Source organism: Danio aesculapii, chromosome 22 (genome assembly GCF_903798145.1).
Source record: "Danio aesculapii chromosome 22, fDanAes4.1, whole genome shotgun sequence".
Taxonomy (NCBI): Eukaryota; Metazoa; Chordata; class Actinopteri; order Cypriniformes; family Danionidae; genus Danio; species Danio aesculapii.
The window spans coordinates 24,723,747-24,849,754 of record NC_079456.1 but is presented as its reverse complement, the minus strand read 5'-3'; the positions used below and the strand labels follow the sequence as shown (position 1 = coordinate 24,849,754).

General features: G+C 34.6%; 7 protein-coding genes across 9 annotated transcripts in view; 2 read left to right on the top strand and 5 right to left on the bottom strand.

The window, feature by feature from the left end:
* Nucleotides 1-6,366, top strand: part of uchl5 (ubiquitin carboxyl-terminal hydrolase L5) — a 15,112-nt gene extending 8,746 nt beyond the window's left edge. Inside the window, exons 5-11 of the mRNA XM_056448367.1 lie at nucleotides 1,562-1,623; nucleotides 1,714-1,844; nucleotides 1,966-2,029; nucleotides 2,112-2,214; nucleotides 2,289-2,402; nucleotides 5,753-5,851; nucleotides 6,143-6,366. Coding sequence (XP_056304342.1) covers nucleotides 1,562-1,623; nucleotides 1,714-1,844; nucleotides 1,966-2,029; nucleotides 2,112-2,214; nucleotides 2,289-2,402; nucleotides 5,753-5,851; nucleotides 6,143-6,187 — 618 coding nt within the window. The 3' untranslated portion in view covers nucleotides 6,188-6,366. The remainder of the gene's footprint in view (nucleotides 1-1,561; nucleotides 1,624-1,713; nucleotides 1,845-1,965; nucleotides 2,030-2,111; nucleotides 2,215-2,288; nucleotides 2,403-5,752; nucleotides 5,852-6,142) is intronic.
* An 11,404-nt stretch (nucleotides 6,367-17,770) lies between these two features.
* On the bottom strand, nucleotides 17,771-19,906 carry rgs2 (regulator of G protein signaling 2). Its single transcript, XM_056447939.1, has 5 exons — nucleotides 19,792-19,906; nucleotides 19,617-19,703; nucleotides 19,262-19,323; nucleotides 18,588-18,754; nucleotides 17,771-18,391 (listed from the first exon to the last, which is right to left on the bottom strand). The coding sequence occupies exons 1-5, from the start codon at nucleotides 19,890-19,892 to the stop codon at nucleotides 18,212-18,214; spliced, it is 597 nt and encodes a 198-aa protein (XP_056303914.1). The 5' UTR covers nucleotides 19,893-19,906; the 3' UTR covers nucleotides 17,771-18,211.
* A 15,039-nt stretch (nucleotides 19,907-34,945) lies between these two features.
* Nucleotides 34,946-44,071, bottom strand: si:ch211-117l17.5 (regulator of G-protein signaling 21). 2 transcript variants are annotated; one of them, XM_056448228.1, is made up of 5 exons: nucleotides 43,866-44,071; nucleotides 43,706-43,765; nucleotides 41,286-41,350; nucleotides 41,037-41,203; nucleotides 34,946-38,302 (listed from the first exon to the last, which is right to left on the bottom strand). In XM_056448228.1, the coding sequence occupies exons 1-5, from the start codon at nucleotides 43,937-43,939 to the stop codon at nucleotides 38,114-38,116; spliced, it is 555 nt and encodes a 184-aa protein (XP_056304203.1). In that variant the 5' UTR covers nucleotides 43,940-44,071; the 3' UTR covers nucleotides 34,946-38,113. The 2 variants fall into 2 exon arrangements, with proteins under 2 accessions (XP_056304203.1, XP_056304204.1); XM_056448229.1 differs by having other exon boundaries at nucleotides 41,286-41,347.
* Nucleotides 44,072-51,897: 7,826 nt separating this feature from the next.
* si:ch211-117l17.6 (regulator of G-protein signaling 4) lies at nucleotides 51,898-62,434 on the bottom strand. The gene is made up of 5 exons (XM_056447869.1): nucleotides 62,236-62,434; nucleotides 62,076-62,162; nucleotides 61,575-61,621; nucleotides 56,712-56,878; nucleotides 51,898-52,377 (listed from the first exon to the last, which is right to left on the bottom strand). The coding sequence occupies exons 1-5, from the start codon at nucleotides 62,334-62,336 to the stop codon at nucleotides 52,198-52,200; spliced, it is 582 nt and encodes a 193-aa protein (XP_056303844.1). The 5' UTR covers nucleotides 62,337-62,434; the 3' UTR covers nucleotides 51,898-52,197.
* Nucleotides 62,435-69,687: 7,253 nt separating this feature from the next.
* LOC130216340 (platelet glycoprotein V) lies at nucleotides 69,688-72,189 on the bottom strand. The gene has a single exon (XM_056448227.1). The coding sequence runs from the start codon at nucleotides 72,187-72,189 to the stop codon at nucleotides 70,288-70,290; it is 1,902 nt and encodes a 633-aa protein (XP_056304202.1). The 3' UTR covers nucleotides 69,688-70,287.
* A 3,180-nt stretch (nucleotides 72,190-75,369) lies between these two features.
* Nucleotides 75,370-78,112, bottom strand: uts2d (urotensin 2 domain containing). The gene is made up of 5 exons (XM_056448549.1): nucleotides 77,988-78,112; nucleotides 76,768-76,872; nucleotides 75,915-75,952; nucleotides 75,647-75,731; nucleotides 75,370-75,571 (listed from the first exon to the last, which is right to left on the bottom strand). Exons 1-5 carry the CDS (start codon nucleotides 78,079-78,081, stop codon nucleotides 75,546-75,548), a joined length of 348 nt encoding a protein of 115 aa, XP_056304524.1. The 5' UTR covers nucleotides 78,082-78,112; the 3' UTR covers nucleotides 75,370-75,545.
* Nucleotides 78,113-81,016: 2,904 nt separating this feature from the next.
* ccdc50a (coiled-coil domain containing 50a) lies at nucleotides 81,017-125,718 on the top strand. Of its 2 annotated transcripts, XM_056447764.1 has the most exons (12): nucleotides 81,017-81,304; nucleotides 92,717-92,779; nucleotides 99,027-99,156; nucleotides 107,224-107,314; nucleotides 111,541-111,640; nucleotides 114,780-115,595; nucleotides 116,957-117,081; nucleotides 117,158-117,202; nucleotides 117,286-117,390; nucleotides 117,780-117,874; nucleotides 120,078-120,184; nucleotides 120,264-125,718. In XM_056447764.1, exons 1-12 carry the CDS (start codon nucleotides 81,256-81,258, stop codon nucleotides 120,281-120,283), a joined length of 1,746 nt encoding a protein of 581 aa, XP_056303739.1. In that variant the 5' UTR covers nucleotides 81,017-81,255; the 3' UTR covers nucleotides 120,284-125,718. The 2 variants fall into 2 exon arrangements, with proteins under 2 accessions (XP_056303739.1, XP_056303740.1); XM_056447765.1 differs by lacking the exon at nucleotides 114,780-115,595.
* Nucleotides 125,719-126,008: the final 290 nt, after the last annotated feature.

Below are 126,008 nucleotides of genomic sequence, written 5' to 3'. Positions count from 1 at the left end.
CTCCAACAAAAAGTACTGTTAATCTGAGATCAACATCCCATTTTGAAAGTCAAGTTAATTTAATTTAGATTTAATCTCAGATTTAAATTTAATGTTTAATTTAAATTTAATGTCAGTATTAATATGTATTATGCCAGTGCGTAAACTATTAATTTAAAGTAATTTCGCCTAAAAGTGACAGTTTCAAGAAAACAAGTATGGTTATTATATTAAACATCAAGTCTGTAAAATAATCTATTATAAATGCTGATGATCACCATACTATGATTTTAAGTCTTGTATCATCATTTTTTAGGTTGTATTTCAGCTTTGATGCGCTTTCTAAATGAATAAATAAAAAACAAAGCAGCTGCTTGCCATCACGACAACAATAAGATCCGATGGACGGCCGATCGCTTTCAGCCCAGAATGTCGGAATGGCTGGGCGCTGCTGTTGCAATGGAACATTCTATTGAGTGTCGCCTCTTGGTGATTCTAAGCTCTTTGATAGGATCCAATGGTGTGTATATATAACAGTCGAAGATTTAAAAGTCCACGTTCAGGATGATGTATTTCCAACTGAAATGGAATATTGGGTAGGGGGCGGTGTTTTATTTTTGTGCTCCGCCTCTCATCTTTAACTCGCAGCAAACTAATGGTTGTAGGGGCGTGGCTAAACATATTAAGTTCAACTCACATCTACAAAGGATGGGTATTTTAGTCACGAAGCAGAAGATGGTTCGATTTTTGATTTAAAGGTTTTCTGTGGATTGACTTGCACAGATTTATTGGTCACCTTAAGATAGACAGTGTGCACAGTCAAAATAAACACATTTTGATTTCATGCGGCCTTTAAGTCAAAACTTATCCTAGATCAGTGTTTCGTAACCACGTTCCTGGAGGACCACCAACACTTCGTTTTGGTTGTTTTCTTTGTCTGTTACACCCATAACAGGTCTCTCAGTCTCTGCTAATGAGCTGATAATCTGAATCAGGTGTGTTTGGAGACATGTAAAATGTGCAAAGCTGGTGGGCTGCCATGAACACTGTTATATTTTCTGATCTTCCAGTAAATTGAGTTCAACAATGCTGGTATCAAATTATTAAAGTATTAATATTTCCAACTGAATGATGCAAAAATAGATCTTAAGCTGCATTTCTGCAATGCTTTTGCAAAGCAGCGAGGGAGAAAGGGAAGTTTGTTGTAATTTTATTTGGGTTCTTTATTTTAGCCGGAAAGTTAGCATTATTTCCCTATAAGTTAGTTGTCTTTTTGTTTATTATTTTGGCCTGAATTACCTTCTAAAGAAATGCTTCCAACTAAAGTTTTGAAAATAAACATTGTTATTCCTTGCTAAATACCTGTTGTGGTTATTGTGAGCTGGCACAGGAGAAGGGGAAAACCCTAAATTTATTATTTTAAAATTGAATTTATACTTTTGGTATTGTTCCCGCCAACCCTAGACTGGTCGACACATAACACTGACAATCTTACATTTATTAGTGAGCAACGCCAACTATTGGTCAACAGTATAGCAATTTCATAGCATGGTTCTAAAGTTGTCTAACTTTTTATTCCTAGATGAAGGGTCTTGCTCTCAGTAACTCTGAAGTGATTCGACAAGTTCACAATGGCTTCGCCAGGTAGTTTTTATTCACTTTAATTAAATCTTTTTTTTTAAACCAAATGTTTGATACCATTTATAATGCTTTTACTTTTTTTTCAATCTGAAGACAACAGATGTTCGAGTTTGATGCAAAATCAACGGCTAAAGAAGAGGACGCTTTTCATTTTGTAAGCTACGTACCTGTTAATGGACGACTGTATGAGTTGGACGGACTTCGTGAAGGACCAATAGATTTGGGTAGATTTTAATCAAGATTGAATAATTTATATTTTGTAGTTTGTCTTTATTATTATTATTGTTATTATTATATATTTTTTTATTATTATTGTTATTAAAAAAACGCTGGTCACATTTTCAGGTGTGTGTAACCAGGATGACTGGATCAGTGCTGTACGGCCTGTCATTGAGAAAAGAATACAGAAGTAAGGATGATTTATTTTGAGTTGATCTTTGAAAGAACAGTTTATTTTTAATTAATACTCATTCTAACTATATTACTATCAGATACAGTGAGGGAGAGATTCGATTCAACTTGATGGCCATCGTTTCTGACCGTAAGATGATTTATGAAAAGAAGATTGTTGAACTGCAGGCTCAGCTCACAGAAGTAAGACCTTCTGGACGTGTCCGATATATTGTGTGTGACAGAAGGATGCTTAAAGACATTTCTGGTGTTTACAGGAAGAGCCGATGGACACAGACCAGAGTGGAAATCATCTGAGCTCCATCCAGTCTGAGATCGCCAAGTATCAGCTCCTTATTGAAGAGGAGAACCAAAAACTTAAAAGATACAAGGTATGAGCATGTTCTTTGCTCTCTGAAGTCACGTACACAATAGGAATGCACCGATCCCAATACTTGGATTGGATATCGGTTCGATACTGCATATATTTGCTGGATTTAGTATTGGCCAGCTGGTACCGATCCAAATATGATCTTGCATGTGCAATTTATAAGTCAACAAAAGCCATGAAGGTAGCCTATTATAAGGCAATAGAAAGTTGTCATGTAGGCCTACTATATCCCAAATGTTCTGAAGCCATTCTATAGTTTAATGTAGCTTCCCTCCGCTGCGCCTGTCAATCATTCTCCATTCATTCACAATTCAAGCTGTGTGTCGCATTCATGAGAACACCAAAAACTTTCTCCAAGACGTTTTGTTCCTGTTCGTTTAAATAATCAGTGGAGAAATGCATTTAGTTTAGCATTAAATGGGTTCATTTTTACCTGCAACAAGGAGTTAATTTCCAAATCATGTTGCTCTGTCTGTTAGATCAGCAGATCGCATTCACAATGTCCAGCAGGGTTATTATATGCTCTTTACACACAAAGTAGGCCTACCTGAAATTTAGAGTTAGAAAAGGCACAATAATACATTGGACAGATCCTCAACGCACCGATTTCTTCCCTTTTGTGCTGCTAATTTTTGGAAGTGTCTCAGTCATGCATCAAGCGCTTCAGACGCACTGGCTGGGCAGACCTATAGGTAGCCTATTAAACATCTCCAAGAAAAATCTTATCATTAAAAAGGAAACATAAGCTGGACCATGTCATAACGAAATAATGTAGCCTATTTACTGCAAGCATCATGTTTTTAGTTCAATTGTGCCGTCTGTCTTATACAGTGGGCCTATAGGTTTGTTATTTTTACTAAAGAAGATATATTATTTGAGTTTAGCACCAGAGCTGTAGAAACTGTTATGAAAAAAAAGGCACAGTAGCTGGATCGGATCTGTATCGGTCGATACTCAAAGTTTTGTTATCAGGATCGGATCGAAAAAAGGTATTGGTGCATCCCTAGTACACAAACCTTGCACACGGAGTTCAATGCTTCTTAATTAATCCATTCCGAAACAGCGCAAACATTTTGAGTCAATTCAAGGAGTAATACTTGGTTCTCTCTCTTCTCAAAGGTGAAAAAAGGCTAACATAGTACATAGAGGAAGGAGAGTTCTGCTCATTATCAAAGAGCTGCGCTTGATTATGCTTAAATGCAAAGGCTATTTCAGGAAATCAACTCTCTGCCACATTCTGTCTTATATTATGCACTGTGTTTGTCATAAACTTATCTGTGGCTCAAGTGACGCCATTTTTCACTTCAGCTTGTACGGTGGCTCTGAACTGTCAAAACACCTCTCAAAGCACTTTTTCGGATGCAAAAAATGGAAAAAATCAAACCCGGTTCCGGTTTTTAAATGAATGACGAAAGTTTCAAAGACAGTGCGTCAATACGATTCGCGCAACTTGAGTTTCTGATTTCTGATTCAGTGTAAACCTCTAGCCTTTATGAGGAGCTAATAACTTTTGAAGATTTATTTTAATATACGCAACCACATTTGTATTATTATATATATATATATATATATATATATATATATATATATATATATATATATATATATATATATATATATATATATATATATATATATATATATATATATAATTATTATTATTATTAGTAGTAGTAGTAGTAGTAGTAGTAGTGGTGGCAGCGTCGTCGTAGTCATCAGTAGTAGTAGCAGCAGCATGTTGACATTATTTTCCTCTTCTAATTTAAGTATATTTAACTACATTGTTGTTATTATTTGTTGTTATTAGTATTATGGCTTATTACTATTATTGTGATTGCTCTTAAGATCTATTTTAATTTCTGAAATCAGTTGTAGTATCAATATAAAAATACAAAAATTAATAAAAACGTTTGCCGTTATTGTAACTTAATTAGTTATGTTTTTGTGTGCTTTTGTTGTATTTGTTTATTTTTTTGTTTGATTTATTGTTTTTCAGCTTATTTAAGTATTTATTAAAATGATATTTCTCATTTTTATTTAACAATTACTAATAAATTGTTTATTGGTTTATAATTATTTTACTTGAAAAGCAAATCAAGTAATATGTGAAATAGTAAATTATATAAAATTCAAAATATTATTTATTTGCTTAATGAAATATATGATATATAAAATATCCATTATTATTATTAGTAGTAATAGTAGTTGTAGTAGTAAATTAGTTATTATGAGTACTAAGAAATTTTAGATATGCAATAAATTATATTAATATGCTTCAAACAGTTCATTTATATTAATATTTATTTTTTTTAAATCAATATTAAATCAATCAATAGTTTATAATAACAATAACAACAATACCTTTTACTAATTTGAAAAGTTACAACTTAAACAGTGTCATAAAATATTTGATATTATATAGTAATCATATAAGTTGTCCAATATTAAGTATTTACTTTTATTAATAGTATTAGTAGTTGTCTAAGTATATTTATTTATTTTCCTTTACCTTAAGGTTGATTTATACTTCTGCATCAAGCGCACGTGTATGCTCTGATGAAGCATTCGCACAGTCACATAGCCCTTGCCATGGCTGACGCCGACGCTGATGCGGATCTCTCAGAAAAATTAACTACATGTACTGTGTAATTGGTCTGCTTGGTAGCTGTGCGAGTGTGGGCGGGGCCTTGTGCCGTGTGAACCCGTTGGAGTGATTGTCTTAAGTGTCGAGGCCCATGAAGTAGCTCTAGATAGAAACTGTTGTTTTGAGTTTACCTTATGATTAATGTTGCACGTCTGCCTCTGAATGAGCGGCATTTATCTACTTGTACAATAAGGTAGCATTAAGAAAAAACAAAACACCAGTGAAGAAACTCGACACAGAGGAATATAAAAACCACACTGCCAGCTAGAGTTCTGCAAGTGTTATTGCAGAGCAACACAAACAGCGTGCAGAAGTATAAATGCACAAGGCAGCCGCTGTGGCTCACGCCAATCACTGGACGCAGAAGTATTCAGCATTAAGTACCTTTATTCATCAGGGGTCACCTCAGCGGAATGAACCGCCAACTTATCCAGCATATGTTTTACCCAGCATATGCACTTCCAATTTAGTTTATTGAATTCACCTATAGCACATATCTTTGGACTGTGGGGGAAACCGGAGGAAACAACACGGGGACAAAATGCAAACTCCACAAAGAAATGTCAACTCACACAGCTGGGACTCGAACCAGCGATCTTCTCACCGACAGTTCCAACTACTGAGCCTCCATGTCACCTGTCATAAAACAATGCTGCCTTAAAAAAGAAGAATAAATAAAATAGTTATGTTTTTTTTTTTTTTTTAAGGTTGAGAACATTAGAAGGAAGCACAACTACCTGCCCTTTATTATGGAGCTCCTGAAGACTTTGGCTGAATATCAGCAGTTGATCCCACTGGTGGAAAAGGTAAACAATCCGAACTGTGTGCAGGATCTCCTCACACCACTAGAGGGCGGTGCTGTTGCTTTTTTTTAGCTTTCCAGCCTTTCAGCTTGCTGTGTTTTCTCATTTGGTTATTCAATTGCATCGAAAGCTTATGTAACCTTAAAATATAACAGCACGTTTGCATCCATTCACACAGCGCAACGCCTGTTTCATGACAATGTAGTATTCAAATTCCCAATTCTAGGAATTTTATATTTAGTCTAGAAAGATGAATATAAAATGTCTTTGTCCTTTTATTCAATTTTTTTCTAGGCAAAGGAAAAACAAAGTGCCAAAAAGATACAGGAAGCAAAGTAAAGCCACATCGATAGAGCCGGTTTAATTTTATGCCACGGATTCGCTTGATGTTTTGCATCCCATAAAAGGAGCAGCAGGAAGTGAAGCTGAGCCTTGTCATTTCCTTCATGTCTGTGTATGCATGCGAAGAGATGTTAAAATAATGTCTTATTTTCATATAAACCTCATTTGTTCAGTAATAGTGTTGTTTCATGTTTTCTTTAATTTTCATACATGAGTCTTACTGTAAAATACTGTACATTTAAAGCACTGATCTATTATTATTGTTTAACAATGAGCATAATTAGAATGGTTATAATTAAATGATATACCTGTGAAAAGCCTTTTGGATTATATGATGTGTCTTTAAGCAGCTTTAATAACATGTGGGAAACGTCTTTGTGTCTGTTAAGCTGTTTTTAGGGAACTGAGTTGCTTTAAATGGCAGTTTCGGGTTTGTCTTGTTTGTAAATAGAGCTGTTTTTTCGTCTTGGTGTTTCTGGAATGTTTAATTCAGGAGTGACGGAGACTTGAATGGGCAGACAGGCTGCGGTCAAGCCTGACACAAACCTAGTAATCATGAAACTGCTTTTATTTGCATATGCAGTACTGTTCCTCAAATATTTCACTGCCTAAACATTGTTTTCCCACAGAATTGTCTATTTGATGCAAAACCTTGTTTTTGAGGTGTAAATATTTGGACATTTAAAGATAGAAATATATACATGCTTTTTTTCTATTGACAGTAATGGATGCAAATGTCCAAGTTGACTGATAAAAATGTTTGTACAAAAACAAAAAATTAATAATATTAAAAAATAAAAGTAATACAAAAAAATTATATTAATAAAAAAATTAATATAAATAAATATAAGTTTCTACAAAAAAGTTGACACGTCACAGTGAGGGGACAAAATTGACATTAATCACAAACAATTTGGAGCTTCTTACTCAGACACTGTAGCGCCACCTACTGGCCAAAATTGTACATTTGTGCTAATGGTGCGTGCCGAAAATTATGTGTGGCACATAGACCCTATATTCCCCCATTATCCTTTGCGCAGGAAAGTTGTTTAGAGTTTCATGCACGGCATTCTGTTTGGAAGGACTCCTCCCTATGCCCTAATCCTTTCAAAGCTGACACTCCTAGAGGAAATTAGGGCATTGGGATGAGCCATTAAGAAGGGAATGCAGTGTCTTTAGTATAAAATCATCTACTCTTTGTGGCAGTGCCACTGTGTAGTCAAACATTATATAGGATATTCAGCAAAATGCTAATCGCTTTAGCATTTGCTATAATTTTTTTTAATAATTCTAATTATGACATAACCAGACAAACACACTGTTCATCATTTGGATTTTGTTTAATAACCCGCTTTAACAACATAGATCTAATTCAGGCCAAGACAGCAAGAAAAAAAAAAACTATTCAAGTTATGTAAAATGGTTATAATTTTGATGTCATCTGCAGTTTTGCATCTGAGCCGTGGTGTAAAGTACTGTAATTGAGTATTTCAAAAATTTGTACTTTTACTTTCTCTTGAGTTAATATTTAGTTTAGTTTAATATTTACTATTTTTCTTCAACCTGCACTCACTACTTTATTTTTTCATGTTAATGGGGATTAGAAAACGTCCAACCTAAAATCAACCAAATATCAACGTCTAATGATGTTACAGAATGACGTTGTGTGGACGTCACCACTATGACGTCTATCAGATGTTGGATTTTGGCTGCCATACCTGATGAATAATTGTCAGTATTTGACATCAATATGACGCTGGTTTAAGTTGGCTCGACGTTGGATTTTGGTCACTTTTCGACACAACCTAAAATCAACCAAATATCGAAGTCATTTGATGTCATTATTGGACATCAAAATAATGTCCTTAGACGCTGGCTTGACATTAAATTTTGGTCACCTGATGTCAAAACCTAAATCTAACCAAATATTAACGTCTTATGATGTTGTGTATCTACTGGGCAATAACTAGATGCACTACAGAATGTTACGTTTACACACATGCACCGATTACATGTAAATGCATTAGCTTTTAACAGCGTAATACTCACTACTCTTGAGTACTTTTGAAAGGTCTACTTTTTACTCATACTTTGAGTAATGTTTACAACAGATACTTGTACTCTACTTGTACTACATTTTTAGGCAAGTAATGGTAGTTTTACTAGATTTTCATTACTCTTTCCACCATTGCAAATGACTAAAATGTAAATGCAAATTTACTGTCCCGCCCATAGACGCTGAATTAGAAACACCTAGCTTTAAGTGGTATTATTATATTATTTATTTATTTTTGTAATTTAATGGAAATGTACACCACAAAGTATAGCTTTACGTTTTTTAAATACTAAAAACTTTAAAGGATTTAAGGTGCTGATGACCGTTAAACGCACCATCTTGTTAAAAACTCCATTAGCATTTTAAAATACAGCACGCTTTACCTCACAACAAATGAGGGTCAAAGTTGAAGCTCAAATAGGCTATGGGGTATTGTAAGTTGAAACTTCACAGACACATTTTGGGGACACCAGACGTTTATTTTACATCAAATATAAAGGGGCATAACACGTCCCCTTTAAATGAAATGTCAACTTTCTCAGCCTTGGATTTTTGCCTGTCCCGTGCAAGCTGTTCTAAAGATGAAGTGATGGAAACTCAAGTAAGGGTTGTTCAAATGAACTGAATGTAGTTTCAACAGTTTTAGTGTTAAAGCAGACGCTTAAATCATGGTCTTTGGCAGTGGCTTTGTGTTTTTCATCAGTTGTTTACACAGCGGTACGTTTCTATTTTAGCCGAACTGTTTATTTACATTCTTTCAAACTCTCCAGGCCTGAAGTGACCTTAAAAGAGGGCCTGTAGTACATGATAACCGTGTCACGGCGCAGTTTATAGTTTATCCTTTTCAGGAAAAGAACATACTATCATCGTGTTGTTACCGTCACACTATTGCTATAATGTAAAATATGCAGAGTTGCATTAGCTTTGTGACGCACGCATGCTTATAAAAGTGTACAGCGCGATCCGGTTAGTCTCGATCATGTGAAATATGTAACTTGCCAAAAACTGTGTTAATGTCTGCAGTTTGCCTACAATGTGTGTACATTTTCAGTTGCTTCAGTTCATGAACTATTTCAGCTATTTGTTACTGTTACATAAGATGAGGGACTGCAAACCACAATCTAGGAAGAGTCAAGGAAAACGAATGCTTTGAATTTGTTTTTGGATTATGTCACTTTGAAAAAAAATATGTATTTACATAAAGTTCAATGAAGTGTAGTATTTAGTCCAGGGATGTCCAAACTCGGTCCTGCATAGTTTAGCTCCAACTTGCTTCAACACACCTGCCTGGAAGTTTCTAGTATACCTAGAAAGAGCTTGATTGGCTGGTTCAGGTGTGTTTAATTGAGGTTGGAACTAAAATATGTAGGACACCAGCCCTCCAGGACCGAGTTTGGACCGTTTGAACACCCCTGATTAGGCAGTTAACACTAACAGTACATTTTCAGTCTTGTTTGTTTAATACACAATGCACTTATTCGTATATTATTATTAATAATCACCAAAAGGTATTTTTCAAAAAATGTTTGACGAAAGTCTTAATAAAAAAGTTATTTATTTGTTTTTTTGTATTTTTAACCTTTAAATACACTCAGCAGCCACTTTATTAGGTACACCTTACTAGTACCTGGTTGGACCCCCTTCTGCCTTCAGATTCACCAAGGTACTGGAAATATTTCTCAGAAAGTTTGGTCCATATTGGCATGATAGCATCACGCAGTTGCTGCAGATTTGTTGGCTGCACATCCATGATGCGAATCTCCCGTTCCACCACATCCCAAAGGTGCTCAATTGGATTGAGATCTGGTGATTGTGGAGGCCATTTGAGTACAGTTTACTACGTTTCATGGACATCAGTAATCGAATTATTTTCCTTAATCTAACTGAGACAATAAGTTGCTTTTTGAATGTTCCTTTCATGATCCCGTTTTACATGTTAAAGCGCATAATTCAATTAACTTCATTGCGTCACCATGCTATCTGCATTTCCTCTGGAGTTTCATGTAATTTTGGGTGTTTTATTTGTAATTTGTAGACTTTAACTGGGAACATTCTGCATACTCCCCCTGTGACAAATGAGATATTGGGTGTAACTATGAACTGCTGGAAGAGTGTTGTTTTAATAGAAGTTTATACTGCATGCAGAATGGAAGAAAAAAATCTGCATTTCACAATGAAGGTGTCTGTGGTCTGCACTGACTCAGCAGGTGCAAAGGGTGTCAAACAGCCGTGTGTGTATAAACTATCCTGTCGCAAAACACGGCGAAAATTCCTACATGACGGTAATAGTTTGGTTAAGGTGTTTACATGTCTGTACTGCACTTCAATAATGCGACTAAAATCACATACTCCACATGTCTTAATTCGATTTTTCTTTAGTTCGATTATGACCTTAAGCTGATTAATCAAAAATTGCTGTTTACATGGTAGACTCTTAATCAGAGTGTTGTCTTAATCGCATTAAAATCGAAGTATTGGTGTCCATGTAAACATAGTCAATGTCATGTTCAAGAAACCAGTCTGAGATGATTCGTGCTTTATGACATGGCGCGTTATCCTGCTGGAAATAGCCATCAGGTGATAAACATGGTCAGCAACAATACTCAGGTAGATTGTAGTGTTGTCACAATGATCAATTGGTACTAATGGGCCCAAAGTGTGCCAAGAAAATATCCCCCACACCATTACACCACCACCACCAGCCTGAAGCGTTGATACAAGTCCGGATGGATACATGCTTTCATGTTGTTGATGCTGAATTCTGACCCTACCATCCAAATGCTGCAGCAGAAATCGAGACTCATCAGACCAGGCAACGTATTTCAATCTTCTATTGTCCTATTTTGGTGACCCCCTGTGAATTCAGTTTCCTGTTCTTAGCTGACAGGAGTGGCACCCCGTGTGGTCTTCAGCTGCTGTAGCCCATCTGCCTCAAGGTGTTATGCATTCAGAGATGCTCTTCTGCAAACCTCAGCTGTAACAAGTGCTTATTTGAGTTACTGTTGGCTTTCTATCAGCTGGAACCAGTCTGGCCATTCTCCTCTGACCTTTTGCATCAACAAGGCATTTGTGCCCACAGAACTGCCGCTCACTGGATATTTTCTCTTTTTCGGACCATTCTCTGTAAACCCAAAATATGGTTGTGCGTGAAAATCCCAATAGATCAGCAGTTTCTGAAATACTCAGACCAGCCCATCTGGCTCCAACACCCATGTCACGTTCAAAGTCACTTAAATCACCTTTCTTCCCCATTCTGATGATCATCTTGACCATGTCTACATACCTGCATTGAGTTGCTGCCATTTGATTGGCTGATTAGAAATTTGCATTATTGAGCAGTTGGACAGGTGTACTTAATTATGTGGCCGGTGAGTGTATATCCTTATGCTTTCATGCTTAATTTGTATATAGAAGTAAATGTTTAATGACATTAAAAATTATATATATATATTATATATTTGCTAACTAAATATCAAACCAATGGTCAAACCACTCTGCAAGCAATTGTGATCAAAAATAAAAAGATCTCAAGACATTTTTTTTCTGTGATCCATCAGTTTTCTTTTATCTTTCCATTTCTCATTTGTTCCCAGTATGATTTTAATCAGTTTTGTGAAGTCACCACAGATAAAGTTCATTCATCATCGTTTTACTTTTAAGAAAAACACGCTGCTCTAAAATAAGTGCCACGTGCTCTTCCATCCATACAGTTCCAAGTGTGCCATAAGTATCCCATACGTCTTGTGTGTCTGCAGCCGAAATGAAGATGAGTAAAGCCAGCAGTGTCTGGTTCACAGCAGACGTGTGTTTGCGTCTGTTCAGTGTCGAAACGCTGTGAGATCATCATCATCTACAGGAATAAATGAAGGTAAATCCATCGCCATGTCCACAAAAACAGCTGCAGCAAAACAAACAGGCTCAGCGCAGAACGTCCTGATCGCCATATTTGCTTTAAATGTTTGTCTTTAAGGCAAGACACTGCTGGCTAAACTAATAGTTACCTTCTCAGTTGATTAATAATAATAATACATTTTATTTATAATGCACTTTTCTGCTACAAGTATACAAAATAAAATAAGGATACAAGCCAAAACAGAATAACAAACTTGCATAATAAAAATCACAGTAGTCAGACGCAGTAATCAGTAAAACCTTTAAATAATGCAAAATCGCAGATTGGTTACTTGTAGAATAGCAAACATTTTCAAAGTTTTCTCAAGTGTTCGTTTAAATATGCAAAAGATGCTTTATTTTTTTAGATATCCACTAATTTTTTACCACAAAAAGATCGTTGAAGCATATCAGGTTAAAAAAAATTCTAATTTCTTTTTCGTCAAAGGTTTTTACAGCGAGGATTTTATTTTATTTTCGGCTTAGTCCCTTTATTAATCTAGGGTTGCCACAGCGGAATGAACTGCCAGCTTATCCAGCATATGTTATACGCAGCGGATGCCTTTCCAGCTGCAACCCATCACTGGGAAACACCCATACACTCTCATTCACACACATACACTACGGACAATCTAGCTCACCTAATTCACCTATAGTACATGTATTTGGACTGTGGTGGAAACTGGAGCACCCGGAGGAAACCCACGCGAACATGGGGAGAACATGCAAACTCCACACAGAAATGCCATCTGACCCAGCCGAGGCTCGAACCAGCGAACTTCTTGCTGTGAGGCGACATCGCTACCCACCGCGCCACACTTTTAAAAAATTTTGTCGAATACATTGTTGTATATAATCAGCAGTATCATACATTTCCTCATTAAAAAAAAATATTGGGTCAAATGTGGACAAACCCAATGTTGGGTTAATTTATTAACATTTTATTTTCATTCATTCATTTTTTTTTTTTTTGCTTTAGTCCCTTATTAATCTAGTAGGGTCGCCACAGCGGAATGAACCGGCAACTTATACAGCATGTTTTACGCAGCGGATGCACTTCCAGCTGCAGCCCATCACTGGGAAACACCCATACACTCTCATTCACACTCATACACTACGGACAATTTAGCTTACCCAATTCACTTATAGCGCATGTCATTGGACAGTGGGGGAAACCAGAGCACCTGGAGGAAACACACGCAAACATGGGGAGAACATGCAAACTACACAGTAATGCCAACTGACCCAGCCGAGGCTCGAACCAGTGACCTTTTTGCTGTGACAGCGCTACCCACTGCGCCACCACACTGCCCTTTTTAAAAAAAAAATTAAAATAAGTTGTTGCATATAATCAGCAATATCATAAATATCCTCACTCAAAAAAAACTATTGGGTCACATGTGGTCAACCCAATGTTGGGTTAATTTATTTACATTTTATTTTAATACATTTTTTAAGTTTATAAATAAATGTCAATTATTTTTAACCCAACTGTTGCGTTATATTTGTCCCAGTGTTGGGTTAAAACAACCCAGCTTTTTTATTTGTGTGTGTCTGTGTTGGTGAAAAAACTTTCAGAGTACATCTTAGTTCATTAAATGTGCATTACTTTGCATTTCTGGCACAAAAAAAATAAATCATTGAATGTAATCAGGCGTCACAGTGGCTCAGGGGTTAGCATGATTGCCTCACAGCAAGAAGGTCGCTAGTTCAAGCCCCGGCTGGATCAGTTGGCATTTCTGTGTGGAGTTTGCATGTTCTCCCCGTGTTCACGTGGCTTTCCTCCGGGTGCTCCGGTTTCCCCCACAGTCCAAAGACATCCGCTATAGGTGAATTGGGTAAGCTAGATTGTCTGTAGTGTATGAGTGTGAATGAGTGTGTGTGGTGTGTCCCAAGGGTTGGGGTCCTTCCTGGAAGGACATCCAATGCGTAAAACATATGCTAGATAAGTTGGCGGTTCATTCCGCCGTGTCGACTTCTGATAAATAAAGGGACTAAAGCAAAGAAAAGAAATGAGCGTCTGGATTTTTAAAAACATTTTTCAAAAAGTAAATAAAATATTAAAAAATATTTCATAAAGTTTGAAAAGAAAAAAATTACTACTTGTTATATGTAATCAGGCAAAATCCAGCGGTAAAAAACTTGAATATGAATCTTGAATATGAGTAAAACTACCATTAGGTGTGTGTGATGCTAAAGGGGACGTTTATGACATTTTGTCATTTTAAAAATAATATACTGTAATTAAGTGAAGTTTCATAAACTAATTTCGAGAGGAGCATGTGATATGATTGAGCAAGTCTGGCCACTCATCTGGTATCAGTAATAATCCAATCAGAGTGATCCTAGTTTACTATAAATGGATCATTTTCTCCCTAATGTTTTATCTTCGTTTGGAAGAATCCCCCCTTCCACCCCTTCTCCTCCTTTTCCTCCCTTTTCTAAAAGGGGGAGCTCTCGAGACCTACCTGATCTCGGATCTTCTGATATGCTTATCGACCGGGCGGGAGCCCTGGGCTCAAATATCTCCGAGCTCAGGGTTCTCTCCCGGGACAGCATGCCAAACCTGCTTTATACGCCAAGCATATCTAAGTGGGAACTCTTGAAAATCTACAATCACAAAGTGTGACTAAATTAAGCTCTTAAAACTATATTTTGCATGTTTTCTTTACATTCGACTCAAAAAACAAACTGGAAATAAAAACAAATAGGCCAAAATCTTAAAATGGACTATGGAGGCTTGTATAATGCATAGCTCAGATTTTTCAGGAAAATGACATTATTGTCATTGATATGATAATGAAATGACGTCAAGGCATGAATGTTTCCGAGGGTTGAGTAATGTGCCATAATTGATGACAGAGTGAAAAATGTAGCCGTTTTGTTCCAGTTTGTGAGACTGAACTGGTAAAACTGGTCATGAGACACTGATCAGATCAGATCATTCACATAAAAGACATTTAAATCTTATCTTGTGACTGTTAAAAGTGACTCAGCAATTCATTTTGGATGTTCAGGTCAAACAAAAGCTAATTTACGGTTACAGAAATTACATTTTAATTTTAAAGAAATGGTTCACCCAAAAATAAAACTTCTGTCATCATTTACTCATCCTCCACTGGTTTCAAACCTGTTTGAGTTTCTTTCTACTGTTGAACACAGAGGAAGACTGTTGCAAAAAAACCATTGACTTCCGCAGTATATTTAGTTCCAGGTCAATGGCTGCTTTATCCAACATTCTTCAGAATATCTTGTTTTGTGTTTTTCATAAATGTTTGAAACCACTTGATTGTGGACAGGAGGTTTTCATTTTTAGGTGAACGATCCCATTAATATGCTTTTGTTTGAAGTACACCGGGGGTGTCCAAAATCGGTCCTGGAGGGCCGGTGTCCTGCATAGTTTATCTCCAAATTGCTTCAGGAAGCCAGTATATCTAGTAAGAACTTAATTAGCTGGTTCAGATGTGTTTGATTAGGGTTGTCTAAACGTGCAGACAATTCCGGGCTGAGAACAATTTGTAATCGTGCCGCACCATTCCAGGCTCAGTGGAGAAACAACCGTAACCGTAAAGAAGTGTTCTTAGAACGGTTTGGCATGATAGTGGAAAAGCAGCTAAAAAATCCGTTTTAGTTTTAGTCTTATTTTAGGCCCCTGAGTCATTTTAGTTTTAGTCTAGTTTTAGTCAACTAAATTTCATAAGATTTTAATCGACTAAATCTACTTAAGATTTAGTTGACTAAAATATCATTCATTCATTTTCTTTTCGGCTTAGTCCCTTTATTAATCTAGGGTCGCCACAGCGGAATGAACCGCAAACTTATCCAGCATATGTTTTACGCAGCGGATTCCCTTCCAGCTGCAAACATTCAAACCTAAAATTAAATAAAACAGTCTAATTAAAATATGTTTTTTTCCATTGAGGAATAAAAATTAGATGCATTGTTTATTTATATCATAAGTATATGTGTGTGTGTGCTTCATGCATCACACACCAAGATTAATTCTGATTGGATATTTTCCAAAAAAACGTCCCTCAATCACGTTCTCGTTTCGTTTTTATTAGTCAACAAAAATGTCAGGATATTTCGATTATAGTTTTCGGCATCATCGCTTAATTTTTATTTATTTTTCATCTAGTTTTCGTCGGTAGAAACGGTAGAAACAAAAATTATGATGAAAAACTCTCGGCAACAAAATCATCACTGGTTGGATCTAAACTCTCCAGGACACCGGCCCTCCAGGACTGAGTTTGGACACCCCTGAAGTACACTAAAATGCAGGGTTCTACACAATATCCTCAGGTTGTCCCAACACAAATCAATTAAGTTAAATAAATAGAACATGAAATAATTAAGCTGTCCTCAAAAAATCTCAAGAATTGTGTTTTTTTCAATTATTCTTCTTTTTTGTTGACCATTTTAGATTTTGAACAAAGCCCGAGATCCACCTAACAAAAAAGCAAAATAAACTAAAAACAGATATACTGTAAAACCAAGTCAACTTTATCAAATGAAATGAGTGTAGTTAACTCAAAATTGACTGAAAGTTAATTCTACTCATTTGAAAAGAGTTTTGAACTCAGTGTTGAAGGTAATGGGTTAATTAAATACCTCATTACTTCAACTTAAATGAAACAAGTTCACAGTACTCATATAGATTAGATTTTTACCTCAAATGGTTTGTAGCAATCGGTTTCCTCAAACGGTTTGAGTTGCTTTAACTTATGAAGTTTTACAGTACTTTTGCTTCATTTACTCAAATAGATAAAGTTCAAATTAGGATTAGTTTTGAACTTAAATGGTTTGTTGCAATCAGTTTCCTCAAACGGTTTGAGCTACCTTAACTTTTTGGGTTTTACAATGTAACACTGCAATAATAGGTACAAAATCAGGTTTGAAACATATCTGATACAGTCTCTCTTATACTTAACCACAATTGTACAGTTTTCTTATTGGCGCCATTTATTTATTTTGGTTGTGGTGTATTCTAAACTAATAATGTCCAGTAGATAGAGCGTGCAGCAAAGATCAGCCTTGCAGATGGATCCAGGCATATTTTCAGGATTGTTGTTTTTTTTTGCAGCAGCAGTCAGAACAACTGGCAGAATTCTTCTTTGGTTGATGGATAAGGAGAGTGATGAATCACCCAGCTGGAGTAAAAGCAATGGGTCGCATTGGATCTGAGATTCCATTAGACCTGATAGTAGGTCTCGTTAGAATTGTGTTCAGCTAATTTTAGTCGTTTTTAAAAAGTAGTTTGAACAAGCAGCAAAATATTATTTTTTTGTGTGTGTGCAAAGATGGCCGCATAAAACATTCTGAACAGTTTAAGACAACAACTTATGTTTGGTACAAAATGATTTAAGTAAAATAACAGCGTTAAAGTAGGATTACGTTGTGATTTGAATTAGTAAGTATTGCACTTTATTTAATCAATAAAATCCAAATTATCATGTTGTTGAACTAAAAATAATAGAAACAAATGACGAAAATAGGGAGAGGGGGATGGGAAGTGTTATCTCTTTCATTTTTACTGTTTTATTTTTTCCCCATATAATCCATCTTGATTTCATTTTTATCATCATTACAACCAAAGAAATCCAAAAAGGTTTGAAAAATAAGAGAAATGAAACTTCTTTTAATACAAATTTATTATCTTCATATTTAGTGTTTTGTGACAAAATGTAAACGACATGATACAATATAAACATAAATGACATTTCAAATATAAATACACACACACACATTTATTTTAAATAATATATACATGTGACTTAAGTGTTCAAAAAGCCGCCCACCTCATGAAATCCAGAAAAATGTAGTAGAAAAAGGACATAAGATTAATTTCATACAAAAAAGTACTCTAAAAAGCTAAGTTGTAGAAAAAAAAAAAGATATTCCAAAATAGTTACAGCTTAATCATGTGACCGCTCAATAAAAATACCTGATGTTCATCTCGACGGTGTCACTATTTACAAATCTGTGCAAATAAATATGCAATACTTAAATACAATCATGAAGTAGACAGTAGATGTTCTGAAACGGACCAGCCATTCAATCAAACACAACGAGCGTTATTGTTTTCCTTCTGCGAAACTGCACAGCTGCTGGTAAAGCTCCGACTCCAGGAAGCGGAGGTAGGAGTTGTGCTCCATCAGGTATAATACTCGGTGTTGTGCTGCTTTGAAAGTACACTGTGTTGGGATGTGTATGCTCTGCTGCAGCAACTCTTTCATGTTGAAGTCCAGGTTGATCTTAAAGAAACAAATGTTCGATGAAGACCAAAGAATTTGCCTTAATTTGCATATTAGTGTTGAATTTTTGTACTGTATGTAATCTATTTCTGTGAATACTTAAATTCATGTTTAGTGTAATCTCTGCATTAGACTAACATTAACATTAATAATAATACTAATATTAATTTGATTTCAGCTGGACTTCAAATCTCACCTCTTTTGGAGAGTCTGGTGTGATGAATTCATTGAATATTGATTTTGCCTTGGATTTGAGTTTTGATCTTGAGCGGATCTTTCTGAACTCCTCACAGGCCAACCAGAAGTCAAGGTTCTCCTCGCAGTGCTCAGACTTCATGAAGAGACGGAAAAAGTACAATCCACCTGAAATAAGAATCAAATAGTGAGTTAATTGCTGCTGTAATAATAATAATAATATATTAATTTATTTATTATTATTATTATTATTATTATTATGTATTTGTTTGTATTAATTATAATTATTTAGTACAAGTTAGTCTAACTGCTTAAAAATAATAATCAGTTTGCATTCAATATAGAGTTAATACAATAATACTGAAAGATTTGATTAGATCAGGTTGTATCAAATAAAAAAGGATGAATTATGTATAGAAAATATTAATTAACTAGATTAGCAATCTAAGTCCAGACCAAAGTATTTAAATTTATGAATTTTAATATTTAACTTTGATAGATAGATAAGCTATATATATATATATATATATATATATATATATATATATATATATATATATATATATATATATATATATATATATATATATATATATATATATATATATATATATATATATATATATTATATATATATATATATATATATATATATATATAAATAAAAAAAATTACATTTGCTGCTCAGCAGATTGTCCAGAGACTGTGCCCACTGACTTAATTCTTCAGTAGTTGGCCTGTGGGAACAAACACAGAAATTACAATCAACATAAAATGATATACATACATACACACACACACACAAACACACACACTTATTTTGACATTTTTTCTGCTAATTATTTTACCCTTATTACATTCTTCATTTAATAAATCCATGATCCTGCTTCATTACACGCCATCTGTTTATACATTTCACATCTTTTCTGATGTAAAGTCAAACAGATTGCCTTGAAATTTGCTTCAGAGAAAAGCATCTGCTAAATTATGAAATATAAATACAAAAATATGAAGGAATCCATCAACTCACACGTATGATTTTCCCTGTGGCGTGGTGTGCTGTGATTCCCTTATAGGTAAAGTGTTGAAGAATATTCTGGGCCACCAGATTTTCTTTCTATTAAAAGCAATCAACAAACATCAGCAACCACAGGCATATCACTCCAAATCACACCAAATACAGCACAACAAACAGCACATCTCACTTTATCTGGCTCTGTTCCGTCTCCTCAGAGTTCCTTAAGTTGATCAAACGCTCCATGCTTGAATCTGGACTGGCTGTTCTCATTTTGGTCAGTCTGTCCATTGCTATCAATCAAATTGAACTGAAATGTCTTCTGTCTTCTGTGAGCTTCTTTTATACTCAAGGGCTCTGTGTGTGGGTGGAGCCTAGTCAGCAGGAGGAGCGTTTGATTGGTCGCCTTGCATCACTGTCTGACTTGGCAGAAGCACTGCAGGGTTTTTTTTTTTTCCTCAAGTAATCTTCCATGAAGGACAGAAACTAAAGGCAAAACACTTTCTTTTTCATGCATCTGCAAGTTTTGAGATATTTTTGTTTTGTTTTTTCAGTCTAATGTAATGATTTATCACATTTTATCATTTTATGTGTGTAGATTTCAATTGCAAAACATATTTAAAGGCTATTTTTTTCTTATGTACTAGCCATAAATCTCACCTTCAGCATCACTTATACACAATAAACTACACCGTTTGAATCATACACTGTAAAAGCCAAAAAGTTAAGGTAACTCAAACTATTTGATGAAACTAATTGCAACAAACCATTTAAGTATGAGTAACTAATGAGTACTGTGAACTTAATCCATTTGAGTAAAAAAAGCAATTTGAGCACAGTAAAACCCAATAAATGAAGAGAACTCAAACCAACTGAGTACTGTAAAACCCAATAAGTTAGGGCAACTCAAACCGTTTGAGGAAACTGATTGCTACAAACCATTTGAGTTAAAAAATAATCTATATGAGTACTGTGAACTTACTCCATTTAAGTTGAAGTAATGAGGTGTTTAATTAACTTATTACCTTCAACACTGAGTTCAGAACTCTTTTCAAATGAGTAGAATTAAATTTCAGTCAATTTTGAGTTAACTACACTCATTTCATTTGATACAGTTGACTTGGTTTTACAGTATATCTGTGTTTTTTTTAACTGAGGGGTTTGTTCATTCAGTTTGCCTGGTTTTATTTTAACCTATACAAAAATGTACGTTGTGTTTGTTGTGACAAAATGAGACTCTCAAAAACATTTGCCTTTAATATGTCAAAAGCATACTAATTTAAATCAAGTTATACTGTTAAAAAATCCTGTAAACAAAAAAAGTAACATATTGACATAACAACAGGCACATTAAATTATAGAAAATCTCAAAGAAAATTTTAACTTTTAATGATGTTCAGTAAGGAACTTTACGTACAATGTTAAAAATGTTGGGTTATATCAGATGAGTCATGGGAAGATTATCTGTCCAAAATCCATGTTTGTTCTATTAACACAGGACACACACTGATTCAATCCAAAGTGATTCACAGACTTCATTATTAAAAAGTAAAATTACATAAGATTTTGCCAAATGTATCCTTTATGTCCAATAAATGTAAAAACTCTGAAAGTACATTGACTCACTCATTCTGGTCATTTTTAAATTTATATCTGAAGTATATGAGATTGAATATCTGAGCCAATAGGCATCTGTGGAGACTCCTCGGAAACAGGAGACAAATATATATCACAGGCAGTATCTTTGTGTATGATATTAGCAAAGAAATAAATTTTACAAAATAGGAGGTCAGATTACGCGCCTGTTTTTGAAACCTGGATTAAGAGTTTAATTTATGTATTGCCCATGGAAGAACTGAGATATGGCTTGGCAAACAAACAAAACATATATTTTTTAAAATCTGGAATCCAATTAGGCTTTATATTTGTGATGCTGGCTTGTAACTCTTTATAGACTGATTTGGCATAAGTCAAGTTGTGGAACCTACACACTTCTCTGTAAATTATTTATTTATTGTATTTTTTATTTTTTATTTCTCATGCTTTCTTGATAATATTGTATTATGTTGTGTCTGACATTCTGTGTATTATTATGAAATGGCCTTTGTACTCTTTTTTTCTGTTCTAGATAAGGTTGTTGTTTATTTTCTTACGCTGCTAAAATCAACAAAAAAATTATATATATATATATATATATATATATATATATATATATATATATATATATATATATATATATATATATATATATATATATATATATATATATATATATATATATATATATATATATATATATATATTATTGGGTTTCATGCAATTAAATTTATACCAACACAAGTCAATTAAGTTAACTTAATAGTTTTTTTTACAAATTTAAGTGGATTAAGCATAAAACAATTCACTTGTCCTTTAGGAATTTACTTTAAAATTGTGTCGTTTCAACTCATTTTAAATAAGTAGTTTGAACAAGCAGCAAAAGTAATTTTTTGAGTGTAAATATTGTGGAAAGTAATGTAAAATCTATAAAAAGATCAGTTTTGAACATAGTTTTAATTCAAATAATTCCAAATCAATGTTTAATAATTAATATATCACAAAAAAGGATCATATTTCCAACAATACTCAAATAGAAAAAATTGTCCAAATGTTAATATTAGATCACAACTGTAATAACACACCATTTCAGTTTGTTTTGAGCTGTAATCAAAATGTTTTCCATGTGATTTTTTACTGGATATGTAAATATACAGTATTTTATTCTTATTTTACCATTTTCAACTGTATTTCAGAACGACGTGAAAAACCTGTAAAATAAAAACGTAAAGTTCCATAAAACAAGATTTTATAGTGCATATTTGATGATATAATGCCTTAATTGCATACGCAAGCATATTTAGAAAACTTTAAAAAATCAAGTCTCAATGTAATCAACCAGCCTTTTATTGTATGTATGGTGAGAAAGTCATTAGTAGTTATAGATTAACCTATATATTTGACTCTATATAGATGCTAAAACACTTGATAAATATAAGGAAAGCACAAGGAAACTACGTGTTGCTCTTTTTCGATAATCCAGATGAGGATTTATTATCAAAGAAGCAATAAAAGAAGGAGCATAAGTGTAAATTCAGTCACTTCTGTCTCTTGAGGACATTAGCACAACATCCGTCTTAAAGAAAAAGCACTAAACAAACCGGTATGTTCTCCGCCAGCATTCCTCACGCTGCTATTTGTGGAAGGCAAGGAAGGAGTGTTTTATTTATAGAAGCCTTTTCTAAAAAAAGCTTACTCGGTCTTAATTACTTTGGATGAGATTCAAGCCACAGAAAATGCTTGTAGTGCTTGACATGTTCACTGTTTGAGTGTGTGGAAGTTTTTTTTTGTTAGATTTCCTGGATGGTACTTATGAAATTGTTTTAAAGTGAAGGGAAAAGAGCAGCAGGTCAACATTAAGTTGAGGCTCTTCAGAGGGATAGTTCACCCAAAAATGAAGATGCACTCGCTATTTATTCATCCTCAAGTGGTTCCAAACATTTGTGGGTTTCTTGTTTTCTGTTAAACACAAAAGAAGATATTTTGTAGTATGTTGAAAACTGGTATAACATTGACTTTTATAGAAGGGAAAACAAATACTGTGGAAGTCAATGGGTACTGGCTTCCAACTTTCTTTAGATCACGTGCTTATGATTGAACGCGGCTGGTCCCGCACTAGCTATCATATGATTTACCAATCAGACGAATCCAAACGCACATAAAAAACAAGATTTCCATACCTTAGTCATCTTCGCCTTAAAGAATCCCCCAATCCTCCCCTACTCCTCCTCCTCCTTTTTTTTTAAACCGATTATTGTATATGAGTTTTTTAGTACTGGGCGTTCACTGAAAAACCATATGCTGGTATAGTTAGTGGTTCATTCTGCCGTGGTAACCCTTAACAATCAAGGAATAGGCTGAGCAAATGAATATGAGAGAGCTCTCGAGACCTACCTGAGCTCAGACTTCCCTCTTTTCCAATGAAACAGGAGGGAACCCCGGCTTCAAGGATCTTCTGAGCTCAGGACTCTCTCCCGACACAGCATGCCAAACAAGCTTCATTATAAACCATCAGCTAAGTGTGAACTCTTGAATGCTGTTTTAAGAAGCATATATAATATGGTGTTAAAACCTTGACTTGAAAGAGTTAATTTACTGTAGATCAACATGTTGTTGTTTTTTTATAGTTGTCTTTGAGCAGTGTTTGTTTCTGTTGACAGCACAGCTTCATGCATTAAGAAAGATGCACAGGAACTAAATTGCTTGACAAAATGGCATGTTTGACTAATTTGTGACGCAACTCAAATGTCATGTTATAAAAAGCGCAGCCAATGTCCAAGATTTCTCGGTTTAGATTTAGATTGATCAGAACTGTGTACAGATCAAGTTTCCTTGCTTCCAAGTATCTGAGAACCCTTCAGAAAACTCACTTGGCTGCTTGATCATCAGGTTTTACTCAAGCTCTTCTTCTGATAATATCTGTCAATTCACTCGTAAGAAATTGGGAGATAAAATAACAGAAAGTGAAGAAGTCTATATGTAAAACATTATACATATGCCTAATTTTAGTATGGAGAAATTAAAATGTATATCTTCTAGACGTTTTATAAGATATTATTTTTTAAATATACATGTTATCAGCATTAAAACATTCTGGATCATAATATTATATAAACACAATAATTGTACAATAACATATTTAAATATTCATTATTATAAGAGTTACATTTTAAATGTTTTTTTCAAATAAGTAAAATTCGTTTCAAATAACTTTTGAGAATAGAAAAACTCCAAAATATGTGTGAAATAATGTTCCATCATCATTTAGCATCACACACACACACACACACACATATAAATATAATATAGTGTGTGTGTATATATACACTGTAAAACCCAAAACGTTAAGGTAACTCAAACCATTTGCAACAAACCATTTAAGTTCAAAAACTAATCCTAATGAGTACTGTGAACGTAATCCATTTGAGTAAAATAAACAATTTGAGCACAGTAAAACCCAATAAATGAAAAGAACTCAAACCAACTGAGTACTGTAGAACCCAATAAGTTAGGGCAACTCAAACTGATTAAGGAAACCGATTGCTGCAAACCATTTGAGTTAAACTAATCTATATGAGGATTGTGAATTTACTCCATTTAAGTTGAAGTAATGAGGTATTTAATTAACTCGTTACCTTCAACACTGAGTTCAAAACTTTTTTCAAATGAGTAGAATTAACTTTCAGTCAATTTTGAGTTAACTACACTCATTTCATTTGATAAATTTGACTGCGGCAAACCATTTAATTTTTGAAACGAAATGGTTTGAGTACTGTGAACTTATATATTTTGTCACATACACACATATAATTTGGGTTGATATCATCAAACATTTAGAGTATTAGTAACTTAAACATTTTAAGTTCACTTATCAAATCACTTTTTGTTCAATTAACTTAAGCAAATTAAGTCCAAACACCTATATAGCTAATTAAAAATTTTTGGTATTCCTTCTAGAATTAGAGTTAAGTTAATACTAAAAATATAATGAATTCATTCATAACTCATTCGAATAGAGTTCTGCTTAAAATAATCAGTTTATGAGTTACCATAACTCTTTTTCATTAAGTCAAAGTAACTTTTTAAAAAATTGAAAGTTAAACTTAGTTCATTTAGTGTTCGAAAGACCCACCCTTCAATTACAAAGGTCAAGAATTTGTCCCATACGTAAGCTCATTTGTCCTATTTTTAACTGCTGCATCATCATAAATTATGAAAATGACTCATTGAAAAAGTATTTATGACTAAGCAGAATCCTTTGCTGGTAATTCCTTTGGTGGGACTTTAGCTAATCAGTTTTGGCCAATGCGAACAATTATTATTTTTTTATGAGTTCAACATCCAGCTGTACAAGAAAACATACAATCGGATGAAAGAGAAGTCATCTTTCGCTACTGTATTGTTTTTAAATAGAGAAAATATTTAACAAGTAACTTTTATTCTTGTTCTTGAAAGAAAGAAATGACCAATAAAAAGGTGTGAAGCACTAAAAACGGCCCGTATTCAAATAATTTGAAAACTAATTCGGCTATTGTTGTTATTCAGGAATTTTCAATCAAATTTTTTTTTGTTTTTTTTTTTTACAAGAGAGGCAAGGAAATTCATGAAGCTCTTTTATTATTATTATTATTATTATTATTATTATTATTATTATTATTATTATTATTATGTTTTAATTTTTTTATTATTCAAATATCCAAATTCTGACTGAGAAAAGTTGAATGTTGTGGCTAGTTTGTTATTTGCCTAATAACCGACAATAGACTACAGTTTTTTCATTTAAAACTTTAGCAGACTCCTTTTTTTAGGAATGTCCTGATCAGGTTTTTTCGTGATTGGGTCCGATTTCCGATCACGTGATCGGATCTGGACATCCCTAGTTTTTTCTAATGATATATGATGCAGGGGCGCTGCTAGGGGGGAAAAGTTAGAATAATTCTTAGGGCCCACGCAGTTTTGAGCCCCCCAGAGATATTACTAGGGGACCTAACGACCCTCCACCACCCTCACGCCCCGCTCTTCACTCTCATCTGCGACAACCCCACACCACCATTCTTCGTCCGCGCAAGGTTGTCAGAGGGCCGTGGCAGACAGCGGCACCCCAGATATGATGCAATAAATTTTATATAAAAAAAAATAAGTATTTATTCATATTTCTTTAATCTTAATCTTTAGGAAATATTTTGGTACATTAAAAAGTGTGGTTATGATGACCATCCGACAAGCTAATTCAGCTAAAAATAGTGCTTAAAATGTCACTAAAATGCAGTATTTAAATCTCATAATTACATAGAAAATGAGGCAAATAACCGCAAAAAGGTCCACATTTTGAGAAAAAAGAACCACCCCCTACACCAGGCTGGCTACAGGCCTGATATACAGTTTTTTTTACCCAATGTCAGTTTAACGGAGATTATTTTTTTCAACACATTGCTAAATATAATGGTTTTAATAACTCATTTCTAATAACTGATTTATTTTATCTTTGCCATGATGACAGTAAATAATATGTGACTAGATATTTTTCAAGACACTTTTAAACAGCTTAAAGTGACATTTAAATGCTTAACTAGGTTAATTAGGTTAACTAGGCAGGTTAGGGTAATTAGGCAAGTTATTATATAACAATGGTTTGTTCAGTAGACTATCGAAAAAAAATTTGCTTAAAGGGGCTAAAAATTTTAACCTTAAAATGGTTTAAAAAAATTTAAAACTGCTTTTATTCTAGCTGAAATAAAACAAATAAGAATTTCTCCAGAAGAAAAAATATTATCAGACATACTGTGAAAATTTCCTTGCTCTGTTAAACATCATTTAGGAAAAATTAAAAAAAGAAAATATATATATATAATAATAATAATAATAATAATAATAATTATTATTATTATTATTATTATTATTAATTATTGAATTATTAATTAATTCAACAATATAATTAAATATTCATTATTATAAGAAATACATCTAAATAAGTTTTCAAATAAATTTAAAAAGTTTCAAATAACTTTTGAGAATATAAAAACTCCTAAATATGGGTAAAATAATGATTCAATGATCATGATTCAGCGTCATATATGTACAAAACATATCAATATACAAATATAACACTTGATTATATTACAATGAAAATGTACTGATATCATTTGAAATAAGTGAAATATAAAATAAGTGTAATCTAATATGTAGATTTTTTTTGTACTTTACATACTGGGAATAAGTAGTTAGTAGTTAGTAATAATTAATACACACACGTGCGGTGAGTGGGTGGGTATGTGTACATGTGTGCATATTGGTGGGTGGGTTTGGGAGTGTATACTGTTCTCGATACATGATGTATTATGCATCTGTCGTAATGACGCTGAGGTGTGATAATTCACCTGATCGTTGACTTTGAACATGAAATACAGGTTTTGAGCTACTGCTGCTGGAAAGCGAACGCATCCCTGAACAGCGCAAACAGAACGCTTTGTCCTGTCACCCGTGTGGCATCGCAACTATGCATGTTTCCATTCAATTAGGCAATGAGATGCAAATATAGATTTGTTTACATGATTAGCGTCAAGGCCTTATTTGAAGAGGATATGAAAAACAGCTCGATTTGCATAGGCATCGGAGCATTAACAATTGACATGAAGTCGAAGTTTTCATGCACTTGCTGGAACACCAAGACTAAGGGGATAAACTGGTCATTTTTAAAAGATCCCTCATTTATTCAGATTTTGATTATCCACATGAAATGTTCTCTCATGAATTGTCTTTTGCAACACAAAGAGCGTTTTTTTTACCACTTCCTATTTGTCATCTTGTCATTGTAATGATGATTATCTGCTTATCAGGCAGTTTCGTTTTAGTGGAGTTCATCTGATCAGAAGACGAGGGTTTTTGGAGAAAATCCAAATGATCTTTCTGTGCAGCTCTGCTCCATATAAAGACACTGAGTGAAGGGTAAAAAAAACAGTGTTAAGTAAAGTTACTTTTAAAAGTTATATATTACAATCTTGAGTCACTTTAATTTTTTAAAAGCTACTAAAAATGGTATTTATTAAGCACTTTTAAATCACTTGCTGTAAAACCAAGACTAAGGTGAAGTGATAAACTGGTCTAGCTCATTTTAAAAGATCCCTCATTTAATTAGATTTGAATATTTCCACATAAAACAATCTTGAGTCACTTTAATTTTAAAAAAGTTATTAAATGTGTTAGTTACTTTTTAAGGAAAGCAATGTTAAAGTATGCATTATGTTATTTTAAAGAGTAGAACTTAATATAGTCTTAAGATTATAATGTTACTTCTAAAAGTAGCTGTACACAACACTAAAATAACTAAAAGTTCTCACTAGTTTTCTCCAGTTTATTGATTATGTTAAAAATTGTAAATGTTTTTTTATTATTAAAGGATTGTTAACACATGTACAAATACTATTTACTGTCATAATGGCAAAGATAAAAGAAATCAGTTACTATGTTCAGAAATGTGTTGAAAAAATCTCTCGGTTAAACAGGGGGCCTAATAATTCTGACTTAAATGATATATACTGATATATACTATATACAAAAAAAAAAAAAAAAAAACTAGCAATAACACATCATACAAAAATAAGACTACACTCGTACATTCGTACTCATACTACAGGAAGATGAATGACTAAACTTTGTACAGGAATAACAGCACAATCTGTGCATTAGAATAATCCTTTTATTTACTTTCCTTGGCGATGATGTAATAATGACATATTTATTTTTAGCTGCGTAAGTTAATCCTTCGTGGCATAGATTCAACACGATACTGGAAATATTCCACATCGACTTTAGTTCATATTGACATGATAGCATCACGTCGTTGCTGCAGATTTGTTGCCTACACATACATAATGCAAATCTGCCATTCCACCATATCCCAAAGGTGCTCTATTGGATTGAGATCTGGTGACTGTGGAGGCTGAGAAAATATTCCCCAAAACATTACACCACCACCATCAGCCTGAACCATTGATACAAGGCAGGATGGATACAAGCTTTTATGTTGTTGATGCCAAATTCTGACTGCATCATCCGAATGTTGCAGCAGAAATCGAGACTCATCAGACCAGGCAACGTTTTTACAAACTTCTATTGTTCAATTGTGTTGAGCCTGTAGAATTGTAGGCTCAGTTTCCTGTTCTTAGCTGTGTGGTCTACGGCTGCTGTAGGCCATCTGCCTCAAGGTTCATTCAGAGATGCTCTCCTGCAATCCTCAGTTGTAAGGAGTGTTTATTTGAGTTACTGTTTCATTTCTATCAGCTGGAACCAGTCTGACCATTCTCCTCAGACCTCTGGCATCAACAAGGTATTTGCGCCCACAGAACTGCCGCTCACTAGATATTTTCTTTTTTTCAGACCATTCTCTGTAAACCCTGAAGATAGTTGTGCGTGAAAATCCCAGTAGATCAGCAGTTTCTGAAATACTCAGACCAGCCCGTCATTCACCAACAACCATGCACGTTCAAAGTCACTTAAATCAGCTTTCTTCCCCATTCTGATGGTCAGTTTGAACTGCAGCAGATCTTCTTGACCATGTCTACATGCCTAAATGAATTGAGTTGCTGCCATGTGATTGGCTGATTAGAAATTTGCAATAACAAGCAGCTGGACAGGTGTACCTAATAAAGTGGCCGGTGAGTGTATGTGTGTGTGTGTGTGTATATATACATATATATTACAAGAACTGAAAGGCTACAGTGCTTTACGTTTTCTTCATGAATTTCCGACTAAAAACTGGACAAAAGGTAGATTGACAACTTGTTGACAAAAACTGATTGCACTGTATTAATATGTCGTGTGGCGGGGAGTGGTCATCCACACAATGCCCGTACTGCTGAAAATATTATCACTGTCAAAGACGGTGTCAAATGGTACTGAGCCAAGAAGATGCACCCATCGCACTGTCTGACAGATTGCACTTAATAATGTCTTACAATTAATGATTCAGATATGTAAACGTTGCTTTATTTCTTTGTCTGCTAATTTAGTTTGCAAGTAATAAAATTGAAGCATTCTGTCAATATTTGGGTTGTCATTGTTTAAGGCAATTCAGTTATATAAACCAGGTAAGGTGGAAAACTTATACATATAATATAATTTCATCTATTTGCCATTTAATTACAAAATATAATTAAAGTTGGAGGTATTTTGATGAAATTCTGACAGATATAAATTTGTGCTTGGATTTTTTTGAGACACCGTGTATATATTTTCGATTTTCATCATCCCATGTTACAGAAAATGCCGTGAACAGTTTGAGAAATATAAAGGTTCATACTATAAAAGATTGAATAAAATGATCTGGCGAAATATGTATGAGCAAATCCTCAAATAAAACACGTCAGAATATGAATATTATTAAAACTATGTAGTCTGTGCATGCAAAGATGCTGAAATAGAGAAGGTCTTTTTTGAGAAATCAACCTTTAAAAATGTGTCGAAATTAAAATCTACAGACACAAAATGATAAAGTGCGACAATAGAAAAAAATGTATGAGTTCATTTTAGATGTTTTCTTCACAGTCGACTGAAATAAAAAACACTTATTTTCAATACAAAAAGCCCAAAATGGACAGGTGCATTGAACAGTCTTTCTGCTAGCAGCGTCTCGCCCCAAAGTCCATTTTTATGAGCCCATCCATATCGTCCAGCTCTGCAGATGTCAGACCCAGTGTTGTTAAAAGACTTATCGTCTGTTATGGTGTTCGGACTGTAAATATCAGTGAGCTCCGTAAGTGCTGTGCAGAGAGATCATTGCCAAGTTTCCATTCTAATAGACGATAGTCCACAAGCTTTACGCACGAGGTATTTCCCAGCAGTGACACATGTGCTGTACTCATAGGGGACTCCAAAAGTACCTTAACATGAAAACAAGAACAATGTTTTTAATGTGAAATAGGCAGCTTGTTTGGTGAACTTCAAATAACCTTCATACATGGTGGATTTGTGTGTGGGCACTGAGGGCGCAAACAGTTAAAGATTATAGGAGTAACCATACAGAAGTACAGCTGTACAGTTTGTCCTTAACCAGAATTGTGATTAGCTTTATTTGAACAAACTTTCACTTTATGTTCTCCAGCATCAATTAGTCACGAAAGCAATGTGTGCTTTGTAAACACAAGATGCTAACAGGCTAACGTGTAACCGTTCACTTATTGTGAAAGCAGTTCATTAACTTTACAGCTGAAAAGCTAATCTCTGAAAGTCTTCTGGCAAAGTTTCAACTAGTTTTCACCTCCACACTGCACTGTCCTGTCATCTTTGAGCAGCGTTTTTTTTACTATTGTATATCTATTGCAAATCCTAAGAAAGAACAAAAGTTTAGCTGTCCAGTTTGTCCTTATACAATTGAGCATTTTAGTTGTTTCTGTGATTAGCATTACTTAAGCAGACTTAAGCCCTCAAGGTTCTTGCTGGTCATGTTCTGGTCAGCACCGGATCATCACATGACCAGCAAAGAACTAGAAAGAACCAGCAGTCATGGTTCAAAACCTACCAAACCAGTAAGTACTGTTTTTTGCTTCAAGGCTACAACATAAATAAGACACAAAACCACTAATGCTAGCAGACTTGCAACCTACTATTCTAATTTGAAAACAATAAATAAACTACATTCTAACTGGCTACCTGTACAGTTAATCTTATAAAGCCCTCATTTGTAGTGGTTTATTTAACCCCTCGTAGTGCTATTTTGATCTAACTTTTGCTCTGATCAGGTTTTATGTTAGCTATTAGCTCTGTTCCAATATCTAGCATGGTACAGCCATCCAGTTTGTCCTGAAACAGAATCAGTAGGTATTTAGGCATGTCTGTGATTTAGCCTTTCTTAAAAAGTCTGTCATCCGCTGCGTATAACATATGCTAGAATAGTTGGCGGTTCATTCTGCTGTGCCGACCTCTGATAAATAAGGAACTAAGCTGAAGGAAAATGAATGAGCAGTCTGTCATGTTATATTTGATAAAATCAGTCATATAAACCACCATGTCCCTTGTAAACATAAGATGCTAACATGCTAACAGTCTGTCATGTTATATTTGATAAAATAAGTCACATAAACCACCATGTCCCTTGTAAACATAAGATGCTAACATGCTACTATAAGCTAACAGAAATCAATCATCTAGTCAAGTTCTAAGAGGTCCAGCTAGCTAAAATGTTAATCTCTTAAAGCCTTTGATAGCCAAGTTTCTACTAGTTTTCAACATAGTTTTGGCCATCTTCACAGTTTTATGCTAGCTCTACATAGATAAACACACAAAGCACTCAACAAACATTTGACATTAGCAGAGTTTTATGTTGCCGAAGGCAGTTTTTGATGAGATTGGCTTCTTAGAGATGGCGAATTAGCATTTCAGATTGGCTAGAAATTGACGTCATGACTGACCAGCTCTATATTTAAAGCTCATGAAATCCATTACATACATGCTAAATTTGGCATTAGCGTTCTGCATGAGAAACCTCAACACAAATGGCTTCAATCCCTAAAAAGGAGTCTGGTCATAGTTCTGCTTTGTTACCAATATGCCCTTGGTCAAGTTTCTCCAGCGGGACCGTCCCTTCAGTTAGTGTGAAATCTCCACCAAATGGCAAGTCTCACAGGAAGGCTTGCGGCATGAACTAGCTTAGCGACATTAGACATGCAACAGCAGAAATGTGCGAGTTGCAAGATCCCATGACTTTTCGGCAGCCGCTGCAATGCACACTTCTCTGGAGGTTATGAAGTCTTTCTTTCTTAATTCCCCGTCCTGTGGGAACTGAAACTCGTCTGTTCCTGTTTCAGAGGTAATTGTTTCACTGAATAGTCATGGGACTTGTCGGCTAAAGCGTTAAGAAATGAATAATTTCTGTGATATTTTAAACAAATGACTTGACGGTGGCTGTGAAGATCATATTTACTGGTGTTTTTAATAATATCAGCAATGGCTGTACTGTCTTTGAGGACAATGAGGACATCCTTCAAACAAGATAGAGTCACTTGACAGGCTACAAAATAAGATAATAATAGATTTAAATATATGAACATCTTATTGCTTATTTTTAGTGTTGGTATTGGACAACAACATGTGTAATAGTTAGTTTACATAAAGTTTCTGATTTAAATAATATTTATTTAAGATTTAGAACATTGATATCATGATTAATTAATACTTAAGAGAGTCTTACTACATAAGGCATTTTAGTATGGGATACATATAGTTTAAGACTTAAATATTGTTTTAGGAGTTAGGGGAAGTTTATGGTAAATATTTAGCCTCTTTATGTCTTAAAAAATTTTAAACCTTAATTTAAAACATCAGTAATTTGTTGGTTAATAAATATTTATACAATTTCTAGATTATTGTGTAAGCTTCAAGTTTTTTTAGAACGTCGAAATTGTGTAAGATCAGACATTTCAGTATGGATACACAATATTTTGACACCATAATAGTTATTTTGTAGTTATTGCAATTGGATGATATTGGATATTACCTTTTTTGTTTAATGATTTAGACAATATTTTAAGTTAAGTCATGTCACACTGCACTTTTTGCTCCATAGACTTCATTTATACGCATGTGACTGCGGCAGACTGTAAACGCAAGCTCGTGTGACAAGTTTCGCATTTCGATGCATTTGAATGTTCTAACTTGGTGAACTCTGACCTGTGAAATTGCATCACGTGATTGCGTGAGACCAATCGAAGATCAAAACATGACTTCTCTGTACAGAAAATGTAGTTATGGAGCAATCACTTTTATTAACGTCTAATCATATTGTTTTTTTCCGCCCCTTTTTGCAGCGCCGTATGACAGAATTTCGCAAGCAATAATAGTTAATAGTTCTTGACTATTTGACTAATATTTATGATTAGTAAATATTGAACAATTTAGTGTAATTTTCTTTGAGGAAAATATTGATTAATGACATTAAAATATGATATTTTTTTACAAATATTCCAAGCAAGTAATAAACCCTTTAATGTGCTGTAATTTCTTTGAAGAAAATATTGATTCATAACATCAACCATTTATTCGTTATCGGCTAAAATATCAACATCAATAAAAGTAATTTTCAGCTTCTAATGTCCTCTTAAATACGTCCGACATGTAAAACTGCATTAAATAAGTAAAGATTCAGCAATATTTTGGGTAACACTTTATTTTGATGGTCCTTTTGAGTATTAGTATATTGTCTGCTTAATTTCTGTTGATACTGCTCCTTCAACCAACATTTAACTCACCATTAGAAACTTTGCAAGTACTTGTCAACTTACAGTAACCCTAACCCCAATCAGTCTACCTAAAATCTAATGAGAATTAGTTTGCATGTAGATAAAATTAGACTTATGTAGGCCTAAATTCAACAAACGGGCCATCAAAATAAAGTGTGACCAAATTGTGACACCATATTGGTTATTGTGTCACCATCACTAACAGATAACATTGGATATATAACTATTTTTATGATTATATCAAGATGTAGATAACCATAACTTAAGAGACAGTAGAAGTTTATGGCAAGTGTTTTAATATGTTTAAAATAGATTATAATATTGTTCGTTTATTGTCTATAAAGTCATTATTAACTTATATTATGCTCCATATAAATATTTTATATGGATTAAATGCTCCATATAGATTACCTCTGAGGTATAGACAGTGTAAATGACACATATCTAATTATTAAAACGTTCTTTTTGGTCAGTAATTTTTTAAGACATTATGACGCAACCCAAACACAACAAAAATGAGTCAAAAGTGCCTAATCTTTATTTTTTTGTCCTCAAAAACTGACAGTGGACAGCAAAATGTCAACATCCAACCAGTGGCTGTGGCTAATAAATAGTACAAATTTAAATTAAATGTAATAACATTCAAAGTAATGCCTACAGTTTTTTGTGTGTGGGACACATGCTACAGCTGTACAATCCAAAACAAATGCTTGTTTTTGTTTTTTTTTTTACACAAATTTAGTAAAATATGGACAGATTTAACAATTGGGTTCTATATTTTTTCACAACACTTGACTTTGACCATGTTTTTCCAAATTTGGTAGCCAGCATGATTTACAGTGTACTTCTTTATTTGTCTTTTCAACTTGACCTTCTAGCGGGTCATTACGTCACACTTTCTTTATACATCTGTGTGGCAATAAGTGTTGAAATAGGATATGCCAACTTCCTTTCTCAAAGTGTCCAAACCACCTCAACCAACAAGCTGGAGTAGCTTTTTTGTAACTTGTAGTACATGGCTTTTATGCATTTGGCTGGTGTCTTTTTCTCCAAAGTGACTTATATTTAGTTGTTATAGACAAATATAGACAAACCCAGTTATTGAGCTGAAATTGAATCCAGCATTTGGATGTGTCCATATATGTCCAAAGATGTGCTGCATCCCAATTTGCATATATTCATCCTAAACTGTATTCAAAAATGTCCCAAATCATAGTATGTTGAAATAAGCATGCCATTGTTATTCTATGTCCTGTATAAATTCGAAGTGGAGATCAGAGACTTTCTTACAATGGGTGAGATGAAAATAAAAAAAAAACAAAAAACATCTGTATTACCAGCCTGATCTCACGAGAAAATGTAAGTATTTTACGTTTTGTCAGTTTAGTGGCTAATTCGTATGAATTCGTTTTAATTCAATCTCACGAAAATGTAACATTTTTTTAGGAGGCGCAGCACCCAAACTCACCCCTAAACCCAACCGTCATTGGGGGATAAGCAAATGGTACTAAATTGTATAAATGAGACTGTACGAATTCATACGAATTAGCCACTAAATCAAAAAGTTACGAGTTGCCATGAGATAGCATTGGTATTACCTACCATTGGTATATGTGTATTGCTAACTTCGTCACCTAAATCACATCTTAGCCAATCACATTATGGCTTTTAGGGGCCGATAACACAGAACGTGCTTTTATGTTCCAAAAACGCAAGGCGCAGCTCACTGCCTTTTTTGTTGACAAGAAAAACGCTAGCCAACGACTGAATCAGGTGGGTATTGTGCAAGAGTGTTACTGTTGATATCGGTATAATTTTAATAGTTAATAATATTGTAAAATTCAAGATTTATGAGTCATACAGCTCTGGATAACTCAAAACAGCGACCGCTAGTCTCTCCTCCATCTTCAAAAGTCTCCGTAGTCATCTTGACAACACAAACACTGCAGGCACCTCAACGGAAACCCCGCCTTTACTCATACTGCCAGAGAGGCCACTTTAGCATAAGCCATTATGCATTTGAGGCTAATCATTTCAGGCTTGCCTTCAATTGGCTTTGCTCTAACCGCTAATATTACCAACAATACATTGAGAGATAGATGTTAACTCGATTAAAACTACAACCGCGGGTAAAAAGTGTTAACAAACTACAATACAATTTGATAAATATGTTTAAATGACTGTTCATTAGTATATAATCCTCTGGAAAATATTCATTTCACGTTTTCCGCATTATGCTTCATCTGCAACCACAATGTGAACACTTATAAAGACAGGTTTGGTCATTGGTTTCTAAATGAATAATTGACAGGGTATGTACTGTTAAAGTCAGAATTATTAGCCCCCCTGTTAATTTTTTTTTCTTTTTTAATTATTTCCCAAAGATGTTTAACAGAGCAAGGAAATTTTCACAGTATGTCTGATAATATTTTTTCTTCTGGAGAAAGTCCTGTTTGTTTTATTTCGGCTAGAATAAAAGCAGTTTTACATTTTTTTAAAACCATTTTAAGGTCAAAATTATTAGCCCCTTTAAGCTATATTCTCTTCGATAGTCTACAAAACAAACCACTGTTATACAATAACTTGCCTAATTACCCTAACCTGCCTAGTTAACCTAATTAACCTAGTTAAGCATTTAAATGTCACTTTAAGCTGTATAGAAGTGTCTTGAAAAATATCTAGTCAAATATTATTTACTGTCATCATGACAAAGATAAAATAAATCAGTTATTAGAAATGAGTTATTAAAACTATCATGTTTAGAAATGTGTTGAGAAAATCTTCTCTCCGTTAAACAGAAATTGGGAAAATAAAATAAACAGGGGACTAATAATTCTGACTTCAACTGTAACTACACTCATAAAATATGTTTGGTGCTTCTTCAGTCTACTAAGAGCTGAAAACGAAAGTAAAAAAGGTCAAGTTCAAAATAAAATGATCTGAAACAACACAATTCTTGAGGTTTTTGTTGGGGACGGCTTAATTGCTTTATGTTCACTCAACTTAAAACTGTAAAATCATTAATTGATTTGCGACGTGAAGGAGTTACGTGGAACCCTACATTTTTTAGAATGTAAGCAACATAACGGTCCATTTATGAGAATGTAGTTTGTCCCAAATCTTGCATACTCTCCTGTTACACACACTTAAAAGTATATATTTTTCATCACAAAAAATTCTACAGTACATACTTTACGAACACAGTATAAGTATGCAAATTAGGATGCAGCATTGGATTGAAAAACTCAGCATTTTTTAAAGTAAAGGTATAAAATTGATCACTCCCTGCTTTCCCTGGGAATCCATCCCACAACTTTTGCCATAATAAATGCCATGCTCTACTATGTGAGCTACAAAAACAGCCACACGGCAAAGCAGATCTTGAAGAACTTCTGGAAGTGCCAGGAAAAGACAATAGTGTTTTGCCCAAATATGTAGCTTTAGAAACCACCGGAAGAGCTGACTTTTATCTACACAGGAAGCACCTTCATTTGAGGAACTGGTCAGACTTCTCATTTTCCTTTGATATCAATGGCATGTTTCCAACCATTGCTCCATACTGTCTCCTTATTGGTTGTATTAGGGTCTCAAGGGGCTCAAGTTTTGGTGGTTCTGGTCCCGTCCACGAGACCGAAGACCAGACCGTTCCAGTTTTTGTACAGTATTTTTGATACATCCACACAGTCATCCCGCTTCATCGTCTGCAGCAATCGACTCCAGGAGGCTTTTGTACATTTCAGATCGTAGAAATCTGGGGTAAGAGTCCCGCTCCATCAGTCCGTAGACGATCTTTTGAGCCTCGTCGAAACACTCCGCAGTCGGACTCTTCATTTTCCTCTTGATTTCCTCGCGGGTCTGATAATCGATGTTTATCTGCCATGCAAATAAGAGACATTTACACTGAGTCTGTGTGTTGTGAAAAACAAAAGTCTGCTTGAACTTTTAAAAAAGTTGAATCAAATTAAACTCAGTAGTTATTCCAACTTAAATTACATTAAATTGACTCTTAATACTTAATACAAACACCACGATGAATCTTAATACTGTGATTTGAAAAGTTGGTAGGTTAAATGAACATAAAAACATTAAATGAACATATTATAACTCAGTGATCATACAGTTGTTTTTTTTTTACAGTGACACTGGAATATATACCGAGCAAATATTAAGACATTTAGTCAAAAATACACAAAAATAATTGCACAAAAATGAAATGTGCAATATAGAAGCCATAGTTTTTTACAAATGGACCACAATCTGGTACTGTGATGTCAAAACGACATCAAATTGACATAAAAAGATTGATCAAAACCTTGACGTCTATTTGACATCTACACATTGATTTCCTTTTGACCACCAAAGTATTGATAAAAAGTATTATAAGAAAAGTTTCAGTTCTAAATTCCAATTATACAATTTTGTATCCCTACAATGCATTTCAAATGCCAGGATGTTAAAATGACATCAAATTGATTAGCACTTTTGACTGTTTTTATTTTGTATTTGATTTTATCATTGTGATGTCAAGTTGCCCACTGGGTAATTTTGGTAAATGTTATTTCTTCCTTAAGTTTGGTTTTGGTCCTATAGGGCAATGGGTTTTTTGGTCTTGTTTGTAATCTGAACTATTGCGAAATTTATCTGAAAACAAATATAAATACAGGGCTGGAAATGAACCTTTTTCCTTGGTAGCACCGGTGCTCCTAACTTCGAAAATTTAGGCGAACCAGCCAAAATTTAGTCACACCCACCAGTTATGTGCACCGTTACTACAAGTTTTATATTAACAGATTTACTGCATTTGAAATCAACACTAATCAAAAGTAACAAACAAAAAAAAAATCTGCATGCGCTCACCAGCCCGCTCGAATAAGATGAACGATACTGAGTTAACGATAATATCTGTGCTGTTCTCATGGGTGCTGTTTGATACTGCACAGATGATATTGACATACAACTTATTATTTGTATACGTCATCTTTACTATCAACCAATCACTGGTAAACTCTCCAGCAGGCACACAACATCATTAGATGTTAATAATAGGTTAGATTTAGGTCATGACGTCAGGTGACTGAAATTCAATGTCTAGTCAGCGTCTAAGGACAGAGCTATTTTGACATCCAATAACGGTGTCAATGGATGGTTGATTTTAGGTTGTGTTGGAAAGTGACCAAAATCCAACATCTGATAAATGTCATAGTGGTAACGTCCACACAACGTCAAGGTTTAACATGATAAGATGTTGATTTTTGGCTGATTTTAGGTTAATTTTAGGTTGGACGTTGGGTTCTACCGTCAACCCGATTTTCATTTCCAAACAAAATCCAACGTCCCCACGACATTGGGGTTCGTTGGGTAACAACGGCAATATGACACCATGTTGACGTTCTGTGCCTGCAGGATCAGTTTTTGAATAATATAAAATAAATAAATAATAAAATAAATTAATTAACTCCGTATACAGTTTCATTTCAATAAAAATCTAGTACTAATTAACTTATTATAACACCACTTTTTTATTTATCATTTAAAATTATTCATTCAAATTTAATTATATAAATATTTATTATATATTAATTACTGTTTTGCTGTTTTATAGATATCAATACAGTTTACAAATGTACTTATTATTTTTTTATAATACTTATAAAATGTATTATTATTATTACTGTGGCAAAACAAATGTGTAAATATTTTAATTATGGATTTTTTTAGCATATTGCTACTGAATATACAGTTAAAGTCAGAATTATTAGCCCCTTGTTTATTTTTTCCCCAATTTCTGTTTAACATAGAGAAGATTTTTTCAACACATTTCTAAACATGATAGTTTTAATAACTAATTTCTAATAACTGATTTATTTTCTCTTTGTCATGATGACAGTAAATAATATTTGACTAGATATTTTTCAAGACACTTCTATACAGCTTAAAGTAACATTTAAAGGCTTAACTAGGTTAATTAGGTTAACTAGGCAGGTTAGGGTAATTAGGCAAGTTATTGTATAACGATGGTTTGTTTTGTAGACTATCTAAAAAGTAAATAGCTTAAAGGGTTTAATAATTTTGACCTTAAAATGGTTTTAAAAAATTTAAAAACTGCTTTTATTCTAGCCAAAATAAAACTTTCTCCAGAAGAAAAAATATTATCAGACATACTGTGAAAATTTCCTTGCTCTGTTAAACATCATTTGGGAAATATTTAAAAAGGAAAAAAAAATTCAAAGGGGGGCTAATAATTCTGACCTCAACTGTAAACATTTTTATTATACTGTTATATTGTAACAGTACATTTTGACATTATATTAATGCATAGTTAAGTTATTTAAATATGGAACAAAATTCTCTGCTTCACGTCAATATCAATTTAATTGAAAGCACATTTTGACTCAATAAACATTTCTAGTGTAAACAGTCATTGATTATGCACTCTCAGCAATTATAAAAACTGGTACCCATTCAATAGGTACTAATATGTACTTTTAAGGTACCAATATGGACCTTTTGGTACTGATATGTATACCTTTAGGTACTAAGTGAAAGCATTTCTAGCATTATAAATGACAGTCTGCAGTGTAACAATGTTGTCTGCTGCGTCTTTTACCTCTTTCGGAGACTCTGCTTCAACAAACTGCTCAAAGATCTTCCTGGCCTTTGAGCTCATCTTATGGGACGACGTGATCGTCTTATAATCCTCGCAGGTCAACCAGAATTCGATATTTTCATCGCTAAACTCTGATTTCAGAAAGGTGCGGAAAGTTGCCAGGCCATCTGGAGGAGGCAAACAGCACCTCTTTAATTTATGTTCCAGTTTACCAGTGCCAAAAATAGACTTACAAAAAAAAAGCCTTACATTTGGACCCGAGGAGTCGCTCCAGAGACTGCGACCATTGTTGGGTGTCTTCTAAACTTAGCCTGCTGGGATCAGACGGGTTTGATTAGTTGACCGGATTACAAGCAATATCTCTCGTCTCAAACTATTTTTGACCTCACACAGGGTTTCCACAGGGTCTTAACATGCCTCAAATCAATGTCAGAATTAAAATGTTAGGGCTTAAAAAGTCTTCAATGGCACTTTATTGTTGTGCTCCAGCTCGTAAATGTCTTAAATGTTAATAAAAATTTGGTGCCGTCTTAAATTTTTGAGTTGAATCAAATGAAATTTGAACTAATTTCAACTTACACCGTTATAATTTGTATAACTTAAAAATATACCTGATTAACTCACTAAAAATAAGTTAAGGTAACTTTTTAATAAAGTAACTTATCTTTATACAGTAAAAATGATTAAAAAGTATTTTTAATGTGTTTTCGTATTGTATTTGTGGTTTTGAAGTTCTTTTTGTTGCATGTTCAAATATAATTGGACTATATATTATTTACGGCTGGGCAATTAATCGAAAAGTAATGGAAATCGACATTCAGAACCTATAATCGATCTAATTTTTCCAGGACGATTTTTTCAATAACTTTCCCTTTGTGTCACGTGCCCCGCTCTGTTAACTTTGCAGCCACATCTGATCTCTGATGGACTCATTCTTGAGCCTTACATTGCACTACATTGGCACCAGAGATGCCATTAGACGACATTTAAAACTTGTCAGTGAACTATGAGGGCAAAAATAAATAAATAAATAAATAAATAAATAAATAAATAAATAAATCGTTCAATAATCGTAATTGACTTAAAATGTTCAAGTTTTAGATTTTAGGCCAAATTACCCAGTCCTAATGTTATTGGTAAAAATGATTATGATATAGGTCTTAAATTTTGTATATACGGGTCTTAAAAAGTTCTTTAAAAGTCTTACATTTGAAATTTGGATATAATATTGGGTGTGTGTGTGTGTATATATATATATATATATATATATATATATATATATATATATATATATATATATATATATATATATATATATATATATATACAGTTGAAGTCAGAATTATTAGCCCCCCTGTATTATCAGCCCCCTGTTTATTTTTTTCCCCAGTTTCTGTTTGAAGGTGAGATAATTTTTTTCAACACATTTCTAAACATAATAGCTTTAATAACTTATTTCTAATAACTGATTTATTTTATCTTTACCATGATGACAGTAAATAATATTTGACTAGATATTTTTCAAGACACTTCTATACAGCTTAAAGTGACGTTTAAAGGCTTAACTAGGCTAATTAGGTTGACTAGGAGGGTTAAGCAAGTTATTGTATAACAGTGGTTTGTTCAGTACACTATCGAAAAAAAAAAATTAGCTTAAAGGGGCTAATAATTTTGACCTTATTATGGATTTAAAAAAAATGTAAAACTGCTTTTATTCTAGCCGAAATAAAACAAATAAGACTTTCTCCAGAAGAAAAAAATATTATCAGACATACTGTGAAAATTTCCTTGCTCTGTTAAACATTATTTTGGAAATATTTTAAAAAAAGGAAAAAAAAATATATATATATATATATATATATTATTATTATTTTTTTTTTTTTTACATTTTTAAATGTTTTTGTTTAAAAACTGTAGGTTTATTTTTTTTAAATACAATTTTAGCCATTTGTATATATTTTTTTACAATTTAAAAAGTGTCAATTGATTTCCGAAAAAAAAAAATACATTAACCACATTAGTAAAAATATATTTCTGCTAAAAAAAATCAATCCATTGAGTCTTACTGTTACATAGTAAATTTACCATATATCTATAGACATTTGATCAATTTGTTATTTAACCATGTAGGGCTGAAACCTGTTTTCGTATTGATTTTGTGGTTTTGAAGTTCTTTTTGTTGCATGCTTAACTATAATTGTAATAATATTATAATAATATATAATAATAGATATTATAGGTATAGAATGATCATGATATAGGTCTTGAATTTTGTATATACGGGTCTTAAAAAGTTCTTACATTTGACATTTAGATATATTATTGGGTGTGTGTTTAAATAATTATTCTTAGTTTTTTAAATACAATTTAGTTGTTTAATTACATTTGTTTATATACTATAGGCTTCTTTTTTTACAAATACAGTTTTAGCCATTTGAATTTTTTTACCATTTAAAAAGTGTCAATTGATTTTTGAAAAAAAAATACATTAACCACGCTAGTCAAAATATATTTCCAATAAAAAAATCAATCCATTGAGTCTTACTGTTACATAGTACATTTTCCATATATTTATAGACATTTTATATATATTTTTTTAACCATGTAGGGCTGAAACCTGCAGAAACCCTTTCACACATCCACTATATCACTTTTTATCATCCCCTCACCTCTCCGGAGTGGACGAACCGGCGAACATTGACTTTAATCGGCACATGAGGTTCTTTCCTCTATGGAGAGAAAGTCAGCGTTGTTGTCGGCATTTCACACATGCAAAGCTACCCTAAAACCCCTTACAATACACTCCCTTGTGAAGAAGACGACACTTACAAGGTCTTGTTTCTCCTGCAATCGTCTCTGTCCATGCTGAAATGCGCTGGGAAAGCTTGAATTAGGCCAGACATGGTAGATCCAGAGCTTTATTGGCCAGAAATCCTCATGCTGGTGCTCTTCAGGTTTGCCTTCTGCGTATCCGGCTCTGCTTTTTTATGCTTTTCTTTTTTTTTTATGTGTCACCAAAGAGGAAGCCCCGTCGATTCCTCCTCCTCCACAGCTGCTCATGTGCAAAAAGCTTCTTCATATTTTTAGATTTGTACCTGCTAACATGCAAATGACAGCTTTGCATGCTTTGGGTTTTTCAGTAATCTGTGGACGTAGACGCTATGGGGACACATCGTAAAGGCGCGCAGATGGAAATGAGAGTCAAATGAGATGGTCAGGGCGCTTTGGTGCTGTTTTCCTTTTGTTTTTGTTTTTTCGTGGCGGTGTTAAGTAACTATTCTCCAAACATGGAGGAAAATGAGGACTATTTGTTCATCTGGGTGGAATGGAAGTTCTGGCAGATCTGGTTTTTGTGCTTCATTCAGAAAAAAAAGTATTATTTTCACATTTAGATTTTTGGGGGGGCAAAAGTTTGAGTAAAACCGTATCAGGAATGAGAGTTCAGATGGAAAAGCGTCCAGGTGCATCTTCTAAATTGAGCTCTTTTTATAAATGGGTTATTTTTGTTGTGTTTAAGTTGCAAAATGAAATAAATATGAACATAGGAGGCTCAGAAAAATGCTAAACTTTTTTGCATCTGAACGCTTGACTGCATTTACACATTTTTTAATAATTAAAGATAGAGAAAGTCTTTGAAATTTCGAATTGCAAATGAACCAGCACAAAGGAAAATACAATACAATTGCATTTATTTAACATTTAATCTGAATTATCATTATTAAACCCATTGGAAGCCATAATAGTCATTCCAAAATGTATAAAATCTACACATTATTTTCAGCAAAACAGCCCTCAGAAAGGTTTTAAAAACCAAATCAGTCATTTACTTGCATAAAACATTCACTTTTACATGACAAAAATAAGGAAATGTTTTTTTAGCAAGACTGCTTGTAATTTCTCAAATCAAGAACATGTGGTGTAACAGCATAGATGAGTTAAGCACAGACTCTTGTGACTGCATGTAAAGGTCAGTTCATCTTTGAAATATATCAGGTAATTTAATATTTTTATAAAGAGACAATATTACACCAGACTGTGCTATGACGTGTGTGTGGCCAGACAGAATCTGTGGCCATTTTTTGCTGTTTCTGCACAGAAATTTATATTTTAAAAAAAATTAAATGATTTTGGGAGTATCGTAGCTAAAATCTTAATATATGAAATGAAAGTAATACTGTTTTAATGTTTGTTTAATGTTTACAATGAAAATTCATTTAGATCCACTTATTTAGTAAACAAAGCAAGTCTCTCTAATAATATCTCCACTAAAAGACAGAAAATAATACTTCACAAACTGTATTGTAAATATATCAAAGAAAAACTTTCATATTAGTCAATAATATTACTGAAATTAATTTAAGTGAAGTTTCATAAACTAATTTCGAGAGGAGCACGTGATATGATTGAGCACGTCTGGCCACTCATCTGTAATCAGTAATAATCCAATCAGAGTGATCCTAGTTTACTATAAATGGATCATTTTCTCCCTAATGTTTTATCTTCGTTTGGAAGAATCCCCCCTTCCACCCCATATCCTCCTTTTCCTCCCTTTTCTAAAGGGGGAGCTCTCGAGACCTACCTGATCTCGGATCTCCTGATATGCTTATCGACCGGGCGGGAGCCCTGGGCTCAAATATCTCCGAGCTCAGGGTTTTCTCCCGGGACAGCATGCCACACCTGCTTTATGCGCCAAGCATATCTAAGTGGGAACTCTTGAAAAACTGAATAAATAAAATGTACACACATTTATATAAATAGACTGCAAAAATCTGCAGAAATTTCTGCACGCACAGATTCCGTATGGCCATAGTCATGTGGTGCAACTACAAATACATGTTCCTTCATAATAATTTATTATATTAAAAATAATTCTGTTGTTTCAGTCTAACGTAAAGAAATCATTCGAAATACACTTTTAAGTGTTCTTTTATTGCACATTTTTATTTTGTGTTTGTAGATTAAAATTTCAGTATGTATTTTTAAAGGTTGTTTTCTCCAAATGAGTTGTTTTTTTATCCCGCATGAGTCATAAATGTACACTTTACCCAGCAGGCACACAACATCATAAGACGTTAATATTAGTTTAGATTTATGTCATGACGTCAGGTGACTAACATTCAACGTCTAGCCAGCGTCTAGTGACAACGTTATTTTGACGTCTAATAGCGACGTCAAATGATGCAGATATTTGGTTGATTTTAGGTTGTGTTGGAAGATGACCAAAATCTAACATCGAGCCAGCATCTTAAACCAACGTCATATTGGTGTCAAATACTGACATTTATTTGTCACGTATGGCAACCAAAATCCAACGTATGATAGCTGATGTTGTAACATCATTAGACATTGATATTTGGTTGATTTTAGGTTGTGTTGGAAAGTGGCCAAAATCCAACTTCGAGCCAACATCTTAAACCAACGTCATATTGAAGTCAAATACTGACATTTATTAATCAGGTATGGCAACTAAAATCTATTGTCTGACAGATGTCATAATGGTAACGTCCACATAACGTCAAGCTGTAACATCATTAGACATTGATATTTGGTTGATTTTAGGTTGTGTTGGAAATTGGCCAAAATCCAACATCAAGCCAACATCTTAAACCAACGTCATATTGAAGTCAAATGCTGGCATTTATTAATCAGGTATGGCAACTAAAATCTAACGTCTGATAGATGTCATAGTGGTAACGTCCACATAACGTCAAGCTGTAACATCATTAGACATTGATATTTGGTTGATTTTAGGTTGGAGGTTGGACATTGTCTTCGGCCTGACGTTGAGTTCTGATGTCAACACGGTTTTCATTTTTTAAACAAAATGCAACGTCCCCATGACGTTGGGGTACAACGTCAATCTGACGTCATGTTGACGCCCTGTGCCTGCTGGGTTGCATCACGTACATGCCAAAATACGCAGTTTCATTTTTATCTGGATTCTGTTTTTACTAAGGATTTTTTTATACAACATTTTATTTAGCAATAAAATTTGTGTTTGCAGTATTTTCTGAATTATGAAGTGATTAAAAAAACACAGCATCACTTCTAAAAACCTTTACTAAGATTCACTTCTGGACTCTCATTTGAATATTTAGTATATATTGCTTATTTTTCTCGCATATTGGTCTGCAGTGCCCAGATTCAGTGTGTATTGATCAATATTAAAAGGATTCGCAAGGATCCTTGAAATCCTTGAAAGTTTGTGATTCTGAAGGAAACACACACAGATACAGATCTTTGAAAGGGCTTTAATTCATTTTGTGATAGAAGTTTTCTGTGAAAAAATTCCATATTGTTACCTCCAGTTCACTAATGTGTTATTATTTCTCCAACACTTCTCTGCATACTTGCTTATTGTACATTATGTGTTGCTTATAGTGTTTTACACAATGTTTTGTACTTGGTCATGGCTTTCACATGAAACTTCTTTCACATGAAATTTCTTGCCTAAATATTGTATTTCATGCAACGTTTTGAAGTGAATTACTTTAAATTTGCTTGTTAAGATGATGCAAGCAAACCCATGATGCAAGAAAAACTTTAAAAGCATATTCATATGCATTAAAACTTCTGGATACATGAGCTTATGAGCTTTTTTCAATGAAATCCAGGCAAAAATGTATTCTCAAATCATTTGACAATGCAGTATAGGATGTACTATATGTTCTTCAGTTTGCCCAAAACAGCAATATGACCAGTATAATATCAGATCTCTCTCATGTGGCTAAAACCAAATGAAAGAAGTTGTTTTATTGCATTTCCCAGTACTGGGTTGGGGCTGAAAGGGTATCCACTGCGTGAAACACATGGATGGAATAGTTGGCAGATCGTTCCGCTGTGGTGACCCCTGATAAATAAGAGATTAAGCCGAAGTAAAATTAATGAATGTTTTATTGCAAAGTTGTGTTTGACACATGGAAACTGTAGCAATATATCTTACAAGGGAACACCGTGTAATGTGTCACACAATACATTACGTCTATGAGAGTTTTGGAACTTGAAAGTGCTTGAAAGGTCCTTGAGTTTGAAGTTAACCAAGGTGTGGGAATCCTGTATTAAGTAACTTTCTCCATACGTTGGCTTCTCCATAAATGGGTATTGTCAGCTGAGTGTTGACACTGGTCTCCATGTGTTAGTGTGTAAATCCTCACAGTCACCTGACTAGCGCACATACTTTCACACTCGCTGCTTCTCCATTGTGCGCAATTGAGTAATTTTCTGCCTCAGGCGACGCCAGCGCCTCTGAATATTACTCATTTCCTTTCAGTCTGTGTTTTGGGCCACAGATAATGGGCAGATTGGCAGCGAGATTGGTGGACGTGACTGACTGCGGGTAACTCTCAGGTTGATGAATCGTTTGGCCAATGAACGGATGCCTTTGCAATTAATTTCCTTTTGGCCATGTGTTATAACATGATTTCACATCAGTCTCACTTCTGAGTGACAACATGCGTGTTGTGTTGAGATGAGAAAAGAAGGTATAGGAAATATTAAATAATGTTGGATTGAATTAGCTGTGCAATATGTTGCATTCGATTTTACATGGCTCTGGAAAACTTGATTCTGATTGGTCAGTTGTGACATTAAAGGTTTGTTATTCCCAGATAACAACCACTAAATAACACAAGCTCATTTGGGTACTTCAAATCATCTTGACCATCAGTGAATACACTCATATCCATATTCATATGCTCGTTTGTAACGCCAATGTTTTTGACTGTATGGCGCCATCTTGTGACTGAATAATACGTGGGTTAGTGTATGTGCTCCATTCAGCCATTTTTGTTTCTATCAGTTTTGCCTTTAAATAAAGAATTATTAAAATATTGTGGCTCAGAACAAGTAATGTGGCAAGTAATAAGTGGGATAAAGTACAACCAGGCGGTTGTTAACATAGAATAAAGAATTATCCTGTAATCGTTTTTTGATGCCAATGTTAGATATAAATTTTGATGTCATTTTGACATCCAGGTAGGCAACACACATCAAATCGATTAGCATTTTGATGTTTTTTTTATGCCATTTTGTCCTCTCCCGCTTCATCAAACCAAATAATGTGCACCCAGTAATCCTGCAATATTAAAAAGCATCTTAATCCATTAAGCTCAATGTGATTTCCAGTGCACTTAAAAACATTGCTGTCTTTATGGCTGAATTAGCTTCCCCAAGAAGGCCATAAAGCTGAAGGTGATCCATCATGCATCAGACTACTGTTTTGGTAGAGTCTTAGGTTTATCAAACACAGTTATTCTTAGCAGCTCAGAATTGCCTTTTTAAGTCTCCAACCTAAGAAAGTCTGTCTTTGTCACAGTGAGGTCAAGCGCTGACAAGGATTATTATTGTACTTTATGGCAACATCTTTAGCTTCAGGCTCGTCTCTGCATCAGTTAGCTCAAATCGGACATGTGACCAAAACAGAGTTGTTCACCGAGCGTGAAAAACATCTTCTCCGAGTTGGTTTTTTTGCTCATAATTAGTCAGGGTTGAGTGTGGAGAGTCTAAAAATACATCTTGTGCTCCTCTGCAGTGTTTGTGTGTCTGATCATAAAGATTGCAGGGTTCTTTTGGACTCTACATGCTGAAGGACTGAGATTTATACAACTTGTAAAAATTTAGAAGAGAAAGGTTCATGGTGTCATGTATTATGAAATTATTTAGAATCACAATAGGAATGAACTGAATATCTGATCTGAATGTCAATAAGTGTCTAGTATTTTCTTGTTGTTGCTGTTTTAATTGTGAGTATGTGTAACAATAATAAAAAAATAGTAAAAGTAATAATATACAGTATATTATTATTAGATTTTAGTAATATACACTATATTGGGTACGCCTGTCCAACACTTGCTCGTTGACGCAAATTTCTAATCAGCCAATCACATGGCAACAGCTCAATGCATTTAGGCATGTAGACATGGTCAAGACGATCTGCTGCAGTTCAAACTGAGCATCAGAATGCCATTCAAATCAAGCCGTGTCAAATGTGTTTTGGTTGAAAATAACATCTGCGATTAACTACAGCCAATGAGAAAGCAGCATCTGTCAGCTAAGAACAGGAAACTGAGGCTACAATTCGCACAGGCTCACCAAAATTGGACAATAGAAGATTGGAAAAACGTTGCCTGTTCTGATGAGTCTCGATTTCTGCTGCAACATTCAGATGGTAGGGTCAGAATTTAGCATCAACAATATGAAAGCATGGATCCATTCTGCTTTCATCAATGGTTCAGGCTGGTGGTGGTGGTGTATTGGTGTGAAGGATATTTTCCTGGCAAATTTTTGATCTAGTACCAGTTGAGCATTGTGTCAACACCACAGCCTAACCAAGTATAGTTGCTGACCATGTCTATCCCTTTATGACCAAAGTGTACCCATCTCCTGATGGCTACTTCCAGCAGGATATCACACCATGTCATAAAGCGTGAATCATCTCAGACTGGTTTCTTGAACATGGCAATGTGTTTACTGTACTCAAATGGCCTCCACAATCACCAGATCTCAATCCTATTGAGCACCTTTGGGATGTGGTGGAACGGGAGATTCACATCATGGACGTGAAGCCAACATATCTGCAATCTGTAACTGAGTGATCCTATCATGTCAATATGGACCAAAATCTCTCAGGAATATTTCCAGTACCTTGTTGAATCTACGCCACAAAGGATTAAGGCAGTTCTGAATGCAAAATGAGGTCCAACCCTAGTAAGGTGTCCCTAATAAAGTGGTGTACAATACTGGTGACATTTCTTCCAAATTTAAAATAAAGGTGTTGTCATTTAGAGATTTAGAAACATGTTTATATTCATTTCAGATAATACAATACCATAGTATTGCAGGAGAAGTACTAAATTTGGCGGAATAACCCAGATTTTCAGTAAAATAGGTTAAAAATATATCTCATCCATCATAATATGTTGTATAGTTTTAGTTTAGTTTTTAACTTTGTAAAGGTTTTGATTCAATTCCAATGTGTGAGTGTGTACTTGCTTATGTGGTTTATGGGGACGAAATTGTATAATGAAATGTGCATGACCTATAGAAGTCACCAGCCTGATCTCACGAGGAAACGTAACTAATTTATGTTTTTTCAGTTTAGTGGCGAATTCATACAAGTTCAACCATATGAAGATGTACAATTTTAAAACGGAGGCATGGCACCCAACCCCGCCCCTAAACCCAACCTTTATTGGGGGATGAGCAAATCGTACTAAATTGTAAGAATGAGATCGTACAAATTTATACGAATTAGCTACTAAATCAAAAAGTTTTGAATTCAAAACTGGAGTATGCCCAAAACTGGAGTATGCCCAAAACTGGACATGCCCAGTGTCCTTGTAATTCGAAATGATGACGAATCAAACATAGTGGAATATTTTGACATTCAAAATTGCCGCAAGTTTCCTGTAACGGTTGGGTTTAGGGTTGGGGTAAGATACAATACAATAATCATATTTTTACTGTATAAAATACATTACGCCTGTAGATTTTTTTCTCATTTTTTGTTAGTTTGGTCATGGGAATGTATTAGCAATTTTTTTATAGTGAGATATTATTTTATAATGTCATTTATTATTCTTGAATTCCATAAAATTACACAAATAAGGCCATAAAATGTCAAGCAAGTACATTTATGAGTTTGCACACAGGTGCGATACTACCAAATTGAACTATAAATGTCAACCATGTTACCATCATCACCTCTGTTACCTTTGCATCACCTCTGTTACCTTTGGTGGGATTATCATGGAACTATTTTTTTTCGCAAGGTGAAGTTTGAAACAGGATCTCACATAGTTTCTCAGTATCTTTAAAGCTTCATAATTAAAAACTATAAAAGACCACACAAAAACCCCATATCTGACACAAACACTAGTCATGTTTATTTTGTCACGGTACAAGTTTACTTTCAAAGCTATCATTTATAGAAAAGCACCCATTTCAAAGAACAACCAACTCATCTCTCCTCAACCTCCATTCTAGATCATTTCCGTTTTACTTCTCATTCATCTTATCAATCAAACGCAATCAAATCGAACGTCTGCAAGCCACACTTTCTGTTCTCCTCAGTCATTTCCTCTAAACCACGTGCCCACAGCATGTCCTCTTTCAGTGCGCCAGCTCATTCAGAAGTGCTTTTTCAGGGAATGAACTTTCAGGTCTACGTTTGGTTCCTGCTTATGTTCCTCAGGTTCTGATAAGCTTCAGATTTGAGGAAGCGTGGACAAGAGTCTTCCTCCATCAGTCTGTACACAAGCTTTTCTGCTTTGTCAAAACACTCGAGGTCAGGCTTGGCCAACGATCTCTTGATCTCCTCGCGAGTGCAATGGTCAATGTTGACCTTTGAAAAAAAATAAAAAGTAACATTTACATCCCAGAGAGATTATTGGAGAAAATTTAAATCTGCAGTGACATTTACACTGGTGTTTAGTTTAAGAAGCCAATAGCAAATGCAAACATTCTGGTTTGTTTTTGACCTATAATGTTAAACGGATAGATTACCAACAAATGACAATGTCCTGACTATTTACTCCCACTCGAATGGTTCTAAACGATAATGAAGTTCTTTCTTCAGTTGAACACAAAGCAAGATTTTCTGGAGAATGTTGGAAACCAGCAACCATTGACATCCAAAAATACTAAAGTCATTGGCTGTTACCCCAACATTCTTCTAAATATCTTCTTTCGTGTTCAACAGAAGATAGATCCTCTGACAGGTTTGGAACAAATGGAAAATATTTAAATGGTGATTTTTATTTTTGGATCAAATATCCCTTTAAAGTCCATACGCCACCAAAATGTACAATGTTTGTTTTGCTAGCGCACAATGTTATTCTTTTGGTGAACAACTAATCCATGCAAATCAATCCACTGACAAAAATGTTTGTTTTGGTAATCTTTAATCAAAGTCTGACCATTTGCGTTTGGAGTGGCGGTTCTTCTGTTGACATCAGTTTGACCCTTCAGCCACAACATTTTTAACCACTCCTCTTTTACCGCATAATAAAAAAATGATAATATTCATAATGTATTAATTTTGTAAATATTAACAAATAAAGATGATGAATTTATTGATCTTTATCACCTTCAGTTTTTTTTTGGTTGAATACCAAAGAAGATATTTTGAAGAATGTTTATAGTATTTTATAAATACTATAAAAGTCAATGGTTTCCAACATTGAAAATATATTTTGTGTTCAACAGAAGAAAGAAACGTGCACAGGTTTGGAGCCATTGCATCTTTACAGTGCATCCAGAAAGTATATTCAAAAGTAGCGCTTCACTTTTTCCACATTTTTTTATGTTACAGCCTTATTCCAAAATGGATTAAATTCATTTATTTCCTCAAAATTCTACACCCAATACCCCATAATGACAATGTGAAAATATTTAGTTTGAAATTGTTGCAAATTTATCAAAAATAAAAAAAGCTGAAAAATCACATGTACACAAGTATTCACAGCCTTTGTTCAATACTTTGTTCAAGTCTTTTTGAATGTGATGCCACAAGGCACACCTGTCTTTGGGAATTTTTGCCCATTCTGATTTGCAGTACCTCTCAAGCTCTATCAGGTTGGATGGGAAGCGACGGTGTACAGACATTTTCAGATCTCTCCAGAGATGTTCAATAGGATTTAGTTCTGGGCTCTGGCTGGGCCACTCAAGGACATTCACCGAGTTGTTGTGAAGCCACTCCATTGATATTTTGGCGAAGGAAAATGCAAATTACTTCTAAATACTTCAAATATAGTCTGTGTTAGTAAATGGAAGACTGTTTATGAAATCCAGGCGTAACACTGTATGACAACGTTTCAGATGACTGTTCTAGAGTTTTCTAGAATTTAGGAAAAAGATGCCACTTAAATGGTTTGTGAGTACAATTAAGTACCATATTATCTGATAAGTGTAAGAAATAATCCCAAAAAGCAATTAACTGTGTAAAGCCACATAAAAACAAAACAAAAATACGATGTAAATACTGAGTTCAGCAGCTAATCAGCCGGAATCAGCTAAGGTGACGTAACAGCACCTGACAAGACTTTGTTGTTACTCAAGTGGCCATGCCCTTAATTATGCAGATTTAATATAACTTAATATAAATGAAAAGGAAACGGTTGAGAAGGGTAATATTTGCTATATATACCAAAACTATCTTTTGTACCAGGCTGTAAACATGTTTTTATCAGCTGTAAAAATGGCCAATTTAGCATAGCAGTCAGGGAACATTTGGAGTTCCTGGAGCCTGCAGAAGAATTGCAGTTTCAGTTACTTCTGTATTAGCTTCAACTTTATTTTAATTTCACTGGACCTTTAACAAAACACATCCAGTGTCGACCAGTGTAGTGTTTACACAGTTTGCATTAACTCTTGCGCAAACAGGGATGGGCAGTATTTATCATGCATGTATTTTAAATATGTATTTTAAATACAAAATAGTATTTTGTAATTTGTATTTGATAGGGCTGATGAAAATAGGTTAATATTTTGTATTAAAATACTTTAGTGTCTTGTGTTTTTGTACTTTTAAAATACTGTAAAATACTTCGCAAGAAGTCTACATCAATACATCATATACAGTTGAAGTCCACGTAAACTGTTCGTTTTTTTTTACCCAATTTCTGTTTAACAGAGAAAAATTTTTCAACACATTTCTAATCATAATAGTTTTAATAACTCATTTCTAATAACTGATTTATTTTATCTTTGCCATGATGACAGTAAATAATATTTGACTAGATATTTTTCAAGACCCTTCTATACAACTTAAAGTGATATTTAAAGGCTTAACCAGGTTAATTAGGTTAACTAGGCAGGTTAGAGGAATTAGGCAAGTTATTATATAACGATGGTTTGTTCTGTAGACAATCGAAGAAAAAAATACCTTAAAGGGGCTAATAATTTTGACCTTAAAATGTTTTTGTTTTTTTTTGTTTTTTTATTGAAAACTGCTTTTATTCTGGCTGAAATAAAACAAATGAGACTTTTTCCAGAAAGATCATTTGGGAAATATTTAAGAAAGAAAAAAATTATTCAAACTGGGGCTAATAATTCTGACTTAAACAGACTTGAAAATGCACTGATTGGTGATTTGGATGTTATTGACTTTTTCATTTAAAGAACAATTGAAAACATCTTAGGAGAAAGAGCATACTGTACAAATAATGGTAGTTTTGGATGGATTGCTGATGCCAAATGTTTGTCGTTCACTGTAAAAAATGCAGGGTTCCACACAATTTATTAATGTTGTCCTAACAGAAATTGATTAAGTTAACTTAACACTTTTAACAAATTTATGTGGATTGAACATAAAAAATTAAGTTGTCCCAATGAAATCTCAAGAATTGTGTTCATTCATTCATTTTCTTGCACGTTTTTACGCAGCAGATGCCCTTCCAGCCGCAACCCATAACTGGGAAACATCCATTCACTTTCATTCACACACATACACTCCAGACAATTTAGCCTACCCGATTCACCTGTATGTCTTTGGACTTGTGGGGGAAACCGGAACACCAGGAGGAAGCCCACGTGAAAGCAGGGAGAACATGCAAGCTCCACACAGAAATGCCAACTGACCCAGCTGAGGCTCGAACCAGCGACCTTCTTGCTGTGAGGTGACAGCACTACCTACTGCGCCACCGCGTTGTTTAGAATTGTGTTGATTCAGCTTATTTTAAGTAGTTTGAACAAGCAAAAACGTATATTTTTTTGAGTGTTAAAACAAACATAAAAATAAGTCCTACGGTGGCGATTCCTAAAATACTTTCAAACGCCAGTAGTTGATCAGTAGGTCCACTGTATAGTTAATGAAGAGGAAAGATGTAAGCCTTAAGATGTCACAACATATGAAACACAAATATTTAATAATCAAAAACTCCTAATATAGTTTTTATATTGAGTATGGCTCAATGTTTTTTTTTATTTAACTAGATTTCTGAAAAATTCTGTCAACAAAAAATTGTAATTAATTCTTTATTTAACACGCTTTTAAAACATTAAGAGGTCGAATAATCATTGTACAGAGATGATGGCAATTTTACTGGCCACATTTGCTATCAAACATTGTTTACTTCACTAAGTCAGTTTAATGGATTGATCGAATAGGCCTCAATTGACGGAAGATTTGTAAAGAAATGTCATGCTCCTTTATAAAAGTAAATTACTGTATTTTATTTTGATACTTGTTGTTGCTGCTGTATTTTGTCGTTTTTGTAGTTAAGGTATTTGGTATTTTATTTTAAAATACATTTCTCTATGTTTTAATGTGTTCCCTGTGCGCAAACATCTTATAAATTCTGAAAATGATTATTAATTTTTGCTAATTATTATTACATTTCAGTTTGTTGCTATGTATGTTGTGAATTTTGAATTTCATTTCAGTTAACATAAAATATTTTCAGTTAAAATATCTATTTTTGCCAGTTTTAGTCTTAGATGTGGTTTTCATTTACTGAAATAACCTTGTTTGGAACAAGTAACTAAATAATGATCGAATGTTTTTTTGGGGGAGAACTCTTCCTTTAAAGCAATTAGTTTCCTCAAATGTTTTGAGTTTCCTGAACTGCTTGAGTTTAACAGTCTGTGATGCAATGGAATTTTCTTTCCTCATAATGCACTGTCACAATTTGAAAAGATCCAACTGTATTTAATTCTTCGGTGTTTGCACATACTGACCTCTTTTTGAGCTGTAGGATGGAGGAAGGTTTTGTAGATCTCTGCTGCTTTGCCAGAGAGTTTTCCAGGTGATCTGATCTGCTTGTATTCTCTGCAGGCAAGCCAAAACTCAATGTTCTCCGCACTAAACTCAGACTGCAGGAATGAATGAAAGGCGGCAAGGTAGTCTGTTGGAGAGAAATGATTAAATTTAGAATAATGAAGAATCCATCCATACACCCATCTATGGGTTAAAGTTTGTGTGAAGTGGTAATTTTGCTAGAGCACTTTGTAATTCTTTAGGTGAATAATTATTTGCGTAAGTGAATCCGCTGTAAAAAATGTTTGTTTTGCTAATCTTCAATCAAAATCTTAGCTTTGCTTTTGGAGTCGTGGTCCTTCTGTTGACATTAGTTTGACAGCTTCAGCTACAATATTCTTAGCCACGCCCCTCTTACCATTGCTATGAGAGAGTGACTACCTTTACATGAACATCAGTAATCAAATTATTTGCCTTAATCTAATTAAGACAAAAACATGATTAAGGTGTTTACATGAGTTGCTTTTTGAATGTTTCTTTCATGATCCAGTTTTACATGTTATAGCACATATTTCGATCAACATCATTGCTATCCATGTTTCCTCCAGAGTTTCATGTAATTTCGGGTGTTTCATTTTTAATTTGTCGACTTTAACTGCAGTTTGGCACTTTCACTTTCATTCGGGAACATTTCATGCATGCCCCCGTGACAAATGAGATATTGGATGTAACTATGAACTGCTGGATGAGTGTTGTTTTAATGGAATTTCACGCTGAATGGGAGAAAAAAACTCCACGCTTTACAATGCAGGTGTCTGTGGTCTTCACTGACTCAGTAGGTGCAGATAATAGTGTCAGACAGCCGTGTGTGTATAGACTATCCTGTCGCAAAACATGGCGAAAAGTCCTACATGACGGTAATAGTTTGGTTAAGGTGTTTACATGTCTGTACTGCACTTCAATAATGCGACTAAAATCGGCATACTCCACATGTCTTAATTCGATTTCTATTTAGTTCGATTATGACCTTAATCGAATTAAATTAATCAAAAATCGCTGTTTACATGGTAGACTCAGAGTATCAGAGTATTGTCTTTATCGTATTAAAGTCAGATTATTGGTGTCTATGTAAACGTACTCAATGATGCGCAAAATGAAAGCCCAACCGCCTACTCAGTATTTCCTTTAAATTCTGTTATGCCGAGTTTAGACTGCATGATTTTAGCTCTGATTTTGACTCGCCGATAGGTTTTGAGAAATTGCCGACAAATGTCTGAAATCACAGGCAAATCGGTGCTCATTCATGTGAGTAACAATCACACTGTGTGAACTGTTAAAGACGCGATCTGAGAGAATCGCAGATGAGTAGCCCACACCCGTGAGATATTTGGCATGCTAAATATCTGGAGCTGTCGACGATTCAAATCAAGCCGTGTGAAATGTGTTTTTGTTGAAAATAACTACATAACCAATGAGAGAGCAGCATCCACAAGTATGAGTATCTACATCCAGTGGGAGGTTGGGGGAGAAGTTAAACGCGCTTATTTTCAGTCTATTTGGACCCAAGAAATGAAGGAAAAACTACTGTGTAAATTTGACCGGAGCACCTGTGTCTGTTTGATGTGTCATCTGAGCAATATCACAAGCGAGTCGAAAAAGAAAAAAGTTGAGGAGAAATTGCTAATTCCTCTCAAAACCCAGGTGAGCAAAATAAGTACATCATCTACCCCACTAAAGGCGTCTTTCTCATTATGTAGTTAACAACGAAAGACTACGTGACCTTGCGTTGTAAGAATGTCACTTCTCGCTTGTGTTTGGTTGTGAGACGTAGGTTGTGGACCGAGACAACGTTGTCGGCAGTTCTTCCTATTCTAAAGTCATGCACTGTGAAACCCCCTGTCGTCAATCCATCTTGCAGTGTAACACAGCAGCGACATTCCTTATAGATGCCAGTTTGACAGCTTCAGCCACAATATTCTTAGCCACGCCACTCTTACCATTAGTTTGCAATGAGAGAATGATGCAAAAAAATGAAAGCACGGCCACCTATTCAGTATTTTTGTTGGATTCTAAGATTGTGTTTAATTGTATTTTATTTTGAGCAACAACAACAAAAAAAATGTGACTACTTGTATTATGAATTATAGAAGACACTCTTCTGAACTTATACACTGAAAATCCAGTGTAACCGTTTATGTGCCAAATATATCTTGTCAAGCAAATTTAGAACAAGAATCAATTAATGACCTATTAAAAGACTCTGTTTAACACCACAACCCCAATAGGTTGTTTTTAATCACATGGTTCTGGTGACGTGCGAAATTCAGATAGACGGTTGGAAGTAAAAACTGAATGGAGAGAAAAGTTCATATTTTTGCGATTTATACCATATTTCAAAGGAGATTTAAATAGAAAATAACCACAAATGTTTGTCGTTCACTATAAAATATATTTATATGAAAATAAATATATTTGCCTGTCATCGAGGCGGTAGATACTGTATAAGCTATTACATTACATGAAAAGTTTGAAAGCATACTATAGAAAATTACTCGAATTAAACTGGCATAGTAATTATATTGTTGCTGTGGTATGACAAAACTGTGGTAATAAACAAATTATTCAACAGGCTCTACAGTTCTCTACTGTATAATTATACACCATCACAATGCACCACAGTTTACATTAATGTTACAGTATTTATTACAGTTTATCAGTATATTATGCTACAGTATTCTGTAGCGTTAATTAGCAAAGAGTTGTACACATTAGTCACTTTACTATGTGGTTCAAAAACATGTTTATTATAATTTACTATAGTTTTTTTTCCGCAGACATTCCGAAATAACAGATAAAAGCATACAAAAGCGTGGACGCATAGTCTACATTATTATTTATTTATTTATATTTGTAAGGGGAAAAAAGTGCTTCACAATAATAACCGTCTAGTTTTATCACAAGGGTTGCATTTCTTTTTTGTTCTGTCGATCAACAAACATTCACCGCTGCTGCACATATAGACATTAACGTTACGTTGTTTATTCTGCCGAAACGCCAGTAAAGACTTGGATTATTGCAAAAAAGATGGAGAATTCAATGCAGCGATTACATGGCAGGGAACATCATTTATGTTCTCCTGGATTTTGTATAAGTGTGTTTGTATCTGATTTTTATATAAAACTTTAACATATTTATACACATAGCTAGGCCTGTATATAATCTTTATTGGTGATGTCAAATGAATTACTGTATCATGTTCAAAAACTGTTTGTACACATGAATGTATTGAAAAAATGGTTATTACCTGCCACCTTTTCTTTCATTTTTCAGCCAGTTTCTTGAACCCATCCCTCCCAATCCCCCACCACTTTTATGAGCAAAAACTTTGACCTTTCTTATATTGGTAGATTTAAACTATTATAAACAACATAAAACATAAACATTTTGAAGTTATAATAGCGATTCCTATGTGGAAGAATCACTTCCTGCCCTTGCGCGTCATCAATGACATCATGTGAAAACAACCTATACTAGGTTATACCCATAAGATAAAATATGTTAAAACATATTTTAAAATTATGTTATTTGAGGGCATTGGCTGCGTAAACCATTCGCCAGAGTAGTTAGTGATTCATTCTGCTGTGGTGATAAATCAGGGACTAAGCCGAAGTAAAATGAATGAATAACGTTATGTGATCACTTAGATCAGAATAAATAAGGCATTATTTCAAAAATTGATATACACACACACACACACACACACACACACACACACACTTGAATAAGATAGTCTTGTATACAGTGGTCCCTTATTATTCATGGGAATTACGTTCTAAAAATAACCTGCAGTAGGCAAAATCTGCGAAGTAGTCAGATTTTTTTATAATATTATAGATGTTTTAAAGCTGTAAAGCCCCTCACTACACACTTTCTACACTTTTCTCAGACAGCCATTAACATTTTCAATCTTTGCTCTGGTTTAAACACTTTCAAAGTTCAAACCTACGTAGAAAAGTCCAGTTTTATAGAATGAAACCAAAGATTAAAACCATTTGATCTTCATATTTTCCGTAATGGCGCCCCACAGCTGCGTAACTTCTACCTTCCTTTAACATTTTGTGCGATGATTAGCATCTTCCTCTGCCTTTTGTGCGCAGTTGCCTTTAAAGGTGCAGAACATTTCGTCAATATTGTGAGGAGAAAACTTGTAAACATACAGTACAGCACTTCAGAGTCACTGCTAGCGATTAAAGATTTCTGTAAATTTGGCAAGCTGAATGCATTCTATATTGTACAGGAGACACGGCACGGAGGAGATTGATTGACAATGTTCTACAGCCAATCAGCAATGCGCTAATTAGGGCGCAAAACACAATGCGCTGTAAAAAAAGCATGTCAAAATGCACTAAAATAATACTGAGGCCAGGAATAGTGAACCGCATTACAGTGAGGGACCACTTTACACATATTTTATATCCATAGGCGTGATGTATTTATTTTACAGTAAAAACTGCTTATTGTATTGCCTTACCCCAATAACAGCCCTAAAATTCTGAATGTCAAAAGGCTCTGTAAAGTATGATTTTAACTGTTTTGAATTACGAGGACACTGGGCATGTCCTCATAAATCACTTTAGCATTGTGAAGTCATGCACATGTCATTACACAAACCTCGTCCTTGTAAACCACATAAGCAAATACACGCACACATTGGAAGTGGATCATAACATTTCCAAAGTTGTCCTCCTAAAACTATATAACAACATCCAATCTTGTTTTAGGATAATTTTGAAAAACTTTTATTTTCTTGACTATTTTATATATGAATTATTGGTGGAACCAACCTGTGTTTTCTAGTAGATCAGCCAACTTTTGCCCATGGTCCTGTAATCTTAAAAAAGATCATGCAATTAGATTAACTACCGTCTAAAATATTTTGCCATTCATAATTACACAAAGTACTTATAAACAGGTTGAAATCACCTGAGGTGTGACATGCTACCTTTTAAAAATATTTATTCTGAAAACTACAGTAAGTATTTTCTAAATATCTATGCAGATTCTGTGGAAAATCGTTTTCTAAACTAAATATTTCCATTCATAATTCTGTAAAGCAATATAAAGGAAACACTTTTGAGCATTTAAGTAAACCTTTATATGAAATTTGCACTATTTGTGTAAAATTAAAACAACTTAAAATCAACTGCTACCAAAAAAAGTTCTCATACTGTATACATTCATAAAGTTTAACCAGATTTTTACACATCAAGTACCAATTCAATGATGATTTCAATTCAAAACATACACAATAAACAACATACACATAACAGCACACATAAACTTACGGAGAATGAGAGACTTCAGTCTTTTTCTGAATCAAAACACACTTGATATTGCTTTTCTGCTTTTTCCTGCTTAACAAAACATCCAGCCTGTGGGGTTAAAAAAAAACCTCATAAATCCATGTTCAGGAACTCAAAGAGACAAGTAAAAATCATCATTTACGTTTTTGTCTGGTTCTTGTTGCGAATGAGCTCCTTGAATTCATAGATCCGAATCTTGGAGAAAAGCAGTTTGGGCATTATTGATTGGAAGAAAATATTCATTCAGAACGATCCGCTATGTTTCATGATTTCTGACGCACTTTTTTCCATCCGGTGTCTTTATTTATGGTCATCAGGCAGATGAAAATGGCATGTTTTCATACCTGAACATGTTCATACATATCTCTGGATGCCACTGACGCTATGAAGACTTCAATATGACTCATAAAAATCACAATGTTAAAGCTCAAGCTTACAGCGGAAATGGAAATATGTTATGTAATAACGAGATCATTTTGTAGTTGCTAGGACAGTACATTTGATTGTGTATACAAATATTTGGACCATTATCTTTATTTCATTTTATTTAAAGTCTTATTGCCTTTAATAAGAAAAACTTCTGTCAATATTATTAGCCTTTTTAAAGAAACCTTTATTTTTTAAATTGGCTACAGAATAAAGCATTGTTGTGCAATTTTAACCTTGTTAAGACTGTATATTGCCCTTTAAACTGAATATCTTGTGAAATAACTAGTAAAATAGTACGTAGTGTATGTGGTGTAATCTTGGTAGCTATTAAAACTATTCTGTTGAAAAAATGTGTTGAAAAAACCTTCATCCGTTAAGCAGCGCTTGGGAAAAACGTAAAACATAATGCAAATTTCATAAGGGCTAATAATTTTGTCTTTAACTGTGCTAGGCGGTGTGGTACAGTTCAAAACGTAATGACAAGCCAACTTAAAATAAACATTTATCTGAAAAACTATTTTAAAAACAATCAAAATTGCTGTATAGTTTAACGTTACGAAAATTGTTTGAAATAATTTGAAAATCTTTAGAATTGTTTACATTTATTTTAAAAGACTTTTATGTTGTGATCTCATATATGAAAAAATTTTAAAGTATCTTCTAAAATCAATGTGACAAGCATAATATACTGTATATGGCAGTTTAAGTTAGACTATTGAGATATTATTTACTTAATAATGTATAGCTTTAAAGATTACTGCGCTGTAAAAAGCGATGACTGGATAATTTACTGATTACTGTTATTGGATTGCATTGATTCAAAAAGTTAAATTGTTCTCTGACACCTATATAATAAGTATGTGGACTAATGTAAGTAAAAACAATCTCCAGAAATGGATTTATATGCTTATTTATGACCCCAGGAAATCCCCCCAAAATTAAATGCTCCATATTGACCATATTTGGACCAGTCATGTTTATTAACTCTTTCCCCAGAAGCATTTCTGTAAGTTTTTTTTTTCAATTTTTTATGATTGTAACCTAAATTTGACAGCTAGTATATATAACCATTTGTATTTCAAAATAAATAATCAATATTTATTTTGATATTTTATTTTATTTGATAAGTAAGTTTTTTTGACTGGAAAGGACATCTCCCAAAAGATAATAAGACGATGTACAAGAGGCATCATTGTGGAAAAAAAAAATATTTCTCAGCTATGTCTTCAAGTCAGAATTCGCCCGGGATTCCCCCACAAGTCCAAAGACATGCGGTACAGGTGAATTGAGTAAGCTAAAAAATTGTGCGTTGTGTATGTGTGTGAATGAGTGTGTATGGGTGTTTCCCAGTGATGGGTTGCAGCTGGAAGGGCATCCGCTGTGTAAAACATATGCTGGATAAGTTGGTGGTTCATTCCTCTGTGACGACCCCAGATTAATAAAGGGACTACGCTGAAAATGAATGAATGAATTTGCCTGGGGAATTAATAATTTCAGTCTTGACTGTATATAACTTCATTCAAATTGACGGGTGTGGATCATTTTGCTGTGGTGAGCCATTATAATGAAGAGAGTAGGCCAAATGCAAATTGTATAACTCTTCATTTATCCATGCGATCTGACTTTCAGTTTTACTGATCCTCTTTTATTTTACTCCTAGGAGACCCAGAAGTCTGGTACCTCACTCGGGACTTGCGTTAGGGCTTTCCTTGCCGTACCTAAACCACAGATTGATGTAAAAAAACTCACCAATGGCGGGTAACTGTTGTCATTCTAATTGATGAGTTTTTTTCATCAATGGCAGGAAAAGGTTAATGAGCTCTGCTCTGAGGTGCAGCTCGTCAATATGGACGTAGTATCCGTGACGTCACTCATAGGTTTCTGAAGAGAGCAAATGAAGCTACAAGTAGGCGTGGCCAACCATCGCCATTTTGTTCGCGTGTCATTGCACTGATCAGGGGATACCAAACAAGTTCAAAGAGGTGGAGCGTGAGCAGAGCTACAGATGCCTGCTAGCATTTTGCTTAGACCGGATTTTCTTTGGGAGAAACGCTTACTTTATTACTACTTTATTTATTAATACTTTATTTCCTGAGATTCGTTTGTGTTCTGACCACATGTGCTTGGTTGTACACTATATCAATGAAGTGTTTAGTCTTTTAAAAACACTGTTGTAATACATTGAGCCACTAAGCATTATTCTTATGATGTTTTTCTTGAGGAGGAAAATGCGAATTGCTTCCAAATGTAGTCTGTGTTAATAAATGCGAAGCTATTTATGAAATACAGGCATAACAATGTGTGACAACGTTTCAGATGACTGTTCTATAGCCTACAGCCAATCAATCTGTCAGATTCTGGAGTGCATTCAAGGTTATAAGAAAGTTATCTTAAATAAACTCACCTGGGAAAAGGAGGCAACTTGAATGGTTTCTGAGCACAATTAAGTGCCCACAGCATGACATATTATCTGATCATTGTAGGAAATAATTCCAAAAGGCAACTGACTGTGTAAAGCCACATAAAGCAAAACAAAAATACGATGTATAAGCCGAGTTCAGCAGCTAATCAGCCAGAATGACATAATGAATGACATGACATGAATGACAGAATGACATGACAGCGAGACCTAACTGTCACTCCAGTGGCCACGCCCTTAATTATGCAAACTTAATATAACTTAATAACAACAAAAGGCATGAGTTATAAAAAAATTCACCCCCCTCACAGTTGTCATGAAGGGTAATATTAGCTATATGCACCAAAACCATCTTTTGTACCAGGCTGTAAACATGTTTTTATCAGCTGTAAAATTGGCCAATTAAGCATTGCAGTCAGTGAACATCTGGATTTCCTGGAGCCTGCCCCTAAAGGCGAGTCGATGAATTGCAGTTTCAGTTACTTCCGTATTGGCTTTACCAAGGAGAGCGGGATTTTGCCGCTTGGTTAAAATATTACATAATATATTGTATATTAAACTAACAATAGATACAGCTAAACTGACCTTATGCCGCTTTGGGGTGCCATTGAATTATTTTTAATCTGTATATCCTGCATTTTGTGTTCTGACGGCTGTGAATAGATTGCTGGCTGAGAACCCCTTTTTATTGAGGTCCAGCGCACTCCGGATGCAAAGCACCATGCTGCATGTTTTGAATGAATGTACTGTACACACACTGGCGCTGGTGTGTCTGAGTGTCTGCTTCATTTAGCAACATGTTAAAAACAATGTAAAAACATGTCGTGTTAGAGTTTTATTAGTCTCCCTGCCTCTGTCGTTTCTGAGAGTCTCACATTCATAGTAAGTTTACTGTAAGCTGAGACAAACTTAATAATAAGAGAAAAAACTGATCATAGTTGTGATCTTACTACGAAACATTGTGGCCAAACAAATGCAGCCTGAGGGATGTATATTTATGATCACATAATGCAGTGTAATGTAGTCTGTGTGTGTGTTTTTTCTGATTGGCCTGGTTTTCACCTGAATTTTACATTCTCAGGATTAACATGAGAATGAGGAAACAATGCCGTTTCAGGCGTACGGTTCATAACTGAACTCTGAACAACTGAATTATTCAGATATGCCTATGTAGATGTTTCATTATATGGGTCCTTTAAGTTGACTTAGTTTTCATATTTATGCACATATTTACTTAATAAGTTTAAGGCATTGATTTGCTCAGTTTTTAAAGTCAACTAATCACTTTTTCTGAAAAATACCAATCCCCAAAAAAATTATAAGTTATTTTGTCTTTTCTATTTTATAATCAGTCAAAAGTGAAAGAGAAAAAGGACAGCGCAAAAATAGTTGTGCAGCATCTCACTCTAAAATTGCTGCACTTTTGGACAGTTTTGGGTTAAAGATCTTCACAAGAGTTGGAATTGTCTAAATTTTACTCCAAAAATTGGCTAAAACAATGTTGTGTTTGTAGAAAGTACATTTCAAGAGTTCACACTTAGCTGATGATTAATTATAAGCTTGTTTGGCATGCTGTCCCGGGAGAGAGCCCTGAGCTCATAAGATCCTCGAGCCCGGGGCTCCCTCCCGTTGCAAGGCGAGAGGGGAGTTTGAGCTCAGGTAGATCTCGAGAACTCCCCCGCTGTAATAACCAATGAACAGCCAGTGATTGCTCTTGAGAGATAACCATTTACTAGGAGCATGTCTATAGTGCCGGTTTGGATTAGTCAATTAACTTATGTTGCATGTTTTTTGGACGGTGGGAGGAAACCGGGGAACCCGGGAGAAACCCACGTGAGCACGGGGAGAAAATGCAAACTCCACACAGAAATGTATGCTGGTTTGGTAAAGCCTAGAACCAGAGACATTCTTGCTGTGAGGCAACAGTGCTAAGCACTGGGCCACCGTGTCACCCATCTAGGAAGGAGGAGGAGTAGGGGTGGATGGGGGATTCTTCAAAACGAAGATAGCGGTGGTAGGTAACCCACGGTATTTGTAGTAGCTTAGGAGTTGTCTGATTGGTGCATTGAGAATTAGATAATGCGGATCCAGCCGCTAGCAATCATAAGCACGTGATCCTCTCGAAATTTGTTTATAACTAAACTTCACTTATCACCAACAGAACATATCAACTAATAGCAAAAATAAAAAAAAACTTTGTGCTTTTATTCGAACACAAGATTTCAATAGGAAACAGGAAGAGTTTAAAGATAAACAGTAAAACAGCTGATCTACTTCTGTCTAAAAACTTGGCACATATTTCAATTTTCCAGTAGTTTATGTCTGAGAGTCATCGTTCAGATGTTTCAGACACGTGAGCTTTATCACATCCTGCTTCAGTCAAAGCGAACACCCAGCGAAGGAACACTTGCTCTGAGTTTCCACATCAAACGTCAACTTTGAGATGTAATGTTAGTCATGTGGGAGTGGTGAGAAGAGTTTGCTACATGTTTGCTGTGTCAGCTAAACTATGCTAATAGTAAGTTTAGCCACAAGTACTCAATAGTAGGCTCAGTGTTACACTTGAAGGTGAAGTGTGTGTGGGATTTATGTCTCTAGTGGCACAAATCTGTGTTGCAACAGTAATAATATATACTCTCTTCACCATGCCATTCTTGGGTTGAGAGTGAAGACAATAGTTTTTGTCCCCATTGAAAAAAAATGAACTAAATAAAATAAAGCCTTAAGAAATTGCATGTAATTTAGCTTTAAAATTAATATTTTTTTGACACAAGGCCATAAGGTAGCCCGTAGTGTAGAAACAAAGTAGAAAGATTTAATTGGTAATTTATTAATTGCTATTATTTTTATTTAGTGAAACCCCAATCATTTTATTAACTTAAAAATGCTAGCTTTACCATGTAGCATAATTCTACATTTTAAATATGATTCAAACAATAATTTGCAATACACTATTTTTAGAAATATAATAATTGTGAAATATATTTGTGACATATAATAAAAAATAAAACTTTTAATGCATTTGTACCTACAAATAATTAAAACAGGAAACAAATAATGTCAAAATTCCATTTAAAATCATTGAACAAATACTTTTGTTCTATAAATAAATAAAATATACAATTATACATAAAAAAATAGTTATAAGTAATTAAAAATATATAAATAGATATATTGTTAAAAGGTGATCTGTTAATTGGATCAGCATATATGCCCAATAACGTCTATTAAAACTTGTTTAACCACTAGGTGGCATAAATGGCCAAGAAACCACACTCAAAGTACAATAAACAACCCAAAAAGTTAAGGTAAATCAAACCATTTAAGTTCAAAAACTAATCCTAATGAGTACTGTGAACTTAATACAATTGAGGAAACAAAGCAATTCGAGCACATTAAAACCCAATAAATGAAGAGGACTCAAACCAACTGAGTACTGTAAAACCCAATAAGTTAAGACAGCTCAAACTGTTTGAGGAAACCGATTGCTACAAGCCATTTGAGTTAAAAACTACTCTACATGAGTACTGTGAACTTACTCCATTTAAGTTGTAGTAATGAGGTATTTAATTAACTCATTGCCTTCAACACTGAGTTCAAAACTCTTTTCAAATGAGTAGAATTAACTTTCAGTATATTTTGAGTTAACTACGCTCATTTCATTTGATAAAGTTGACTGTTGGGTTTTACAGTGTACAGAAACATTTTATATTTGGTTTTACGCCTATGCAAACAACTACCAAGGGTGTGTTCATCATATATTTGTGAATGTACAGCACTGAAACCTGGAAACTGCTGAAAGAAAAGCTCATGCATTTAAAGAGACAAATGATTCATTGTAGATGCCTGTTTACATAAATGCAAATAAATATATAATCTCACCTAGTGCATATTAGTATTTATAATTTTGAGACCATTTAAAATCCATTGGTTTCATTTATATTTAAACATTGAAAAATGCAAAGCATGCTGAATGCGAAATATAAATAAACATTTATTTTCACATAAATTGTTGTGCTGAACATAATTTGTAATGAAAAATGTATTAAAAAAGAGCTGAAAAATACAAGATAAAACCTTGATAGCTTCAGACCTCTATGTATTTTTCACAAATGCATATATCAAACGTAGACATATCCATTAATATAGTATATATAGTAAAACTATTTGGCTATTAATTCACCTAATAAAGTAGAATATTTACACGGTTTCCACACTTTTTTACTTAAAAGTACTCGAATATCAGACATATGGATTTAAGGGTTGGACAGTGTTAAAAACAAACACAGGCCCTTAAAAGTGCTTGAGTTAAATTTGAAATTAAAACTTGTTTATGGTTTTTGTAACAATTGTTCTCAAGTGCCAAAAACAGAATACAGAAACAGAGAAATTCTTAAATTAAAAAACGTACATTTAAATCTTGTACAATAACACTGAAAAATAATTGACATTTTTATCAATATTTCAGAAACCGCATGTGATTATCACCAGTATTTAATTCAACAAATTTAGTTAAAATTCTTTGAACATGACTTTTTAAAATGGTCAATTTTTGAACATTACTCTGACATTTTATTGTAGATTTAAGAAAGTGAAATGTTAAGTACAGTGAGGAATTTTATGGCGCTACATATGCTGGGGTATGAATTACAATGGTGCATGATTTAAATTTAATGATGCTTTTAAAAGTCCTTGAAATACCTTGAATCTGCTGTTAATAAAGGAGTGGGAACCCTGTGTATATATAACATTTCACTGTAGAACTCTAGAGATTAATTCTGAAGCTTCGTACTCTTCTAACCGTTATTCTGTCTCCCATAGTGAGAGCATCTAAAACCCACATAAAACCCTTCATAAATCACTTTATGAAGTCGATACAAATCATACAAGCTGTCCACGATCAGGACTGCACCGGTGACCAAGTGAACCAGGTACAATGCCAACAAGAAGCCACTATAGGGACCAGTCAACGGCAGAGTCAACAGCTACACCCAACCATTGTAATTGGTATGGTACAGGTGTTAATCATTAATGTGGTCTGTAAGACATTCAAGCCACATTGGAGATCTTCGTAGGTCAATATTTGCAGCAAATGATCCTGTAGGTGGTTCGTTTCGTTGAATGCTACTCCATTATCCAAGTCACTGATCAGCCTCCAATACTCTGACTTTTACAGTAAATTTTAAGTGAAATATTAGGTACAGTAAGGAATTTTATGCCACTACACTTGCTAGGGTTTACAATGGTGCTTGATTTAAAATTAATGGTGCGTTAAAAATTGATTGAAAGTCTGTTGTTCATGAAAGAGTGGGAACCCTGTTTATATAACATTTCACTGTAGAAACTCTAGAGATTAATACTGAAGCTTCGTACTCTTCTAACCATTATTCTGTCTCCCATAGTGAGAGTCCCTAAAACCCACATCACTTTATGAAGTCGATACAAAGCATACAAGCTGATCATGATCATGACTGCACCGGTGACCAAGAGAACCAAGTACAACGCCAACATGAAACCACTGTAGGGACCAGTCAAAGGCAGAGTCCACAGGTACACCCAACCGTTGTAGTAATTGTTGTGTACAATTTCCGGTCCGTTATAAAGAACAATTGTTTTGTAGAATGCCGGATCATTGTCATAGTCATTGTCATAGTCATTGCTTTCCTTTATGAAGATATAATCAGATGTTGGAGAAAGTTGAGATGTGGCTGCTGGAACAGGACTTGAAGTTTCAGTCGCTTTCCTGCTTTTAGTCAAAATCAATTGAGGGATTGTTGACATGGTAATTGGTATCGTAAAGGTGTCAGTCATTAATGTTGTCTGTGAGACACTCAATCCACATTGGAGATATTCGTAGGTCAATGTTTGCAGCAAATGATTCTGTAGGTGGTTCGGTTCGTAGCATGCTACTCCATTATCCAAGTCACTGATCATCCTCCAGTTGTCTCGAATCCATTCTACAAAATCCATAATACTACAATCGCACATCCAACGGTTTTCGCTAAGAGTGAGAACCTTTAGCGCTCTTGCGTGAACAAAAACATCTCCTGGGAGAAACCTCAAATGGTTTTGGTTGAGGTTCAGTATTTCTAGTCTTGAATTATTGAGAAAGATTGTAGATGGGAGAGACTCAAACTTGTTCCCATCAAGGGTTAGAATCTGAAGCTTGTTCAGTTTGGAAAAGATCTCCGGATGCAGCTCCTGAAGATTGTTGTATTTGAGGGACAGTTTCTTTAGGTTGGGAAGGCAACAGAAAACGTCTTTTGGTAGCAAGGTCAAGTTGCTGTTTAGGTGTACATTGAGATATTGAAGGTTGGTCGTGTTAGCAAAAAGATTTGACGGCACAGTGACTAGGTTAGTTTCGTAAAGGTACAGTTCTTGGAGCCTCGGCATGTGTCCGATCAGCTGGTCTGGCAGGAAGATCAAGGGGTTCTTGTAGAGGGTGAGCTTGGTTAGGTTGGGTAAGTAGTAGAAACTCTCAGGTGGGATATGATGGAGTTTGTTGTTTGACATCGAGAGGGTGAGCAGGGATGGCATGTGCCAGAAAAGACGCGGGGGAATCTCTCGGATCTGGTTCTTTTGTAGCATTAGTACCAACAGGTTACTTAAATGATCAAAGAAACCACTTTCCAGAAACTCCAGATGGTTGGACGTGAGGACCAGAGTCTGAAGTTTACGAAGGTTGTGGAAAAGAGTCTTCGGGAGATTTCTCAGTTGATTACCAGCCAAGTTTAGATAAATCAGCTTGGTTAAGCTCTGGAAGACGTCAGCATCCAGTTGGGAGATGCGATTCTTGCTCAAATCTAGCTCAGTCATGCTGACCAACCCTTCGAAGAGTTCTGAACTTATAGAAAGTATCTGGTTACCATCCAGCTGCAGTTGCTCCAAGTTCCTCTGCTCAATAAACACCTTAGGTGGAAGAACTGAGAGTGCGTTTGATGACATTTTGATGGACCGAAGCTGTGGAGCACCGTGGAAGGCTTCTGGTTGGATGGTGTCAAGTGTGCTGTGCGTGATCATTACTCGTAGCAGGAGAGAGAGCGGCTGAAAACTTCGATCTTTGAGGACCTTTAAGTTTGTATCGTTCAGCAAGAGTAGGAACGTTTTTGTTGGGTCCAGACCGGGTATGTCGTTGATGTTCCCAATACATTTTGCAGATCCCCTGATGTCACAAACGCACCCACTGGGGCACCAAGAACTGAGGGTGAGCTGAGGCAGAAGCTGAAGGAGTGCAATCCTGAACCACATACTCTCAAACTGGGGAACAAACACAGGTGCATGTCAGAATAAGTGTGTATTTACACAAAGGACACTTTTAAGGGATTTTGGCCATTCATTTTCATGATCATTCTGTTTTGATGGCCTGAAAAAATGAAACTTACAGTTGCAAGATTTTGAAAACTATGCAAAACTATATGTGTGCTAGTATTTGACAACCAAACTAGCAATGGTGGACTGTAGGTATGTACAAGCAAAGACTATAGAATACACAAGACATGTCACTTGTATCTTTTTGAATAGGGAAAAGTGTAACGGTCAACATGGTGAATAAAGCCCCGCCTTCTAGTACAGGAGCCAATCATCAATCACTATATGGTGAATAATGCCCGCCTTCTAATACAGGAGCCAATCATCGATCACTAGATTGGTGATTCTCTGGGGTAGGGGTTCAGAACAGATGTGAGTTTCTGCAGATTTTGTGTGATTTGGATGTTTAGAAATGAAACTAAAGAGACAGTTGTTGTTTAATTTTATTGGTGATTCCTAATATGAAATTAAATCGTAAGCTTGGCGAGCAGTTTTGGAGAGTTTGATGTTTCCCCATTCAGACAGAATGCCCGAGCACTCTGCCCGAGAGGTGTTTCAAAGATGGCCACCAAATAAAATGACTTGCCTTAAAGGGACATTGGTACAGGTACATGGTATTTCTTTATAAAGCAACATTGCCCCCTACTGGTCTGGCATGCATAATGCAGTGTTTTTCTTGTCATTTCTGTGGCTCCATGCAAACAGGAAACATTTGAATGATTTGTTGTCTGTTTGCAAAACTTTTCAAATAGGAAAAGAAAATGTATTTTAAGTTATTTAAGTTTTTGAAAACGAAACCATTATGACCTATGCGTAACTTACAATATTGTAGCATAATGCACTTTATATGTTCAATCTATAGGTGTGTGCAAGTAAAACAACACCTACTGGCCTGGCATGCACAATACATCGTTTTTTGGTGTAATTTTTCACAGCTTCATTGTCTGTATGCAAATCATTTGACAAAGTCAAAGAAAACAATACCATTTTTGAAAACAATACCATTATAGCCGATGTCTAAACTACAAAAACGGAATTTAGCATCATCATGCTCATCATACTTGTTCAGTCTATAGGCATGTGTAAAATTATTACACCAAAATGTACCCCAAAACTAATATATTTACAAAGCCCAGTGTCTTCATTATTCAGCCGTTCAATAAATTACAGCAAATTCACATGCAATAAAATGATTATTCTGGTATTCTAAAAAACTGGTCATGTTCTAAACAAAACCATTCGTATTAGTCATGATTTTCACCTTTTTATTTTATTTTATTTTTTTGTCTATACAACACAAGAAATGAGGTCCGAAATGACATCGAACACAACTGACTTTTGTTGTATGGACAAAAAGTAGTTTTAAAAAAGTTATATATTTTAAAAACATCTGTTTTTGCATTCCACAGGAGTACAGGTTTGGAAAAAAAAAACACAAGTGCAAAATTTTAAACTTCTTTTAAGTACCCAAAACAAGAAAACAAATAAATGAATTAATAGTTATGTTAAACTTACCTCTCACAAGTATTGAAGACTGTGTGGGTGAAACGGATGTGTTCTGCTTTTAATAAGCAGACTTTCGAAATAACTTTTCCCTTTCTACGCTTATCATACTCTGCAGAGCAGCCCACAAGAGATCCTGCATCCGTCATGAGGAGTTTTTAAGACATTTGCTTGTTGAATCCCAGAAAATTCTGTATGCAACTCATAGTGATGTTGCTTATTTTTATTATGTTATCAGTATTTTACTCATATTTATGTGTAGGTCATTATTAAAATCTTATAGAAAAAAAGTTTCCAAACTTCCAAATATTTTCTATTCTAAGGAAATTCATTTAGAAGACACTTACAGGAAATAATGCTTGCAAACTAGTTTATCTGGACATTATTTTGTCTATATAATACAGTTGAATGCTTGATTCTGATTGGCTGATGAACATTCTAAGGAGTGCAGTAGTTACTTACAGATAAACGCACAACTAAAGTAGATCCAGGCAGATTTTGAACATATTACTTATATAATAATTCAATAGCCTTATATAATAATTCTTATATAATAATTCAATTTTTCTTTAAATACTCCTTTTTAAATATACAGTTGAAGTCAGAATTATTAGTCCCCCTTTGAATTATTTTTTCAATATTTCCCAAAATGATGTTTAACAGAGCAAGGAAATTTTCACAGTATGCCTGATAATATTTTTTCTTCTGCAGAAAGTCTTATTTGTTTTATTTCGGCTAGAATAAAAGAAGTTTAGAAGAATAAAAGAAACATTTTAAGGTCAAAATTATTAGCCACTTTAATCTATATTTGTTTTCAATACTCTACAGAACAAACCATCGTTATACAATAACTTGCCTTATTACCCTAACCTGCTTAGTTAACCTAATAAACCTAGTTAAGCCTTTAAATGTCACTTTAAGCTGTATAGAAGTGTCTTGAGAAATATTGTCAAATATTATTTACTGTCATATGTACGCTTAAAATCATAACAATGTTTTGTTTTTTAATGGAGATTTTTTTCTCATTGCCGGTGTTCTGTCGATTTGTCCTACCTTGTCATATTGTCCTACCTCCCATTCAAAAAGTAGGTAGTACATTTTGATGAGGTTATATGCTCCCTATCAGATTTTGCTACCAGTGTAAATTTTAGAGTAGTGTGATATGAAGCTGTAATATCACCTTAACCTACCTAAATCCCTAACCCCAGTCTCAGAACCATTCAAATACAGTGTTTAATCTGATGGGTAGGATAAAATGCCAGGACACCGGCTCTGACTTGCATATTATAAATCATCAAGGGCCATAGTTTTAGTTAAAATCATATGTAATGTTATAACGAATAATAAAAAAAATATGTCTTAAATGACTTGAAGATGAACAAATTAACAGCAAATTTTCATTTTTGAGTGAGAGAAAAATGTCCTGTTTGGACAGTTCAAAGACTTAACACAAGAGGGAGACAAGAGCTCTTGAAATAAACACTGTTTATCGCTCAAGGCAGCTTGCAGGTACTTTAAATGAAAGATTTTTTAATAGCAAATATCTTTCATAATGCAACGAATGAGTAAAATCTGTCATTTTTCTTTTATATTTTATTGACATGACATTTAAATAAAATACATTTTTCATATAAGAGTACAGTCGTGAGTACATTATTACTATCATGATTATCATGACATGTTATGAATGCATATTGTTCGATATGTAAAAAGGTTCTGCTTGCTTGACACATCTTAAGGCATTTAATGATTTTGCAGACTTTTCCTTCTCCTCGCTCTTCACTTGAAGATCCTCAAACACAGTATTTCCAGAAACAGGCTACAAAGAAAATGGAAGAAATGAAAGATGGCACTTTCATTCACTGTATTGAAGATATATATCTGTAAAACTCACCGTCATCTCGTTTGCTGGTCATCGATCTCCTGTTATCTATCGCATTTGACACCAGTTTTCTTTCAAGATTGAGCTCCTTTTGAAGCTGAAACAAGTTTTTGACAATCAGAACAGTTGATTTTGCTTTATCATGTTTATATATGTTTATTTTAACAGGTGATATTTTGTTAAAAAAAACAACATGTTTATTATACAAATTTTTATTTAAAAAAAATATTTTTTGTGTATAATAAATAATTTATAAATATATTTCTTTATTTATTTTTACCTCCTGCAGTTCTGTGATTTCTCTGGCCAACTCCAGTCCTGCAGTTTATGAGCAACATGTAGGGTAAGTACAAAGATTTGTCTATGTTTTTTTCAAGCAGCTTTGTTTAAATGAAGTCTTAAAATGTATTTTCATTCTCTAACAATTTACTCAATATGAGTGTGTTTTTTTTTTTTTTTTTTTTTTTTTTTTTTTTTTTTTTTTTTTGTATTTGCTTTGTGTTCTTGTCTGTTAATTTAGTACAGCATTAATAAGCAAGTTAATTAAAATATACTCTTTAAATAAACTTTGATTTGAAGATTTTAGATTATAAAGTGAATTAGAAATAAATTATCGATGCAAATGGGTCACAAAAGAAAATGTAACAAGTTTTGAGTCTAATAATGATGTTTTTTTCCCACATTAGAATGTCTCCTGTTTAGCTTGATTTTCTGAGCAAAAAAATGAATAAATAAACAAGTAATCAATTGTATTAATTAATTCTATAGTTTCACTATTCTTAAAATCACCCAGCTTTACCCATTTGTCAGGAAGATTTTCACTTTTTTTAATATATAATATTTAGTATGATTTCACAATTCTTTTTTTATATTTCATAGAAGTACATGTAAAAAATAGGAAATTGTTTCATTTTTACATTAGTGTTATGCTGAATCATAGTTTCACTTATATTTTAACATTTTATGTTTTACAAAACACATTAAAGCATACACTTTTACAGCATGTAATATACTATATGAGTGTACATTTGAATTAATTCAATTTGATACAAGAAAAAAAGAAACAGCACATCTCGTCTTTGTTCCCACATAGATGTACCAGTGCAATGCACAAAAGTAAAATACTGATTTACCTAAAACATCCTTTTCTTGAACAGGCATGACATTTTTCCGCAGCAAAAAGGCCAAAATTGGACTCTGTATATCTGAATCATCCTTCGACTGGAAAACCTGGTTGACTGCAAAAAAAAAAGAAGAAAAAATTTCATTCTTATTTCATTCGGATTTCATTATAATCTCAAAAAAGGCTTGGTTTAAATTAATTTTTGGTTCAAATATAAAAAAGGGTTGGTTTAACTTAATATTCGCTTCAAATAGCCTATAACTAGGTTGGTTAAACTTACATTTTGGTTCAAATACAAAAAAAACTGTTGGTTTAACTTAAATTTACATTCAAATATAAAAAGGTTGGTTTAATTAGATTTTTGGTTCAAATATAAAAAAAGGGTTTAGTTTAACTGAATATTTGGTTCAAATAGCCTATAAATGGCTTGGTTTAAATAAATTTTGGTTCAAATATAAAAAAACTGTTGGTTTAACTTAATTTTACATTCAAATATAAAAAAGGGTTGGTTTAACTGAGATTTTGGTTCAAGTAACCTATGAAAAATGGGTTGGTTTACCCATATCTTTGAATTAAATATAAAAAAGTGGTTGGTTTAGCTTAATTTTTAATTCAAATAGCCTATAAAAAGGGGTTGGTTTAACTTAATTTTTAATTCAAATAGCCTATAAAAAGTGGTTGGTTTAGCTTAATTTTTGATTCAAATATAAAAAGTGGCTGGTTTAACTTAATTTTTTCAAATAGCTTATATAAAAGGGTTGGTTTAACTGAATTTTTGGTTCAAATAAAAATGGGTAGGTTTAACTTAATTTTAGATTCAAATAACCTACACTGAAAAAAATTATTCAAAGATGATGATTATTCCTTGGATTTACTCATTTTTTTCAAGTTAAGTGGTCGTAAACAATTTTAGGGCTAAATTTAAATAAACAAGTTAAGTTTAACATCACTAAATTTAAATTGTTTGTTTAAATTTAACAATTTTGCAGACATATATTTTTTCAGTGTATGAAAAAGGAGTAGTTTAACTTAAATTTAGGTTCAAATAACCTATAAAAATTGGTTGGTTTAACTAAATCTTTGGTTCAAATATAAAAAAGGGTTGCTTTAACTTAATTTTTGGTTCAAACTCATATCAACAAAAAGCAAAAATAATCCAACAATTGTGTTTGTCAATATTTATCCCAAAAGCAACTCACCATTTTTTTGTGTATGAACAAATGGACTCACCTGGACTCTCGAGGCTTCTTGTATGAATGCTGAAAGCACCGACGAGAAGTAAAAAAGAGATTCGAAGAAGAACGCTCGAAGTTGTTCTGTCCATTGCACTTGTAAAATGTTGGGTTTCGCTCCTTCCTGACCAAAATCTCTTCTGCCGGACGCTCACCCGCCCGGGACCCTTTTAATCAGCCGTTGCAGACGTGTGAATGTGTCACGGCTGTAAATCAAGAGTGTGACGGAGTTGGTGGTGCGTCTGAAAGCGTGTGTTTGACAGGCCGGACTGATGTTCTGATGGGCTTTCAGGGCCAATGACTGTAATCAATCAGAGGCCTCTTCAATACTGTCGAAATCATTCATCTCTTTTCATTTCGCTAAAAGTGTGCAGTGTCTGGAATACAAGAACCATATGGATGGTATGATATAGCATGTCGTTCTGTAAATGTGCTGACTTTCGCAATTTGAGAAATTGGATTAAGATTTTAGATATATTGCATGGCTGACAAGTATGATGCAGGCTATTTAAATAATATGTAATGCTCTTTTTTCAGATTTCACACTCCTATTATTATTAATAACATCATAGTAATAAAAAGGAGGACCAATAAAATAATGTAAGCTAATATTTCATGGTAAATATTACACTGTAGGCAGTATTTAAGCATTTGTAATTACATGCTTTATTTCTAATACATATAAAATATTGAATAATTTATTTTCAGAGTTACTTTATTTTAAGCAGTTTAGCTCTGTTTATCTCTATGATTCATAGTAATTACAAATCAATTGCAGTATTACTATATATATATATATATATATATATATATATATATATATATATATATATATATATATATATATATATATTTATATATATATATATATATATATATATATATATATATATATATATATATATATATATATATATATATATATATATATATATATATATATATATATATATATATATATATATATTAGGGATGCTCCGATCAGGATTTTTGCAGCTGAAACCAAGAACTGATTCCTTGTCATGGTGATTGGCTGATACAGAGTACCGATTCTGATGCTTCAAGCTTTATAATGCATAAAGCACATTTTCCCCTCTAAGTATGATACTTTAGTGAAGATCTCATCTTACCTAAGAGAATAAATAAAGAATGTTGCATATAATCCCCTAAACATGTCTCTTATATCCATTTAGTGTGGACATGTCTTGGTCAGAAGTAGCTTTACAGAAAACAGGCGAAACAAATAAAAACACTGGTAAGAAAAATGAGTAAGAAAGCAATTTAGAAACATTGCAAATGATGGAAGAAGAATTCATCAAGTTTCAATGAAGAAAAAGTTTGGAGCGCATGTTTGATGCATAAGACGATAAAATGCACACCTATGAATACATATTTGTTTATTGCAATGAGTACGGTATATTACAAAAAGGTATTTTATTAAATATTCAAGTTTTAAAAAAGAAATTTAACCTGAAACAAATGTAATTTTCAGCCAGGTTTTAGTTAACTTGCAATATTGTCAAAAAAAACAGAACGCATCTTCATATATATATATATATATATATATATATATATATATATATATATATATATATATATACTGCACATACTGCAGGTTACTGCAGACACTGTGTGTTTTAGTGATCTTTGGCATAATAATTACAAAATGCTAAAAAACTATATAATTTATTTTAATGATGATGAATACTTTGAAAGTGAGGTATATATCATAATAAGCAATAAACATTTTGTTTTCAAATCATATGTATTTGTTTGTAAAATCAGTGACATTTAAATATCAGTTTCATAGTGTGTTTGAAAATAATAAATACACTTAGTCTAATATTTTAAATAAAAATGATAAAGTTATTTTTAATAATAATATATATTTTGGCGTCACAGTGGTGCAGTGGGTAGCACGATCGTCTCACAGCTAGGAAGTCGCTGGTTCGAGCCTCAGCTGGGTCAGTTGGCATTTCTGTGTGACGTTTGCATGTTCTCCCCGTGGTTGCAAGGGTTTCCTCCAGGAGCTCCGGTTTCCTCCCACAATCCAAAGACAAGCGCTATAGGTGAACTGGGTAAGCTAAAATTGCCCGTAGTTAAATTTGGCCCTGATTAATAAAGGGACTAAGCCGAAAAGAAAATGAATGATTATATATTTTAATATATTTTAGTGTTTAATATTTTTAACATAAATGTCATATTTGTTTCTTTCTACATTTTAATGTTATTCTAATTAAACTAAGTCTAATCAGGTTTCACTTTTTAAAAACAATTTTAAGAAACAAGGTATGCCATTAAATATTTTCCGCTTGATTAAAATCTCAAATTGCATTAAAAAATGTTGAAAAAAATCTAATTTAAGATTCAATTGATATTTAATTTTATTTTCTATTTGTGATTTCAGCTTTTGCCTGTAAATCAATGACATGATAATAATTCTGAATAACATTTCTTTAAATTGCATTAAAATAATGACATATTTATATTTAAACAATTTTATGGTACTATATTTACCATATTTTGTTATTTTAACGATTATTTTCCCATAATTTATATTAAAAATACCTTTAAACATGTAGATTCATGTAAAAAACAAGCTTTTTTAAGCAAGTTTGTTGTTGTTGTTGTTTTTGATATCGTCATATATTAGAAATATTTTAAATTCTTTTCATTTTTCTTTTAATTCTTTCTTTTTTTAAATGATTTAATGCACTTTTATAATTTTCAAATTGAGTAATCGCATTTTCCCCCAAAGCCACATTAACATCAGTGTCAATTTAAGAAATTAGTAATCTCAGATTGTTTAGACTGCCCTTAATTGACCATTTAATAACCGCAAACCATATCGGATTTTTTAAAAATATTGCCAACCCACATGTTTCACTCGGTCTGACTGATAGGATTGTTTGTTGACTGAAACTGCGCAGGTTCAGTGGGTGTGTTACGTTTGTTTGCTCGCGTGCGCGCGCTTCTCTGCGTGCTAGAAGGTGAGCGCGCGCGTGCATTGCATGTCCCGCCCTGCCATCCGTAGCAAACACACACATTGCTCGGCTTTTCCTCAGTGGATTGTGTATGTGTGTGTTTGTGTGCGCTCGTAATTTTCATCTGCTCTGGGTACAGAGGGAGGGACAGACAGAAACCTCGGCTGGCGACAGAAACCAATCAGAGCGACACGAAGCCATCGATCGGGATTTATTTATCTGACGGAAAGCGCCATCAGTCTGTCAAACAATAACCTTCAGAAACCCCAGAGAAACATTAAGATGGCTGATTTTAGTATTGATCAGAAAAACCTGCCTGGCGTAAAAGAGGGTGAGTGGAGAAGAAGATGAAGATGATGGTGCGCGTGCATTGTGTGTTTCTGCGTTAAAATAAACGGGCGACTGGCACGCGCAGCGAGAAACGCGTTTAAAAGAGACGAGCGCGAGCCTGACAATTCCTGTCAGATGACTTAAAACTGTCTTAAAGGTTTGATATGAATCACATATGGTGAATTATACTGATTATTTTGGTTGGTCGTGAGTAAAGGCGCATAGAAAGTCAAACAGTCATTGAATATTAGCTGCACTGGTTCGCCAGAAACGACGCCAATGATACATTGGATATAGGACTTCTGTCGCTTTCTCTTTCGGTGTGTTTTGCTTCATATGTCGTGTAATGGATGTCATATGATGGCTAGCATTAGCTGTAGGTGTTGTAGTGTGTATTGGCGGTTAAGCAGTGTGAATGTTGGCACGTGTTGTCAGATTGGAGCAGATTCAGCATGAAATCTTCTGCATACTGAGGATGACTGTGGTGCAACACAAGCTGTTGGTGGCTAATCATGTTGTTAAGAGAAAAGCTAGCTTTGCACTATTTCAACCCAGTCATTTTAACCATATTTGATGCTTAGGGTGAATTGGTGTGGTAGTATTTACAAACACGTCATTTCTTGGGCAATATCCATTGTGGTGCTTTATTGCCTGAAGTAGATGTTGTTCATAATCAGGTTAAGTAGTTCTGGCTAATCATTATGATGTTTAACGTCATAAATGCTGTCAAGAAGGTTGAGACCTCATTTGTGAGACAGGTCCAATACACAATAGTTTTGAACAAACAAGTTTTCATTCAGATTCAGTCATTAGTTTGAAAATTGAAATGTAAAATTAGGCCATTTCAAGCTAATTGGGAACTAAGTGTTTCTTGCTCTTCATTTAGTAGCAATATTTTTATTTGAGGAAAGTTTATATATGTCTAAATATATGTATGTATATATATATGTATGTATATATATATATATATATATATATATATATATATATATATATATATATATATATATATATATATATATATATTAAACAGACAGTGACATATTAACACATGAGCATACAACATGACGTCTACATAAACGCTAGAAATATTGATCCTTGTCTCGTGTTTGATTTTATTTATTTTTTTCTTCTCCAAAAAGTTATAAGCCACAAAAACTGGGTACTTCAGTCCCCTCTAACAAGCACTCATCAATGTGGGTATTGTTTGATTTTGCTGTCTTCAGTAGTTTGTTGTTGTTTCGTTTCATCTTTAGGCTATGAAATAGTGGCACAATTCAGTGTTGAAGCTTTAACAAACTAGTTTAGACTCTAGTGGTGCTTACACAATTCAGACTTCATGTCTACACTGTACATGCAGATACGGAATTAGGAGTTGTGTGTGTTCTGACGATGAACATTTCCTTTGCACGCTACATGGAAACTCCTACATACACTCATCCCTGGTTTCACAAACAAGTTTTGAAGGCAAAATTCTGTTATCAATTACTCGCCCATTACTCGTCTTAAACATTTATGAGTTATTTTGTAGAATTCTGAAACTTGTCACCATTGACTTTCTTAATGTTTGTTTTTCCTACTGCGCAATTCAATGGTTAGAGGTTTTCTTCAAAATACATTCTTTTGAGGTTGACACAATAAACAAACTCTTAACGGTTCGAAACCACTTAAGGGTGAGCAAATAATGAGTAAATCTTAATTTTTGAATGAACTATAGCTTTAAGCCTGGACACAGACAAGTATTGGCTGTTTTGACTGGGAAAAATATATCAGTAGCTTTGTTTTATCTTAAGATGTGCAGCAGTAATGATTTTTCTAAGGTGCAAGTAAAAATTTCTTAAATGTCCCAACTGAACCATGGCCTAATTTTGGCATAGTCTAACCTATGTTTAGGTAACCCTGCCCTAAACCATACCTGGTGCTTAAGACAGGGGGTACAGGAAAAATCGTCAACTTTTTTTTAGTTTTTAAATAATAAAAATGTTTATGTCCTATGTTAACCGATATGAAGTTGCCTAGTTTGGTAGAATACATCTATATATTAGATATCTGCTGACCAATTAATACTGCCATCTAATATTAACTTAACAATGTAATTTCATAATTTCACAGTCAAAAATAAAATGAAACAAACAAACAAAAAAATGCATAATAGTTACAGGACATCTATTTGCTTAAATATGTAAATATTTCAGTTATTAGTTATATATAGAATTATTATAAATGTGAGTATGCTACTGCAGGCTTTATTTAATATAAAAATAATTATTATTTTAATGATGCATAATAATAGCAAAGTGCTAAAAGAAATGTTGTGATTCATAATAAATACATTGACATATATATCTGAGATTAACATTTTAATTTCCTAATTTACTGACAAAAATAAAATTAATGAAAAAAGTTAAACTAACATCTTAAACTCTCATCTGTGGTCTTCCATTGGTCATGCATTTGTGCTTGTATATCTGGCAGTCATTTAGCCCACGACATGTGCTCATTCACGTTTATTTTTTTAATTTAATGTGACTTTGAGAGAAGTCAAATTTGCAAATGTGGTTTCAACAAGCAGATGCATTTACACCTGTCCAGTTTCGTCTGGAAACCACTTCCTTAAGTGGTCTGAGAGATTGAATTTATATCCATTTCGAATGCGTTTCAGAGGCTATTTACATATTAAGCCGAATAGCTAAACAGCCCCTTAATTAGCAGTAAATTTAAGAAAAAAAGTCATCGCTAATTGTGATTGTTGTCAATATAAGTGTTAATTTACCTTTATTTCCATTTATTGTATTATCAGTGCATATTGTGGAGTGAATACTTTAAAATGTAACAGTTTTTGTGGTATTTCCTATTGTCTTTATTTAACCCATGATTTACTTGTTCCAAACCGGTTTGACGTTTTCTTTGTTCTGTAGAATACAAAAGAAGATGTTTTGGAGAATGCTGGAAACCTGTAACCATTGACTTCAATAGTATTTGTTTTCCTACCATGGAAGTCAATGGTTACAGGTTTTCAGCTTTTAATAAATATCTTGTTAGTGTTTAAGAGAATAAAGAAACTTCTGAATGTGTAGAACGACTTGAGTGTGTGTAAATGGTGAGTACATTTTTGGGGCCTGTACTATCTCTTCAAAGCTAGATCAGAATGTTTTCGTCTTTATAACAGGATGAAGACAAACAACATACCGCGTTTCTCACTCTCTCACAGGTTTCTGTTTGTCTTTCCTTGAAGAATGTCCTTGTGGTTTTCTGTTCTCAGTTGTGTTGTGCGTGTGGATTCAGCATTTTGTTGTTGTGCTTTTCTCCGTTCATGCAGGCAGCATTGAGGATGTTTGTCTGGAAATGTGCAGGCTTAAAAAATGTGCAGTATTTGCTGCCTTGCATAGACCTCTTGGGATGCGTTCAGTGCTGGTTTTTGTGTTTGCTTTGGAGAGTTTTGAGCTTTTCCTTGTGTAGGCTTGCCAGTTGCCGCTCAGATGGTGTTTATTAATGCCTGGAGTATCGTCATCCCAAATGAATCAGACGTTTTAATTGATGTCATATTGTTTTTGTCACTGCAGGCTGTATTTATTGTATGCTCATTTGTATGTGACATTGTGTGTCTGCCTACAACACACAGTTAATATAAAAAATAGAAGCGTCTGTTTATATAGTTTAGTTTTACATTTCAGTTTTGGGGTGTAGATCTTTATGACAGACATTTTGAGTAAAGATTCAAGGTATACCACGGTTTGGAAAAGTCTAGGTTTTAAAACCACCAACATTTTCTGCTTTACAATTGCTAAGGTATATGTAAGATTTTTTTTACATTTATTTATTTATTTTTTAGGACAACAGTATCTCCAGCAGAAAAAAAAAATATCCAAAGATGCCGTTTTAAATTGTGTAGAAATCAGTGTTTTTGAAACTAATGAAACCAGCAGAAGTCAATGATTCGATGAAAAAATCATCATGTTTTGTTTCGAATGTCATTATCGTTGCCGTATAGTAATAGTGGCTAATTGCAATATTTGGTGACTAGGCATGTGCCGGTATCACATTTTCATGCTACGATTAATTGATTGAGCTTTTATCACGGTATACGGTATTATCACGATATTGTAATTTTACTAGAGAAACAGGTAAAAAAAAACACAAACTTCAGTTTCGTCAACTTAGTAACTTTAATAACTTTTTAATTAACTAAAAGTACTTCAAACATTTAAATACAAATAAATATAAATAAAACAATACACAATATAAAAGTAAACTTGAGCAATTATATCAAAGTGAATGTGCAAAGGGAAACCGTCTTCGATCAGCAATCCCTCTGCATTTTTTTTGGAACCCAAAATATTTCCAAACCTCTGACTTTACCCTTTTTGAAGGGGGATAAATTGTCGGCAGCGTTTCTCCTTCCGCCATGCTTCTTCTTCGTGTGAGGATTATAGTGCGGTGGCAGCGGCGGCGCTTCTACATGTGGGGATTGTTTACATCAGAGTGCGCATCAGTTCTGCGCAGCATATACGCAGTGTTTCTTCAAGCGGTGGATGGAAAATAAGCTAAGGCGCGTCCTAAGAATATAAATTCGGATCTATTATTTTTCACGGTATTTTGAAGTGCCCGCGATAACAATATTGTGCATATTCATTACCGTGATTTATCGCATTACCGAATACCGGCACAAGCCTATTGGTGACATTTGATTCCTCAAAGACCATTAATAAATTAAATCAGTAGTTAATCTATAAAACTAAATTGATTAATTCATTTGTGCAATCAAATAACAAAAGATTTTAATCTCGTATCTCAAATTTGCTGCCAAATAACCTGGCCCACATACAGTACTGGTCTACCACTATTGTTTTACTGCAACATGTAGTGTCTGTCCTGTCTGGCTGCATTGTTTTAAATGGAATTCTGCTTCTGCTATTCAAACGTTTAATCTTTGTTATAACTCCAAACATATTTCATACATTTCAAACATTTGTGCTCAGATGTTTGAAACTTAAAAACATACAAATGATATGCTTTCAATCTGTTATGGTTAAACTTAGCAGTGACTCTACAAACCATGTGTGTTCTGTTTCTCCTGGCCATACAGTATAGTTCAGACTCAACAGTATCTCAACAGATCTTGCGATGTGACTATTGATGCTGAAACGATATATTGTTCAGCCATAGAAATGGCTATAAAGGAGGTTGGGGTAAAGAACTTGTTCCCTTTGGGTGTACATGCACAATTTATTGGACAGCCAGGGTGAAGTCTAGATAGGATACACGGCCGGCCGGAAGTGCGATATGCACAACAGTATACTGGTAGGAACATTTTATATGGCACTGTATAACAGGGGGTCTCAAACTCAATTTACCTGGAGGCAGAGTCTGGGTGGGGCTGGGCTGCATCAGGTTTTTCACAAGAAATTAATTCTATAATTAATTATTAGTTTTAAAATTTATATTAAATTTTTTTATAATTTATAGTTTTTAAAATATATTTTTATGGTTATGTTTTCATTTTATTTTGTGTTGAAAAAAATAATAAAGAGGTTTGAGAAGAATGGAATTTTTTAACAGATAATACGATGAAAAAATAAACAAATTAAAAATTAATTAGAAAATTAATCAATCAGTAATAAATAGTAATAATAATAATAATAATAAGATTTACTTGTATCCGCTGTGCTGTTGTTACAGGAAAAAGAAGCAACACCGTGTTGTTGTCATTTGTTTTGACTACTTTTATCATATTGAAATAAACGTAATGTTCATTGTGTGAGGCAATGCAAATACAATGCAGGTAGCTCGATGCAAATGACCCACAAATAACGGTGCGACTATAATTGTTATAATTGGTTACCGGGGACTCTTATTGTAGCTGGACAGGTGTCGATATGTGACTGCAGACGACTACATTAGGCTGCATTGAGTTCCTTACTTTTCTTTTATCCCGCCGCGTACGCATCACTTTGATTTCTTTTCTGCTCACTGTGTGCGAAACAATAACCACCAACCAATTAGAGTGATTGTAAATGCAAGAAAGGTGATTGGTTGAAATTATTGTTCAGGACCAATAGTTAAACGTGAATTTTGCTTTACCTAGCGCATGACTACCGTAATGCATGCGCGCACACAATCCACTAGGGCTGTGCAATTAATCGAAAACTGTTTCAATTTCGGCTTCTGATGATTATGAAAAACTATCAATCGAGATAAACGATTATTGCATCATATACAGCCCCCTTTCCAGTTGTACACATTAGTTTCACGTGAAAATTACTAAAAGCATGTACTGTAATGTAACGTTTGCAGCACGGGATGCGCATAGTTCATTGATGTACATTCGAATCATTCTTGTTTTTAAAAGCGCGAATGAGACCGCATGCTCAGCCTCAGAGACGAGCAGAGCACACACATCTAAAGTCATCTGAATGTGAGCGCTTTAATGGTGTCAAAACGCGGTGTTAAGTAATTATTCATATTAACCCTCATTTGTGTAATGAACAAACGAATTGAGAATCAAAAAACATGTGAAAGAGAAATTATTAAACAGAACCGCATCGCTCTTAAAGGGACAGCGCAGAAGAAAAAGAAAAAATACTATAGGAAATACTGTGAAAATTCCTTGCTCTGTTAAACCTCATTTGGGAAGTATTCTTTAAAAAATAATAATAATTCACAGGTGGGCGAATAATTTTGACTTCAACTGTAATCGTTTTGAAAAATATTCAATATGTACAAATATATACAATTATGACCAAAATAATTGTTGCATAATCGAGCAGCCCTACAATCCACACAGCATTCGCTGCACTAATTCCCTCTCTCTCTCTCACACACACACACAGCGTGCACAAGTTAATGCTGAATCAATTAAAATAATTACCGGAAAGAAAAACACAAATACCTGACATATCAAACTCAGAATCAGTTTTATTGCCAAGTGTGCTGTTTTTGTTCTTGCACACTCGCTAGCCGCACAAACATGAAACATTGAAATTAAGGCGGGGGCCACAAACTATCGACCGCGAGACCTTTGCTGTATAACAATAATTAATATTTTTAAAGTACTGTGACGGTTAGGGTAGGGGTAGATGTTAAAAAATACTATTTGTTGGGTAATTTAATAGATACAAATAACACTCGATACACCTACTGTTTTTACGTTACTGTGACGGTTGGGGCGGGGGTAGACGTTAATAAAATACAATTAACAGGAAATTTAATAAATAATATATATCATTTTTGTTAACTTCCAGCTACAAACGTATCTGATCTAGCAACATCTGACAGCCAGTATTTAATTTCTTGTTAAAAGATGGCTGCCGAGTAACATGTTTTGCTTTAAAAAGACTTTGAGCGAAGGCAAGATTTTTTTAGTTAGCTAAGCTTTTCTTCCAATCATACAAAAGCATGTTATATAATGCATGAAAATGGCACAATAACGCTTCACCAGACAATACGAATAGTTTCCGAATGCAAATTTTACTCTTGGTTCCTCATTTGTTACTATGAATATCCAGTAGTCTCGGTTCCGCAGCTCTTCAGCTCAAGATGCTGCTAAAGTTGCTAATCAGCAGCAGATGGACGACGTCTTTAATCACTGATCTGCAGCAGTGGCTTAATTTTATCCTCTTGCAGTGTCTCATCCAAACGGAGCAAACAAACGCCAGTTGCAGTGTGAACTGCTAATTACGTTTGCATTACGTGGTTAGTTATTGGTGCGAAACTGGTGTATTTGGTTATTAATCCTGCTTAGTTCCTAGAAGCAACAACCTTTCTTAGTTAGCAGACTGAAATTCAGATGTTGCTTTTATCAGATTTGGGCTATCAAAGCATGTGTCAGTGGCTTGAGGGAATTAGTTTTTTTTTTTTTTTGTCGTGAATGAAGTGCACTCCGACGACATCCACTTTATGAACCGTGTCACAACAGCTGGTTGTTTGCCAGGTGCAGAATCAGGTCAGCGTAGGGCATAGAAAAGCAGATAAGAGTGTGTTAAACGAGGCGGATGTAGACGACACTCTTTCAGCTTATATTTATAACTGAGGTGAAAATGGTCTGATGCTCTGCGGTTTCAGTTTAAAACAGACTTTTTTTTTTTTACATGGTTTCATTTGAATCTAGAATTGCTGTAAAATATCAGACTAACTTGACGTTTATTAAAATGCAGGTTTCAACTAATAATGTAAAACTTTTTCTGAGTTTTGCCTGGTTATTTACAGCAGCATCAACATCCTTGTTATTCAAAGCTGCATTTTCAGTATCATTGTTCAGTCTTCAGTGTCACATAATCCTAAATAAACATTGTGCCGCTTATTAAATGTTTTTTTTAAACAATGTAATCATGCTGGTTCATATTTTTCTGAAAATTTTGCATATTTTTTGATGAACTGAATATGAAAAACAACAGAATTTTTCTGTAATGGTGTTTTGAATATTTTTAACAGTCACTTCATCAGTTTTATGGATGATTGCTGAAAAGTATTAAGGACTACCTTGTAAAATATTAAAGCAACAGTTTAAATTCAATTAGGGGTGGGCGATGTTAACCCAAAAGATGTGTATTATTTCTTTCTTTCTTTCTTGCTTGCTTGCTTTTTTGCTTGCTTTTATTTGAGAATAATTTCATAGTTAGCAAAATTTAGCTATGTTTTTTTTTTGCTATCTTGACTAGTTCAGACCTGTCATGGATAAATTTGACACCAAAACTGACAGTAGTTGTTGACAAGTTCCTTTTTTAACGAGCAATTATTGAATCATTCAAATGTTTTATTTAAAACTCATTTTAAAAACTTAGCAAGAATAAAAACACTCACCAATTGTACATTTAAACACCACAATGTTGCTCTGAAATCCATAAATAATCAGCTTTGGATTGTTTGGTACCATTTTTATTGGTGAAAAAACAGTATTAAATGAAAAGTCGGTTTGTATAAAATCAATAATACATTTGTGATAACACTCATTTGGTTATATTTCAGTGTGTCCGTAGGGTCTTAAAATGTCTTAAATTTTAAAAACTATATTTTAGCCTTTAAAAGTCTTAAATTCACATTATTGTCTTGTAGGTCTTAAATCGTTTTAAATCGGTCTTAATTTTACTATGTCCATGTAAAACTAGTCAATCAGGCAAAATTTTTATCCAATCGCCAACAATCCATCTTAATAAAACCTTTAACTATTTATAATTAATATTATAATACCTAATTAAATAGCTTTATAACTAATGTGGTTTAATTAACTTCCTTACAATAACATTTTATAGTTCTACGTGTAGACCTATAGGTGGGGGACACTGATCCTGATAGACTGTCGCATGTGCATACGTTTGGTTTATTATAGTGTTTAAAGAGCTTACAAGTAGTGTTGAAAAAAAATGAGTATGTATACAAATGGGGTTGTTTGCTTGTTTGACACATTAAGTAAAATATGTGCCTGAGAAATAACTAATTACATATTTTTTGATGAGGCAAGTAAAAATATTTTCCACTAGACCAACTGGGCCATTAGGAAAAAGATCTTTAGCATGCAGACCTGTATAAGTCTAAAATATAATTCATAATGGTCTTAAAAAGGTCCTACAAAGTCTTAAATTTTACTTGGTGAAACCTGTAGAAACCCTGTATTTAGCCTTTTTATATTTAGCATGATAGCTATATCTTATTTACAGGGTGTCCGCTGGGACTTAAAATTTCCGAAACAATATTTTAGACCTTTAAAAAGTCCTAAATTCACTGAAATATGGTGTTGTAAATCTTAAACCATTTTAAACAGGTCTTCATTTTACTTTATCCATGAGAAGCTACTCAATTGGTACAAAAAGTTTAACAAAAATGACATTTATTAACTCTATTCACCAATTTGGTTTAATTATCTTTCTTACAATAACATTTGTTTATAACTATTGTGGGAATATAAATTTATATAATCTAGTTCCAAATTAGCAATAATCTATATATGGTTTCCGCTACATTCATTCTTCCATGGCGGGGCGCCACACCAAAATTCATCCTGCCACGGCTACATTACAGCTTCTCATTCAAAACATTCAGTCGTTTTTTTTAAACAGCGGGTTATAATCGCACCAAAACGTATTAAAAGGTGAGTGAATTATAACAGCGCCAACTTTTCTATAATCGTAGTAGTGCTGTGCTAAATGTTGGAGACATACTTGTCACATAAAACACTAAATCACACTTCAGCAGTGTTTATTTGAGAGCGCACAAGAGAATCTGCACTTGAGCAGCTTATATTTGAGGGCGCGCAAGAAGTTTTGTGCACGAACAGAGGAAATCGGCGCTCGAGCACAGAGATTCACATGCTCCTTTTACATGAATGCGATTTCGATCTGTAATACTGCGCTCACGACATTTGTCAATGAAATAACGCCACAGGTAGTTGGTAGATCTGTGTAAAAGACCCAACAGAATCTGTCGCCACAGCTGGAAAATATCCTAGAGGAAACACTGCTATATATAACTGAAAAGTTATGTAATTCTTTATACAGACCTTAAAATCTCTTGGTTTCCTGAGCACTGACTGTGCCAAAATGATGCAAATGCTAAAGGCATCGTCTCAACAACTCTTCTTTTGTCTTTGGGTGATACTTCCAAGCTGGTCAACTGGCCGGACGGGTTCTGTTGCCAGAACTTCATTTGCATGCTTTGTGTTCATGCTAAAATCTATCATGAACGAGTACTTATATTCTGATGAGATTGGGGCTGGGGGGAAAAGCAATTTACCCTGCTGAAAAACCACAATTCATTTGCATGCTTTGTTTAGGTTTGTCCCCACCTCTCTGTAAAATGTATAAAAACTTGGTGTCTGCTGTACCAAGACAGAGTTCTTTCGATGACGGCACAGCGACGCCGAGTTCTTATTATTAAAAGATTCTGGTTCGAAGATACCCGAAAGTTTTCCCCGGTTTTTGGCTCGTCTTAGAATTTCACAACAGTTTTGGTGCCGTGAGCCAGATAGAGAAATTCACAACAGTATGTGTTCGAGAAATGTGTGGTTTTGAATGTTAATGGGGCAAGTAAAAATATTTTCCACTGGCTATTAGAAAAAAAAAACCTATATGTGTTTTGCCTTTGTAAGTGTGAAATTTAATCCATAATGGTTTTAAAAAGGTCTTAAATTTGACTTTGTGAAACCCGCAGAAACCCTGTATTTAAAACCAAAATAACCTAATAAAATGAATTATAGGGTCATTCAAACTGTATATTTATAGGCTTCAACGTGCAGTGAATGATAATCAGCTCACACATTGTAAAAAAAAACCCTATTACAATATTATCAACAAATACCACACACTCCTTAATCCAATACAAGCTTAAGATAAATGCCATAATGTGTGTGCTGTTTAAGTAAGTGACGTCATGTTTTGTTAACAGTATATAACGTGGTTTCCATCTTTCTTTCTGTCTGCAGTGTGTCGGGACTTTGCCTTGCTTGAAGACCACTGTCTGGCCCACAACCTTCAGGAACAGGAGAGTAAGTCCCTGTGCTTTTAATTGCTTTATTTTGAATGGGAAATCAACATGTAATGACCTAATGTCCTGGAGCAGTTCGTTGACACTAAATGAGTCATTCATACAGTTACGGTTTTCCCCTGTCCTCAAGAGCGCATGAAAGATTAATCACAGTCGAAAGAAAAATCCAAACTAACCATCTTCCTCCCCTTCACTTATGTTTGTGTCTGTTACACCTTTGGCCACAAATCAATACGTTTAACTATGTGCACATGCGGGTCACTTCATGTGTTTGGGGAATTTTGTAAGAATTCCACCATCGATTTCCAAAGATCTTCACCAACAGTTTTTGTAACTGGTTCAAGGTGACCATGAAAACCCAAAGTGTTGACTAACAGAAATCTGCTTGCTTTAAAAGTGCCAAGTAAAAGTCAAGTTGAGCTTTATTGTCATTCCATGTGTGGACGTATAGTGAAAAGACATGTACACTGTATGTTACACCTGCTATTAAGAATACGTTTAGCTTGAGAAGACTGCACAATTTGCTGAAAACTTGTCATTATGACTATAATAGTATATGCAGGTTTCCTATGGGTCAGTGTTTCCCAACCTTGTTCCAAAAGGCACACCGATTGTACATATTTTGGATGCCTCCCTTCTCTGTATTATTCATTTCAGGTTTTGGAGTCTCTTCTAATGTTCTGATGAGTTGATTTATGTGGGTTTTGATCAGGAAGAGGTTGAAAATGTGTGCTGTTGGTGTGCCTTCAGGAACAGGGTTGGGAAACACTGCTAGAAGTCAAAGAAATTATTAAATTTCATGACATTATGAAAGGTCTATTTCAGACATTGAAAGTCAAGGAATTTTAATTTTTTTTGTCCTATTCATGGAATATCTGGGATTTTTGTTTGTTGCTTAAAAATTGTAGTCTCTGTTTATTAAAATGTAAAATTAGATGTTAGATGTGCTTAAATCAAAGAAATAAATATAACAAAACTCAGTAACTGTTTTCAACAAACTAAACTAAATATGAAAAGAAAAGCACGAAAAGAAACATCTTCAACATACCAAACGTCTTAACTAAACTACTCTAACTAAAAACAAAACATACACAAAGCAGCACATTCTCCTGAACCGAATGAACTAATACAAAAGATAAATCTCGATGTTGTATATGTATATCGCACGACTTACTCACTCCTACACCCTCTCCGAGGTATCACTCAAATACATCAGTTAACTGGACAAGTTCACAAGCAAACACATTGCACTTTCAGATCTCAAAACTTTAGACAAGAGAGTTAAACACAAGCAAAACGCATTCTCTCAGACTAGCCCTCGCAAGAGAGGCAGTCCTCACAGAGACCCACAGAAAGAGTAAGAGCGAGAGATGGAAAGAGATAGAGAGAGAGATCGCCATTGCAGTTTGGGCTCCGCTTTTAAACGCTACACCAACCAGCGATTGATGGTGCAAACCCAGCGTCAGTGGCCAAAGTCATCAGCACGAAATGCAGATCCTCCAATGCCGTTCGTACCTGTAACACACACATATACAACACACCCACATACAAACAAACGCACACACATATCCAAAGAACGTTTTGCAAGCGAACGTAACGATGACATTGAATCTTATGAATTTTAAGTGTCTTTATTCAACTTATTCTTACATGCAAGATGTCATCATGCCGAAATATTTGACTGACAGAAATTGCGTCTCTATTGTTTCTTTGCGTAAAATAAATGAACAGCACATGAATAATTTTATACATGAAATAAACCATTCACAAACCTGTATTTCACCACTCTATGAAAGCTGCTCTTTGAATATCAAGAAGGCTGTTTTTATGATTGAATAAAGCAGCTTTCTTGATCGATAAATCAACTGAATTTGTACCTTTCACCAAGCCACAGGAGCCGTTTGTGTCCTAAACATCAACTTTTCTTCATCCTGATACCAGATGGTACTGAATCGTCCCGACTAACAGCATCTCAGTGAACTGAAAGTCTCGTTCTCTCTTTGTGACGTTTAAATGGCTCCACGTAACAAATGTTGCCGGCTTGACTGACGTCAGCTAAATCTGTCACATGAATCTGTCAATCTGTTTCAATCTGTCGTTGTTTTTTTTATCTTTCTTAAAGAAAGGATATTCTCAGTCACAGGATCGATAAAAGTGTTCAGACTTGTGTTCAGATGATGCACTGCTTTGGCTAGAATTGCGTCAGTGTCTGCGATTTACTGCCTTGTTGTCCACGTTGTACTAGACCTTGAAATGGCAACAGGTTTGATGCCATTTCTGAGATTTCAGTTGTTTAAAAGAAATGATTTAGTGAATATTAAATTAGTTTGTGCTATTTTTAATTTTGAATAATAATATAAAAACATTATTAATTTTGTTATTAATTATTGCTTTTCATTATATTGTTTTAATTATTATTTGTTTTGATTATTTATTTTATAATTTTTATTTACTATTAATAATAATAATTATAATAATAATAATAATATAATTTCAAAATGATGTCTGTGATTTTTATTCAGTTAACCGTCAGTTGGCCATTCATTAACTTTTAAGAATTTTTTATTTATTTATTTATTTATTTTTTCCCAACAGAACAACAGTGGTAATGGCATCTCGTAACAACAAGTACAGCAGTTTTTGTTAGACATTCTAACAAATTCATACACATGCTTCAAAGCTAAGACAAAAACAAAATGAGATTATAAAACAAATTTAGAAAGACATAGTCACTGAGAAAAATCCAGAAGGAGGACCAAATGCGCCAGAACACCTCAGATGTTTGATGTATATCATAGGTTAATTTTTCCAGTGTTTGCCTGACTCAGCAGTTGACCATAATAATAGTATAAATTTTTGGCTAAGTATTTACAAAAATTCAATACACATTCTTTGTGATGATCAAGACACAGTTCCGATGTACAATTCAGAAGGTATACCTTTGGGGACAAAGCAAAAGTCTTTCCAATTATTTTTTTGAATCATTTTGTGAATCTCTTTCCAGTACATTTTGATTTAGTTGCAATCCCAAAATACATGCATCACTGTGCCAATGTCTAACTTACATTTGAAACATAGCCGGGAACAATTGGGAAATATGCTATGGAGGTGAACTGGGGTTAGATAAACCCTGTGAATACATTTATAATTTTGTTCATGAACCGAAATTGAAGACTTTTGGGATAGATATTTGAGCAGGCAGATAGCTACACTTCTCATCACTAAAAATAGACCCCAAATCCTTTTCCCATATTACCCTAAAAGAATCAAAGGTTGATGGACCAGTATTAGACAGTAATGTGTAATAATTCAGAAATCTTTTTTTTAAGCATCCATAAAGAAAAAGCTGTTTTTCTAATCAGTAAAATCAAACTGTATATTACCTTACTTTAACTGTAACTCTAAAAAGTGTCGAATTTACAGGAATTTATAAAAATCTTCACTGGGAAGACTAAATTCCTGTCTTAACTCCTCAAATGATTTTATTTGGCCATCATCGAATAGGTGACCCAATTCCGACACTCCTCTTGATCTCCAAGTCAAAAGGCCAGTATTCTGAATTGTAGTGGGAAAATTCAGGATTAAGCGTAATGGGTGACTTAGAACACAACTTATTTGGGGTGAGTAATATTTCTTAACATTCTTCCACACCAAAAGCTATTTGCTACTGTAAAAACACTAAGTCAGATGTATAATTTTTTGTACATTATGATTAAAAAAAATGGTAGGGAGCATAAGAGTCTAGGAAATCATCTTCGATCTGGATTCAACCCTACACGCGATCTTAATTCAGCTTTTCTGCGATTCAGCCAATTATATTTTCAAGGTCAGGAGAGAAGCGTAAAGGCGGATTCAAAAGTCTTCACAGCAACAGATGACATTAAAAGTGTGACCTACTGTATTTATAAGGTGTAATTCACCCAAAAGTACTATTTCTGTGTTTATGTAATGATGTATTCACGTCAGCGAAATCACACGTTGCCTGAAGCTGGAATTATACTTTCGCCTGGCACAGGCATCGCACACCTCCGCTGACTGCGCGCGCACCTCGCGAAACGGACAAGGCTTTTATACTTGCCGTTTTCGCCGTTGTGATATTCTTTAAAACGACAGGGGGCGGTCAAAAGAAACCCACCGTAAAGTCAGACGGATAAACAGAGAAGTAGAAAGTTTCCGGAACTACGTCATATCATAATATCGTTCAATATTTTTAAACGAATTATTTTTTATTGTTTTAATACATTATTTTAATGATTACAAGCATTTTTATAACCATTAAATATTTTTTTTTATCAAACTTTGATGCATCACTTGCTTTTGTTCATATCTTGGACAGTTTTACCATTTATACACTACGGACAATTTAGCTTACCCAATTCACCTGTACCGCATGTCTTTGGACTGTGGGGGAAACCGGAGCACGCGGAGGAAACCCACGCAAATGCAGGGAGAACATACAAACTCCACACAGAAACGCCAACTGACCCAGCCAAGGCTTGAACCAGCGACCTTCTTGCTGTGAGGCGACAGCACTACCTACTGCACCACTGCGTCGCCCATTTAAAGTTTAATATAATATTAATCACAAGAGAACATGAGTTCCTCTACAAATATATTTTTATTATGGCAAGAATAAAAGCAAAAAATAGTACACTTACTAAAAAAAATATATATATACATATATATCAGCGTAAAAGCTATAACTGGTGGAAAAACATATTCTGTAATTGTGTACCCGGGTCTCCACTTTTGCCATGGCCTCTGTTGGCATAAACAAACTTATCCCTCAGGTTTTTCCAAACTTTTTAACGTAAACTTTCCTCTTTTCCCACTGCTGTTGCTATTTCTAGCAGATAATTATTGGTCATCACTTGCTTTTGTTCATATCTCGGACAGTTATACCTATTACAATTTATTAAAATATTAATGATAACAGAACATGGGTTGCTCTACAAATATATGTTTTATTATTGAAAAAAAAAGCACACTTACTAAAAAATCCAGATGTTTTTTAGATTTAGCCCGCTTCACAATTCACACATTACTGTCTGGCTAGTTTCTGTCCTATACTTATGCTAAAAAGGCAGTAATGGTCCAACGTGATTACACCAATAAAACCCAGAGAAACTGGGCATCAGTATATTGTAAACCGATTTAAATATTCCTTTCCAGTTATCAAAGAAATTATTCTGTGACTTCATTATAGTTTTGTAACTGTTTTAAATTTAAAATTAAACAAAATACATCAGTGTAAAATCTATGACTGGTGTAAAAACATATTCTGTAATTGTGTTTGGTATTTACTTTTTGAATTAAATATATTTTTGATTATTATTATTATTATTGTTATTACAGTATATACACACTAGTAAAACATAGAATACTTTGATTTATTATTTAGACAATTTCATATTTTTGTTTTATTTTTTTCTTTTATCAGTTTTATGTTGAAATATATGGTTTTACGACTGCACATGCAATTTTGGGCTGTTCGTTTCATCTAATTTATTTGCATTAAACATTATGCATAAAGTATTTTCTTGTTTGGTGGAGTTGCTCTTTAGCGTTTCGGTTTTCAGCAGTGACATTTGCATTGCACTGAACAGAACCAAACTGAATTTCAACTGTGAAAGCTAGGGATGCTCAGATCGATCGGCCAGAGATCGGTATCGGCCGATAATCACATTTCACATCCCAAGTGTTTGTTCATGAGTTTAGGCAGAGTAAGGGCCTGATCACACTGAACACACGTTTTGCATTAATAGGTGAATCTTTTGAATTTCAACTTTTTCATGTTGAGTTCTTCCGTCATTTGCAAAGTTTATAATTTTTCTTACATTTTTTAAAATCTGTTTTATCTATTATTTTCTGTAAAGCTGCTTCTGATCACCTCCACACTAAAAGAGACCTGTTTAAGGGATTATATGCAACATCCTTTATTTATTCTCTTAGGTAAGGAGAGATCTCCACTGAATTGTCATACTTTTTTTTTTTTGCATCATAAAGCTTGAAGCATCAGAATTGGTTCTCAGTATCGGCTGATCTTCATGACAAGGAATTGTTACTCTGTATCGGCTGCAAAAATCCTGATCGGAGCATCCCTAGTGATAACTAAACTGAAGCAGTTTTAATTTACTTAAACTTCATCTGTTTTTGACACAATCTACATTTGCACAAAGCAGTAGAAAAATAAAGTTGAATTGATTCGAATTGAATTGAATTTGAATTGATTTGTTTTCCTCTTCTAGTTGAGAGCCACTTGGCATCCAACGTATACAAGAGCCGCCTGGCGCAGCAGGACCTACAGGTGGCCAAACGTCTGCAGCAGGAGGAGGACCTGCGGGCCAAAGCCGAGAGCCAGAGACAACACCGCCGCATGTAAGTGACCTCAAACCAGCACCACTTTACTACCTAGAACACTAGACTACATGTAGTGGATAAAGGTAAGGCTGTACTGTGTCAGGTTATGAGCTAACAGGTTATGAGCTAGTTTAGTTCGCAGTGTTTTTTAATAAACACACACACAACCACAGAGAGAAAAGAATGTGTCCTACAGATGGTTTGTCAAGCCCACTCACCAGAGTAGAGCAAAGTCAGAATTGCACAAATGAATTACTTCATTTATTATGGATTGTGAAAGCAAAATTCTCCTACGAGAGTGGTTATACCGCCTGCCAATGGTGAATGCAGTTATACTCATGGCAGGGATTATTTGGTAGTTTGGTCATTTATATCACTAATTTGGCAATCGTCAAACGTCATCAGGGAAACGGTTTGAATTTCCTCTTCGTAAAAAAAACGTTAGTGTTCCATTTGGGACGACACTACATACATATACTATGCTGTTGAGTGTGTAAGTGCATTAGTGCATAGTGTGCCATTTGGGACGCAGATGTCTGGTGCATACGGAGAGGAAAAGAGTGTGTCTTCTACAGGTGGTTGGACTTATTCATCTCTAGGGAAAGATGGCTATGGTCTGATTGGTTTGATCACTCTATTCTAATTGGCCAGATTGTCCAGTTTTGTATGATTGGTCAAGAGTCAGAATTCAAACGTCTATAGGCATATATTAGGAATGCACCGAATTATCGGCTGCCAAAAATGGTATGGTTCTGAAAAACCAAAAAGGCTTCTGCTGCACACAAGACAGTGTCTTCTCAACATGTCGACAACATAAACCAAACACAAAGCTTTGAAAACTGTAGACTGGTATAAAGCCAATTTGTTTCAAACTGACCATGGAAGTAAGACCGGAGTTACGGATATTTAGTTTCATGCGGGTCAGAATTGCTTCTTTTTTTTTTTCTTTCTTTTTTTTAGAGACAGTGGGCTCTGTTTTTATGATCTAGATGCAAATCTAAAGTCATGGCGCAAAAGCATTAAGGCCGTGTCCGAATCCACTTTTGCTATTTTAAGGACGGAAAAATCCGCTCTGCACACTGGCAGGTGGTCTAACGGGGTTGTGTTATTTCCTTAAGTTATGGGTGTGTTTTGAGCAAAATGTGCATTAAACCAATCAGAGCCTCATCTCCCATTCCCTTTAAGAGTCGGTTGCATTGTGCCATAGCATTGTTATTTTCATGCAGGGTTTTGTAATTGGGAAAACTGAATGCTTCACTAGCAAGACAACCTCCTCCATTCGGCCTCTTCACTTTCTCTTTACTTTACTTTTACTCTTTACTCCTTTACTTTGGTTTGTTATATGCAAAGATTTGTTTCAAAACTATTTCTAAATTCTGTTTAAACTTCCAGCAAACAAGTAAATGAGCAATAATAACGAAGTGTGGTCAAAAATTTAGTTATATCCAAACACACGTCATATTCCTATGCCACATATGGTGATGCATATCTCCAAAACCCGACAGGTGGACAGATTTAAACTTGTTTTTATCAAAACAAATATGCATATAATAAATAATACTGCTAATAATAATAATAATAATAACACTATACAAATGCAAGATGAGGCATAGAGGCAGTGGTTTTTATATTTATGTAGAAAATAATCATTTTTGGAACATTTGAGTCCTTTCATTTTTATCATATGAAAAGATATTTATGTATTGCTGTTCATCATGTGTATTAAGCAATGTGTATGTGTTTTAGACCCACATAGGCACATAACTAACGCGGACTTTAGACCTGCTTTTAGATGGTCAATAGCACTGTCATTATCAACTCTTTAAAATCACAACGTGCCAACGATGCGCCTAAACACCTCTATTTTAGACCAGCATGCCCATGAGTCCACAAAGTGATGCAAATAGATATGCTATTTAAACAACGTGGTGCAAAACAACAAAAATTAGGGTTGCACTGGTCTGAAAAAAGCAACAAATTGCGCCAAACACATCTTGCGCCGGGTGTATGATAGGGCCCAATGACATAATTGACTTATGAAGCTTTGCAAAACTTTTACATGCAAAATAACTTAAATAGACACTAGACAAAAATAATATGCAAAATAGAAGTAGAAGGCCAAAGCTCTCAGCAGTAGAAGGGAAATGGCATGTGGTTTGCCATCTTTCGAGATAAGAACTGTGAGCAGGAGTCATCTGAGTGCTATCAGTCTTGATAACTCGTGTTGTCGGTCAGATCTAGACATTGTTTAAAGTCATGTCTTCAGTTTATGCTCAGATGGAGTTTAGTTTGCGTGTGTGTCTGAATGCGAAGGCCTTGTGTCGTCTCGTATTTGGCAGTGGCGGTAAAATGTTTTGACTTGAGCTCATGCCACATGCGGATAGAGTGTTCTTCCTGCTGGGCGACATCTCAAGGTCTCAGAGCTGATGGTATCTCCAGAGTTTGAGCGAGAAGAGCCTGAGAGAAAAAAAACTTGGTTCGCTGCTCAGAAGCTGTAGTAGATTGATGTCTCTGTATTATATTGTTTTTGTGTGTGTGTGTTAGGGATGCCCCAATCAGGATTTTTGCAGCCGATAACTAGTACCAATTCTTTGTCTTGGCGATTGGCTGATACCGAGTACCGATTCTGATTCTTCAAGCTTTATGTAACTTTGCCATTGCATAGAGCACATTTTCCCTCTGAGTATGATACTTAAGCGGAGATCTCCCCTTACCTAAGATAATAAATAATGGATGCTGCATATAATTCTGTACAGTATTATCACTGCATATAATCTTATACACATCACTTATAACCATTTAGTGTGTACAGAAGCAGCTTTACAGAAAATAATAGATAATGTGCTGAAGAGGGTCATACAATTGCTCCGCTCATGTCACAGCAGCTCAAAACACTGGATATACAATGGTTGCAACAGACACCATCACTCGTGCGAGTCGCACCAATAAACTGTATAAGAGGTCGCACCACATCTGTATATATTTTGGCTGCTGTGACGCGTGCGCACCATTTACTCACGCCCCTAGGCATCATTTACCTTACGTTATGTAGCGCTGCTGATGTATAATATACAGGTGCGCATCTTCCTCTGCTTGTAAACTCATAAACAAACACCTGCGACCGGTTCATAACATCGGCCAGATTGGCGAGTACCATTAAATGTGATTATCGGCCAATACCGATCTCCGGCCGATCAATTGGGGCATCCCTGTGTGTATATGGGATATCACCACCACTGCATTTTTTTGCCAGGACTATATATGCTTTAGGGTTACATTTGAGCAAGAGCTATTTTTTTGTCTTCAACAATAGATCTTTACCATAGTGGAATTGAACACCGAAATTGTCCTTCGAAGCAATGCATCACTTTTTCCGGTTTAGCTAGCAGTCACGGAAACATGACAGGCTTAGGACATCGGATGTCATTCTCACAAGCTATGTTTCCATCCAAAAATGCGAATTAAATAAGTGCGCAAAACTGAATTATCGTATATAAAAAATGTGCGAATAAAGCAACGTTTCCATCCAACAAGTCAAAGAGAACAAAATCATCACTTGCTTATTAGCTCTCACCATATAAAAAATAAAAGCGTAATTTGCTGTGGTAGGAGAAGCTGCGTGAATCCTTTCTTCATTTAATAATTGACTTGCATCTTAGAAGACGATGCCGACATCCAATGATCGTGAGGTGGCATTTGAAGGCGTGAGATGCGGAATCAGTGCCTTTTGATTCTGGAGGTCATCAATAATATAATAACACTAATACTGAAATGGTTACCGCATTTTTGAATGACCAAAACAACACTTCAGATGTTTTATAATGTGCTCAGCCTGCTGGTTTGTCCATTCACACACGTTTACCATCACATCATCTCCTATAACAAAATCACATGACCTTTTTTAATGCACATACTGGAATTTGTTCGGTAAAAGTGTTTCCATCATAGTTTATGCATATCTTTTCTTATTGAATAAGTTTATTCCTCTTAGTTATGCACATACATTTTTTATGCGCATTTTCAAAAGTTATGCATATCTTGGCATTTCTTTCAACCGTTTTTTTTTTTTATGTGCATATCCAAAATGCGCATAAAAATAGGTTGATGGAAATGTAACTACTGTCAACTTTGCCATAATTTGGACAAGAAGGCATTGTTCGGTGAATGTGTAAAACTGACATAGCCTAAATAAAAGAGCCTTTAAAAGATTAATTAATTTGCAGAATTTGTTCTTTTGGGAAATTTTTGATATTGAGGTAAGGGTGTCGTTTTTTTTTTGTGAGTTTGAGCAGCCAGGAGCGTTGCAATAACAGCGCCGAGATGACTCTGCCAGTCTACTTTGTTGCATTTGGAACAGGATGTTGTGATACGCTGTTTTGTTTACGGGAACCAGGAAGTGTGATAAAGACCTATTTCAACTCGCTTCTGAGCTTGTGTTCCCGTTGCATTTATTGTTGCTAAGCAACCATCAATTTTGCTCTCCGAAGGATCCAACACTGACAAACCCTTGCTGTAGCTCTGATACATGTTTTATTCATGAAGGAAATTAAAAGCAGTGCTATCTTTGAGTGTTCTGGGTTCATCTGAAAGTGTGAAGCTGAATGGTTGGTTCTTGTCACATGACTCGGTGCGCTTGTGGCATTCTGAAAAGATGCTTTAAACTCGCTGCGCTGTAGGTGAAACTGAAAAAAGCTAGCACATCGTGATACTTTTTTCCCGGCTTCTCCTTTGTTTCTTCACGCTTCACTCTCGCGTTTGTCAGTGTCTGACAGGATCGGGTTTTAAAAGCACGTCAATAATCAAGAACAGGTTATTATCATCAGCTCTAGAAGTTTGTTATTTCAGATATAATGTTAGACGCGCGGCGAGCGCAAGCAAGAAAGCGAAACCGCTCGCGCCTCAGACTGGCTCGTAAAAAACTACGGGGCACAGGGTAAATCTGCTCTTCTTCTTGAATTTGTGGCTGTCCATCAAGATGACGACAAGGTTTGTTTGAGCCCAGATCGACCATGGCTCGTTATTATATGTATTTATAACTCCGCTAAAATCTCTCGCTGTGTTTTTCAAACATGGCGGGTGTTTTGTTTTCATTCTGGCTTGTTGCGCAAGCGAATGACGCCTCTCTGTAAACCAATAGCGTTCAGCTGCGCGTGTGGCTCCGCCTTTTGGTACCCTTTCTCGTGTTTGGTACCCTTTCGAAAGGGTGCTAAGAACTTGTCCACACAAATCACGTAACGTAATGTAATGTAATGTATTGTAATGTGTGTTTATATAGGTCATTTATTGGGTATGTCCATACGGCCAAATCGCTTCACAATCATGATGGGGGTCTCCACCACCAGTGTGCAGCATCCACTTGGATGATGCGGTGGCAGCCACAGGACAACAGTACCTGTGCGCTCACCACACACCAGCTATATTTGGAGTGTAGAAACAGTGATTGAGCCAATTTGGTGGATGGGGATGATTGGGAGGTCAGGATGGAGGGATTTGGCCGGGACAGTGGGGTTACACCCCTACCCTTTACGAGAAAAAACATGGGGTTTTTAATGACCACAGAGAATCATGACCTCGGTTTAACATCTTATTCAAAAGATGGTGCTCACTGACAGTATAGTGTCCCCTTCACTTTACTGGGGCATTAGAACTCACAAAGACTACATGGTTGAGCGCCACCTGCTGGCCTCACTAACACTACTTCCAACAACAACCTAGTTTTCCCATCCAGGTACTGACCAGTCTCAGCCCTGCTCAGCTTCAGTGAGTAACTGGTTTTGGGCTGCAGGGTAATATGGTTGTGGCCAGTGATGTGTGGATGGCCGCTTAACAGGAGAAAACTATGCACTGATAAAAATCTTACTTAAGCTGTAGATTCATCATATTAGGATGACTTTACATTGTAAAATTTGTACAAATGGAAAACAATTGCTTCAAATTGTAGTAATATTTCACAATATTACTATTTTAAGTGTATTATCGATCGAATAAATGAAGTCTCAGTGAGCATAGGAGAGTTTGATTGAAAAGGTTGTGCTGCCTCTTACACATGGCTTTGAGACAAGCTAATTACATTATCTAGGTTGTAATGGGATTGCTTTACTACTTACTCTCTGAAAAGTAATCACACGGCTAATTATGTGTTAATTAATCTCCCAAACTGGTGTAAATCTAGACATCGGATTGCGATTCCTCCTAAGACCAAACACATTAACAGGTTTTAGCAAAAACAATGGCTCTAACGAACAAATAGCAAGACTATTAGGAGTACACATGTAAGAATTGTATTATTCCTGTTCTACCACTGTGCATAATGTATATTTGGGGAAAAAGGTCTAAAATATTTTTTTCTGTGCCGTTATTAACTAAACCTGTGTAAAATGTTGTAGTTTTTAGTAATTGAAATCAAGCTGTAATAAAATATGAGCTAAACCTATAGCAAATTACAGATTAAGCTCAAATTGATTATTATTTATTAATTTATATACAATTAATTAGTTTATTTACAAATTAAGCACAAATGGAAACTGAAAATATTAAAGCGTATTAATTAATTCTGTAACGTTATACAATTATTTGCTAATATTATTTGCTAAGTCAGATTAGTAAACAATAATTAATATTTTCAGTCAGTAGGATTTTGAAATGTTTTAAAATAAGCTTCTCCTGCTCACCAAGGCTGCATTTATTTCATCAAATATACAGAATGAATAGCAAAATTGTGAAATGTTATTGCACTATAAAATAACTGTTCAAAAGTAGTTTATCATTTAATCGAATCATTTATTCCAGTGACTTTAAAGATGAATTTTCAGCTTTATTACTCCAGTCTTTAGTTACATGATCCTTCAGAAGTCACTCTAATTTTAATTATTATTATTATTTTTATTATTATTATTATTATTATTATTATTATTATTATTATTATTATTATTATTATTGGTAATAGTAATAAGAACAATAAAGACTGGACTAATAATTTGAAACTACATACAATAAATAATTATTTGACAAATAAGTATTTAAAAATTTTTTTTTCCAATTTAATAAATGTCACCTTGATGAACAGAATAATTTCATTTAAATTCTTAAATAAATGTAATAATAAAAATAAACAATTGACCCCAAACTTTTGACTGGTAGTGTACACTATATGTATTGTTTTTATAATATTAAATAAAGTGCTTTCATGTTTTGTAAAGCAACAGAATATAAATAAGAAATAGTTACAATGCTTTCAATTTTATCAAGTAAACGTTAAAAGTAAATAGATAGTCAAACAAAAACAGGAAATTAAAGTTTTTAATGTCACAAAAAATCTTAGGTGCATATTACATGAACAATGTCAACTTGGACATGTTACTGAAATAGTTTGAGAAAAACAACTAAAACTAGTAAAACTGAAATAAACTGACCAAAATTGAAAAAAGAAAAGAAATTAAAACTAAATTTAAAAGTAAAAAATACAATATATAATCAAATTCAATATATAAATCAATAATTATTTAATGCAAAAACAAGTGAATCATTTATATATATATATATATATATACATATGTGTGTGTGTGTGTGTGTGTGTGTGTGTATGTGTGTATGTGTGTATGTGTGTATGTGTGTATGTGTGTATGTGTGTATGTATGTATGTATGTATGTATGTATGTATGTATGTATGTATGTATGTATGTATATATATATATATATATATATATATATATATATATATATATATATATATATATATATATATATATATATATATATATATATATATATATATATAAAATAGTAAATAAATACATGAACCAAAATTAGCAATTTCTTTTTTAGGTTTTCAAGTTCAACATGAATTAACCTCCACTTCTTTTGTCTTTTAAATCATTAACAAAAAATACCAAAAATATCATCTAAATCACCTAAAATGTTTGACTATAGCAGCCCTGTTTAATACTGCTATGTTGACTTTTTATAACCCATTGCACTTCATATCAGTCCCCCTACATGGTCATCTGAGACACAGGAAGTGAAACCCACACTGGATGACGTGAGATCTCGATGTGTAAACTCAAGTGTTTTCCTCTGTCCCTCCAGCGAACGCATTGACAATGAAATGGCTCTGGAGATTCAAGACCAACTGGTCCGACAGGCCGAACAGCAGCGGCAGCAGGAGGAGAAAGACGAGGTGAGAGCCGTCTTTCCCAGCAGTCGCTTGTGCTGGTCATCATTGCTTTAGCCACGCCCACATTGGTCACATGACATCAGCGTGATTGTGTTTGTAAAACAGATTCTGGCGTTTTCTGTGTATAGGTTATAAGTATTCACACCCTTGCCTGATACAGCAATGCTTTTGTTGACTGCTTTTCATTATTTTAAAGGATGATATACAAGTTCATACAGTTGAAGTCAAAATTATTAGCTTTCCTGTCATTTTATTTACTTCAAATATAAATGATGTTTATCATTTAAATTTTTCACAGTATGTCTGATAACATTCTTTCTTCTGGAGAAAGTCTCGTTTTATTTCGGCTAGAATAAAAAGCAGTTTTTATTATGATTTATAACCATTTTAAGCTCAATATTATTATAGCCCTCATAAGCTATATTTTTTGATTGGCTACAGAACAAACCAGTGTTAAACAATGACTTGCTTAATTAAACTAACTTGCCTTGTAATTAACCTGATTAAGCCTTTAAATTGCACCTTAAGCTGAATACTAGTAGCTTGAGAAATATCTAGTTGAATATTATGTACTGTCATCTAGGCATGGGCCAGTATAAGATTCTGATGGTATGAAAAGCTTGTATAAAAATATCACGGTGTGACGGTATTGTGATTACAGCTCTCAAATAAAAAATATCTTATTGAACACAAGACATTAGATTTTGAGAAATATTTAAAGTATTTTGGAAAAGCAAACGTGTCAGGCTAAATAATATAAATAATTGACCTGTTATCTTAATTAGTTTACAAAACAGATTTCTTGAAGGCATCTTTTTATATCTTTCCTTTCTTTAGATATAAAGTAAGTAAGCCACTGCACTGCTCAGGTGCACAGCACATAGGATGCAAAGAGCAGCAGATGTTGGTTTATGAGCGTTTTTGTTTCTTAAATGTTTGGTAAATCATGGGCTGACCAGTAGCTTTTGATGTGGATGCTCCTTTTCTGTTGGAGATGCTGTTGCGCTACATGAATAAATTAAATAAATGTAAAAAAACTTGTAAACAAGAAAAAAAAAACACTTACAAATGCCTTAGGAATGATATAACCGAAAATTATTGTGGTTTTAAAACCTTGACTTTTTCCAAACCGCAGTAAACCGCAGTAAACCTTGAAAATGGTTATCGTCCCATGCCTAGTGTCATCATGGCAAATATTAAAGAAGTCGGTTATGTCACAGAATTGTGTTGGAAAAAAAACTTCTCTCCGTTAAACAGAAATTGAGGTAAAAATTTAGCAGGAGGGCTAATAATTCAGACTTCTACTGTATATACTTTTATAAACGGAAGCAGTCAATCAGTAATCAGTAAGACTTAAAAAAAAAAAAAAAATTATAAGCTTATTCTGCACACAAAGGCTGTGCTTATTTCATATAAAATAAAATAAAATAAATGGAATTATTAAATGTTATTGCAAAGTAAAATAGCTGTCATTTTATTGAATGTAGTGTTCATTTTCATTAATCCTTGTGGTTTAAAGCTGAATTTTAATCCTTTAGAATATTCTAGTATTGTGATCTGCTGAAAATGTATTGAAAATTGTATTATCAAAATAAAATGTTTAAGAGTGAAAGTAAATCCATATATAATGTGAAACTATGTTGCAAATAACGACTATTATTTTGCTTTCTTTTTGTCAAAGAATCCTAAAAGTAAAGTGTTTCACAGTTTTCACTATAATTTCAGTACTGATAATTGTAAGAACCATCATTTGTGATTTTGGAGCAATAATAATGGATCATAATAGAACTGCAAAATCAGGATATTAAAAGGATTTCTGAAGGCTCATGTGACACTGAAGACTGGAGTTGTAAAAATAAAAATTCCTCTTTGAATCAGAAATAAAGTACATTTTGTAACTATGTTTAATAAGAAAACGTATTCATAACTGCAGTACTATTTCACAATTAAAGATTTTTACCGTAACTGATCAAATAAATTCAGCCTTGGTGAGCAGAATTGCCTTTTAAAATATTACAAAGATCTTACAGATTCCAGTTTTTAGACTGGCAGAAGTCAACATTAGAAGTGAATAAAACATTAAGACAAGAATAGTTTGTTGTTTAACAGTTTTAGTACAACTTGCTGAAAGGTTTTGATTCACTTCAAATGTTAATCACTTTACTCTATATATGAAGTTAATTTGCGACAACATAATTTTTTTTATCATTTTCATAAATAATATTTTTGCTAAAAAACTCTTCAGTTCACAATACCAAACATTATTCATCAAAATTATTAGAACGTTGATTTTCATGCAAATAAAACTTGATCTATTGGTGTCACAGGTGGCTGAAAACAGAAATAGGACTCATTTTAAAGAAAGTGAATGTAGTTATTCATTCATTCATTTTCTTTTTGGCTTAGTCCCTTTATTAATCGGGGGTCGCTACAGCATACTTATCCAGCATATGTTTTACGCAGCGGATGCCCTTCCAGCCGCAACCCATCACTGGGAAACCCATACACACTCATTTGCACACACACATACACTAAGGACAATTTAGCCTACCCATTTCACCTGTACCACATGTCTTTGGACTGTGGGGGAAACCGGAGCACCCGGAGGAAACCCACGCGAACGCAGGGAGAACATGCAAACTCCACACAGAAACGCTTGAATGTAGTTATTTTTATAATAATTTTATGCGTAGAGTAATAAAGTTTGCCCTGCACGCTCGCGGTTTTGTAAAGAAACGTTTTTGGTGCGTTAATCTTGTCATTACTATTGTTCAAAAAGGTCATGATTCGCACTCATCAAATAATTGCTTCGTACTGTTTTTATTTTTACATTTTTTGCGCGATACAAAAACACAAACGTTTCGGCACAGTGCCTTCCTCAGTGTGGAACATGTACACACTGAGAAAGGCATCGTGCCAAAACGTTGTGTTTTTGTATCACCCGAATAATGTAAAAATAAAAACAGTACGAAGCAATTATATAATAATTTTTTACATTTTTAAATATTTTGCTGCACATTTGTTCTTTTGGTTTAAAAAGCTACGCTGTGAAATATGATGTATATATTCAGAGTGATGATGGGACGCCACAGCTGGAAAATAAATATCAGTATAATATGATTTTGAACGTTTCTCTGCAATTATTAATGAGAAAAGGCTTGTTCGATCCGCTCTATTAATGAAATATAATGTCATTATTAAAGCATCTCTATTGGCCCATTTCCACTGCGCAGTATGGTTTGATACAGAATGGTAATATACACATTTATTTCCATTTCCACGGTCACTAAAATAGTAAACCGCACTTTGTAGCACTTTTTCCTAAGAGTATCTGGCACAACAGTACAGTACCAAATGAGTGAAACTAGAGACTCACAGCTGAACGCTGTTGGTTTACAGATAAACTTCTGCAGTGCATGCAACAAGACAAGGAAACAAAAAAAACAACAAGCAGCATTTTAAATACACAGCCAAAGCATGACACTATAATAATGCTATAGTGACACACAACGTCAAACAAGCTTATGGTCAAACAAGCAACATGCCAAGAACAGGATCTGCTGTATGTCCTCCATTGTTGTTTATTGGACCATTGCAAGTCTCATTTGAATGTGTGGAAAACGGGAATGTTGATGCTTTTTCTCTAAGTGTGTTTGTCGCACGTACACATTTGAAATAATGAGTTTAAGTTTGGAAAAGACACATGGCTATCATCTTTGAGTAGGAATGATGTCGATCACAACATTCTAGCAAACGCCAAGCCCACCAAGTATATGGGGTATGCTTGTTTTCAGTGAAAACACAAGCGTGATCAGGGTGACCCGAACTGCATTTCACTGAACTGGACTGTACCACTAAGTGGAAATGAAGCATTTATCTTCCCTCATTGTCATCATTCAGAGATGCAAGTTCTTTGTTCTTGAATGTGCCAATACAAAAGTATTGTTTTGGTTTCCTTGTGATCCAACAACGGCTAAAGTCTGGGTTTAGGTGGTTGATTTGGTGTGATCGACTAACACGCTGTGAAAATACTATTGTATGGGGAAAATGTTACAGTGAGACTCTAATGATAATTTGACACTGGTGGAACCCAGGTTTGCAGATCATCATCTTTTAAAGAAAAAATAAAGATGCTGTTCCAGTTTTTGTTGGTTTTACGGTCTTGTATGTGTAAGCTGTAGCTGACATTTTCATGACATTTACATTTATGTTTCTATGCATTCAAATAGGCCATTGCCCGAAAGCTGCATGAGCGAGAGATGAAGGAGGAGAGGAAACGGCAGAAGCAGATTGAAACAAACGTTGAGGAAGAATTCTATGAAGACAAAGGTATGTACACCGCAAGGGTATAATAGTTTTGGGATTATTCGTTAGTTTTAGTTTTATTTCGTTTTGACTTTGTTTTCAAATTCAGTTAGTTTTAATTAGTTTTTGGTGGTAGATTTACTAGTTTTTATTAGTTTTTATATTTTGAAATTGCTTGGTTTTAGTTTTCTTAGTTTTAGTTTGTTTTTTTTTGTTAATTGTTTTTTATAAATTAGAATATTTGATAGGTGCAATATTCAAAATCATCAGAATAAATGATAATAACTGATCATAAATGATAATAACTCAACCAAAGATACATTTTAGAAACATGTATTCAGAGATCCATGAACACTACCATCTACCTATCCTCAAATTCAAATCCAACAAATTAATACTTTTAAGTGTCTACTCGGGCCGTATTTAATATTGTCACCGTGTTGCTGCCATGTCCAGTCGTTGTTTTTGTTGCGGGAGCAACAGCGAGGGCTGCCTGGAGGAAGGCTGGCTTGATCTGGCCAATGGCATCAGGATTACAGACTCTAAAGGTGCCATAAACACCTCACGTGCATGAAACTGGCAGCGCAAAGTACAGTTTAAGTCATAATTATTATCCCCCCTCAATTATTACCCCCCCGTTTATTTTTTCCCCAGTTTCTGTTTAACGGAGAGATTTTTTTCAACATCTTTTCCATGATGACAGTAAATAATATTTGACTAGATATTTTCAAGACACTTAAAGTATACAGCTTAAAGTGACATTTAAAGGCTTAACTAGGTTAATTAGGTTAACTAGGCAGGTTAGGGTAATTAGGCAAGTTATTGTATAATGATGGTTTGTTCTGTAGACATTTTTAATCAAATTAAACCGAAATAAAACAAATAAGACTTTCACAAGAAGAAAAAATATTATCAGACATACTGTGAAAATTTCCTTGCTCTGTTAAACATCATTTGGGAAATATTTAAAAAATCAAAAAAATCAAAGGGAGCTAATAATTCTGACCTCAACTGTAAATAGTTTTACTTCTAAAAGGTTTATTTATTAAATACATTTACAAAGATGAAAACGAACGATGTTTTTGTTATAAATTTAGTTCAGTTAGTTTTGCATGTACGCCATACCGTTTTAGTTCATTCTAAAAACTCTTGTTTTTTGTTTTTATTTCAGTTAACAAAATGTTTTTTCAATTCTAGTTTTCGTTTTTTTGTTCGTTTTTGTTAACTATAATAACCTTGGTAGACCAGCACCGCCTGCTGGAAGGACTGCAGTTGGGTAAAGGTGGAAGTTTGTAGAGAAGCACATTAGGATTTTTGATTGGTAAACAGTTTTGATAGCTGGAAAAGAAGTGGTTGTAGGATTTCCTGCAAATGTTTTGAAATGCCATAAGTACGTATGTTTGAAGTGATACAACAACAGGCAACATGACATTGTTAGTTGCATAAGAAAACACAGTACAACCAATTCACACAAAAATGTTCTTTCAACGAACCAGTAATAAACGCTTAAGTTATCACACTGATCCAAGTTGTTATTACCGAAACTAAAAGCTATAAATTGAAAACAAAGTAACTGAACAAACATTAAAATAAAAAAACAAAACATATTGTTTAGTACTTATGTAGTCAGGACCAGATGTAGGAGTCAAATGAAGATAGGACATTGATGTACATTTTACATTTACACATATCATACGTTGGTACTGTCCTGTTTCAGCATTTTCAGAAGTATTTGCGCTCTACGAACTGATTACTGTCATCAACGCACATTTCATGCATTACAAGCCCCAAGCACTCCAGATACTTTGATCTGTTTGTTGTGAAGTTAAACAATATTTCGAATGACTTGACCGCATGTTAGTGCGCATCTGATGTTTGTTTAAACAACATTAGGGATCTCTAAGAAGGCATTCTTGCTTTGTATCTAAAATGGCACCAGCAGACCATCTTGTGTTCGTAATGGATTACTATTTAGCAACAAATGCTACAAAACTGGACATGCCAGTTGTTCATGTCAATACTGCATCTGTTAACCCTATCCGCCCTTGCGTGCCAGTATTTGCATTCTAACTGTTTGTTTTCACGTGTTATGTAATCATTCTCTCATGCAATCATTTTAATGTGTTTAGGGCCTCTTTCTGGTTGGCTGGTATTGTTCCCATAGGGTCTGCTTGCCTCGTTAAACACTCAGATCTACCATTCATAGGTGCTTAATGAAGAGTTAATTTCAATGAAACCCAAACCCTAAAGAATGAAACTTTGGCTCTTTATGCGTTTCTTCAGTGTTTATATTTTGTTCGCAATGACCCTGCCATGGTAAGCACGGATTAGCAACCACCCACAGGGCACAACATAAAAAATTCACCATCTCTGAGAACGCTTGAGGGAGTATCTTTAGCTCGCTCTCTTTTGAACCATGACAGAATAGCTAAGCTCCTTTCTCACGCCAGGATGTAAACAATTAGGCCTGTGCTGCATTTCTGCAACAAGGAAGAGATCAGACATGTTTATCTAAACCCACCACTTTAGAATCTCTGATGAAATTGCTGGAGGAGGGTTAACAAGCTATTTGTGTCTCAGAGTCATGGTTGGTTTGGCATAAATCGGAATGGAAAAGCGTGTGGGCCTTTTATAAACCCCTACAGTGTGCACTAATTTGAGATTAGGTTGTAGAAAAGGGAATAAGGTTTTAATATTTTGAAATCTGGAGTATTTGAATGAGAAACAAGCTGGTTTACAGCCAGTAAGTCAAATCTAAAGTTAACATTAACATAAAGTTGACATTGTTATACTACTGTAAGTATATTTCACAATAAAATATGTTTAAATATATTGAAACATTTTTAAATATGAATCATTTTGTTATGTGTATAAGTTTTTATATTAAAAGCAAGTCTAAAATATGGCAAAATGCAGTTTAATGGCTTTCAAAGTACAGTTAAATTTTGATCAGTTTTGTATTTGTGGCACAGTTCTGGATTCTGGCTGTACCACCTTCACTTGAGTGGGATGGTGGTACTAGTCAGAAAAAGCTTTATTTACCATTTTGCTTCCTGCATTATCCATAGTGAACTAACCCATGTGTACTAACCCAGTTAAGTTTTATTTCCTTTCTTGTTCTATACTCCACCTTTTCCCATCCCTCACACTCACTTTCACACAGCCTTCCGATTTCCATCAGACCTGCGGGAGCCGAACCCCCATTCCACTTCTCCAGGTTACAGAAAAGAGAAGCACCGCGACTACAACCAAATGATTTCCCCTTACAACTCTCCCAACCCAGACAGAAAAAGATATCCTAATAGCCATAGTCGTTATCCAGAATATGAGCCTGTTGAGTTCAGCCGATCGAAGCATCCAGAGATTACAAACAAGGGAAGGGAGTACTACTCGCCCGATCGACAACCAAAAACCTCTGAAGATCATTTGAAAGAAAGAAACCAACCTCTCGATCTGGATAACACAGAACCCCGTAGAAAGAAGAAACAGGATCAAGGGGACAACTTTGAGCCTGTTGTGCGGCGGAAGGAGAAACCGCATAGGGACTACTCTGCTGACCGAGACAAGGTTTGGGACAAGGAGAGGAACAAGGATCGAGAGCGAGAAAGGGATGGACAAAGAACCAAGGACAGGCAAAGAGAGCAAAACCGAACAAAAAGTCAAGATCGCTTGTTTAGTGGAGATGTCAGGGGCAGAAACATGGACAGGGCAATGGACCAAAATATTAATGGGCATAGCAGCAGAGATAGACAAAGAGAACGAGGTAGAGATGGGAACAGAGAAAGGCACAGAAGTAGAGAGCGAGAACTGGACTACAGTCTGTCCCCTTCTAGGGGAAGGTCGGAAGACAACCTGGAGTGGGAGGATTTCAAGAACAGGCCTAAGCTTCCAATTGGTCCCAGTGAGGTGTTTGAGGAGCCCACTTTCAGAGGCCACTCAAATGATGGCCAATCCCCTGGCTATTCCTCCAGAGAGAGAGGTATGGACCTGTGTCCATGTGTTTGAGTGAGCCTGCGGTGCTACTGGTGGTGGGAGTGCTGTCAAGGGATACTCTTGATTTCCTTTTTCCTCTTTATTGGTGATTTTGGTTTGCAGGAATCTTGTGCACTAAAACTTTGCAACTTGCATTTTTGATCATCCCTTCTCAATCCCAAAACAAATCTCTGAATGCTGTTTGACTATATTACTGCAGAGGTCTTCAACACTGTTTCTGGAGACACTTGAAATCGCATACTTTTAAAGAATCTTTGTGAATGTTAAAAGGTATGATCTGTATCAAAGGTGTCTAAACTTGTTCCCGGAGGGACGTTTTCTTACAAAGTTCAGCTCTAACCCTTATTAACACAGCTTATCAAGGTCCTCAAACTCTATAGAAAGAACTCTATTCCAGGCAAATGTGTTTGAGCTTAACTCTTGCAGGATCATGGTCTTCCATAATGGACACTTCTACTTCTATTCTTCTATTTATGTAGTATGATTGGATTTTGGATTTATTGCACCGTGATCTTGCCATGTTGTCTGTCACTTTACTGACATTCATAAATTCTCTTCAATGGCTTCATAGAACAGTAAAGTCTCCAGTGGATGCACACTTCAGAATCTTACTAGAAGAATTAGGTCAAGGTCCTGGCAGGCCATTGTCCAATAGTATAATAAGCCTAATAAAACCTTTTATCAGCCAGTTCAGATGTTTAGGGTTAGTTCACCCCAACAAAAATAAGACTTTCATTCGTCTTTGGGACACAAATTAAGATAATTCAGTGGTACAATCAGAATATCAAATTATCAAGAACTCTGCGTCTGTTTTGTAGATGTTTTTGGTATCTTTCTGAACTTTGAACAAATCTGGAACCTTGCGGTCTATGCAGGATGTGAGGGGTCTCAGATTTCACTTAATTTGTGTTCTGAAGACGAACAAACACCTCTGGGCATTGGAACGACATGAGGGTATATGATTAACATTATAATTTTAATTTTTGAGTGAACTAACACTTTAATTAGTGTAGGAGCTATAATATGCATGACAGGAGCAGGATTAGTTACCCCTGGTGTAGATCATCCACATACTTCTCACCTACTTTTATAAAAACCGATTCAGACTTCTTTTTTCTATATACTAAATAGTATGAAAGTAGGCATATTTTGCAAAGCCTTAAGTTTATTTTACCTGTGATTCAGGTGATACTGAAGAATTTGGTTAGCAGGTTCCAGTTTGTTTGATTAGAGCTGGAACTAAGCTCTGTTGGAAAGTAGGTCCTCAGGAACAGTGTTGAAGACCTCTAAATTACATGGCAGAAGCGTGTTTTCCTGTGGACTGATGTCTTGTTATGCCCCCTGCAGGCCGCAAGGTACGAGGAGAGTATGGCATGAAGGAAGCAACACATGGACTGGCCCAGTTAGAGCTACATGACCAAGAGTTTAGAGACCTGGAGGTGGCACGCAAACTACAGGATGAAGAATTAAAAGTATCTCGAGTTTCTGTGGTTATAATTATTAACTATCTGTAGTACAAAAAAGTAACCATCTGTCTTCTTTTTTCAGGCTGTTCAAATTGACAAACGAGCAGCTCAAGTTGCACAAGATGAGGTACGGCAAGTTGAATTTAATTTTTTTGGCAATTGATTTTGGGGACATCCCAGACCTGATTATTTTGTGTTTTATGATTTAAGGAATTAGCCAGACGGCTAATGGAGGAAGAGAAAAGGGAATATAAGAAATCGAAAGATAAGGAGAAGCAAGTGATTGAGAGAAGACGACCCGAGCTAGAATACAAAGTAAGCAACATCTATTCCAACATGTATGATGCTTAGTTCTGGTTCTGAATGCTGATTGGTCAAACATGCTCAACCTTTTTAAAAAGATCCATTAAATATATTTACAGTTTTTACAGTGTTTATCAGAAACAAGACACTTTAGCAGCAGGAGTAGCAAAGTTGAGTCCTTAAAGGCTACAGTTTTGCTCTGACACTAATAAAAACACTGAACAAGCTAATCAAAGATGGAGTCTTACTAGAATGCTACAGGCAATTTTTATCAAAGTTCTGCAGGACTGTGGCTCCACCCACTGGTCAGACTGACAATATAATGACAATATAGTGTTTTGATCTCATACATGGTCCCTGTTGAAACTAATGTCTTTCTGTCATCTGCTCCTACATATTAGCCAGTGCAAGAAGAGGTAGTACGACCACGAACACGAGAAGAGGTGCGTAGCAGAGAGGAGGAGTACCAGAGAGCACGCAACCACAAACCTGCGAGGTACAACATCTTTAATTCATCAATAGGGATGGATGATATCTTAACGTTTGCAATACACCAATAACAGCTCACTCCCACTATAAGAATTGGTATTCCTCCAATGGGCCTGTGAATAGATGTACTAAATCAGAATGTGTGCAGTACAGATTTGCGTGTTCAGAAACCGATTTAGTGACTACCTATATTTTACTCCAAATTCACTTCATAACATGAGTCGAGTGTTTGAAATCTTAAAATTTGTTCAAAAATAAATTCTGTACAATGATAAAAGCTAGGTCAACTAGCATCACATTATAAACAGGGCTGTACTTTTTGACTTTTAAAAAAAAATTTGGTCTGGATTTCAAAACAGTACCTGGTACCTACATACTGTCATATTCCTATATAAATGCTAACTTTTACAATAATGTTGCATATATATATATATATATATATATATATATATATATATATATATATATATGGTAGATTTTTATGTCTCGGAAATCTAAACATGATTTTAATCTACATATATTATCGTATTTCAGATATTAAGATTTCTCTACCTTTCACTGGCTCGAACCTGAGTTTACACTCCTTTAAACTGAACCATACCAGAGTTTGATTGAACTGCACACCAGACCACCTATTTCAGATGGACTTGGGTAGGTTTACAAATGCCACTGGAACTCTGAATGTGTGCTCAGAGAATCACTTTATTTTACATATTTCCTTAAAGCCACAAGCAAGGCAGAATTTGTCAGGTAGGTATCGCTGCAGCCTGGAGACCTCCAAGTGGGAGGCATTGAATGGCAAGTAGGTTGGGAGACCTCCAAGTGGTAGGGACCTAAACCACAAGTAGGTTGGGTTTAGGGGGTGTAGGTTGAGCAGATATTAATAAAACATCATGTTACTATGAGGTTGGGTATAGGGTTGGGGTAGGTTTAGACGTTAATACAACACAACAGGTTACTGTGAGATTGGGTATAGGGTTGGGGTAGGTGTAGACGTTAATACAACACCACAGGTTACTGTGAGGTTGGGTTTAGGGTTGGGGTAGGTGTAGACATTAATACAACACAAAAGATTACTGTGAGGTTGCGTTTAGGGTTGGGGTAGGGGTAGACATTCATAAAGCACAATATTAAACTCTGTCATGTACAAGACATTAAATAAATAAAAACTGGTTTGTACAGCCCACTTGGAGCTGGCTCCGACCTCCGTTTATACCCTTCTCGAGTTTGTAGAGTCAGTGAGACCATCTAATGTGTCATGCGCCATTTGAATCATATCTATATGCATTAAATTGGATGTAACGTAAACCCAAAAATCCAAATACCCACCGTACAGAACAAATATTCATACATTAATTTTCTTCCACTTATCCTTGACCGGGTCATGGGGGCAGCAGTCTCAGAAGAGAACCTCAGACTTTCCTCTCCCAAACACTTCCTCCAGCTCCTCAGGGGCGATCCTGAGGCTTTCCTAGGCCAGCCAAGAGACATAGTCCCTCCAGCGTGTCCTGGGTCTTCCCCGAGGCTTCCTCCCAATGGGACATGCCTGGGACACCTTCCTAGGTAGGCGTGTATGAGGCCACAGATGCTCGAGCCACCTTAGCTTGCTTCTCTTGATGCGGAGGAGCATTGACTCTACTCCGAGCTCCTCCCGGGTGACAGAGCTCCTCACCCAATCCATAAGTGTGCGCCCTGCCACCCTGCAAAGGAAACCCATTTCGCCCGCTTGTTTTCAAGATCTTGTCCTTTAAGTCATGACCTAAACTCTTGACCATAGGTCGGGGCATTGTGGAATGGGTGGTGGTCGATGGTTAGGACCACGACAACCCAATCCTCAGGCACAGAACCAAAACAAATAACTGTTATATTAATTAAACAGTTAACACACAAATTAGCATGTTTGTATATTTATCTTACCAGTGATGCATGGGGAAATGCCTGATTTTGCAGTAACTTGGGTAACAAGGTTCCAAAATGTGTTAATAAACAAAAGCAATCCTCTAGCATTGCATTCTGTCATGTGTACCAGATTTCTGCACCCTTGATTGACTTACATTTACAATTATCACCCTTGATATCGTTAACGCAATAAATACCAGAAAATATTGTGATGTAGTTTCAAGTCCATATCATCCATCCCAATTCATCAGCACATTTACTCTCCCAAAAGTCTTGCTGGAGTCTCGTATTGTTTTGTTTCTTCACTTCAGGCCTCCACCTCCTACACAGCATTATGAGAACATAAACCCAAGCTACGCCTACGCCGAGAGCCCATACTCGCCTCGACCTCCATCAAGGCCAGAAGCCGCGTACAAAGGTTCACATTTGCACAACACACTTGTGGAACCACACTTCAAATTCGGGTGACTTTCTAACGTCTAACTTTGTCTTTTTAGGTGCCTACTACAGACAGTGACCATAAGCCTCCACTGCTGTCCAATCTTAAGTCCATTCGGCCCTTTACTTTGCAAGGAAGTGATTCAGAAACTACTTTGAGTTCATGAGGCTTTCAGCAGAAGCTACTGACACTTTAAATTGGTTATTTTTTTCTTCAATTATTCGGCTTATCACGTCAGGGAAGCCGGTGTTGTCCCTTCGTGTTGTGAAGAAGTCTTTTATCCTGGAGCTATGAACTACTGGCCAACAGGGACGGTTTCCTGTTTGCTTCTCACGTTCTCGTCTAATTGTGGACGACTGGACTAGGAAGTGATCTACTGCACAGCTCTTTTTTTTTTCTTTTCGTCCCTCTTGGCATCTCTAATCAAGCCTCATCTTGATGTTGATGATCAGGAGTTTTCCACATTTAATTTTTATTTAACTGTGTTTGAGTTTCTATAAATCATTTTTGTGCTGTATATTTATTGATTTATCTTTGAGAGGATCTATTTTATTTTATAATTCCTATTTTAAAGTTCTACCATCTATCATTGATCTGAAGAGACTGTTAAAATAAACCCGGAAGTAGTCGAAATTCTGGAGATCTGTTTTAAACGTTCATATCAAAATTGGAAATTTGCTGTTCATTTACTCTCGCGCACGCTTAGGTCTTGTTTTACATTACTATTTTTTTCCTTTTCAATTGTGCGCAACTCAATAACTGCAAGTATATTTACAGGCAAAACAAATGTAATACCTGACGATACATTATTGAGATTTTATTAAGGTTTCATGCTACACTTCTTTCACAGAGTGATCAACCCAGAACACCCATTTCAGATGGACTTGGATAGGTTTACGAACTCTGAATGTGCTCTCAGAGATTCACATAATTTTACGTACTTCTTTAAAGCCACAAGCATGGCAGAATTGATAGCTTCAGAAAGACTAATATCTCCTCCCATTTGAATCACATCTAAATGTGTTAAATTTGAGGTAACGTAAACCCAGAAATCCAAATACCCAAAGCTACATACAAAACAAACATTAGCTATGTTTCAATCCAAAAATGCGAATTAACTATATGCGCAAAATAATAAAGCAGCGTTTCCATCCAACGAGTCAAAACGAACAAAATCGTCACTTCCTGTTTAATTAGCGCCAAATATCGAAAGTAAAAACGGAATTTGCTGCGACTTGCGCCTCAGAAGGCAATCCTGACATGTTTAAACACGTAGTGGCATTTGAAGGCGTGAGACGCAGAGCACAGACACTCTCGATTCTGGAGGTCATTAATAAAATAATAATACTAATACTGAGATGGTTAAGGTGTTTTAAAATGACCAAAACAACATTTCAGATGCTCAGCCTGCTGGTTTGTCCATTCACACGTTTACCATCACATGATCTCTTATAACAAAATCACGTTTTAATATATATATCACATTTTAAATGCGCATACTGGAATATGTTCGGTAAAACTCTTTCCATGGCAGTTCATGCGCATCTTTTCTTATCGAATAAAACTTTATCTTGCTCAGTTATGCGCATGCGTTTTTTTATGCGCATTTTCAAAATGTATGCGCATGTTGGCGTTTCCATCAACCGTTTGTTTTTTTCGCATATCCAAAATGCGCATAAAAATAGGTGGATGAAAATTGAGACTTAAATGTCTCCTATGTCATTTGAATCACATCTGAGGTATTTTAATCTCATTAAATCTGAGGTAACGTAAACCCAAAAATCCAAATACCCGCTACATATGAAACAAATATTAGACGTGTATACAAAACGCATATAGAGAGATCATTTTACTTCATTAAATCTCCATTTTTTTTTTTTGTCAGGAGGCACAGTAAGTAAGTTTTGACTTGCATTTTGTGAATTCCCAGTTTGAGTGAGTAAATTAACAGCAAGTTTATATTTTTGCGTGAATTATCACCTTAACGCAAAGCTCCAGCACTTGCTATGTTTTCCAACTTATCGAATATCAATATTATCAACATTTGTTTCTTCATTTTGCCTCCATATTATTAGAGAGACTTGTCTCGAACCCTGTGGTACACCTAGAGTTCGAGACACTCAGCCTTCGGGTGCCTTTGTTTTTGCGATTACCGCAGCGTCCATAATGACTCTACGTAGGTTTATTTTCTTCGAGACCTGCTAATATGATGCTCCATCGTTCAAATGCATGCTGGCTGAATGTGAACAGTATGGGCTCTATATAAATCTCATCATCCAGAAAACTTAAAAACAAAACAAAAAAATGGCCACAAACTCATCTCTACTCTTCGGTTTTTATTTTTATATATATTTTATTTTTATTTATAAGTCAATAGCAATTCCAAATACACGTTCTAAGGCATGTAGTAGCATTGCTGTCAGCACAGATGTAAACTGTTTTATTGCTTGCATCGTCATATGCAATTCGTGCTAATATCTGTGTTCGGAGTTACAGTGCTTTGAATTTGGTGGCAGACTTACATTAAGCAGGGACATAAAAAGTGACCAGCAAACCCATCAAAGCAGCGAACAAGTGACTACGGCAGCGTTTATCTGGCACTTTCCATAAATAGTGTACAAATTAGGGTTACATTTTGTTTGTTGTTTGTTCGGTGAAGCATGTACGCGTAAGAAAACGTTTTTGCTTTCACTTTTAATTTGTGTTTTCTTTGTTTTTGATGTTGGTTTGGGTTTGCATTGTTTTCTTCGTCTATTTTGGATCTTTTAGTCTGTTTTTGTTTTCAATTTTAATTGTGCTTTTTATTTTAATGCTTTGCTATTTTCGTCGCCTTTTTTGATTTATTTATGGGGGGGTTTTACGCTGTTTGGACTTTCGCTTTCGTATCGCTTTGTATTTGCTTTATTTTTTTGTCCTGTCTTCACAAAACAGTGGTGTTTTTGTTTTGTATGAGTCTATTTTTATTTTATTTATTTATATATTTAGTTATGTTTATTTTTTTATTTTGCTGTTTTCCTTTTGGTTTGCATTGTTTTCTCCGTCTATTTCGGATTATTTAGTTTGTTTTTGTTTTTAGTTTTGTTTTAATTGTGCTTTTTATTTTATTCTTTGCTAATTTCATCGCCGTTTTTGTTTTTTGATTGATTTACAAGTTTTTTTATGCTGTTTGGACTTTTGCTTTCGTATCGCTTTGTATTTGCTTTATTTTTTTTTTGTCCTGTCTTCACAAAAGTGTGCTGTTTTTGTTTTGTATGAGTCTATTTTTATTTTATTTATTTATTTATTTGTTTATTTTTTTATATTGCTGTTTTGCTTTTGGTTTGCATTGTTTTCTTTGTCTATTTTGGATCTTTTAGTTTGTTTTTCTTTTCACTTTTGTTTTAATTGTGCTTTTTATTTTGATGCTTTATTTTCGTTGCGTTTTTTTTTTACGCTGTTTGGACTTTCGTTTTCCTATTGCTTTGTATTTGCTTTATTTATTTATTTTTTGTCCTGTCTTAACAAAACAGTGCTGTTTTTGTTTTGTATGAGCCTATTTTTATTTTATTTATTTACATATTTATTTGTTTATTTTTTAAATCGCTGTTTTGCTTTTAGTTCGCAGTGTTTTTTCTCTGTCTATTTTGGATCTTTTAGTTTGTTTTTCTTTTCACTTTTGTTTTAATTGTGCTTTTTATTTTGATGCTTTATTTTCGTTGCATTTTTTTTTTAATACGCTGTTTGGACTTCCGTTTTCCTACTGCTTTTGTATTGGCTTTATTTTTTATTTTTTTGTCCTGTCTTCACAAAACAGTGCTGTTTTTGTTTTGTATGAGTCTATTTTTATTTTATTTATTTATATATTTGTTTATTTTTTATATTGCTGTTTTGCTTTTGGTTTGCATTGTTTGTCTTAGTCTGTTTTGGATCTTTATTTTGTTTTTGTTTTAATTTTGCTTTTTATTTTGATGCTTTGTTTTTTTTTGTCTCCGTTTTTGTTTTTTGATTGATTTGTTTCTTTTTTTTACGCTGTTTGGACTTTCGCTTTCGTATTGCTTTGTATTTGCTTTATTTTTTTTGTCCTGTCTTCACAAAACAATGCTATTTTTGTTTTGTACTGTAGAAATCTATTTTTATTTTATTTATTTATATATTTATTTTTGCATAAATTAAGGCCTTCAGCTGCTGCCAACCTCTTTGAGACAAAATCTTAATTAAGTTTTTTTAAATTAAATACATTTAACAGTATTATGACACCGTTGTGTGATATTATCAAATATTTACATTATCTTCCTTTCTCTTTTTTAATACTAAATAAAATCCAGTATATGTTATAGTCCTCCCTTTTGAACAATGGTTTCAAACTGGATTCCTGGAGGGCCGCAGCTCTGCACAGTTTTGCTCAACCTAATCAAACACAGCTGATTCAACTAATCAAGGTGTTCAAGACTACTAGAGACTATTATGCAGGTGTGAGTTGGAGGTGGTTGGAGCTAATCTATGCAGAACTGCAGCCCTCCAGGAATTAAGTTTGAGACCACTGCTTTAGAACAATTTGTGCATTTATGGCCAATAAAAACACTAGTTTTGTTACTCTATTAATGGAAAGTGCCAGAAGCACATCACTCTATCAGGGCATTTTTTATTCGTATCATTTTCTTACAACTTAATTACTGCTTACATTCCATCCATCCCATCAAAATGAGTTAAAGGGATTCCAATCCGCTCGGCTTTTGGCAATGGGAATATGATTGTGCGAGCTTCATGTAGCATCCAGTACAGTTACAACTAAAGGCAGCAGCTACTTTTGTATATCGCATTAGTGCCTCTATTAAGACCAGTGTTGGATCGCTAGTGCTAATCGCTCTCAATAACAATATGCTAAGTTTGTGTTTGTGCATTTCTCTGAAAGGCATGGCCTGAAATAAACTTTTAGGGAAAATCTGTTGCCATGATGCTGCTGTGCTTAACAGGTGATTTTTTTTTATTATTTTTTTCTCTTGTGCTACTGTATTACTGAATCAGTTTTCGATCACTTTGTGTTTGTTTGTGTGTGTGTGTGTTTTAGTGATGAATGTGCAAATATATATATCTCTTTCAGTGCTGTATCAATCAGTGCGCTGTAGAAAAGACGATTATATGTTACGATTCTGAAACTAATTGGCTAGACGGTTTTTGTGCCAAATTTGGAAGATTCAGGGATTTTAAAAACATAGTATTGCTGTAAAACTGACCAGTGATCTGAGTGGGAAATGAATCTGGTTTACAAATGTTTTTGCTGGAAGTTGTAACAAACGAATTTAATTTTTAGCACCCGATGTGTTGTAAATGTGTGTGTGTATGTGTGTGTGTGTATGTGGCGGAGCGTCAAATTTTTTTTTCTCTCTTATTGTACGGAGATGATGTTCATGCCAGTTTGTTTTACAATCAGCTGCTGCTGGAAGCGTTTTTGTGACCGGCGAAAGTGTTTGTATCTTGCACATTCTCATAGCTTCCACTGGCCAACTGTAAATACCAAATAAATGACTTTTAAAGAGTCTGTTTGTGGCGCTCGAGTGTATTTGTAAATCTATGTCAAATAAACAACAACTCCCTGGTTAGAACCTTACACCTACTGTTTATTCATGAAGTGGTTTACTTAATATTATAGGCTAAATTTTATTTATATATATATATATATATATATATATATATATATATATATATATATATAAACAAATAAAGAAAAATCAAATAATTCAACAATTAATGTCATGCAAAAGAAATCAGAATTATTAGCCCCCAGTTTATTTTTTCCCCCAATTTCTGTTTAACGGAGAGATTT

Coding starts and splice junctions, on each gene's coding strand:
- uts2d (XM_056448549.1), bottom strand. CDS start 78,081: ATGGACAGAACAACTTCGAGCGTTCTTCTTCGAATCTCTTTTTTACTT. Junction 76,873..77,987: donor AAGAAGCCTCGAGAGTCCAG/GTGAGTCCATTT, acceptor TTTTTTTTGCAG/TCAACCAGGTTTTCCAGTCG. Junction 75,732..75,914: donor AAATCACAGAACTGCAGGAG/GTAAAAATAAAT, acceptor AACTTGTTTCAG/CTTCAAAAGGAGCTCAATCT.
- rgs2 (XM_056447939.1), bottom strand. CDS start 19,892: ATGGACAGACTGACCAAAATGAGAACAGCCAGTCCAGATTCAAGCATG. Junction 19,324..19,616: donor CCACAGGGAAAATCATACGT/GTGAGTTGATGG, acceptor TTGTTCCCACAG/GCCAACTACTGAAGAATTAA. Junction 18,392..18,587: donor CACCAGACTCTCCAAAAGAG/GTGAGATTTGAA, acceptor TGTTTCTTTAAG/ATCAACCTGGACTTCAACAT.
- si:ch211-117l17.5 (XM_056448228.1), bottom strand. CDS start 43,939: ATGTCTGGCCTAATTCAAGCTTTCCCAGCGCATTTCAGCATGGACAGA. Junction 41,351..43,705: donor GGTTCGTCCACTCCGGAGAG/GTGAGGGGATGA, acceptor GTCTGATCCCAG/CAGGCTAAGTTTAGAAGACA. Junction 38,303..41,036: donor AAGCAGAGTCTCCGAAAGAG/GTAAAAGACGCA, acceptor TTTGCATGGCAG/ATAAACATCGATTATCAGAC.
- LOC130216340 (XM_056448227.1), bottom strand. CDS start 72,189: ATGTGGTTCAGGATTGCACTCCTTCAGCTTCTGCCTCAGCTCACCCTC.
- ccdc50a (XM_056447764.1), top strand. CDS start 81,256: ATGGCTGATTTTAGTATTGATCAGAAAAACCTGCCTGGCGTAAAAGAG. Junction 107,315..111,540: donor AGCAGGAGGAGAAAGACGAG/GTGAGAGCCGTC, acceptor GCATTCAAATAG/GCCATTGCCCGAAAGCTGCA. Junction 111,641..114,779: donor AGAATTCTATGAAGACAAAG/GTATGTACACCG, acceptor ACTTTCACACAG/CCTTCCGATTTCCATCAGAC.
- si:ch211-117l17.6 (XM_056447869.1), bottom strand. CDS start 62,336: ATGAATATTTTCTTCCAATCAATAATGCCCAAACTGCTTTTCTCCAAG. Junction 62,163..62,235: donor AACAAGAACCAGACAAAAAC/GTAAATGATGAT, acceptor TTAACCCCACAG/GCTGGATGTTTTGTTAAGCA. Junction 61,622..62,075: donor ACTGAAGTCTCTCATTCTCC/GTAAGTTTATGT, acceptor ATCTTTTTTAAG/ATTACAGGACCATGGGCAAA.